The sequence below is a fragment of the Mus caroli genome, unplaced genomic scaffold (assembly GCF_978045245.1).
Source record: "Mus caroli unplaced genomic scaffold, Mus_caroli_1 scaffold_11, whole genome shotgun sequence".
Lineage (NCBI taxonomy): Eukaryota > Metazoa > Chordata > Mammalia > Rodentia > Muridae > Mus > Mus caroli.
The window spans coordinates 69,849,465-69,993,643 of NW_028227266.1; the positions used below are offsets into that span (position 1 = coordinate 69,849,465).

The 144,179-nt window shown below is 43.2% G+C and overlaps 1 protein-coding gene across 1 annotated transcript; it reads left to right on the forward strand.

Moving 5' to 3' along the window:
- The first annotated feature begins 37,113 nt into the window (after positions 1-37,113).
- Positions 37,114-117,114, forward strand: Aldh1a2 (aldehyde dehydrogenase 1 family member A2). The gene is made up of 14 exons (XM_021171467.3): positions 37,114-37,300; positions 74,006-74,110; positions 74,310-74,450; positions 76,469-76,598; positions 83,090-83,151; positions 85,186-85,314; positions 85,431-85,544; positions 102,677-102,779; positions 104,457-104,641; positions 105,919-106,083; positions 106,211-106,368; positions 107,000-107,074; positions 114,629-114,717; positions 116,482-117,114. Exons 1-13 carry the CDS (start codon positions 37,184-37,186, stop codon positions 114,699-114,701), a joined length of 1,557 nt encoding a protein of 518 aa, XP_021027126.1. The 5' UTR covers positions 37,114-37,183; the 3' UTR covers positions 114,702-114,717; positions 116,482-117,114.
- The last annotated feature ends 27,065 nt before the right edge of the window (positions 117,115-144,179 follow it).

Sequence of the window (144,179 nt, forward strand, 5' to 3'; positions counted from 1 at the left end):
CTCTTCTTTCCTAACCCAGGTTTTGACCTTATGAATCTTCTACTTTGGATCAGTGATTCTCACCTGTCCTAATGCTGTGACCCTTTAATACAGTTCCTTATGTTGTGATGATCTGCAACCATAAAATTATTTAACTGCTACTTCACAATGGCAATTTTGCTACTTATTATGGGCCATAACGTAAGCATCTGATATGTAAGAAGTTTAATATTTGACCTCTGTTAAAGGGTCATTCAATCCCCCCAAAAGGGTTGTGACGCACAGATTAAGAACTTTTGCTTTAGATAGTACTGCTCCTCACACTTGACTGCCTTCCAGATAAATCTTGGCAGTTACTATGCCTTCCCATACGTAACCCAGAAACCCTTTGTAACTCATAGTCCAACAGCCTCACTCTCATCACTTTGCCTTGGAGGGGATCCAGACCTTGGCCCAGTTGAGGTACTTGCATTAATTTTGAGGATCTACCCCAGAAAGGAACCAGTTCCCTGGTCATGGCAGGCACTCAGGGCAAGCAGTGATGGAGATCTTTTCTTTGCTTTTGAGAGAGATTAAGAGTTCAGGCTTGATCCTAAAGACCCCAGAGTTAGAGACCTTGGTTTCCTCTTTCTCTTCTAGCACTTAGCAGCTATGAAACTTTCAATAGGGAATAGCAGTTTTGCCCTTCAGTTTCCCCATTTGCACAGAGATTATCATAATGCAAACCTTACAGGCCAGCTCTGTGTAGTAAATTAATTATATAGTCACCAATCATAGGATGCTTAGTACCTACCACATGATCACGTTCCTTTCCGTCAATACTTTTTCTAAATTCCAAATATCACCCCCCCACACCCCGTGTTATCACGAATGACAACAATGTGACCTCAGACGTTTCAACACGCAAGTGAGTGATTATAGTTTCAGAGTTACACCCTGTTGATACACAATGCAGGGCAGATGAGATTAGATAAGATAAGCTTGTTTTACATTAGTTCCATGCAGATACCACTCAGTTCGATGAGGCACCCCAGAAATACTTTCATAAATATCATTCAGTATTCCTTTATATCATAGCTAGGAAAATCATGATGTGAAAGGAGGCATTAAAGAGACGCCCCCCCCCCCAAAATGATACATACACAGCTCCTAGAAACTGGACACATGCCTTGCCGTGTTATCACAAAAAGATCTACATTCAAACTCACATCCTCTGGGGTTTTTAACAGCTGGGCCCTGTTTCCAGCTTTGTCACTGCATTTAAAGAGTTGGAAAGGGGTTTCTTGATGCTCGCCTAGAATGAAGAACACTAGAGGAGTTTTGCTCTGTGCCAAGATTTTTCTAAGACCTGAATCCATGCTTTCCTTTAGATTGCTTGCTACACCCTCTTCTGATGGATCTGTGAAACGCAACCTCAGGCCTTTTGGCTCCACTTTCTTCCTTGCTAGCAAAATAGTTCCCAACATTTTGGCCACACTCATAGATGACTACCAGGGGGCTTATAAAATTTCTACGAAGACACCATGCGTTTATACAACTTAATTTTCTTTGAAAGTAGTAGTTTTCACCAGTATGTTCAAGTATTCTGTGAAGCTGCTCCTTCCGCTTCTTTGGCTCCTTTTAGGTTTCTCTTTGAGCCTCACCTCTGCTCTCTGGGTTTCCTCATACTCAACACCACCCCAACCCTGCCTCGGAGATCTTGAGGGCTGTAACGTCATGAAATTTGATTCTGATCTCACATAACAACTGCTAAACTATATGTCACACCAGGGATTCTAGCTCATCTTCCCCCCTGAACTCTCATAGAACTTGTCGAGTAGCTAAGCTAGCTGGCCAGTGAACTCCAGTCATCTGTCTGTCTCTGCCTTCCAAGTGTTTGGGTTATAAGTACACTCCACCATGTTTAACTTTTTCTTTTTGCATGTGCATTCTAAGGATCTGAACTTAGGTCCCTGTGCCTTTCTTTTCTGACTGGGCCTTGTCCCCAGCCTTCACCTTACCCATTTCTGGCTGACAATCCTGTTCTCTTGTTCTCCTGGGTCTAAAATTTGGAGTTAAGGGCTGGAGAGATGGCTTGGTGGTTAAGAGCACTGACTGTTCTTCTGGATGTCCTGAGTTCAATTCCCAGCAACCACATGGTAGCTCACACACATCTGTAATGGGATCTGATGCCCTCTTCTGGTGTGTCTGAAGACAATGACAGCATACTCAGATGCATAAAATGAATAAACAAATCTTTAAAGAATTTTTAAAAATGTGTAGTGAAAAGAAAAATGGAGTTAACACTGTGATCTTTGTTCTCATGTTGCACATTGGGCCTCTCCTATAGAAACTCAGATTCACACCATTTCCCCCATCTTATCACTACAGTCTAGACTTTTTTGTTATGTGCATTAGGTATACATTAGAAATAACCTATCAGCAACAAGGCATTTTTAAGATGGGATCCAAATATCCTCTAGCAGGCCTACAGATGACTGCTAATGGACTTACAGAAAGTCTACTATTATTTCTAAGACATTATGCATTCATACAATACAGTTTTCTCTAAAACTAACTGTTTTCATCAGTATCTTCAAATACTGTGTAGCCGAGTCTTTGGCTACTTGGTTGGTTCTTCTACCAAGTATCTTTCTTCCACCCTTTGCCCTTTTTCTATCCTTTCAATTCCGTAATACTAGATAGGAGAAAAGAAAAGGTATGGAGGAAAAGAAAGAAATCCCTGAATAAAGTCAGGGGTCAGAAAGAGGACAACATTAACATTAGACAACTTCCTGCTGATTTGAGGCATAAGTTCCTTGGGGTGAGTTTGATCTTTTCCATCAGGATATCTAATTTCTTCTTGTGGTTTCTTCTTTGCACATGACTACTTAACAAACCATGACCAGTAACAACCAACAACAACCAACAAAAACCAATGACCAACCAACAACCCAACACACCTCTCAGGGCCCTAGTGTTTATATACCCTCTGAAAACTCCCCAAAATTCCAATGTCACACAATCACAGAAACTATCTGCAGCTGGCAAAATCATGCCCCTGACAGATCACAAGGCAAACCATAGTCAGCTGCTGTGGACCATCTGGAGCAGCCCCACCCATATCCCACACCTGAGATTAAACAAAAGCACATTCTTACACTATCTCTGTGCTTTTAAGAAAACCAAGATTCAGGTGGGTGGGGGAGCACTCTCATAGAAGCAGGGGGGATGGGGAAGGGGATAAAGGGTTTAACTGGGAAGGGGGATAACATTTGAAATGTAAACAAATAAAACAACCAATAAAAAAAAAAGGAGGGGGGAAGAAAAGAAAGATTCTAAAATTGTCACTACATTCTCCCCTTCCTTCTGTTTAAGCCATTAATCATGCTGGATGTCGCAGGAAACTATAAACAGAGACATTTTCATTGAAATAAGCACTTTTTGGATCAGTGGCCAAGGTTTTAAGAAACCTCTCCTGCTCTGTCTACTGACGTGGCCTTGGCTTTGATGTAGGGAAATAGTAGCAGCTGAGCAACCCTATCATCTGCTTTAAATTGCATCTCTCTTTTTATATAAGCCATACTTTTGATTTCTCCTTGAAATCTTCATCTATAACTCCTGGATACACAATGAATCCTCGGGAAGTCAATCTACTCCTTCCCAATATTATCTCTACTGTCCCTGTGGGCAAAGGACCATAAACTCCAGTTATTTCATAACATTGAATTTTCGGAGATAGAGTAAGATGTTTATCAATGGGCAAGTCTAGAGCAGCACTGCCTGCAGTAGCATGTGTTAGATCTCCAATACTTCATCGAGGGTTTTCTGCTGTTTGTTATTTCCTGGATGGCAGGCAAATAGCTCATATATTTTGCTTTAGAGCCTCAAGCAAGGCCTCCAAGGCTATTTCCTGATGGTAAGAAATTGCCTCTGTTATCTCTCTTGGACTTACATTCATTGGTGCAATGGCAACCCATGCCATATCACCTGCACACTCCTGGAAGCCTAGGTCTTCTTTCTGGTTTATAGTTAGGAAAAGATGCTTCATTCACAATTTTGTGGCAAATGAACATATTTCCTACAATTATAGCACCAAACATTTTGAGATCTGAGACCTTTAGTGACTTGGTTACAGTCTTTCTGCAATTACTGTATTTCCCAAAATTGAAGCAATGGAAATTGTGATATTAGAGACCTCTTGCTATAGCTTGAATCTGCAGTACAAGCTAGAACTGATATTGCTCATATCCCTTATGCACTCATACATAGGTATTGCCTGTGCTTTTAATGGACTAATAACTTTTTTATATTTGATATTCAGATTTTCATATGCCACTGTCTCTAGCAACACCCATCTTCTGTCAGGGTCTGATATGGCTTTGTTCACTGCTGAGACTAATCTGTGTGAAAAAAAAAATCCATGAAGGATTCTTCAGATGGATTTTTTTTCCCTTGGCTCCTCAACTTTGTCACAAGCTGTTAAAGCTGCTAAGCAACATTGCTCTATAGTAGTGTTATCAAAGTGAATCTTTTCTCCTATATCAGAATACTGCCTTTTACCCAACAACTGACCTTTTCCTATAGTCATTCCCCTTGCTCTATTTCACTGTTCTATATCCAGGACTTTTTCTCTCCATTGTGTTAATCATTGCAACTGTGGACTGTTATCGATCCCTTACAGCCAAAACTCTACTTTGAGTAGCCTACTTATTTAGAATTTGTTTCACATAAGGCAAGTGCATCTTATACGAGATTATGGCCTCTTTAAATGCCTTAGGTCTATTATTTCTATAGGACACCATCCTATCTTGTCATAACTTTGTTCCATACCTTTAGCAGGCATCTGCTGTACAACTACTGGGAAAGTTGATGGTAGTGAGCTCATTACCCTGGGCTACCCCTCCTCCCACTATGGCATCATGGTTGGTTTGAAATTCATCTGTGTCATTAGCTTGTCCTGCTTTGTCAGCTTTTCTCTGACCTGACTGCTCTCCAGCAAAGTTTCTTTTTTTTTTTTTTTTTTTTTTTTTAATATTTTTATTACATAATTTCCTCAATTACATTTCCAATACTATCCCAAAAGTCCCCCATAGCGCCCCCCACTTCCCTACCCACCCATTCCCATTCTTTTGGCCCTGGCATTCCCCTATATTGGGGCATATAAAGTTTGCAAGTCCAATGGGCCTCTCTTTCCATTGATGGCCGACTAGGCCATCTTTCGATACATATGCAGCTAGAGACAAGAGCTCCAGGGTTCCGGTTAGTACATCATGTTGTTCCAACAATAGGGTTGCAGATCCCTTTAGCTCCTTGGGTACTTTCTCTAGCTTCTCCATTGGGAGCCCTGTGATACATCCAATAGCTGACTGTGAACATCCACTCCTGTGTTTGCTAGGCCCCGGCATCGTCTCACAAGAGACAGCTATATTTGGGTCCTTTCAGCAAGATCTTGCTAGTGTATGCAATGGTGTCAGCGTTTAGAAGCTGATTATGGGACGGATCCCTGGATACAGCAGTCTCTAAATGGTCCATCCTTTCATCACAGATACGAACTTTGTCTCTGTAGCTCCTTCCCTGGGTGTTTTGTTCCCAATTCTAAGAAGGGGCACAGTGTCCACACTTTGGTCTTCATTCTTCTTGAGTTTCATGCGTTTAGCAAATTGTATCTTATATCTTGGGTATCCTAAGTTTTGGGCTAATATCCACTTATCAATGAATACATATTGTGTGAGTTCTTTTGTGATTGTGTTACTTCACTCAAGATGATGCCCTCCAGGTCCATCCATTTGGCTAGGAATTTCATAAATTCATTCTTTTTAATAGCTGAGTAGTACTCCATTGTGTAAATGTACCATAATTTCTGTATCCATTCCTCTGTTGAGGGACATCTGGGTTCTTTCCAGCTTCTGGCTATTATAAATAGGGCTGCTATGAACATAGTGGAGCATGTGTCCTTTTTACCGGTTGGGACATCTTCTGGATATATGCCCAGGAGAGGTATTGCTGGATCCTCCGGTAGTACTATGTCCAATTTTCTGAGGAACCGCCAGACTGATTTCCAGAGTGGTTGTACAAGCTTGCAATCCCACCAACAATGGAGGAGTGTTCCTCTTTCTCCACATCCTCGCCAGCATCTGCTGTCACCTGAATTTTTGATCTTAGCCATTCTGACTGGTGTGAGGTGGAATCTCAGGGTTGTTTTGATTTGCATTTCCCTGATGATTAAGGATGTTGAACATTTTTTCAGGTGCTTCTCTGCCATTCGGTATTCCTCAGGTGAGAATTCTTTGTTCAGTTCTGAGCCCCATTTTTTAATGGGGTTATTTGACTTTCTGGAGTCCACCTTCTTGAGTTCTTTATATATATTGGATATTAGTCCCTTATCTGATTTAGGATAGGTGAAGATCCTTTCCCAATCTGTTGGTGGTTTTTTTGTCTTATTGATGGTGTCTTTAGCCTTGCAGAAGCTTTGTAGTTTCATGAGGTCCCACTTGTCAATTCTCGATCTTACAGCACAAGCCATTACTGTTCTATTCAGGAATTTTTCCCCTGTGCCCATATCTTCAAGGCTTTTCCCCACTTTCTCCTCTATAAGTTTCAGTGTCTCTGGTTTTATGTGAAGTTCCTTGATCCACTTAGACTTGACCTTAGTACAAGGAGATAGGAATGGATCGATTCGCATTCTTCTACATGTTAACAACCAGTTGTGCCAGCACCATTTGTTGAAAATGCTGTCTTTCTTCCACTGGATGTTTTTAGCTCCCTTGTCGAAGATCAAGTGACCATAGGTGTGTGGGTTCATTTCTGGGTCTTCAATTCTATTCCATTGGTCTATTTGTCTGTCACTATACCAGTACCATGCAGTTTTTATCACAATTGCTCTGTAGTAGAGCTTTAGGTCCGGCATGGTGATTCCACCAGAGGTTCTTTTATCCTTGAGAAGAGTTTTTGCTATCCTAGGTTTTTTGTTATTCCAGATGAATTTGCAGATTGCACTTTCTAATTCGTTGAAGAATTGATTTGGAATTTTGATGGGGATTGCATTGAATCTGTAGATTGCTTTTGGCAAGATAGCCATTTTTACAATGTTGATCCTGCCAATCCATGAGCATGGGAGATCTTTCCATCTTCTGAGATCTTCTATAATTTCTTTCTTCAGAGACTTGAAGTTTTTATTATACAGATCTTTCACTTCCTTAGTTAGAGTCACGCCAAGATATTTTATATTATTTGTGACTATTGAGAAGGGTGTTGTTTCCCTAATTTCTTTCTCAGCCTGTTTATTCTTTGTGTAGAGAAAGGCCATTGATTTGTTTGAGTTAATTTTATATCCAGCTACTTCACCGAAGCTGTTTATCAGGCTTAGGAGTTCTCTGGTGGAATTTTTAGGGTCACTTATATATACTATCATATCATCTGCAAAAAGTGATATTTTGACTTCATCTTTTCCAATTTGTATCCCTTTGATCTCCTTTTGTTGTCGAATTGCTCTGGCTAGGACTTCAAGTACAATGTTGAATAGGTATGGAGAAAGTGGACAGCCTTGTCTAGTCCCTGATTTTAGAGGGATTGCTTCAAGCTTCTCACCATTTACTTTGATGTTGGCTACTGGTTTGCTGTAGATTGCTTTTATCATGTTTAGGTATGGGCCTTGAATTCCTGATCTTTCCAAGACTTTTATCATGAATGGGTGTTGGATCTTGTCAAATGCTTTTTCCGCATCTAAGGAGATGACCATGTGGTTTTTATCTTTGAGTTTGTTTATATACTGGATTACGTTGATGGATTTCCGTATATTGAACCATCCCTGCATCCCTGGGATGAAACCTACTTGGTCAGGATGGATGATTGTTTTGATGTGTTCTTGGATTCGGTTAGCAAGAACTTTATTGAGGATTTTTGCATCAATATTCATAAGGGATATTGGTCTGAAGTTTTCTATCTTTGTTGGGTCTTTTTGTGGTTTAGGTATCAGAGTAATTGTGGCTTCATAGAATGAGTTGGGTAGAGTACCTTCTGTTTCTATTTTGTGGAATAGTTTGTGAAGAACTGGGATTAGATCTTCTTTGAAGGTCTGATAGAACTCTGCACTAAACCCATCTGGTCCTGGGCTTTTTTTAGTTGGGAGACTATTAATGACTGCTTCTATTTCTTTGGGGGATATAGGGCTGTTTAGATCATTAACCTGATCTTGATTCAACTTTGGTACCTGGTATCTGTCTAGGAACTTCTCCATTTCATCCAGGTTCTCCAGTTTTGTTGAGTATAGCCTTTGGTAGAAGGATCTGATGGTGTTTTGGATGTCTTCAGGATCTGTTGTTATGTCTCCTTTTTCATTTCTGATTTTGTTAATTAGGATGCTTTCCCTGTGCCCTCTAGTGAGTCTGGCTAAGGGTTTATCTATCTTGTTGATTTTCTCAAAGAACCAGCTCCTTGATTGGTTGATTCTTTGAATAGTTTTTCTTGTTTCCACTTGGTTGATTTCACCCCTGAGTTTGATTATTTCCTGCAGTCTACTCCTCTTGGGTGAATTTGCTTCCTTTTGTTCTAGTGCTTTTAGGTGTGTTGTCAAGCTGCTAATGTGTGCTCTCTCTAGTTTCCTTTTGGAGGCACTCAGAGCTATGAGTTTTCCTCTTAAAAATGCTTTCATTGCGTCCCATAAGTTTGGGTATGTTGTGGCTTCATTTTCATTGAACTCTAAAAAGTCCTTAATTTCTTTCTTTATTCCTTCCTTGACCAAGGTATCATTGAGAAGAGTGTTGTTCAGTTTCCACGTGAAGGTGGGCTTTCTATTATTTATTTTGTTATTGAAGATCAGCCTTAGTCCATGGTGATCTGATAGGATGCATGGGACAATTTCAATATTTTTATATCTGTTGAGGCCTGTTTTGTGACCAATTATGTGGTCAATTTTGGAGAAGGTACCATGAGGTGCTGAGAAGAAGGTATATCCTTTTGTTTTAGGATAGAATGTTCTGTAGATATCTGCCAGATCCATTTGATTCATAATTTCTCTTAGTTTCACTGTGTCCCTGTTTAGTTTCTGTTTCCATGATCTGTCCATTGGTGAAAGTGGTGTGTTGAAGTCTCCCACTATTATTGTATGAGGTGCAATGTGTGCTTTGAGATTTACTAAAGTTTCTTTAATGAATGTGGCTGCCTTTGTATTTGGAGCATAGATATTCAGGATTGATAGTTCCTTTTGGAGGATTTTACCTTTGATGAGTATGAAGTGTCCCTCCCTGTCTTTTTTAATGACTTTGGGTTGGAAGTCAATCTTATCAGATATTAGAATGGCTACTCCAGCTTGTTTCTTCATGCCATTTGCTTGGAGAATTGTTTTCCAGCCTTTCATTCTGAGGTAGTGTCTATCCTTTTCTCTGAGATGAGTTTCCTGTAAGCAGCAAAATGTTGGGTCTTGTTTGTGTAGCCAGTTTGTTAGTCTATGTCTTTTTATCGGGGAGTTGAGTCCATTGATATTAAGAGATATTAAGGAAAAGAAATTGGTGTTTCCTGTTATTTTTGATGTTAAAGTTGGCATTTTGTTCTTGTGGCTGTCTTCTTTTAGGTTTGTTGAGGGATTACCTTCTTGTTGTTTCTAGGGCGTGGTTCCTGTCCTTGTATTGGTTTTTTTCTGTTATTATCCTTTGAAGGGCTGGATTCGTGGAGAGATAATGTGTGAATTTGGTTTTGTCGTGGAATACTTTGGTTTCTCCATCTATGTTAATTGAGAGTTTGGCTGGGTATAGTAGCCTGGGCTGGAATTTGTGTTCTTTTAGTGTCTGTATAACATCTGTCCAGGATCTTCTGGCTTTCATAGTCTCTGGTGAAAAATCTGGTGTAATTCTGATAGGCTTGCCTTTATATGTTACTTGGCCTTTTTCTCTTACTGCTTTTAGTATTCTATCTTTATTTAGAGCATTTGTTGCTCTGATTATTATGTGTCGGGAGGTATTTCTTTTCTGATCCAGTCTATTTGGAGTTCTGTAGGCTTCTTGTATGTTCATGGGCATCTCTTTCTTTAGATTTGGGAAGTTTTCTTCTATAATTTTGTTGAAGATGTTCGCTGGTCCTTTGAGTTGAAAATCTTCATTCTCATCCACTCCTATTATCCGTAGGTTTGGTCTTCTCATTGCGTCCTGGATTTCTTGGATGTTTTGAGTTAGGATCTTTTTGCATTTTACATTTTCCTTGATTGTTGTGCCGATGTTCTCTATGGAATCTTCTGCACCTGAGATTCTCTCTTCCATCTCTTGTATTCTGTTGCTGATGCTTGCATCTATGGTTCCAGATTTCTTTCCTAGGGTTTCTATCTCCAGTGTTGCCTCATTTTGGGTTTTCTTTATTGTGTCTACTTCCCTTTTTAGGTCTAGTATGGTTTTGTTCATTTCCATCATCTGTTTGGATGTGTTTTCCTGTTTTTCTGTAAGGACTTCTACCTGTTTGATTATGTTATCATGTTTTTCTTTAAGGATTTGTAACTCTTTAGCAGTGTTCTCCTGCAATTCTTTAAGGGATTTTTGTGCTTCCTCTTTATTGTCTTCTTCCTTTTTAGCAGTGTTCTCCTGCATTTCTTTAAGTGTGTTATTAACGTCCTTCTTGAAGTCCTCTATCATCATCAGGAGATATGCTTTTAAATCCGTGTCTAGCTTTTCCGGTGTGTTGGGGTGCCCTGGACTGGGTGAAGTGGGGGTGCTGGGTTCTGATGATGGTGAGTGGTCTTGGTTTCTGTTAGTAAGATTATTACGTTTACCTTTCGCCATCTGGTAATCTCTGGGGTTAGTTGTTATCGTTGTCACTATTTAAAGATTGGAGCAGAAGCTGTGTTCCACTCACCAGCAGTCCCAAAATCCTGCGGCGGGGGTCGTGGGTATCTGGAGGGTGTCAGGCAACCCTGCGCTCCCGCTACCCTGGCGCTGATCCGGCCGGGTGAGGCCTGTGGCCCTACTCAGGCTGGTTTCTGCTTCCCTAACTAATGCAGTCTCAGGTCCCGCGCAATTGGATTGGAGCAGAAGCTGTGCTCCCCTCACCAGAAGTCTTAAGATCCTGTGGCGGGTGTTGTGGGCAGTTGGCGAGTGTCAGCAGACCCTGCGCCCCAGCTGCTCAGGTGCTTTTCTGACTGGAAGAGGCTTGTGGCCCTGTGTGGGCCGGATTTCTCTCTCCCCAACCAGAGCAGTCTCAGGTCCCGCGTGATTGGATTGGAGCAGAAGCTGTGTTCCACTCACCAGCAGTCCCAAAATCCTGCGGCGGGGGTCGTGGGTAGCTGGCGGGTGTCAGGCAACCCTGCGCTCCCGCTACCCCGGCACTGATCCGGCCGGGTGAGGCCTGTGGCCCTACTCAGGCAGGTTTCTGCTTCCCTAACTAATGCAGTCTCAGGTCCCGCGCAATTGGATTGGAGCAGAAGCTGTGTTCCACTCACCAGCAGTCCCAAAATCCTGAGGCGGGGGTCGTGGGTAGCTGGCGGGTGTCAGGCAACCCTGCGCTCCCGCTACCCTGGCGCTGATCCGGCCGGGTGAGGCCTGTGGCCCTACTCAGGCTGGTTTCTGCTTCCCTAACTAATGCCTCCAGCAAAGTTTCTTACTCTATTCTTTCGAGAAACTCCTGTTCTTTTGCTCTGTCACAAGACTGAGCACGTTTGTTCTACCTTTTCCAGCGCTTTCACCTCACTGGTGCTTCCACTTCCACCCACATTTTTTTTCCAGTTTCACAGCCAATTCTGCAACCCTTTTTTTTTTTTTCTTTTCAGAATATAGGAAAAAGAAAAAAGAAAAACAAAACAGAAAATCCCCTCTGGAACGTGAGGGATATCCCAGCAGTTGCAGCAGCAGTAATTTTTTTTTTTTTTTTTTTTTTTTGCCAGCCTGTTAAAGAAAAAAAAATCCATTCATCCATCCTCTGACATTTTCTTTCTTCTTTTTTTCTTTCTTCTCGCTCAGGCCCAAAGATTTATTTATTATATGTAAGTACACTGTAGTTGTCTTCAAACACACCAGAAGAGGCTGTCATATCCCATTACAGATGGTTGTGAGCCACTATGTGGTTACTAGGATTTGAACTCAGGACCTCTGGAAGAGCAGTCAGTGCTCTTAACTGCTGAGCCATCTCTCCAGCCCTCTGACATTTTCTATATGGCATTTGAAATCAAATTTCCCATTCTGTCTAGCCCCACATTTAGGCACCACTTGTTACTAGTCTTTGGCTATTTGGTGGGTTCTTTTTTCTCCCACTCTTTTTCTACTCTTTCAATCCTATAACACTTAATAAGAGATAAAAAAAAATAGAGAGAAAAGGAAAGAGACACCTGAATAAAGTCAGGGATCAGAAAGGGGGCTACATTATCATTAGACTATTTCCTGTTGATTAAGGGCATTGAGTTCTTTGGGGGTAAGTTTGACCTTGGCTATCAGGATATCTAATTTCTTGCTGTTTCTTCTTTGTATATGACTATTAACAACTAACCAACAATCCACCACACTTCTCAGGGCCCTAGCATTTACATACCCTCTGAAAACTTCCCAGAATTCCAAATGTCACACACTTGCAGAAATTATCTGCAGCTGGCAAAATCCCGCCTCTGCTAGAGCACAAGGCAAATCAGAGTCAGCTGCTGTGGACAACACGCTGAAGCATCCCCATATTCCACACCTGGGATTAAAACAAAAGCACATTCTTATAATATTTCTTCTTTTTTTTTTTTTTTTCCTTAAGGAAACCAAAATTGTCACTACAGTTCTGAAACCATGGTCTTTAGAAGGCCTCATACCCTTCAGTTATTCCAGCTCCTTACCCTTTTCGGCCTCTAGAGGCCAGCTACACTCATTGGATTATGTCCTGTCTCCTGCAAGACTTGAGCCTTATGTTGTCATATTTCCCATGATTCCATATTCTATCTATCCTGGGAACCCTTGCCATCCCTCTGGCCCCTCTCAGGTAATCCAGGACACTTTCCCAACTCCAGTTTCCTTCACTCAACTCTATTTGCAACTCCCCCCTCTATTATTAGTGTTATTGTTATTTTATTATTATAAAATAGCATTTATGAACTCTATAAATTAGAAGCTGAGATATTTGAAGGGCCATTGTTCAATTTACCATGACAATTCATGCCCCAAATTCGTGAAGAGGACCTATCTTAACAGTCTTCTCCAACAATCCAGGCAATTATTTCTTAGTCAGCACTCTTACCTTGCCAATCTCCTGCTAAATTTATGAGGACTTCCTTTTGCTTATCAGTTCAGTGCATTATCTGCACCCAGCCTTGAAGGTTTTCAGCCAACAAAATTTCATTTATCTCTCTGATCTCATCTCTCCCAGCTTGGGCACCCTAAGTCACTACTAATACACTGTACTTCCTAACTCTACATCCTTCACATGGCTGACAGGTCAAGAATATCCTCTTATTTCACCTCACACCTTCCTATTGCTGGAGTTCCCTCCCTAGTATTGAAGTAATGGGATAATCTTCCTGTACACTGTATTAAGATTGTCTTTGTATTATTCAAATGCTGATTTCTGTATGCTCACAGAGAATTGAGTACAGGCCTGACCTTGCTATTGTTATTTTTATGAAGCATAACTTGTCTCAGTGTTTCAAAAATATTCTTCTCCATCATCTTCAGATTGATTCAATAAAGAGCTGATGACCTATAGAAGGGCAGGAGAGGAAAAGTGGGACATCTTGGCATTCTGGGAATTCTGGGAAAGAATCAGGCATGAGAGATTTGCCAGCCAAACACAGAGGAAGGAACAGGTACCAGGGCTGAAGGAGAGGTAACAGGTCACGTGGCAAACTTAGATTAAAGTAAATGGGTTATTAAGTTATAAAGCTAGTCTGGAGCCAATCTAAGCTATAAGGCCTAGGCTTCATAAATAAACAAAAGTCTCTAGGTCCTTATTTGGAAGCTGGCAGATCAAGACAGTCCAGTACTATTGAAGACGGGCATCCCCATCACTTATCATCTACAGGGTTTTCCTTAAAGGCGTGAGTCACTTTGATTCAGGGTGTAACCATGTGTTATTTCTATTCCTCCTTTGGTAGAAGAGGAGCAAACATTCCAAGGACAAAGGTTCTTACACACAGCTCCCAGTGTTTGACAGAGCTCCTGAATGGAATGCTCTCATGTCTTTACCCAGAAACCAAATCTGGACCTTCTAAAGGCACTGTGGCCTTTATTCCTGTACTTTGTCTCCCATCCAAGTGTACCTGTTCTGGAATGTGTTCTATTGTGTCACAGAAGAAAAATGTGTAGAGGAGCCAACAAAATTTCTTTTACTCAATGAAAAGTTATTTTTATTTCAGTCACCTCAAAGAAACAGGATATTTTCACTTATAGAAGACTAAAAGGAGGAGCAATATAGAAAATATTAATATTTGTCGAGCCGGGCGTGGTGGCGCACGCCTTTAATCCCAGCACTCGGGAGGCAGAGGCAGGCGGATTTCTGAGTTCGAGGCCAGCCTGGTCTACAAAGTGAGTTCCAGGACAGCCAGGGCTATACAGAAAAACCCTGTCTCGAAAAACCAAAAAAAAAAAAAAAAAAAAAAAAAGAAAATATTAATATTTGTCAATGTTGAGTCCCATGGGTTGATCAAAGAAAGAGGATCAATCAAGGGTGGATTAGGGCCTTGGTGACAGCAGGGAAATCCAGCCTTTGTGGACTGAATCTCGAACCACCATGCAAAAAGCCTATCTATTTATTGTTCAACAAAAGTGCTTTGTTTTGTTTTGTTTTTGCAGGGGGGACAAGTTCCTCATACCAAAGTCCCTAATCTAATCTGTGTGTTTTGTGAAGGATAAACACCCCTGTAGCTTTCTTTACCCTTATTGCCCACTATTTGCAGTACCCAATAATGCAAGACATTCCAGGTTGTTCCTGGACCATCTTGTGACCAAAGTCATGATGCAAAGGCTGTAAGGCTCCTTTAGAAAAACAGCTCTATAGATAACAGAAAACAATCACAGTTTTCTACAATGACTTCTTCACAATCAAAATACTTGTATAAAACTACTCATTCTGATGTCTGCACTAGAAACAGTGAAAAACAACCACTTCATTCTAATGTTTGCTCTAGATATAATCATTCTACTTCAAGTCCTACTACAAATATTAATTTCTTTTTATGTGTATGGGTATTAGCCTTCATGTGTGTTTGTGTATCCCATATATGCAATGCTTGCAGAGGCAAGAGAGGACATCAAGTCCCCTGGAACTAGAGCCTCTGCTTGGTGCTGAGAATCAAACTGGGGTTCTCTGGAATAGCAGTCAGTGCCTATAACCACTGAGCCGTCTTTCCAAACCCAACATAGGCATATTTAACGAGGGAAGAGTGCCTATTCACAGAGAAGAGGGTGCTGCTGTCTGTTTATGTGGAGTTGGAAATACATTCATTACATAGTTTCTTCTTCCCCGGTATTGGGAATGACTTTGCTCAAAGTGCTCAGGCAAGTTCTCACAAGTTCCTCTTCAGAATCTCCAGTAGAGCTTGTGATTGACAGGAAGCCCTTCCACTGTCTCCTCCTCCACTTACTTCTCCTTTTGGTCTTAACTGCATGTATCTTTTCTCTAGAAATAATATTTTGTGTAGGATTTTTTTCCCCGTATCCCCCTTTCTTACCCACCTCTCTGTGACAGGGAAAAGGACTGACTTTGCTGAGTCATTGCTATTTCCTGTACTCTTGATTCCTTCTTATTCTAATTCTTGAGTTGGGTGGGCATGATGGTAGATGTCTGTCTTTAATCTCAAGAGGCTGAGACAGACAGATCTCTGAGTTCTAGGCAGCCAAGGCAACACAGAGAGCCACCTCCGATAAAGAATACCCACTATTTTTTTTTTAATCAGTATCATTTATATCCTCTACTTCTGACTTCTGTGATACTGTGGTCACATCCTTACACAAAAGTCCTAAGGATGCCTCAACCTCCTGTGCTCCAGACCGAGTTCATTTTCTTAGAGCCTTATCTTCCCCAAGTGCCCCCAATCCCATGAGTGCTGTCACCAGGGGCTTCAACAGAAACATTGTTAATATCACTCATCTCTCCAGCAAACACAGTATATATTTCCTATTAATAAGTACTTTAGCCATTAATCCATTTCCCCAGACTCCACAAGTAAGTCAGTGTTTACTCTAATTAAACAATTCTTGTTCTTTTTAAATTAGCAAAATATGTTCATAGGACTTTGGTTTTTTTTTTTTTAAACATTACTTTCACTTAAGAGGCATACATTTTCTTACACTTTTAAAATTTTCAATACAAAGATTTATTTTTATTATTTTAAATAGTGCCTGTGGAGTGTGGTGTGTGCCTCCTTTATTTGTCTAAAATATGTCCTACTCTCTCTAGCTCCATTGCGAAGGATTAAACCCAGGCTTCTCCACTTTCCTACTTGGACGATTGAGTCTTCTGATGGGTCTAGTCTTCTTCTAGTCTTGTCTCACTCCAACTTCTTTCTCCATACTGTCTCAAGATGTGATGTCCAGAATTACCCTGCATCCAATGCCTCTCACTGCCAGTCTCCCCTCTCAGATCCCCACTACTGGTTGATTTGGTTCATGTCTCTGTTTAGAGTAGGGTTACAGAATCAAAGCAGTGCCGTAAACTGAGCCTAGTGTGGTCAGTGTGGGTAAATAGAGTAGCTTGAGAAATTATGTCATTAAATCCTCCAATACCTTATGATATGAAGAAAAATTAGACGGAGGGTAAAATATTCAATAGGAACAAGTCAGAGGAAAAAGCATAACCTTATGCTTTAAATGCTAGGAAAGAAAACATACAGAAGACTTGAGTCTGGGGCATTCCAGAATAGCACCCAGCCCTGCCCTGCTTCTCTGTAGCTCACTTTATAGAGCAGGGAACCCTGCCTAAGGATTCTCATCAACACTATTCGGTGTGTAAGAGATGAGCAGCAGCTGTGTGCCTACCTACCGTTCTTGCTGCTTTCATACACTTTGGTTTCTACAGAGCCTTACTCCCTCTGGTGGACCCAAGGAACACTGTAATCCTTTGCCTCTTCAGCTGCTGGAAGCCACTTGCCTTCTCTGACTCTTGGTTCCTCCCTCCAACTTCAAAGCACATGGCTCCAAGATCTGCTCTTATCATCAGCCCCCTTACCCCTCTCCTACCCCCTACCCCTACTCCATCCTCATTCCCTCATGAGGATCTTCTAAGAGCCCTGCTGGGTGCTTCAGGCACTTTCTCCACCTCAGGAGCTTTACTTTAATCACATCAACAAAGCCCCCTTTGCCATGCAAGGTAAAATACTTACAAATAAGGAGATTAGATAGGGTAGATAGGGGTATTTCTAGGACTATTATTCTGTCTGCAACTAAATGATATTTCGGGGGAGAGAACAACCCGGCCTCTGTAAAGCTGCATTCGACCTCAGGCAAGCTCTCTCTCGCCCCCGTGTGGACCGTTTTGCAAAACATGGGTTAAATGCAATTTCGTGCACTGAGGTGGCAAGGGTGAAGAAACATCAAAAAGGAAGTCAACCGCAGCTCTGAGGTCACTTTTACACCCCAGCGGTCAAGGATCTAAGGGTAAATCTTTTCAGAAGAAGGTACAGCCAGTTAGAGAAGCTAACTCATGGCTGCTTCAAGCAGAACTTAGTGAAGGGGGTGTGGGTGTGACCAACATGTTCACGTGTGTGATTGTCAACAACAACAACAACAACAACAAAAATGAAAAAAATGCAAAAACTTGGTTAAATTATAAGTCCAATAAAACAAGCATTCAGAGAAGAAATGGCTTTTGAAAATGGTAGGGGTTCAAATGATATGTTCAAGAATTAAAGACCAGAGGCTGGAAAGATGGTTAACTCAGTGGTTAAAAGTGCTTACTGCTCTTACAAAAGACCAGAGTTCAGTGGCCAGTATTCACACACAGTAGCCCACAGCCGCCTGTAACTCCACTTCCAGGCAATCTGACATGCTCTCTTCTGCCCTCTGAGGGCTCTTGCACATATGTGGTCCACACAAATTCACACAGGCACACAAACATGCCTATCAAATAATAAATACATTAATCTAAAACTTCACAAATGGAGAGCAGAACAATGCCATTGCAGTCTCTACAAGTAAATTAGAAATGGCTTGCGTAAATAAAAGTCATGGTGAGTTTAAAAACATGCGAGCACACATGTGTGCACACTCAAACATACACACACAAGCATACACACACACATATGGCATGAAAGCAATTAGTAGGAAATCAAAAGGACAATTCAAAATAAGTCTGATTGCTCTCTGGATGGTAGAAAGTCCAAGAAATGAAACCAAAGGGAAAATTCAGATAGAATTTTTTAAAATTCCATAAGTGAAAAGCTGAACCTTCACATTGAAATGATAAATGAAACACCAATAAAATAAAACGAGACAAGAGGACAGTTCTAGTTAGCGGAAGAACCACTTAAGCACACCAAAAGAAACCTGTTGAAATTTGCATCTACAATAAAAGTGTATAATTAGTTATGTGTATATGACATTACTTTATTCATAAATTATGTAAACATGCTTATATAATTGCTTATGCAATTAATATACACTATTATTATATTTTATATGCACTTAACATTTATATTTATTTATTTATTTATTTATTTGAGAACAGGGTATCAGGATGTAGTCCTGGTTGTCTTGGAACTCAATATACAGATCTGGCTGGCCTCAAACTCACTGAGATCCATCTGCCTCTGGCTCCTGAGTGCCGAGATTAAAACCATACGCCACTGTGCACGGCTGCACACACAACTTTTAAAATTACTTTTTCTGAGGCAAGTTCTTGATAAGTATTGGCCTCAAATTTATGATCCTCCTGCCTTCACCTCCTGCATACTAGAATTACAAGTATGACCCTTCACAGTTGGCAATTTCATAATATTTATTATTGCTCTTATTAAGTTATGCATGTATATCTGAACAAATATATCAATATATATGTATATCTATGACTACAGATATATAAATGTGTTGTTTAACTTATATGTACAGAGTATTTAGATTATGATATCCACCATTTTAGAAAATCATCATGTACTGTCCAAACTCATCGAGAAGCTGGCTCTGGAAATAGGGTTGGTCCTTCTCCCCAAATTTCCAGCGTGTTTGTTTCAAGCATCCTTCAAAGCCACTTGTCTAGAGGTGGGCTGGCTCCCTCACCTCAGTAATAGGGAAAGAATAGCAAAACATCCCAAGAGTAAAAAGGACATCCCGTCCTTGAAAGCCTCCGGAAGGTAAACCATTTCCCACACAGGGAACTACTGTTCACCCCATGACATAAAGGGGGCTGTAGTTAAAAGAAAAATAAGTTGGACATTCAGCCATGGGAAGCCCATCCGTGAGGGGTGGAAAGGACCCTGTCCATCAGGAATGTCAACCCATTGCCCCAAATTCCCTAGTCAGTTTCTACTGGAAATTTCTTTCTTTTTTTTTCTTCTTTTTTGTTTCTTTGTTTTTTTTTTTTCTACTGGAAATGTCTAAGCCCTTGCTTGATTTTGCTGTCTGTTATCTCTTCTTTTTCTTGGAAGTCACACTGCAGGACTGACTCTCTTTGTCAGACACGCTGGCTACCTCTGTTTCTCAGTTAGCTTCTACTGGTTGTTTTGGGAATCCAACTTGATGTTATTTGGCTGTCATCTCTGTCTGTCTGTCTGTCTTCCTGATGTTTGCTATTTATTCTTTTACTTTTGATTTGCTATATATTGGTAAACGTATTCATCCCAACCCAAACGTATGGCCATTCTCTGGACCATACAGAGCATCGGCTTACCTTAAATGTCATGATTGCTCTATGTACTTTCGAAGAGAAAGACAACCATTTGTGATTAAGGGACTTCCCTTTTCTTAGGTATTTGCTTTTTTTTTTTTTTTTCTTATGATGAATGGGTGTTGACATTTATTAAGTACTTCTTGTGTATTTCCTGAGACGGTCGTGATCTTTTACTTTGATCTGCTCATGTTTGTGTCTCTCATGATCTGATCTCCTAATGTTACGTGGTCTTGCTTTCCTGGAAAAGCTCATCTTACTAATGACCCTTAGAACATTGCATGTGTGATTTTTTTTCAAAACTGTATTCACTAGTGAGATTGACCTATAACTTTGCTCTTTTGTAGTGTGGTTTTAGTATCAATATTAGGACAAGCTTGGAACATGAGTTATCTGTTTTCCAGAAAGAGTATCTGCCTTGAATATTTGGTGAAGCTAGTCACAGGCAGGGAGTTTTTGTTTTGTTTTTGACACAAATTGGAGTTTTATAATTCTGATCTTATTTCTTTAATAGTAAAGAGAATTTTTTCTTCTTGGGTTAGTTAGGTTTTCTATGTAGTTATTGCTTAGCCTTAATTTTCAAATATATTGCAATAAAATTGTCCATGATAGCTTTTCTTCTTTAAAACCTGCAGCAACTGAAAGCATATGGCATTTTAAAACAGGTTTTATTTATTTTTGTTTTATATCTCTGGGTGTTTTGCCTGCTTGTGTGTCTGTGAAGCATCTGCAGTGCTTCAGTGGGTGCTGAGTCTGAGGAGGCTGGCAGGAGACTGTCTTCTGGAACTAAAGTTAAAGGTGGTTGTGAGCCTCCATGTGGGTCCTGGGAATCAAATCTTCCCCCTGTAAAACCCATGTCCTCTTCAAGAGTAGCAAGTGCTTTTAACTACTGAGCTATCTCTCTAGCCCTGGGAGATAGCTTTTTTTCGTTCCTGATATCAAATTTTCTTCTCTTTTTCTTAAGTTTATCAATAGTTTGCTGATTCTAATGAGTCTTTTCAAAGAGTCAACTTTTAGTTTTGTTAACTTTCTCAATGCATGTTTATTTTACATGCAAATACGTTTTAGATTTCTTCTATTTTATTTGGCTTTATCTTGTAAATAATTTTTAAAATCATTATAAAAAGCCGTCTCTGGACAGTCTAGAGTCTCTTTCTCTCTCATACAATTTGACTTTTTATTGATTTATTATGAATTTCACACTATACACCCCACTCCCACTCATCTCCCCATCCCTTCGTACCCACCTTCTGCTCTACTGTGGTGATCAGGGAGGTGCAGGGCCCACTCTCCCAAGTGCTGCAGCTGATGAGGGACAGGGACACCTCTCCCACTCTTGTGACTCTGGGGCCACCTCTACCACCTCCTGCAGGTGACAAGGGAAGAGAGGGCATCATTCTCTTGCCCATGCCACCACAAGGAGGACAAGTTGCAGGCCAGCTCTCTCGCCTGCTGCAGATGGTGGGGGCAGGGGGCCTAGTGTCTCTTAAACACTTTATCAGATGCCGAATGTGCCACCGTGCATGTGTGGAGGTCAGGGGATAATCAGTACTCTACCTCTATCATGTTTCCTGGGGATCAAACTTGGTCATCAGTCTTAGCCATCTTACTGGATCCTCTCCAATCATTGACAGCTTTTATCAATAGTCCTCTCACCTGATGTTTTAGAAAATATAATAAAATAAAATAAAACAAAATAAAATAAAAGGGCTGGATTTCTTACATTGAGGCTCTGGGCCTCCAAAGGAGCTAAAGCAGAAGGTTTGGTCCCCTCACTCGCATGGCATCGTTTCTGTGCTGTTTTGAATCAGCAGTTACAGAGCCCAGGCAGATAGATACTCAATGAAGACAGTAGCTCGACCTCTTGCTGACAGGAATGGCACATAAGCTGTGGCTCCACTATTCCCCTATGCATGTTAGAATTGGGTACACACATGCATGCTCTGGTGTGTGTGCCTACATACAAAATGTTCAACAATGCCATGTGTATTTATTTAACTCTTACTTAAATTAGGATAAACTATTTTCCAAAGGATCATGCTAATCTATACTCCCATTAATAGTGTTTTAGGGTTTTCATTGATCTCCGTGGTTACCAACTGTACTGGCTAGTTTTGTGTCAAGTTGACACAGCTGGAGTTATCACAGAGAAAGGAGCTTCAGTTGAGGAGATGCCTCCATGAGATCCAGCTGTAAGGCATTTTCTCAATTAGTGATCAAGGGGGAAAGGCCCCTTGTGGGTGGGACCATCCCTGGGCTGGTAGTCTTGGGTTCTATAAGAGAGCAGGCTGAGCAAGCCAGGGGAAGCAAGCCAATAGAGAACATCCGTCCATGGCCTCTGCATCAGCTCCTGCTTCCCGACCTGCTTGAGTTCCAGTCCTGACTTCTTTGGTGATGAACAGCAGCATGGAAGTGTAAGCTGAATAAACCCTTTCCTCCCCAACTTGCTTCTTGGTCATGATGATTGTGCAGGAATAGAAACCCTGACTAAGACGCCAACACTTTGCAAAGTCACCTTTTCTCCTCATTTTAATCATTCTTTGAGTACACAGGAGTCTCAAAGCACTTAGTTGGCATTTCCCTGACTCCAAATGAGGTTTCTTTTTATTTTATATGTTTATTCATTGACTACTTAGATTTTCTCTTTTTTATCTGTGAAATGTTTTTTTAACCTCTAAATCAAATTTGCCAGTCTGTCTTTTATAACTTATTTGTTTTATAATCTGAACATGAGTCCTTATCAGTTTTGATTTCAACTGGCAATCCTTACAAAGAAAGCTCTTTTATATCTTTTATCTCTCTCTCTCTCTCTCTCTCCACTTTATATACCTTTAAAAATATCTTAAATTGGGTGCTAGAGAAATGCCTTAGTGGTTAAGAGCACTGGCTGGCTGATCTTCCAGAGGACCCAGGTTCTATTCCCAGAAGCAACACAGCAGGTCACAACTGTCTATAACTCCACTTCCAGGGGACCTGGCACTCCCACTGAGACATACATTCAGGCAAGACACCAATTCACATGAAATAAAAAGTAAATAAATCATTTTTTTTAAAAAACCATCTTAAACTTACATCTTGTATTCTCTGATATGTCTAGTATCTGAAGTCTGTGATTCTACTGTGGGATTTTCTCCTGCTGTCTGTTTCTCATGACAATTTACTTCCCTATGTTGTGAGGTTATAGCTGTTTATTCACATGTGGCTATTCTCTGAGTCCCAGGCTAAAGTTATGTTCTCTCAGACAGACAAGACTTCTGCCTGCACTTTGCAGGTCTCAGGGAGGAAGGATTACCACTGTAAGGTGTTTTTGTTTCTCTTTCACATCAATCATTTTATAAACAATTCCAAAGTTACAGAGAAATTGCAAGGATTGGTTAGGAAGAATATTTTCCTCAAGTATTTGAGAGCAAGTGGCCAAGCTGATGCTTCCCCATATCCACTTTCTCCAATACAACCTGAACCCTGCACATCTTTTTACATACGCGATGCACCCCCATTTAAGGGGGACCATGTACTTGGATTTTTCTTCCTGTCTTGGTAAGATCCCGACAGTTTTACAGAGTAGGCTGGCTGTCTTCCAGAATATCCACACTTTGAGTGTGACACATGTCTCCTCCTGTTGTCCTTTAGAAGAGACCAAGACAAATGATGCAGGATCAGGGTTGAAAGTAAGAGAGTTGGATGGTAGCTTAAAGGAAAACCTTCAGAAGAGCTGTAAATGAGACAGGGGGATGGTGGAGGAGGCAGCTAGAGAAGCCGTGTCCCTTGACCTCACTCTCCAGAACCAGACTTCTTCAAAGACAAAGCCTACTCCACTTCCTCCCTACCCACTCACGTGGGCTCTCTCCGCACTTTAGAAAGTCCCCTGTTAAAGGTTAACAGCAACCTTTAAAACATCAAATCCTGTAGCTGATTCTTGGTATACACCCTCAGTCTTCCTGTAACCAGTTCATTCCATTTTTATAGATACCCATTTGAAATCAAATCACACATCCAGGGAGCATGCGCAGTTCAGAGCCCTTTGGGATGTTCAGAGATGTGTGCTCATCTCCTCAGCTGGTTTTAAAACACACCATTAACTGCCAAATAAAACCCATTTTCCCCAGCTGCTGTCCCTCCGTTGTCACATCTCCTCCCTTCAGACTAATCTCTTTCCTGACTTTGTATGCTTAGCTAATTTAGACATTTAGGTAAATGGAACCAAATAATGAATGGTGAGTGTTTTCTTTCTTTTAGATCCTGAAACTGGTTTTCAATCTTTCTAATGCTGAGACCCTTTAATACAGTTTCTCATGTGGTGGTGATCCCCAACCATAAAACTATTCTGTTGCTACCTCAAACCTGTAATTTTGTTTTTTTTTTTTTTTTTTTTTTTTTTTTTTTTTTTTTTTTTTTTTGAGACAGGGTTTCTCTGTGTAGCCCTGGCTGTCCTGGAACTCACTCTATAGACCAGGCTGGCCTTGAACTCAGAAATCCACCTGCCTCTGCCTCCCAAGTGCTGGGATCAAAGGCGTGCGCCACCACCGCCCAGCAATTTTGTTATTGTTATGTCTGGTAATGTAAATATCTGCTATGTAGGATATCCAATATATTACCGATGTGAAAGGTCATTCAACTCTCAAAGGGGTTGTGACCCACAGGTTGAGAACTGCTGTTTTAGAATGACTTCCAAGTTCATCTGTATTGTGGTTTGCAGTCATGGCTGAGTGACAGTCCATTGCTTGGATAGAACACATTGGCTTATCCATTTACCAGTCGACAGTCATGTGAATAATTTTTTGCCTTTTGGCTGTTGCTAATCCTGCCGTTTTAAATATTTTCCTTGTTCTGACCTGGAACTCCACATTACGTTGTTGTGAGAAAAGGAAAAGGTGAGAGTCTTTCACAGACCATTTCTTTTCATCACTCTGTCTCCCCCCCCCCCCCTATTTTTCCTATGGCTCCAGGAATTCCTCCCCCAAAGACCTTTTGGTTCCATGCCTTTTTGCTACATTTGCCTAGCTGCTATAAGGCTGGCTGGCAATGACACACAGAACACTTTTCTGGGATTGTGTATCCTCTGGCTGCCTCACGTAATAGGATCGTGTAAGCAGATTCCTGGATGTGTGAAAGACAGAGCCGATTTGTTCTAGCCTCCCCTTCTGCTACCAGCGTTTGGCTTCTCGTTCAGACAAATGAGCAAGCTTTCCCCTATGGGTATGTTTTATTGTAATGAAACCTTTCCAAAAGTTTCCCTAGTCTTTCTACCACCCCATTACTCTTACCTACTCTGCCTGCCCCTCCCCCACTCACTTATCACTTAGGTTCAGTTCCAATGCTGCCTTTCTAATTCTCAGGTAGAGAGCACTTTTCTCTTGGGGCTGTGCACAGCATTGCATACCATTCAGATCACGATGTCACCTTAGTGCCCCCCAAGGCCTGAACACAGCACTCCTAATTCGAGGCCATGAGTCTTTCTGTTCCCCAGTTTCTAATAGGGCTGTGCTCGCTTGATCGCTGAGGATTATGAAGGTGTCATAATCAAATCTCGCTTATGACACAGCTTTTTGTTTTGAGACCGGGTCTCACTGTGTATCCCTGGCTGGCCTGGAACTTTCTATGTAGACCAGACCCCAAACTCAGACATCTGTTTGTCTCTGCCTTTCCAGGGGTGGGGTCAATGGCACGCACTGCTGTGCCCTGCTCATAGCACAACTTTTGTGGCCCAAGGGTACCCGAATTTCTTATTCCACAGTTTTAAGAATAGATGCCACATAAGAATAGATGATGCCACATAAGAATAGATGATGCCACATAAGAATAGATGATGCCACATAAGAATAGATGCCACATAAGAATAGATGCCACATAAGAATAGATGCCACATAAGAATAGATGCCACATAAGAATAGATGATGCCACATAAGAATAGATGATGCCACATAAGAATAGATGATGCCACATAAGAATAGATGATGCCACATAAGAATAGATGATGCCACATAAGAATAGATGATGCCACATAAGAATAGATGATGCCACATGGCCTCTTGGATAAAGAGTTACTTTCCTTTTATAGCTAGAAAAATGCACTTAGAAATCTTTGTTCTTTTAAAGTTTTTTATTCATTATTATGTGTGTGTGCATGTATGTGTGTGTGGAGGGTGGTATGTGTGTGTGTGTGTATGTGTGGGGTATGTGTGTGTATGTGGGGTATGTATGTGTGTGTGTGTGGCGGGGGTATGTGTGCCACTGAATACTGAAGGGAGTCAGAGGACAATCTGCTTGCACAGCAAGCTCTTTTGTCCACTCAGCCATTTCATCCACCCACATTTGGTTTTACAGCCAATAGTGCTAAGCATATGGGAGACTTTTAGTTATAAACACTTGTACGTTGCACTAATTCACTTTTAGATGTTTTCTAAACACATAGTACTATAGCAAGGACATTGCAATTTCTCACTTAAGAAATGTGGCGTTTATAGCTGCTAAGTGTAGCTCTTAAAGGCCTTCATCGAGGAATCACCTCTTTGCAGCAGACAGACCGTTAAAGGAAACCAAAGCTGGTCAAAATGCAGAGAACAACTGACTGTAGGTGCCCAGACCCAATAGATACATCTACAAGACAACTCCTGGACTATGGCTCTGGGAACACTTTGGAAGAGGGGGTGGAACAAGTGTAAGTGTCAGGAGACCAGGAAGTCTGATCTGATGTCGATTGATCATGTCTCCTAGAGATTTCTACTAAAGGCGCTAAGGACAGCTGAGAGAGGGAGAACTAGTTGTTCCTAGGGATGAGCCCCTCATTGGTTATCCAATGCCAAGTGGTCAGCCTTGAAATCATATACGTAAAAGCAACTCTAAATGAACTCAGCAAGTTGTAGTTATGTGTTTATACATATATTTAACAACAGCAGAGGAAAAGAGGCCATGATTTAGGGAGAGATAGGGAGTCACATGGAAGGGTTGGTAGGAGGAAAGGGAAGGGGGAAATTATGTAATTATATTTTAATTTTAAAAATAAAAAATGGGGGCTGAGCTGGGTGTGGTGGCGCACGCCTTTAATCCCAGCACTTGGGAGGCAGAGGCAGGTGAATTTCTGAGTTCGAGGCCAGCCTAGTCTGCAGAGTGAGTTCCAGGACAGCCAGGACTACACAGAGAAACCCTGTCTCGAAAAACAAACAAAAAAACCTAACCAAACAACCAAGTAACCAAACAAACAAAAATGGAGGCTGGTGAGATGGCTCAGTGGGTAAGAACACTGACTTGCTCTTCCAAAGGTCATGAGTTCAAATCCCAGCAACCACATGGTGGCTCACAACCACCCATAATGAGATCTGATGCCCTCTGCAGTGTGTCTGAAGTCAGCTACATTGTACTTATATATAATAATAAATAAATCTTTTGGGCCAGATCGACTGGATAGATCGAGGCTGATCGGGGCTGATCAGAGTGAGCAGAGGTCCTAAAAATTCAATTCCCAACAACCACATGAAGGCTCACAACCATCTGTACAGCTACAGTGTACTCACATACATAAAAATAAATAAATCTTAAAAAAATAAAATAAAATAAAAAATTAAAATATTAAAAAATATATTTCAAAAAGAAATGTTGTGTTTTAATAATACAGGTATCTTCATAAATATAAAGACTATAAATTGAATTTTGTCCCTCAGTAGAGTATGGTAGGAAGCAGCTGCTCTAAAATATTTTTGTGCATATGTGTGTATATCCGTTTGGTTGTGTGTCCATGCATGTGAAGCCTAGAGGTTAACATGAGCCTAGAGCTCACCTAGTGGGCTAGTGTGGTTATTCAGGAAGTTCCAGGGATTGCCATCTCTACCTTCCATGCACTGGGATTACAGTTGCATGCCACCACACCCTGTCTTTTTACCAAATTATCTCCCCAGTCCCTGAAACATCCCCACCGATTCATTTTAGACATCTGCTGTGGTGTGAATAGGAATGGCCCCATAGACTCCTGGGTTTGAACGCTTGGCCATAGAGAGCAGCACTGTTAGGGGTTGTAGCCTTGCTGAAGTAGGTGTGGTCTTGTAGGAAGTATATCCCTGTGGGGGTGGGCTTCATCAAGATATAGAACTCGTGTTTTGCAAATTGTATCTTGGGTATTCTAGGTTTCTGGGCTAATATCCATTTATCAGTGAGTGCATATCAAGTGACTTCTTTTTGTGATTGGGTTACCTCACTCAGGATGATATCCTCCAGATACATCCATTTGCTTAAGAATTTTATAAATTAAGATACAATTTGCAAAACAAGAAAATCAAGAAGAAGGAAGACCAACATGTGGATACTTCATTCCTCTCTAGGATAGGGAATAAAATACCCATGGAAGGAGTTACAGAGACAAAGTTTGGAGCTGAGACGAAAGGATGGACCATCCAGAGACTGCCCCATCCGGGGTCCACCCCATAATCAGCCACCAAACACAGACACTATTGCATATGCCAGCAAGATTTTGCTGAAAGGACCCTGATATAGCTGTCTCTTGTGAGGCTATGCTGTTGCCTGACAAACACAGAAGTGGATGCTTCACAGTCAGCTATTGGATGGATCACAGGACCCCCCAATGGAGGAGCTAGAGAAAGTACCCAAGGAGCTGAAGGAGTCTGCAACCCTATAGGTGGAACAACAATACGAACTAACCAGTACCCCCCAGAGCTCGTGTCTCTAGCTGCATATGTAGCAGAAGATGGCCTTGTCAGCCGTCATTGGGAAGAGAGGCCCCTTGGTCTTGCAAACTTTATATACCCCAGTACAGGGGAACGCCAGGGCCAAGAAGTGGGAGTGGGTGGGTAAGGGATCAGGGCTGGGGGGGGGTATAGGGAACTTTTGGGATAGCATTTGAAATGTAAATGAAGAAAATATCTAATAAAAAATTAAAAAAAAAAGATGTAGAACTCTCAGCTCCTTCTCTGACACCATATCTGCCTGCACACTGCTCTGCTCTTCCTTCATGGTAATAATGGACTAAATCTCTGAACTGTAAGCCTGACCTAACTAAATGATTTTCTTTTTTTTTGTTGGTTTTTTTTTTTGTTTTTTTTGTTTTTTTTTTTTTTTTTTTCGAGACAGGGTTTCTCTGTGTAGCCCTGGCTGTCCTGGAACTCACTTTGTAGACCAGGCTTGCCTCGAACTCAGAAATCCGCCTGCCTCTGCCTCCCGAGTGCTGGGATTGAAGGCGTGCGCCACCACGCCCGGCAATGATTTTCTTTATGAGTTGTACGATCATGTTGTCTCTTCACAGCAATTAAATCCCAACAAAGAAACACCAGTCTTGGTTTGACATGGAGGTCACAGTGCCACAGATTTTTGTCAGTGGCTTTTCCCACCTGGCATTCCTGGCACTATCAACTTTTCAAGTGAATTTCAGACCTCACACACGTTTTCTGAAATTGGTGCCCCTTTTCTTAGCTACAGCAAGTGATGACCTCTTCAGAGCCAGAGAAATAAGCAGCCAGAAGTCTGACAACTGAACATGTGTGCAAGTTCATTTGTGTTCCCTGAACCATCTGCACTCCAAACACAACTGAATTTAGGAGCATCTAGTTTCCAAAGAAAGCTAACACACCTGCTCCATGCTGCAAAAATCACATGAGTTTGGAATGAGCCTAGTACATATTACAGTTAGAGATGTTTAATTTGGTGGGCTGAGGAATGGTTTGGGGGCTAAAGTCACTTCTTTTCTTCCAGAGTATCAGGGTTTGGTTCCCAGCACCAACATGGTAGCTCACAGCAGCCTAAGACTCCAGTTCTAGAAGATTTGACACCCTCTTCTGACCTCCCCAGGCTCCTTCAGGGAGGTGTACTGATATATAAAACAGGGGATACATGCACACATAAAAGAAAATAAAGTATTTACAATGTTTAATCTGTAATACCAATTGTGCCCTTATGTATATTTTCCTAAGCATATAGTATTTTAAATTTTTGCATTAGAAAAATGTTATTGTTTAGAATGACGATGTAGACCTGTACATTTTTGCGGTAAAAAAAAAAAATGTGTTTTCAGATGTTTCTCTTTCAGTCTTGATTCCCATATTCTTTCAAAAAGGGAGCTATCTCTGAACAGAGACTCTCAAATGGAAAGTTCATGTGCTTAAATTACATTATAGATTGCTTCCCCTTTTTTTTTGTAGCTGGAAACTTTGAGTTTCATGTGGCAAGCAGATGTTGCCCCCGTGCCGCCTCCATATTCATTAGCCTATAATGAATCTATTAATTAAATATGTAAGTTTGACTAATTAGATGGAAGACATCTCTTCAGAGTTAAAGGGTAATAATAAAAAATTTAAATTGCAACACCAAAGCAAGCATTTAAGAGTTGATAAATGTGCACTGGAAAGTGCACAATTCCAGCGTAAATTAGTTAATCGTCTCTGTTAATTTAGGTGAAATACATTAGCGGAAAGGTCAGTCCATTTGAGGCTCAATGTGTTTTTCAGATACTAAATTTAAAATAGCAAAGCAAGTGCAGTAGGAAATGAGCTGGCTCGGAACCCGAGCTTCCGACCCAGAGGCTGTGGAGGAGAACTTTGGTGATGAATACGATGCCCAGGCCCCAGCTGAGTATCAGTCAATACCCTGTGACCCTTCAGAAAATGTTCCTTTCTGTAGTTGTAACAAAATGCTTGGACCAATCTCACAGCCATATCACCAAAGGAAGTCTGGGCAGGAACTGGAGCAGAAACCATGGAAGAACACTGCTTACAGGCTCACTCTCAGGTTCAGGATTCGTTTTTAAGCTTTCTTCGGACCAGGATCTTCTGCTCAGGAATGGGGCTGCCTGTAGTGGACTGGGCCATCCTACATCAATCAATAAGACATTTCCCCCACAGATATACCTATAGGCCAGTCTGGGTGATCCCTCAATTGAGGCTTCCTTCTTATGTGTCTAGACTGTGTCAGGTTGACAGTCAAAACTGACCTGACAGAGAGTAACTGAAGTCTCTGGAGTGGAGTCAGACATTCATACCTTTTTTTCTTTCTCTAACTCCCTAAATAATTGGAATCAAGGTTAGAAATCATCGGACTGTTCCATGAATGTCTGTCCCCAGGCCCCTAAATAAGCAGGAGTGAGAAAGGCCAAATATATAAACATAAGAAAACTGCCAATGTTACAAGTACTGGCTGCTTTTCTGCTGTGGGGAAAATGAACTGGTTTCTTCCCCATTTCCTCTCTTTCTTCTTGCAGTAAAGGGTCTCCCACTTAAGATTACATCATTTGGATCTGCAAAGCTAAAAGTGGTGTCAGTTCCCAGCATTTGCTTCCAGTTTATATAGTTAGTGCAATGGATCACAAGATGGGGTTAAGGAGGAGGTTCAGTGGGCACAGTGCTGTGACTCTGAGTTCAGTCCCCGGAAGCCACGTGAGAAGCTGGGTGTGGTGGTGCATGCTGGATATCCACAAGCAAGCCGACTCACTCACTGGCCTGTCAGCCCAGCCAGATCAGTGGGTTCCTAATGAGTGAGTCTCTCTTAAAAAGTGTTAAAGTAGATAGCTTCTTGAGGCTCAACACCCAAGGATGTCCTCTGCTCTCAAGGGCATACACAAGAGCACACATACACATGGACCTCATGTTGGGAAACCCCATGTTTATCTTTTGGAGTTTGTATCTGTTCCCATAGCGATTGAAAGTACAAAGAGACCCACAGAAGGCCCAACAGAAATAGTTGAGGGACTTTTGTCTTTTCTGATATTGTCTTTCACAACCATTCTGCATTTCTCCTGAGGCTAGCCAATGGCTTTGCATATTTAGTTATTGTCATTCAAACACACTACAAATTCAAGGATAGGGACATGTCACATAGGCGTGTGTGTGTGTGTGTGTGTGTGTGTGTGTGTGTGTGTGTGTGTGTGCATGCTCTTTATAAACTAGTATTTTCAGGTTCATCAACAGCAGACAGGAAGTCACAGTTCCCCTGAAGGGGGACATATGCATGCCTGAAGCAAGGCACCTTGTTGTTTGCTTCTGGGTGTCCAAAATGGATGCCCATGTCCTGTCCTTGAATGTCTCCTGTTTTGGCCCTGTGCCTTCCACACATTTATAGTTGAGAAGTAATTAATTTTCCGCCACTGCTACATCTAGTATCCCTCATTTTCTTTTCAGCGGCCCCTCTCAGAGGACAACGGAGGACAAGGATTGTTCATTTGGTTTTGTTTCCCAGTGGCTCCGAATATGGGTCTTTATCCCCAACAGTACTGATGTTCCCATGAGAACACCTTATTCCCCCCAAGGATCCTTGGAGGTGAATGTCTACAAAAAGCCAGCACTTGGGAGGAAGTGTGTGCGGAGGAATGACAGAGCTCTACAGAAAGCAACAAGAGCTAAGAACTCTGTTTTGAGGTGAGGGATTTTAAAAATGTAAACTCAGGAACATGAAATGGGGAGGGGGTGGTTTGAATTATATGTCAAGCACTTAAATGGTTGGAAAACATCTATTACTATCTCCAGACCTGGGAGGCTGAGATGGCTCAGCAGGTAAGAGATAACCTGCTGCCAAGCCTGACCACCCGACTGGAGAGCCACATGGTGGGAGAAGAGAACCAAACCAACTTTCGAAAATTGCTTTCTGACCTTCACACGCACAACATGGAGTGTGCACTCACAGTTCTCCCCCAACACAATATAAATGTAAGAATCTCCTATCCTGACATCGGTGTAATAGTTGTGGCTAAGCTGTGATTCACACAACTCTGTCTCTAAAAGTCGAAGTGAGAAGGTTCTAAGTATATTTTCTATGGCAAATTTTATTTTTTAAAGATATTTTAATGACGGTCTTCCTTCTAAACCATCTTCTAAAATGTTTCTGAATCTCCATGATGTTTTCCTGCAAATGAATTCAAATGAAATTCTAGTAAGATGTCTTAGCATCAGACAGAACACAAGGAACCTTAAACCTCTTATTCACCTGCACATACACACCATCAGCTGCAGAGGGCGCTGATGCCATTTTCCTCAGTCCTGGCAGAAAAGATTGCCTGCTGGGATCTTCATTTCTTCCCTCTTTTAAAGGGTGGTGACTGATAAAACACAAAGCTCAACTGTATACCTTGATGACTCATTGTAGTGTGTATATGAAGTAGAAATGGGTATTACAAAACCCACTTTTAAAATCATCTCCTGGCGTCCCCCAAGCATGAAGGACCCTTTGCAAAAGGAAAGTATTGTGCTCTGTATTGAAGTCATAACCAGCCAGTCACCCACGTTCTGCAACCACAGACAATCCTTTCCATGGAATACAGTGACCAGAGGCCACAGTAAGGATTGAGGGAGTTAATATCTAGAGAATTTTTATAGCTAATAAATGGTCCAATCTCAGCCTCTTCTGGGCATTAGGAGGAAGAGCTAATTAAATGGGTGTTTAGATGGCCAATAAAAAAGTTAATATTGATGTTAAATAAGTGCATTTGTTTTATAGAATTTTCATAATAGGTCCAAAATACTTCATTAAACATTTCTGGGTAAAAATAGGTAAAGCTCTTTATAAAAGCTTTTGTTAATGAATAAAATGTATTTCACTCTAAATATACTCTGTGTTAAGCTTGTCCGTTAGAGTTTTCAGGAAACATTTTAAATAAAGTGGCCAGGCACATCCCACTGGAGATGGATGAGACCATTAGGAGACACTTAGGTTTGAAATGAGCTCTGAGATCATTCTGCATACAACCCAAGGGCCCTGATTTTTTTTTTTTAATATTTCAAACAATGTGCCTCTTTCAAATCATTAGACTTAAAGACATTTAAGGAACTGATTCGATTAACCCAGATGATAGAAAGGCTATAACGTGTGATTTATTTTTTTGAAGATAAATTACAATGCCAGCATATCAGTTGGAAAAGGTAGGCTGTCAACGTGGTTAGTGATGGAAATGGGAAGGCCATTAAGCCGGCCATCTGACACAGAGACTCTTCCAGAACATAGAGGCTCGACGTCCCAGCTATCATTGAGACAAAGGTACCTTCCTGGAGAGGAATCTTTAGGTTCCACTCAGGTTCCTTTGTTGATTTAGAAAGCACACTTCTTAATAAATACTTGCTTAGTCTTAAAAGTGTCTGCTATGCAGCCCAAATTGTTATGGCTGTATCCCTTAAAGACGACCTTCACATAAAACCCAGGCCTCGAAATTACAACGTTGTGTTCCATGTTTCAGGTGAGGAAATATGAGGCAAGAATTTATTTTTCTCCTCTACAACTCCAGGATATTGGTTCCACGGGGCCTAATAAATTGTTTTCACAAGGAAACAGCATTCTGTAGCTTAGGTTACCTGGCGCAGGAGTTTTCAGATGAGATGTATCCTAAACAATAAATAATTACAGATTGGGGAGGTTGGGAGGAGAAATGTTGTAAGGGTGGGAAAAAAATATGTTTAACCAAATCAGCGGCAAAGACCAAAAACTTAGCAATAGGAAGACAGTTTCCCAAAATTATAGAGGAAAAGAGACAATGGCAGAACAAGATGATAAAGCAAAAGGAGAAAAGAAAGAAAACATTGAGGAGAGATCTGGAGAGGAGGGAACATGGAGGAACATACATCCTGGGGGTCTACAACACGTAGACTAAAGAAGTATCATGGCTGCAATATTCTGTTCCCTGCTAAGTTTTGTTCCCACCTTGAAGTGAAGCTGTTAGTCCAAAGGAGGCTATAATCGTGCGTGTAAGATTTGGAGGGGTTTCCAGTCTTAATACAGGAAGGAAAGCATTTGTGCAAATGTTTCAGTGTAAACATGCATAGTAAAACATGGGACAAGTAACAGAACTTACAGAGAAAATGTGCTCTGTACCCAGAGAAGGTAAGGAAGTTTCGTCTACTGGTGGGAGTAGACAGCTACAGTACAGCTCAGATCAGCCAATGGGAATGCTTTAATTTAGTGCCTCATGTTGTTTTTGGAACCGAGGAAGGCAGATGGGAAATGGAAGACTCTGGTCCTGTGCTGACCACTTCACTGTCTAATTACAAAGTGTTAAGGGAAAGGGGCCACGAGGGAACAATTCAAACCTAGGAGATGTCCAGAGATGCTAAGTCAAGACACACACCCTTACCTTCCAAGATAGAACTCAGTTTATCTGCATCAATCGTTGATAAATCCTGTGATCCACATACTGACTGGCCTTTCCAATTGCAGGTAGCAAATAAGAGATGGAAGAGTTGGGTCAAAAGTGCAAATTCTGGCTTATGCTTTCTGACACCATTTTCAGCCATCCGGGCCACAAGATTCCCCCTTTTCTTTCTTCCTCAAAGACCTCTAATGGCTTTTCGGTATTTCCATCATTAAGTTCCCCAGAAACATTAAGGTTCCCACAACCTGTAGTTAACTGACTTACCAGCCTCATTTGCTGCTCTTCCAGTTGCAGCCGATGCTCCCTGGAACATTCTGGAATAGTTCTGTTCAGGTGCTGCTGCAGCCTCTGCGGAGGCAGCAGTGTTTCTACCTCTACCAGTGAAGTTTCACTTCCCTAGCCACAAGCAGGGCAAAAGGTCAGCTTCCCTAGATACCCAGCCTCCCACTTAGGTGGAGCACCAAGGTCTTGTCTTTGCTCCACTTTTGAGAGCTGTCCCTCTTACAGACAGTTATCTATAGCTCTGCAGGAAAGATGGTGAGCTTACCCAGGAGCAAGGCTCTTCATCTGGTCTTAAAGTGACCTCCAGCGTGGTGCCCTGCTTGGAACAAAACAAATGAGCAACAAAAACAAAACACCTCAAACAACAACTTCGACAATAAACCAAAACAAAGAACAGCACTAAAAACTATTTATTTGCTGGGGCGTTTGCTCTTCCTTCACCAAACCTTGAGATCATCACCCTCCCCAACAGACTCCCTCCCTCCCTCCCTCCCTCCCTCCCTCCCTCCCTCCCTCCCTCCCTCCCTCCCTCCCTCCCTCCCTCCCTCTGTCCCTCCCTCAGTACCCCCTTCCCCTCCCGCCTCTCTCTTCCGCTCTCCTTCTGTCCTGTAAGAGAGGACAAACTTGAACTTCTAATCCTCTTGCCTCCATCCAGTGGGATGCTGGGAATTACAGGCATGCATCTCTACTCCAGTTCAAGGCTGTGCTGGCAACTGAACCCAGCATTCTAGGCAAGCACTCTACCTACAGAGCTACCTCCCCACCAATCTTCTTATTCTTTCTCAGTCTTCTACAGCTTAAATAAAAGCGATTCTCAGGAGTATATTCGGTTATTAAGACACACTCTTTGGCCATAAATGTTCCCTGTGAATAGGAATCTCTCAACTGCCTAAATTAGGCTGTATTGTTGCTCTAGGACGACGACGTAGTGCTTGCTAGGGTCACTTTAGACAGATACTCTATAAAGAGTTCTCGGAGTCTGGAACTTGTCTCACAAACTCAATCAAGACAACAGCATTCTGTCTGCACAGAATCTAAGCACCAACCATTACGGAATTTTAGTTAATGAACACATCTAAAGTGTTTTGTAGTGAACAACGTGCAAAGAAATGATTGAGCAAGGGGTTCTGAAAAGGCCAGAGAACAGCAGTTGCTTGGGAGTTGAGAGTCTTCTATAGAAAAACAGGAAGAGTCAGGTTGGATAAGGCTGTGGGACTTTTATGGGGATAGAGGCAGAAAGCCCTATAAAGAGCTATCTATATGGGCTCGTGATATTGGTCCAATGATTCTCCCACGCTATCTGGAGTGAACTGTCTAGGCTCCTGATTCCTGATCAGCGCCCATCTTTACTCAACTATAAGGCTGCTTGTAGGACGAGAAGGGATGGAGATGGAAGCTCAACCCGGAGATTCTGCCAGGATGCCCAGAAGAGCAACAGAAAATCCCAAGTGTTTCCCTGGTGTGGATGGGAAGAGGAAAGGAAAGGTCTGGAAGGAGACCATCAAGACCTGGAATATCCAGGCAACCCAAGGCAGATGAAGCCCACGGCCTCAGGCACAACTAGGCCGCGGAGCCGGCAGAGGGCAGCAGTTGGGCTGAGAAGCCTGGCGGGGGCCAGCGCGGCGTCGGCGGTTCCAGAAGGTTCTCCTTGGGAGTGTGGGGAGCATCTATCACCCCCACCCAGCGGCCACGAGCCCCTCGCGCCACGCGGAAGGCTGAGCGAAAGCTCTCTCGGGCTTCTCGGGACCCCGGGGGAGGAGACAAGCGAGTGTTTGGAAGGGCGCGGGGCTCGGCGGGGCCGCAGCTCGGGCGCCTTTCCTCCCGGCCGACCAGCGCTAAGGCTCGCGGGGCGGCCATCGGCCAGCGCGGTCCCGCCGAGGCTGCGCTCCGGCCGTCGAGGTCCCCCGGGCGCGCCCGCGGGAGCGTGGGCCGCGGACTTGACCGTGCGGGCGCCGCGCGCGGCCGTATGCAAATGTCCTCCTGGGCCGGCCCCCCGCGCCTGTGGGCCGCACGTCCAATAAGAAGCGCCCCCCGCTTGACACCTGCCTATATACAGCGAGCGAGCGCGCCCCGGCCGCGCAGCGCCCCGCGCACACCCACCCGCGGCCGCCCATGACTTCCAGCGAGATCGCCATGCCGGGCGAGGTGAAGGCCGACCCCGCCGCGCTCATGGCCTCGCTGCAGCTCCTGCCGTCGCCCACGCCCAACCTCGAGATCAAGTACACCAAGGTAAAGCCGTCCCGCGGACGCTTTCTGGAAGCTTCCTCTGGATTCCTTCAGAGGCCGGGGGGCCCGGAGGTTGCCTGTCATCTCCGCGCCTCCGCCGGGATCGCGATGCGGGCTTCTCAAGTCCCTCCCCGGTTTAGGGAGCGTCTTGGGGGAACTGGTCCCAACCAGAAGGCAGCGCGGGGATCGCCGGCGGCGGCGGACGGTGGTGACGACCTCGGGACTGCCTGGGGAGGTGGGATTTCCCAGAGCAGACCTGGGTCTGGTTCTGGGGTCCCCTATGACTCTTTAGAGCCGGTTAGGGTCCGGTCCTAGGGTCCCCTAGATGTCCCTAGGGCAGAACGAGGCTTAGTTCTGGGGTCCCTTAGAGCTCAGAGCAGACCGGAGTCCGGTTGTGCGAGCCCCCAAGTTTTATCAGAGCAAATGGAGTTTGGCTCTGGGGTCCCCCAGGTCTCCTCAGAGCAGTCCGGGCTCCGGCTTGAGGAGGGTGTTCCCCTGGGTTTCCTCAGAGGCAACCGGGGTTCTCCCTGTCCCTCGGTCTCAGAGCAGAGTGGGGTTCACCGCCAGGGTGGGGTGGCGTTGCGGTCCGGTGTCGCGCCGTGGTCCCTCGGGTCCGGAGGTGCGCGGCCGCGCGGGCTTATCTTCCCTCAGAGCCGAGTCGCTGAAGGGTTGTCAGGACCAGAGTCCCACAGACTTCGCGGAGACCTGGCCGAGACGCAGTAGGTCTATGCCAGGATTTCCTCGGGATTTTGTAGGCAATGGACATTTTAGAAAAAGGGAAAACAACTCAATTCACAGAAATTAGCGAGCTCAATTTTGCACTGATAAGCCTAATGATTTTTTTCCTAACGAATTCTGACATCTTAGTTTGTCAAGCACGAATTATTGTTGTTAAACTGCATTAAAAAGCAATACACGCCTGCTGCCCCATGTGAATTGACCCCCACCCCCCACCCCATCGTTCTCAGGGGGAAAAAAAAAAACATCCACGGGGGAAATTTGTGAAAGGGATTGAATGTTATAGCAAAAAGGCGAGTGTAGCCTTTAAAGCCACACTTCTTGAGAGTTCATTTTAGAATTCTTTTTTTTAAATTTGATTTTCATTCCTACCGCAAACTTTCGCCAGTTAACTGCAGCGCGCGCGCACGATACAGCCTATAAGTGTTCCACCGCCGGCATTAGACGATACGCGAAAAGCAGAGAAGTTGTTCGCATCTGACAACTGTTACGGTTGAAAGAGAAATGCAAAAACATCGTTTCTGAATTTTTGTTGCATTGAGTTTCAGAATAAGGATTAGTAGGATTCGTATTTTTGAATGTGGATTTAATGTACCTGTTAGCTTTTAGATGGTGTGACAAATTTTTGAAAGCCATTTTAATGAGAGGTCGTTAATGGTTATAGCCCTTTAGGCATTGTTTGCATAACAATAGTGCCAGTGTGTGGCACATCTCCGGGTTTAGGAACAAGCCAGGGAAGCCTGCACATAAAAGTTTTGTTTTATGAGGGTCCCTAACCTCTTCAGATGCGCTTTAGAGATCTTAAGAGGCAAGATCCACACGTGATTCCGGAGGGTTGTTTTACACTTACTTTTGATCAGATTATCCTAACAGCCCCTGAAAGTCTGCAGTAGATATCTTTTTTCAGAATTTCATTTGGAAGCTCCTCCAATTCTCCTTTTCTCTAGCCACCCCCTCTCTTCTCTCTCTTGTTCTACCCCAGTAGGAAAGACAACTGATTTATAGCTAATTGGAGCCTTTAATGTCAGAGTCTTTTTAGCTCCGTGAAGACTTTTATCCAGTATCCACTTTCCCACTTATTACCAAGAAAAACAATCAGAAATGAAATAATGGATTGTAACTTGATTCTTTAATTTGTGGGGAGGAGGCGCCTTATATTTTGTCTTGACAAACAACCCTCATAAATGGTGGAGTAACACACATCTACAGGCGAGCTCTTTCACAAAAACTTGTAAAATCAGGTATCTGTGAACGCTCCCAGCAGCTTCTGTGCTCAGCTCTTTAGTGAGACTTCTACACTTTCTAAGACAGGAACCGTGAACAACCAGTTCTAGTTCATTTTATTTTAACAGAAAGAACAGAATGACTGCTCTTTTGGTAGCCTAAGTTTTTTTTTTTTTTCCTTTTTCTTTTCTCTTCAAAAGAGAGTTGGGAGGTCTTTTAAAAATTCATTCATGATCAAATGTGAGGAGAAATATATTATCAGTTTCAAACAAAGCGATGAACAAGGTAGATGGGCAATCCTTTAATGCTATTGTATTTATTAGGGAAAATTTAAAAGATATTATGCCTTGGGAATCTGTTGAAAAGGAGGAAACAAAACATTTGCATCAAATAAAGGTACTATGCAGCAAATAAATTTATAATTAATTTTGTCTTGTTAAACATGTTCTTATTGAATGACACTATAATATGATTTTTCTATATGATTTGACAAGAATATAAACTAATTAGTGACCAACATAACTGGTCAGATTATGAGAATTTAAAAAAATATGTTCTTATAATATTTTGCATTTGTGATCCTGCACTTATCTGCCATTTTCATCCTTTTACTTCTTGTTCCAAGAGAACTTTGCTCTTTTTAAATAAGGGAATGGAAAAAATAGTCAATATTATGTTAATGCCAATTTCTGTCAAAGGTTCTGTACAAAATGCTATGAAAGCAAAGTTTAACCTCGAAGCATTCTGAAAGAGCTTGTGTGTGGCTTTGTATTGGCTTTTAGGCAATTGCATTCCATTAAAAATAACATAAGCCTGCTGCTTGCTCCGAGTTCTCGTATCCAGTTTAGACTAAGGATAAATGACTGTAATGCCTTTGGGATATGTCTATTTTCTTTTTCTTCTCAAACAGGAACCTAGACCACCCCCCCCCCCCAGTTTCTTAAATGATTCTTGCTAAGAAATGTTTTTTTTCAAGACTTATAGTCAAGAAAGAAGAATATTAGTATTAAAACAAACAAACAAACAAACAAAAAAAGCATGGAGGGCACCCGTGTGGAGCAGAGAGAACGTATGCTCCTTTGTGTTCTTTGAAGACTGCTCAATAGCTGGTCTGATTGCATTTAGCTGTGTGTTTCTCAGGTAGTTTTTCTGAGTTATTTCTGTTTCATCTGCCTGGTTTTTGTATTGCGAGCCATGTTCTGGGACCATACACGTTGTAAAACTAAGGCTTAGCATTCTCCTAAGAACTGCCCCTGACTTCAGGGAGGGGTGGGGTCCCAGGATCTCCCTGCCTTCCTTCTCTCTCCCTTTCGCAGATTTCCACGTCTTTACAAAATTTCCTTATTTCACTTACTTTTCTGCTTTCTTCAATGGCTCCATCCTTTCTTCTGGCTCTACTGGTTCACTTTTGGAGTAAGCAACTGAAAAATGCACATAGTTGGCAACATACAGGGTTCTGTGTTCTCCCAGTATTTGATGCGATGTGGGGTAGGGTATAAGGGTCCACAAAGAGGGCATTTGTTGCTGCACCTACAAGAGAAAACACAAAAGGCAGCTCACTGGAAAATCAGACAAATGTGTATCTGGGTACCTACTGTTTATTATTTTATTTGTTCATTTAATAGCCTTTTAATAAGTGCACTCTGTTTTCTGGGGTCAATTTCAACTCAGTTCAAAGGGATTTTGAGGGGCCATGTTCTTAACAATAGTGTAAATTGGATTATGGAGCATCTGCCTTCTAGGAACTTAAAGTCTTATTAGGAAGATTGAGTGCCAGAATTTCCTTGTCAACATAGCAGGAGATCAGTTGGTCAATGTGATGAGAACACTTGCAGCGTCACTTGCATTTTCATAGGGCCAATGGCTTTACTTCGCACTTTTCGCACGCGCACACATGTTAATTCTGTAAAAGCCTTTGAAAGAGAATAAAAATAGAAATGATTGATAAGGGAGAACTTGGCCTTGAATTTTGAAAACAGAGCATTCCTGTCATACTCTTTACTTTTCTTATTTATGATCCCCCCCCCCTTTTTTTAATGTGGAAAGCTAAAATCTTCACTCTTTGTGTTACTTCTAATGGATTCAGGAGAATATGAAACTGATCTACTCCACTTAAAAGAGTCACCTCTTTAATTTTTCTCAAAATGCATTTTAATTGTAAGTGTATTTAGGTGTCCCTGAGTACATGTGTGTGTGCTACATGTGTATGAGCGTCTAAGGAGGCCAGGGAAGGGCATCAGATCCTTGGAAGCGGGAGCTTGGGAGCCACTTGCTGTGGGTGCTGGCAACCAGGCCCAGGCTCTCTGCAAGAGCAGCAAGTGCTTGCCACCATTCGAGCCACAGTCCCAGCACCACCTTTATAATTTTTGATTCATTGACTTTAATTTACTACTTGTTATTTTTGTTATTGTTTTGGTCATGATCCTGACCTCTTCTGCCCTTTTGGACTTGCTGTTATGGATCTCATCCTAAACTTTCCTTCCAGATCTTACTCATGGTTGTTTGGTTGTTTTGCTAATAAAGTATCCATCTAGCTGCTTGTATATAGACTTGTGGTATTCTTGTTTCTCTCTCTCTCTCTCTCTCTCTCTCTCTCTCTCTCTCTCTCTCTCTCTCTCTCTCTCTCTCTCTCTTTTTCAGAGTCAGGGAAGATGTTGGTAAAGTCCTTGGCCTGCCAGCATGAGGGCCTGATATCCTCTCCTCACCACATGTGTGGCAGCCTGTGCCCATAGCCTCGTTGCTGGCAATGAGGAGACAGGAAAATCCCCAGAATTTTCCTTGCTAGCCTACTAGTCTGACTGAATGGGTGAGCTCCAGGTTCAGTGAGCAGCTTTGTCTTAAAAAAAAAAAAAAGAAAGAAAAGTAGCCAAGGAGGATATCTGACATTGACCTATGACTCCACCCCCACCCACACAGTAAAATACTTTTTAAAAATAAATATGCAGCCTTTTGATGTTTGTATCATCTCTTTTTAACAAAGAGTAGCTAAATAATGCCATTCTGGAACTTGGCTTAGATAATTCTCCCGAGGCCCTGACTTTCTACTTCAGAGACTAGGATTATCACATGGAACCATCATGTACTGAGACACTTCTGTTCTGTAGAATGACGAACAATAGTTTTTCAATTTCAGTGAAGACTTAGAAAGGTCTGACTTCAGTCTAGCCAACCTTTAGAAAAGCCAGGCATGCATATTTGGTTTTCTCTCTTTTTCCATTAGTGAATCTCAATAATGATCCAACCATGACCAAGCCAATAAGCATCTCAAGTCCCAATGCTGGTCTTCCTCGGTGGGATAATGAGATGCAAATACCAATGTATGATTTTGTGTCTTTTGTTGTTGTTGTTGTTATTTGTTTGTTTTTGTCATTTTACTAGCAGTTTACTGTGGTCAACAGACTCTACACAGCCCACCTCGTTTTGTAAATATAGTTTTGTTGTAACACAGCCCTGTGTGTTTAGTAACATAATTGTCTATGGTTTCATTGGGACTTGCAATATCAGCGCTGAGTTCTTGTAGCAGAGACCATATGGCCCGCATTTTAAGAAAAGTTTACAAGCCCTTGACATGGAATAAAGAAAGTGTTTGAACTGAAATAGGCCTTTGATGAAGTCCTGGTCAAACATGTAGTTCTTGACTATGTGGACAGCTAACATATATTAAACACATGTTGTCCGGTCTTAGAAAGGAAGTAGTCAAGAGTATTTGTAGGTGTCTTCTCTCCAGGAGCTTCTTTACTGGGTTTCAGTTTCTACATTGATCAGAATTGGAATAGTGGTACCTGCTTCTCAGGGCTCTCATGAGCACTTAACAAGAAAGTATTTGTATAGACAATCAGCTAATGTTAATTTTAATTAATTTTAGTTTTGCAGGCATAATGATTTCATTTGGATCATAATTATTATATATTATATATACAATATATATTGTATATATAAAATTGAAGGTTGCCAATTTTAAGAAAGGTCAGAATTGAGTTCTTACATGTGTACAGTGTATCCCCACTTGGAGAGCCTCCCTTGGTATTTCTTTAGCAGGTTGTTATATTTATCAAAAAGTCACTACACTGATTTTCCAGCTAGCGTTTTAATAACAAACTCTTTATCTGACCCTTGAGTTAAGATTTAACATCAATATGTTCAGTTGGCTGAACTGAAATGCCAAGTTCTGAGTACTTTTAAAATAGTTTGAACAAAGATGTAGCCAGGACTCAGAAGGTAGTTATCTCTTGGCAATGGAATAGTGTCTTTGAGTTAAGTAATCTGCAATTGAAAAAAACTTTCACTGGCTTTGACTACCCAAGATAATGCTCAAATTTGGGAAGAGAGGGCAGTCATCTTCCAGAAAGTGAAATATCTCCAGTGACTAATTGGTAGCCTTCCTGGCCTCTTCTTAATTTCTTTATTTATGGTGACAGGTCATTTGAGACCCTTCATTTCCTCTCAAGCACAAATCTAATGTCAGTAGAGCGGGGTTGCCGCTGTGCCACTTTGACTAATTTTTAGTTGCCTTTCAGACATTCTCAAAACCTTACTCCATGTAACCGTTCAAATATATTAAAGTTTCCAAACTGGGAATTTATTACTTTATTACTGCTATTTATTACTTGTCCATCTTGTTTTAATATTGAATTGTACTTCAATTGTTTCCTTTTAAATTGTTAACTTTTTTCCTAATAGGTGAGCTCTCTGTCATCAAAACTGCTAGATTCTTAACTTTTACTAGTGTATTCACTTAATCCCCCGTGTCACATGATTTGAAGACACTCTCAGGCTTGGGGAGCTCCCATGGGAATAACCATTGAGAGGCTGCGGCACCCTGACTTCTGCTGGGTTCTTTATGCTTCCCTGGGACTCAATGGGAGTTAATTGCCTTCCTTGCAGTGTGGTAAAAATCAGAAGGACTTGGGGTGACATTCTCATTTTTATTCTAGAAAGCAGCCTTCCTGCTCCAGCAGGTGGGTGTTGGTGCCAGAGCGCTGTCTGCTCAGCTTCCTCAGCCACATTTGACTTCTGGAGAATCAAAGTAGAAGGTTCTTTAGCCCTAGATCTTCTGAAAGGCACCGTTTGCTGTCAGATGAAACATTTGTCTCTCATTTGGAAGAATTTAGGGGAATATGAATATAAAAATTCCTTTTAATATTCATTGCTAAAGTTGAGAAAACAATTCAGAATGGTTAAGAGATTGTATTTATTATTTAACCATCATTTTCATTTATCTAGCCTAATCTGGCCTATTTCAAGCTTGATAATTCAAGCATTTTGCTTGAAGTATCCTGAAGGCTAAACCAAGACAAAATGCTGTAGGTCACAAATCCTTTCCTGCAAATAGAACTGCCTCAAGGAAGTAAGTCTGACAAGATATTAAAAATTTAACATACCTACTAATAGACAAAAATAACCTAATTTTCTTTTTCTTTTTTTCTTTTTTTTTTTTTTAGCCACCAGGGCCTATACCAAATCTATGGACTGGGTATGATGATGTAAAAACTGTAGGGTAAGATGAAGGTGCAATAACAAGGCCTTGGCTAGGGAAATGAAATTGAGAAATGCCGGTGGGAGTTTATGGGAACAACTGGAGCTCTTTCCATAGGTGTAAAATTTGGACTTCCTCAGCAAGTCCTTTGTTGGGAGGGGATTAGGAGTCAATACGAAACTTTGGTTTCATTATCTACCAAACATGAAACTGAGCAATTCTGCCTCACCTGTATTTTAAGCCTGATATCCACTACACCAATATAAATTGGTAGAGAGACTTTTCCTTTTTTTTTAAATTTTATATTTTATGTGTGTGTTGCTTGAATGGCTGTCTGTGTACCACGTCTCTGTCTGGTACGCAAGAAGGTCAGAAGAAGGTGGTAGAATTATCTAGACTTAGAGTTATGGATGGTTATGGTTGACATGTAAGTGATAGGAGTTGAATCCAGGTCCTCACATGCTCTTAAGTGCTGAGCCATCTCTCTAGCTCCAGAGAAAGCTATCTAATTGTATCGCCTAGGGCCAATTTTATCCTCAGCTGGAGCTGGAGCTATCCTTTGCTACCTAAATTTGCTCTTTCATGTATCAGGTTAGCATGGATTAAGGCCTCTTTTGTATAAAACTCTGGTAGTTGCTGCCTGACACAAAATGATACATAGGTGTGATCATCACTGGGAAGAGCCTGAAGAGAAATCCCCCTCAGCCACGGAGCGAGTATGCACACATAAGTGACTCTCATGCGCGACCATAGACTACAAGTGTCAGAAGTAAGGACTTTTCAGGCTAGCTGATCAGATCACTGGATTGTTAGATTGTCTACAAGAGGAGTCAATTATATAAAAAGGTATAGCTGTAACACAAGTGTGTGTGTATGAATATAATAATAGTTCACATCACAGATGATTTTCTCAATCTCAGGATGAAGCTGCCTGTCGTAGAAGATTCATGAAACACACCTAACCTACCTGACATCATAGTTTAGCAACAGTGTGCTGTAGGGGAAGCCTTGTGCACTCCAACATAGAGCTTCTCAAAATGCTGCTCCCACCCAGAGTCACCCGAGGCTGTTACTTCACATTTCCCATGCTGGGGAAAAGAGCAGCATTTGAAAGGTCCTTTCTACTGAGTGGATATTGATAGCTTTTAAGCATAAAATTGAAAATCTTAAGTGAAGCCCTCATGAATTGGAGACCATCTGTAATTACCACGTTTTAAAGAGTTGCACTGAGACCCTCCTGCAAACTCCTACCATCCCCTGTTTTTTCCCTCAGAGATATTAACCTCTATCTTATCCATACACATAGGCGAATCCATAAACAGTGTGTTGTTTTGCATGCTAAACTGTTCTGTGTAATTGGCACCGTGTTACATATGTCTTGTGATAGATTTTGCTTTGTTTAGCATCATATTTTCAAGATTCACCTATGTTGTCAGGTGTACCTACAACCTATTCATTATCATGATTGTATATTATTTCACACTGTGTCTATATCCTAATTTTAATTTATGTAACTATTGGCATTTAAAATACTTTCAATATTTGCTATTAAGAATGATGCTGTGGTGAGCAGCCTTCAGTAGGTCTCCTTATATAACTCATAAAGAGCTTATAGAATACATACATACAAGAGACTTGCTGGCTCATGGCTGTACACTCCAAAGGTTCAAATGGAAATGCCAGGCTTCTGTCTAAGGTGATTATGTAAGTTTCCATCTTTACTATCAGTCCTCCAGAGTCCGTACTGCTCCATCCTCAGCTGTACTTGAGTTCTGATACTCGCCAGACTTGTCAATCTAATAAGGACGGAGTGCCATCTTACTGCTGTAAGATGACACTTACTGCCAACATTTTCTTGATTTCTTGTGAAACTAAGCATCTCATATAGTCACTGCCATTTGTCTTGTTGTCTAGGTAAACCAGCTATTTTTCCTCATTTTTCTGTGTATATGTGTTAGTGTTGATTTATAATAAGTTTTTCATTTTCAAAATTGCAGTCCTTTGTCAAATATCTAATGTGCAAACATTTTATTCTTGATTATATTATTTGTCATCCTTTTTGTCTCATTTTTATAAAGTTTTAAATGCAAATGAAGAAATTTTGTTTCTTGCTTAAGAAATACATTGTAATTTGAAGGTTTTCGGGGTGTTCTCATATTGGAAGTTTTGTTTTTTTGTATTCATGTTATGCATTGTCTTGGAATTGGTATTTGTTGATGTGCAAGGGCTCATAAATGTGAAGGGCAAATGATGCAGTTTATAGAAAGTCAGATATTAATGGTCACATTGTTTTGCTTTGTCTTTGAATTTTGTTCAGTGTAATCCTGTAATAAAATTAGGAAGTCTAGATTGTAGGGTCTCCAAGCCTGGTCTTCTCTATTATGGAAGACTATAAGAAACTGATGAATAATTTTAATAACATTCGTTTCCCTAAACTAAGAATCTACTTCTAAGTGAACATATTTTAAAACAACAAGAAAATATTTATTACAATTCACTGGTGTCATATTTAATTATTCTTATAATATTTTTACATTACCTATGACTATAAGTGCCTATTCGTTTAGGATTGTTAAGCTGACATTGTAGAAATGCCAGCTACTATTGTTCTCCCTCTAGAGGACTTGTTTGTTCTTTCTGTCTCTTGCTTTCTCTCTTTCTTCTGCAAGCACACACACACACACACACACACACACACTTACACTCACTCACTCACCACTCAGTTTTGAAAGGCCATAGAAATTAGAAAAATCCATAATTGTAAGATGATTGTTTATAGGTTATGGAGAAAGCATGTCAAGGGAAAATAATGTCTGGTCCAAAGTTCTTTTAAAAAACAAAATATGAATTCAGGGGATAAAGGGATGGTTCAGTGATCAAGAGTGCTAGCTGCTCTTCCAGAAAGCATGAGTTCAATTCTTAGCACCCATGTGGTAGCTCACAATAATTTGTAACTATAGTCCCAGGATATCTGACACCCCCTTCTAGCCTCTTCGGACATTCACTCATGTGGTACACAGACATATATCAGGCAAATACTCATAAAAAAATAAATATAAGTAAATCTCAAAAACAAAACAAAAAACCCCAAGTGTGGGTTTTATTCTGCATGTGTAGAGAAATTGAATTGTGCCTTAGCATCAGGGTTGAAAATAGCACAGTACTTCCCATTTTAGTACTTTAAGTCATGTTTTAAAAGTCAAAGCTTGTACACTACACATTTAACTTTGTGTTTGGGTTCTGTAGGCAATATGATTCATGCAGTTGCGTGTGCCTATCATTACAGACTGTTGTCAGAGAGATTCTCTTGACTGTGTCATGGAGCGCAGCCCCTTGGGGTGTAGTCTCCTGTGACACCTAACAAAGCTGTCTGCATGATATACTTTCCCACAATGAATTTCTATTGCCTGTGTGCCCATATCACTTATTTGTATTGCTATGAAATTGTAGAACTTTATGTTAGAGATTATACTTTGTATAATTCTATTACTAAATTGCAAACTCTAATTTATCAAGGTTTATCAAAAGAATGGAGTTCTGTGTGTAGCTGTGTAGATGCTTTGGAAATGTTTGCTGAATAAATGCCCACTGTATAATTTATTATTAATATCTGCCAAATAGGCACAGCTTGACATTGAGTATAATTAATTCCTATGGTAATCCTATGGTAGTAATATTATAGTAATATCTCCCTTTTATAAGTGAAACCCTTGAGCATATTTAAATTAAATACCCTTTCCTGGCTCCTCAGCCATAGTAGGTGACAATGCCAGCATGCTGCCCTCTTCTTTACTGTTGGAAACAGCAAGAATGCACAGGAACCCTAAGAAAGAATCCAATCTGGGCCGTGAGCTCTGCTGACTTTTAACAATGCATTCCAAACCCAGTTCTTTGACTACAAATCCCAAATTTCCAGTTGATTAATATTTTCTGTGGTCACTAGTAGCAACAGTTTGAATGGTTTAAGAGAAAAGGCCAAGGGACAAACTGAGACAAGCTGGTATACTGGGTATGAACCACCTGGGTAGGTGTGATTCTGCAGGTGACTGTAAAGACGGAGGGTGTTGGAGGATTCTCACAGGCTGAGGACTCACACACTGCCCTGAACAACACCTGTTTGCTTGCTTCTTTTTCATTTAAAAGGTGCTCTTCTTTGTCATGGTTATGGCGATTCCTCTGGCGATGGAAGATGTGCGCAGATGCATTCCTTTTTGGAAATCCCCCCCCCCCTATTATTTTGTATAATAATTGTTATTGTTCCTTTCCAGAGTTACTTTTTAGAAAGAGTTGAGTGGAGATGCTCACTTTGACTGCCTATGAGAGCTTTACACCTGTCTAGTCCCATGGTTTCTACATGGGTCTGAGCATGAACACGGAACAGTTCATAGCGATAGGGGGAGGAGCTGACGGGGTGCGACTACCTTTGGAAGTGGCTCAAAACTGCTATGCAAAGAAATGCTGACTGAGTTGTCTCCTTTGGTGGGATCTTAGAGCCTTTACATTCCTTTCTTCATTTTCAAAGAGGAGCTTTTCCCTCTGCCCATCCCCACAGCCCCACCCCTCCTCACTCTTCCACCTCCCTTTAGTCTTGCTCACTTGTCTTCTCATCTCTGATAATGAGGGCAGCCCTGGGTAGACTCATTTACCTATTTTTATAAAGTAGCTTGTTGCGATGGGCAACCTTGGTGGTTTTCTCTTCCAGCTGTTGGCCTAAATGGTCTTTAGGGAAACCAGAAGCAGTGAACATAGAATAGACACATTTGACTTCTATGAGCCCTCTTGAGAATTTAGTAATTACTTAATGGATTGAATTGATGACATACCAGATAACAGCCTGGGTTGCATTAAATTAACCTTTGCAAGTGGGCATTTATTGGTGTACTCTTAAAGAACTACATGTGTTGGCAGTAATTGCTCTTCCGTGTTCCTATACACGGAATGATAGGTGTTTGTACCGAGTGAACATTTTCTCAGATTGGAGCCTGGGTGGTAGTTTTCTCCATTTAGTGACATGTGTGTCATTGTGTTCGGCACACTGAGCATAAATCCTGTCTTGTAAACAGCAGGGAGACTAATGAGGTTTGCCCACATTCGGGTGTCATTACCAGGAATTCCAGCAGAGAAAAAGAGAAGGCTTAGAAAAGAAGTGCACAGAATAGATTTGGGGACCCTTGGTGATCTGCTTTAATGAGGGAGATCATTGCTTAGAATTACTGTAGATGCTTGTACACAAGGCTGGACAAGAGAAAGAAAAGTGAAACACCCTTACTGAGCACTTGCAAAGTCACTAACTTAGTGTTCCAGAGGGAGAGAGTGGGTGTGCTTTGTATCTCTGATTGTGAGTGGCCGGAAGAGAAAGATTTGTGAAGCAGTATGTAACCACAGGCATGTCTGTCATTCGCTTACTTGTACCCTCATCATTTCAGTCAACTAAAGCATAAAGTCTCTTACAAGAAGCCGTCCAAAAGGGAATGCTTGAGATTTATTACTAATATATAGATGATGTTACACCAAAGAATATAACTATTGTTTAATGTTTTCACTAACTTTCTTCCTGGACTTGAATTTTCTTGCTTTGAAATTATTTATGTTTTTATTAAAAATGTTTTTCCATACAAAACATTCTTTCCCCTCCCCCAAGTCCCTCAGACCCTCCCTGCCCACCCAGTTCATCTTCTTTCATGCCATGGTTGCTTTGATATATGGTGTACCCCAAACATTTTGGTACATGAATGAATGAATTCGTGAGCACACACTAGAAAATAAAATCGCCTCACTCATTTGTGGAGTCACTAATTGGTAAAAAATGTCAACTAGGAGGTGAGTGCCAAGATGTCATTGTGAAATAACAGTCTCTTACGTGTTTCTTTTCAAGAAAACATACACAGCTCAGGGTGGCAAACTCCTTTACTCCCACTGACTTGCGCAGTCCCTTGAAATAGAGCTCTCACTGAGGGTACACACACAGAGGGCACAGGCAGAGCATGGGACATTTGAGGACCATGATCTGCCTCCAATGTGGGAACATTCAGTGGCTCCTCATATAACATACATTTATTCATCTAATGAAAGGACAAACTCACTTGAGTGCATATCGAGTGTCCCAGTGCATCAGCTCCTAGGAACAGAGTGATACTTGCTGGCACTGAATGACAATTTCAGATACAGCATTTTTATTACTAATAAAATAACAGGAAAGAATGAGATGCATATTTATTTATCTATTATATAAAGAACTAGAAGAACTGTTTTCCCACTCCTGATGCTTTGAAACTCTCCACTCACCAAGACCCAGAACCCGGGGTTATGAGGACAGGAAGGACAATACCGAACTTGTTCACACTTAATTGTCTTTCTGGGACCAATTTTGGGATGCTTTTGTTAAGAATACTTTCCCAAAGATATAGTGGTAATTCCCAAAGAGTGGTCCACAAAACGCTCTGTTAATGATTCTCCTCCTGCCCATGAGTGGTTTGCAGTGCAGTAAAAGCTCATTGAATAAGAGTGAATTTGGGATTCTCATGTTTTGTTTTTTTGTTTTTTAAGCATATCAAAAGACTTAATATTTTGCTACATAAAAAAAGATCTCTCTATAAAAATATCCCCAACAGAAATCACACATTTCACTTTTGTTAGATTTACAGTGCTGGAATTAGAGCAATGGCTGCTGAGATAGTTCCTTAAGAGAGAGGAAAGGTTCATAGTCACTTCTTTAAGCTGTTGCTGCCGCTTTTCTGCCAAGCTAAGTTCAAGAAAACCACAGAGGGCCCAGAAACTCAGAGGTGAGAAAACTTGTCAGAAGCTCACAGCTTTTCACACAGTCTAATAGAGACTTAGCACTCGGCAGGTCAGTGCCACTGCGATTTGTCTCTGACCTAAGAGTTCTGGAGTTCTTCACATCAAACCCGCATCTTGCTGAGCTGAGATCAAACGCAGGAAGGTAAGGGCCTGTCAGCGATTTATCATGCCAGGGAGAGTGCTCAGGCCAGATGGGGCCACTGGGAGTGAAGCTGACATTCCAGCAGCTTCTCATATAGGACGGTCATGGAGTGAGAAGTAGTTTTGCTTGAAGAGGATTTCCATGCCAAGTGGTATTTCTTAGAAGAACTTGTTGCCAACATGGGGTTTATTTCACAATCAAGTACTACAAATACTTGTTTTCAACATTTTAATCCTAAGTAGAGATTTCTTGACCAAATAAACATTTGATAGTTTTCCCTCCCTCCCTCCCTCTCTTCCTCTTTCCCCTCTTTCCTTCTCTTCTTCCTCCTTCTCCTTGGAAAGTACCTATTTAAAAAAGAAGGAAGGAGGATGGGAAAAGAAAGGAAGAAAGAAAGAATGAATGAGCTTTGAGGTCTCAAAAAATTTAAAGTCTTTTTAAACGTTAGATGGAAGTTTCAGGTAACAAATAAAATCTATAAACTGCGACGCCTGGCATTTATTACTTCACTATCCTTTTAAGTCAAAGATGTTTTCAATGAATCATTGTAATAATATAAATAATATTACAGTCTAATTCCTGAGGTAGAAATGCATTTCATAGAGCCCTTTGCACATTTGTGTGTGTGTGTATGTGTGTGTGTGTGTGTGTGTGTGTGTGTGTGTGTGTGAGAGAGAGAGAGAGAGAGAGAGAGAGAGGGAGAGAAAATCATATATAAAATAGACATAATTATGCTGGAAATTATTTTATTTTCATAAAAAATTCACTAAACCTCTCCTTAACTGTGCCAACAGTATATGAAAACAATTGCTTTTTATTTATTGTCACAGGGAAATGAGAAGTCTTTCAATTATTGGTTCAAAAGACTTTCTCAGCCTTAGGATATCCAGCCTTTCTAGCACAGGGTGTTCACTTTGCAACATAAATGACAAGGACTACTCACTTGTAAACATGTACATTAATTTCTTATTCAGCCAGAGGTGCTAGTTGCCTTTTGGGCCTTTAAGTTTCTCTCTGATGAGAAACATTTCCGTAAGTGGGCCAGGCTTTCATGCCTGGAGTTAGGTTTATCCCGAGAGTGAAAACTCATGTCATTTCTAAGATGTCACTTTATTCATACATCAGGGTTATTCTGTCTGATGAAACTCTCCACCTCCGCCAAGAGTAAATTTTAAGTGCAATAATGAGATGCTATCTGCTCTATTTTTCACTGGGCATTCTTGAAACACATACGGTGACCCAAGAACATCTGGTTAAGTTTGCCAGATGCTATATCTAGTTAAATTTGATTTTGTTATTAAGTAACTCTCTGGTTAACCCAGGATTTCTAAGGGATTTGAAATATACATGGAATGAAGTTTTATTCATTTTTTCCCTTCTTAATAAATTCCCATGTTGTTGGCCATCCCGTACCTTGTTGAAACTGGCTACCCTAAACTGCTGGACAGAGGGCTTATGAGTCTTATTTGTGAACAGCAAATAGACACCCATTTATGCAAAATTAATTGGCATTAAAATGAAGGAAGATTCAAAGAATCCTTTCTAATTGTTGTACTGGGACTGCTGAGTGCCCTGGAAGGACTTGTCTTAACCTTAGCAATACTATTGAATAGATAGGCCAACCAGATCCATTGTAAAGACAGCTTAATCTCCTAAATGAATTGCTCCAACCTTCCAATTCAAAATCATACAAACAAAAACATTGAGATAAGCTGGGTGCTTTTCAAATGGGGACCCCTGTGGCTTTGAAAATAAACACTCCAACCTCTTTCCACTCCAACACCCACACCCACCAGCCTTTCTGATGTCCTCTATTTGCAAATGAACGGTCAATCCTGAGAAAGACAGAAGACTAATTAAACCCAGGGAAGATAGGCAAAGAACATTTGTTCCAAGCAGAAGACAAAAAGAAATCATGTTACATTGGGCTTACTGCCAGTGGTCACTGTAGCCCTCTCCCAAGCTTTTCTTCTCAAAGCCTTTTTCCCAGGCCACTGATCAGTCCCTTTCCGGCCAGAACTGTTTGAAGCATCCCTTTTTTACTCTGCTTTCACGCAGCAATAAGAAGGCCATCCGGGGAGCTCAGTTCATATGTGGGATGGCCTCTTCTATCTTTCCAGCTCTCTGTGATGGTTTGGCAATGGATCCAAAGTAACAATGGAGAATGAATGAATGAATGAATGAATGATCAAACACACAGAGAATATGGGTGATTAGAACACTCACAAGTTACGTTTTAAAGAAAGATTTGTTTTTTATGTGTACGGATTTGTTTGCCTACACGTATGAATGTATACCATGTGTGTGCCTGGAATTTTCAGAAGCCAGAAGATGGTGTCAGATCCTCTGGAACCAAAGTTACAGAGTGGAGAGTTAGCCACCATGTGGGTGCTAGAAACAGAACTCAGATCCTCTGCAAGAGAAACAAGTGCTCTTAACTTCTGAGCCTTCTCTTCAGCCCCAGCCCCTTGAATTGGTTGTTTACATCTGGAATCAAAAGCAATAAAACATGTCAGTGCTGACTGGCCCAGAATTTTCTGTCATCTAGTACCTTAGTCAGTATTACCCCTGAGCAGTGTTTCATCTTATGTGGTGTATGAGAAAACTGAGCCCTAGAATGCTTACATGACGTACCTAAGTTATGCTCTCTCATAATTGTTATGCATGTAGGAATTTAACCCATTGAGGATCTATGTGAAACATAGAGGGAGTGTGGGCACGTGCGCATGTATGCCTCTCTCTCTCTCTCTCTCTCTCTCTCTCTCTCTCTCTCTCTCTCTCTCTCTCTCTCTCTGTGTGTGTGTGTGTGTGTGTGTGTGTTCAGAGAGTGGGGAGAGAAAGAGACAGGGTGGGGGCAGGTGAGAGATTGAGATTCAATTAAAAACTAGGAAGGCCTCTAGGGGACCAAATCAAGTATAAGACTAAGACATGGCCTATGTCTGAAAGAACTTGGGAGAGCTAGGCCACAACTGAATGTCCTTTTCCGTGCTTGGAATTATGATCCAAGGGAATACAGGGTCAGTGCTGACCTGGATCACAGGGTTTCTGGGCTTTATATTGTGAATGACTTGAGATAGCACGGAGCTTTGTAAGCAGCACTGAAAGAGGTCAGGCATCTCTAACCCTTTCCCAGCTGATCTGGAGCTAGCTTTGTCCCCCTCAGGCTGGCCAAAATGAACTGTCCTCTGAAGACTATGACTGACGACTAATCAGACTGTCCTTCTGTTTCTCTGGTTTCCTCATGTCCTTTCACCTTCAGAGGGAGACCCTGGGGTTAGATGGCCATCAGAAGCTGGGTGTCTCCGCTGTCTCCCTGCCAGCATCCTGCCCCCCCCCCCCGAGTTGTTATAACAATGCCAGTCCTGCATGTTGGGCATGTGGTGCTCCATTTAAGATACTACCTTACAGTCAGCTCAGAGAAAGAATCGACTTTAACTGTTTCATTTGGTTTTTAATTTGTGTGTCCAAATACTTTTAAGAGTGTAGTTTCTTTATTTCTGGAAAGCCTATTCTCTTTTCTACCTTTTGATTTAGGAAACAGCATAAGTGACATTTAGGTCTCACACTGTTGGGTCCATTATTTAGAATTTTTAGTTGATTTTAAATTAGAATTGATGAATTAAGTCATGGCAAAGCAAGCTTGGTAAAAACCATGCTTTTGCCAATAAAAGATCACATTTCCTGAACAAAAGCCATGCCTCCACGATACCACAACATAGAATTTAAAGTGGAAAGTGCCATCAGTCATCTAGATTTTTTTCTATAATATGCCATTTGAAGAGATGGTGGAGATGGAGAGACAGAGACAGACAGAGACACAGAGAGATACACTGAGAGAGGCAGACACACACACATATATGTATATATGTATATGTATATATGTATGTATATATATATATATATGAGAGAGAGAGAGAGAGAGAGAGAGAGAGAGAGAGAGAGAGAGAGAGAGAGAGAGAGAGAGAGAGAGAGTTTTAACACTTCTTAGCCAGATGTTTTGGCATGAATCAAGGCATAGAATGGAAATCCTCACTTCAGTTCCAATCACGGAGGTAGATATTTGAAGAGAAGGTTTGATCTTCACTATCAGTCATCTAAATAGCTCTGTCTTTTTATTTTGTATTTGTAGACTCTTAGATATCAGTAAAATAAGCTGAGACACTTTGTCTAAATTAAGACTGTTTTTTTGCCTTTGTAATGCCCTCAAATTATTAGCTTCACAGAGCACTGCACTGCGTTGGCCACCAGTGCTTGGCTCTTAGTCATGAAACTCCAATCAACTATATCCACTGAAGCAGCATGTAGACCTGCAAGTGCAGGTTACTATGCACAGCCAGTCCTCAAACAACTGTTTGGTGTATTTAACTAGAAACCATTGAGCCTCTGTATACAAACTGGTGGATCTGCCTATTGATCCACTAACTGGTACTCAGCAGTGATGATCCAAATGCAATTCAGTGGCAAACTAAGTAATATGTAACTTCCCAAGGCACTGCATACTGCAGTGCTTAATGCACATAATTTAAAGCATTTACTATAAAAATAACAAAACGTTCCATTATTGAAATAAAACCTGGCAGCTGTGTCAACGGATTGATTGAGGATAGGAAAAGGTTTTCACCGAAATCCTATCCATACCTACTGTTTAGAAAATTCCTCCGAGTTTAGATTTCCCAGTTAGAGTATTACTCATGACTACCTCTGTCTATACTGTAGTCATGGCAACTGTTCTGTGAGCTGAAAAGGGTGCAAAGCCTGATTCGCCCCCCAGAACTGCTTCAGAAGTGGTTAAATGATGCAGCTTGCATGGCTAACGTGCACTGTTGAGTCTTCCCAGTAACTGATGAGATTAAAAAACAACTTAGTGCAACCACCAGGATGGTCTATCCTGTTGATAGCTAATGTAAATGTGTTATTCTGACCACCTTTCCTTAGGAACTTTTTTTTTTATCTTTTGAGCATATTCTCATATTTGCTATCTTAGGATATAGGAAAAAGCAAATGAAACTCAGAGACCTTTCATGAAGGAATGTGGAGAGAGGAGAACCTTTTATTTTAAGCTGTAGGTACATACATACTCTACCTCACTAATGGCACACCAGCCTTGTAAGGTAGATAGAGCTTCCTTTCTTTTCCTACTGAAGAGAAAGCAAAGCTTAAAGGTAGCTTGCTAACTTGCTCAGTGTTTGTAGGCACAGGCAGACGGGTAGTTAGTTACATGGAGACCTTTAACTCTTGTACTTCCTTTCTAGGGTGTTCTTTATAGAACGATGAAAAACCTACTTTCAAAGTTAGTGACTTCAGTCCTTGGTGACTTTCCTACTTTACACTGTTTTCCACACATAGGTACAATTCTCCTAACAGTCTTTAAGCACGGACAAATAAATAAAGTAACTCTTCATTTACCTTGGGGTAGGAAAGACAAATGGTCCGTGTGTGTGTGTGTGTGTGTGTGTGTGTGTGTGTGTGCGTGTGTGTGCGTGCTCATGTATGCAGGGTCAGAGGTCCACTTTGGATGTCTCCCTCAGTTACTCTGCATGTTTATTTTTTCAGTCTCTTTGTGAACCTGGAGTTCATAGATTGGCTGCACTGGCTAACCAGTGAGCTCCAGGGATCTACCTGTCTCTTCTCTACCTATTTCCATATTGAGGTTGCCAGCACACACTGTACATTTGGCTTTTACATGCATGCTAGGGATTCCCAACTCAGGTCTCCATGCTTGTGCAACAATTATTTTACTGTATGAAGTATCTCCCTAGTCTCTCACTTCCAGTGGTCTCTCTCTCTCTCTTTCTCTCTCTCTCTCTCTCTCTCTCTCTCTCTCTCTCTCCCTCTCCCTCCCCCCCTCTCTCTCTCCCTCTCCCCCTCCCCCTCTCCCTCTCCCCCTCCCCCTCTCCCTCCCCCTCCCTCCCCTCCCCCTCCTTCCCCCTCCCCCTCCCCCTCCCTCCCCTCCCCCCTCCTTCCCCCTCCCCCTCCCCCTCTCCCTCTCCCTCTCTCTTTTTGTTTTTTTGAGACAGGGTTTCTCTGTGTAGTCCTGGCTGTCCTGGGACTCACTCTGTAGACCAGGCTGGCCTCGAACTCAGAAATTCGCCTGCCTCTGCCTCCCAAGTGCTAGGATTAAAGGCGTGTGCCACTACCCCCGGCCCTCCAGTGGTCTCTTAAAAAATAAAGCTGTATAGCCCAACACGACTGCCTTGGATTGACATTACCATGCACGTGTGTATAGTCTTCTTGTGTCAGCTCAGTAGTACTGCCATATTCTCCACTCGCATATCTGAACATCTCTTCTGGAGACAATGAGTTGTCTGTTCCTTTATGGTTTGGGGAGGGCCACTCTGATTGGTGGAAGCGTTTGCTATGGTGCATTGTCCTTGTTAGGCTTCCTGAAAGCATACCTCTGGGAAGATGGTATTTCTGAGAGACGAAAGTCTTTTATAGGACATTTCCTTCCCAGGTGCTGAGCATCTAGGATGCTGTAAAATATTTACAGAAGGGAATTAGACTTCGGCACAGAGTTTTTTAAATGCTCTCTATGTAGTGCCTCTAGTAAAGTGCCAGCGTGAGTTTTTATTTTCATGCTCTTAGCCAGGAAGGCAAACTGTTGCCAAACAGCTGTGACTGGTTCATAAACACTTTGGCAATTGATGAATTTCTCTTGCTCAGCTTGGATACCCAGACTCTGTAGAGGAAGGGAGTGTGAAAAGGCACTTCACTCAACTCAGATATAGTCAGCTCCTACAAGCAGTCACTGGACACTCCCCTTTCCTTCTGCTCATCCCGAGCCAGCTCTCTGCGTCAAGCCATTGGGATAAGCTTGCTTTTGAAGTCTCCCTTGTAGCTGCTATGTAGATGTGCATGGTTTTAAGAGCACAAAACTATTCTTTAAGAAATCCAGAAAAAAAAAGTGCTATCAGAGGTTCATTATAGTCTGGCTGCAGAAGTTCCCTGGCAAAAGTTCTACACCTAGGGACAGCACAGATGGAAATGGCCGAGCATCTCATTTAAAGTTGTGCCACATGTCCTAATGTAAGCCAGGGTTTCCTGAATACATTGTGCCTTTAAAAAATTGAAATGTGAGGTAACTGTCTCTCTTTACTGGTTTTGCTGGAAGAAAAGGAACTTAGATACAAGTAAAATTCCTTCTGCTGAATAATTTCTAAGATGTCATATCAAGATTTCTAACAAACCCTGTGAAAGAAGCAGGGAGGGCTAGCTCAAGTACCTTACTGGCTATCCAGCTGGCTTTTCAAGTTGATATCAGCAAAAATTAAATGTAGGGAAAACACTGGCATGGGAATCAGAGCATGGTGGTTCTGGCTTCTGTTGTGCCACTCTCAGGCACACAGCCATCAACAAGATATTGGAGTATGAATATGTAAGTTGTGTCTAAGGCCCCTTCTAGCTCTGTGACCGTCTCTTCATAGCCAAACCCAGCTTCTATTAATATTCAGGTCAGACAAAGATACTCAGCAGTAAATATTAAAATAAAGCTTTAGTAGGCTTGGCTGTCAAAGCACTAGCTTGCCATACAGATGGTTATACAGTGGAAACCAAAGCCAGTTTTCCTGGGAGAAGTATGCGACAGAGTCCCAGCTGGCCTGGATTTTAGGACCCTTCTACCTAAATTTTATTATTCTTTTTGGTGTCTTCGTAGTCACCATTACATATTAAAACCTAGCTGTAGTGGGAAAATGGTACAAGCTACTTGTGAATGCAGAAGGTGAGTGAATTCAGCTGCTGTTGTCTAAATGGCTGTGAAACGTTCAAGCTCACGGAGGGTAGAGAACATTGTGCTTTATCACAACTTCTGATAAGCATTTAACCAGGCGCCTGCTGGTGGTGTGCCTGCTCTTTTGGACCTCAGATATAAACGAATGAGAATGGCAAGGCCAGTGGAAATGACAGTGGACTCCATCACAGCACCGTTTCTCAGTTAGTCCATAGGAGATTCCTAAGGTATACTTTCACGCTGTACCCCAGAAACTCATCCAGGAAGTGTCTGTCAAGGGGCAGGACGGGTCTGTGTCAGAAATGTCATATATGAGCCTTTTTTTTTGGTTACCAAGGCTGAGACCCTCAAGACAACACTGAAAGCTAGAAAAGTGTCTAGCAAGTCACTTGCTTGGTATTTAGCAATGAAGCCAGGATTAGAACACAAGCAGCCTTTCTCCCTGTTCCTTCTGCTTCTCCTCCCAACACATACTTCCAATGCTATCAAGGAAAATACTCACAGAAAGTAATATCTCCTTATATATAAACTCTTATGACAGTCTGTTGAAATTAAAATGTGGACTGGCTATGCTGCACAGTCACCAGTGGTTAGCTGTGGGAATTGCGTTCTCACTCGGCTTCTTAGACTGGATTGCAGAGAGCCAGCGAAGCACTTTTGTTCCTAAGGGCTATGACAAGATATTGGCATTGTTTTTAGGACACTAAAATTATATTCCGGTTAAAAACTGTTTAATTTAGACAAGAAACACACAAACAAGTATCCTAATAGTGTGCCATAATAAAGTAGGACTTTGAATTCAGACAAGGTAGAAAGGGAAAATAAGCAAAGCGAGATGATATTCAGTGTTGACTAAGGGACAGCTCATTTCAAAGGTGAGGCTAAGGAGTCTAAGAACCTTGTCTTTGAAGGGTGTTGTCTAGTTCTTACTGAAAGAAGGACTTGCTACCTATGCAGTGTCAACACAGAGCAAACTTTTATTGAGCAACTGCTAAGGCCACAGTTCCAGTATCAGAGAGCTATAAAAATAACAATGGCATGGTGGTGCAGTTGTCCTTAAGGAGCAAACCTCAAAGTAGGAACATGGATAACAGTATCACAGGCTAATATGATGGATAGATAGCAGATGGCGGAGGATCTTGGGAAGTCTTTTCTGAGAGGTTGTATTTGAACTGCGTTTTGAAAGAGTGCCATTATTTTAATATTTTAACAAGTAAAGAAAGGGAGTGGCATGGTTAAATATTCTGGCTCATAAAAGTTCATATCTTGTTAAAGAATTGCTGTAGTTTTAGTGTGGAATGTGGGAGGGCTGAGAGTAATAGATTGTCTGAATGTCTATATCTCTCCCAAATTTTTTGTGTTGCAACCCAAATGGTTACCTAGGCAACAGTATTAAAGGTGAAATCTTTGAACAGTGATAAGACAGAGTTTCCCATGAATGGGCTGTGTCCTTACAAAGGAGACCCCAAAACAGCTAACCTATCTATTCTGCTATGTGAGTACAAAGGAGGATAGGTGTCATCTGTGAACCAGAGAGTGGGTCCTCACTAGAGACTGGACCTGCTGGTGTCTTGATCTAGCTCTCAGAGCTGTGAGAACTGAGTCCCTGTTGTCTGGAAACCACCTGCTTTATGATGTTTTGTAGTAGCAGTTGAATAAATTTAGAGAGGAGCTTAAAACTGCAGGATTTAGGGCACTATCTGCCCATTGGTTTATGCAAGGTTGCTGGTTCTTTCCAGAGGCACCGACTCCCACCGTATTTAGGTATGAACACGTACTCGATGGAAAATATAGTGTTGGGAGTTCAGCATGAGATGATGTTCTTCTGCATCGTTCTGGCTTAGGCATAGGAGAAGGACTGGCTGGGACAGATCAAACAGGAAGAAACACAGAGGTTATTGCTTAGGACAGTACAAATGCTACTCACAGGTTATGCAGCATGGCAGAAACACATTTGTTACTGCCGTTTCCAGTACCACACTGCACTGAGCAGAAGGTAGCTGGTTGCTCAGCTTTTGGACTCCAGATCCATTTCGCTCCTGGATGCTGGGAGGTTCTTTACATTCCTGAGCCTCAGCTTCCTCATCTGTAGAACAGAAAGGACACATTTCATTTGGCAGCCCTGAGCATAAAGTATCTAGAACCATGCCTGTACAGCCTATTTATGCAAATGTTAGAGTCCAGTGTTCCCTTGATAATCATGTTTTATGTTTGACTTTACAGTGAATTGACTAGTTATATTATTTTTCTCCTGCCTTGGCTGAACAGAATACAGATCTCTTTAAAGTATCAGCTTGGCAAACAAAAGGAGGAAGTCCAGGAATGCTGAGTAGACTGGAGAGAGCTTTGCCAACAGACCTACATTCAAGTTTTTGCTCTGGGAATTACCTGTGGCATGAGTTTGGGCTTGAAACACAAATCATTGTTTATTCTATGGGAAAGTAAAATAGTGCCTACATCACAGATTTGACATCTAAATCGAGTGAGATAGTGAGAGTTCTCAGTACATTTTGGGTAACTAATTCTACTAGCTGTTCTGGTTTGGTTTTTGTGGGTTTCTACTATCCATGCACTTCATACTAAAACCAAGTGCCTTCTTGGATTATTATTATTATTTCTCTTTCTGCAGGTTGCTTTACTTTTCAAAGTGTAGTCACGACCATGTCTAGATTCCCAACACAGCTCTTTAAGAACGTGTGCTTTAGTAGTCCTGCCTCTTCAGCTGTGCACTCAAAGATCCTTTCTCCAGAAGTATGGCCTGTTGCTTCTGACAGACAGATGTGGTTGCTTTGGCTGGGTTTCAGGGAAGCACACAAGTTACCCCTCTGATATTATTATATGCAATTTGAATATAAAACATATCATTTTGGTTGGAATTGGGGAAATAATTCAGCAAATATGGTGCTTGATTTGCAAGCACAAGGTTGTGAATTTGATCCCCAGAACCCATTAAAAAAAATCTAAGCACAATGGTGTGACTTTGTAACCCTAGCACCGGAAATACAGAAACTGGTGGCTCCCTGGAACTTGTTGGCCAGCCAGCCTACCCTTCGTGATGGGCTCTAGGATAGTAAAAGTCCCTGACTCCAAAAAGAGTGGAAGATGCCTGAGGAAATAATCCTCTGGCTTCCACATTCACATGGGCTTGTGTATGCACACGCACCTGTAGACATGAACGCACCACACACACACATGCACACACACACACACACACACATACACACACACACACACACACACACACACACACACACACACACAGATCATTTATAAGCATGTGCCTAGGTGCATAGGAGATACTCAATGAATCCTTCAAAATGTTGCTAAACATTGCATGAATTCAGCAACAGCTGGGCTGGCCTCCCCCAGCCACGGCACTACACACATCGGGTTGAGAGTAGGGTTAGTCTTATGCACCAGTGCCTAGCGTGGTGCCTAACATGAAATAGATGCATATAGTAAATGCTTGGACCAAAAGGAGTAATGATAAAGGAGATAAGGAATAGGTACCAACGGCCTCCCCTAACCTTTTTGTTCTCTCCTTTTCCCTCATTCTTTTCAGTTCCGCTCTTTCTCATAATAAACAGTGTCATGGATCCCTTAAGTATCCTAACTGTTACCTTTTAAAGAAGATAATACTTCTTTCATTTTCTCCCCACAAAAATGAAAAGTGACATGCCTCTATTATAAAGAAATGGCCTCAGCAACTTCTGGAAAAGCAGTAGTGGTTAATCAGTTACTTTTTATTTAAATACATATGCTTAATGCTGAATTACATTGTAAAACTCTCAGGGTGATTTATGGTCTCAGTCGGCCTTAATTAACATCCATTCCAGGGGAATAGTAAATGGGAATGGCCTTCACAATTGAGGGCGAACAATGAACTCTCTGGGTGTTGTCCAATTTGTAACATGATTTACATGGAAGCCAGCCCTTCCTTTCTTGGGGTTATCCCTTTTTCATCTGGTGTTTAGGACGGGTTATATATAATCCATAGATAGGAACATTTGCTGTCAAATACGCTGGCTGATTTAGAGCTAGGCCACTAAATGGTCACTATTAATAAAGAGGGAGGGAGAGAGAGAGAAAAAAATTCTCATCTGAGACTTTGCAGGGATTCCAGGTTCTTGCTATGTGTCATCGCTTGTCCAGCCCATGGCGGTTTTACGAAGTGACCATAATGAAAGTCAGATTGAATGCACAGGATACATACATTTAATCAACAGCCATTGGAGCCTGGAGTGCTGCAAGAGTTATAAGAGCCCTGTGAATGCAAATTTATGGTGAAAGAATCCAAGGGGCGGGAGGAGATGGATGTCTGCTGAATGGTACTACCTGACACGGGACACCAAAAGACTTTCCAGAGCGAGGGATTTCAGTGTAAGGGTTGGCTTGTAAAGCTGCCAGCTGCTTGGTTTCAAAACTTGAAACATTTCCAAAACCTTAGACAAGGCACTTTATACACGCACTAGAGTAAATACTCTGGTTTTACTACCAATTTAAATGTGCTCAGTTTACAGTAATGAGCTTGTATAGGCATTACCTTGTTTATAGAAAGTGGAACAGGAAGAAATGAACATTAACCAGGACCGGTAGCAGTTCCCATTGCCTTCTGCAACACGGATGGACGAATGGCGAGTATTGTTTCTTCCAGTTTAGAACTATGTCACAACTGATACTGGTGTGTGTGCTTGGCTTTGATGTCATGTTGCTCCAACAGAGTCCCAGATGCTGTCATCCAACCAGCTTCTATCAAAGCCACCCACTAGACTGTGTCTTACTATTTTTAGTATAGCAGATGCAAGTAGCACAGTTAGGAATTATGGGGCAGTAGAGTATACATAATTGGTTTTGTTTTAGCCAAGCCTGCTTTCTACAAGTGATTTGGTCTCAGGAGTCATTTATTTCCTCTTAACAATTATTTGCATATGATTTGATGTGGATATGGAAGCCCTGGTCTTTGTCTCTTGTAATAGTGAGTCAAGACCCTCTTTGGCCCTCTTACTGATGGGACCATATGCCAAAGGTAGACAGATGTGTTTAGACTGAGAGACATAATGCCCTTGGCCTAGAGAAGAAGGAAAACAAACCTAGGAGACCCCAGCAAGCATGGTGTCTAGAAGAGAGTAGACACTCAACAAATATTGGTGAAAGAGATAAGAAGCACAGAGAAGGGGGAGAGCAGGGCCTGCTATAAAAAGAGACCATAGAAGCCCATGGCTAAGAGGCACAGCCTCTCGAGGTCAACTGTGTTTCGATTTTTAGAAAAGAAAAATGAGAGGAGAGGCCACATAGGAAAATTCTAAGGTTAACAAACCAGGAAACATGGGCAGGATGGCATTGCTATTGATGATAATAGAGATTTATTAGGAATTATGAAGAAGAAAGAAAAATTTCTGAGTCCCATTGACCCTCACGTCCTTTGGGTACATTGCCCACATGCAGTGTAAAACTTCTGATCTCCAGGGTCTGGCTCCTGGTCTTTATTTTTCCATGTCTTTGCATGGCTTCTCACTCTTTGGGACCAAGGACACAGACTTATAACTATCAATATGACACTACTCAAGCATGAGCATGCTCCTGCAGTTTCTCCCTCACCGTGGAGAGTATTAACAAAATGCAAACACTGCCAAAGCCAAGGGCCTGCCTGACTCAAGCCTACAGCTAATTAAGAGTTCTCATAGCATGATTATTATATATGCCTGACAGCTTTTATTTGCTTGTTTTCATGTTCCAGACTCTCTGTTTGCTGACTGGTCTTGCTTTAAAAAAAAAGAAAAGAACAAAAACAAAAAACAAACAGATTTTCATGTTGAGAAAAATAATTCAGAATGTCAGTGCTTATGTTGTGAGTTCTCCTGGGAGGTGACATCTCTTTGTCATTGTGTTCCCTCTTTCTGTCTGTTTCCTCACCTCTCACTCTTGAATATCTTGCCTAGTCATTTATTGCCCTGATGTATTTATTTCCTATCTCCCTGTTTCCTTGACTTTAAGCCATGAGTTTCCCCTCTATTCATTTAGTTACAACATCAAATCCGGGAGATTGTTTTGGGGCCTCTTCACTATACTTAAAATTTTTTTCTGGCATTATTTTAGTGACTTTATGTATCATTGGAAACATCTTTTTTCTCCCATGATATTTTCACCCCATTTGTTCTTTATAAATGTGGGATTAATTGATAAACCTGAAATTTGTTTCTCTTTTGGCATGGCTTCCTATTTTTATGACTGGCTGCTTCTCATGTGGTTTTAGATTTACTTGCTATTGTTTGTATGGATTTCCATGATTCCTGAGCCTTGCTCCCCTCTGTGTTTACCTCCTACCCTGAGGAGGAGGATGTTGTGGTAGGGGATGATGTTGAAGAGTCAGAGGAAGCTCAATCCTGTGAGCTTTCTGTAGGACCAGGGACTTGGCAGTGGGAGGAAAAGCTAAATGTGCCTTTCTTCTCTGCCACACTTGAGCCTGGAAGGATATCAGATGGTCCTCAGAAGGGGGCTGTAATCAAAGAGAGCCTGCCAGGCCAGCGGAATCATTTTATTAGGGATAGAGTTTCTGTCTTCTACCTTCCCTGACTACCCCAGGTCACCCTCCCTCGTTATTTCTTGTCTCCTGGAGTATTCTTCTAACATTTCAGCCACACTATCGCCCAATACCTCCCTTCTCTGTAGAGAACATTTGCTATGCTTATCTCTGCTGTCCATCTTGGCACTAAATCACAGAATGCCTTACATCATTTAACTTTCCTGAAAGCAGTCTCATCTGTGAAATATTATTATAAGTCCCAGAACAGTAGAGGATACATCTTCTTTGAGTTTTCAGTAGTACTTACAAACAAGTTCAGGCTTCCTTTAATAAAGATTGTATAGGACTTTATTTTTCTTTAAAATAAAATTTTTGCTTAATTATTCCCACCCCCCCTTAGTTCCAAATTATGCTATTTATGTCTTGTCAGTTTATTTGGCAGGGGAGGATGTTAGAGAGAGTTGTGCAGATCTCTTAATCTTATAAGTCATTGCATTGCAAGCACAATCCATAGCTTTTCACTTTTAGACTTTTTTTTTTTTAAAGCAAGTACTTTTTAATTTCTGTGTTTGGGGAGGTTAGAAATTGTTGCTGGAAATAGTGACATGAGAGTGATTTAATCAATGAAGGAAAGCATGTCCTATAAGATTCTGTCACAGTGCAACTTGGACAAATATGTACAAATGTGCACATATGTATATTACTACTGTATATATGTGTGTGTGTGTATTTCAGTTTCTAGGGATTTTTCATAGTATGTCAATCATATATTAATCTTATATGCTAAAACTGTGTTAAATTTACTATCCTGTTTTTGTAGATTTCTTAGGAATTTCTATATAAATAATCATGGCATTTCTAAAGACACTTTGTTCTCAGTCTCTGCCTTATTGTGTATGTGAATATATAATCGTCTGCTGTCGTATGCAATGTTACAGTAGGAACGAGAAATACTGGAGTAGATATCCTTATAGCTGTTACTGTTAATAATGATCAAGAACGGCACTCTGAAAATGCACAGAGAGCTAAAGAAAATCACAGAACTAGATTTTCTCTAGCAGCAAATACAGGTGCGAGTTCTAAGAACGGTAAGCTAACCCACTCAGCCCAACGGGATGCTCAGAGAACAGCCCGCAAGATGGACCACATCCAGGACCACAGACACCGTTTAACAAATTCCAAACAGTAGAAATAAGACAAATATGCTTTCAGACCGCAGAGGGATTGAACTAGAACAGAAAGATAGCTGTTCAGTCACACCTCCTTGTAATGCCTGGAAGCTAAACAGCATGACTCTAAAGTACACCAGGGCCAATGGAAAATCTCAAGAGAGAGTGAAAATATTTTGAACTAAATACAAATAAAGCATCAAAAATATTATTGAATGTATATATTAAAAGAAAATTAAGCTTCTGTTTTAGGAAACCAAGGAATGAAGAACTATGTAAGTCTAGACTAAACAGAAGAAAATAATTTTAAAAAAGAGATAGCAGAAATGAACTAAAAAAAATTTTAAAACTCAGTAAGTACCAAACTGCTAGCCTAGCTAGCCAAAGTGAGAAAATCCAAATTACTGTATTAGGAATGAAAAAGGATACATTTTAAATTGTGAAATTAAAAATTAAAAGAAATAAAAGTATTATGAAGAGATGTGGACCCACAAATTTGATAACATAAATGAAATGAACAATTCTTTTAAAGTTGCATTCAGCCAAAACTTAAACAGGGAAAAATAAATTTAAATAACCTAAATGTATCCAAGAGATTGAGCTGGTAATTAATAAACTTAAAAGCTTCAAATCCAGATGTTTTGTATCAACATATACATTCTTAACATTCTATTCTGGAAGGTAGAATGAGGGGAACATTAATTTATTTTATGGGGCTATCATTATCCAAATACCAAAACTATATAAAGACTTTATAAGAAAAGAAAACTATGAGCTTGATTGCCAAACATTCAACAAAAATGTTAGCAAATTTGAGTCTAACAACATAAGAATAGACACCAGTGTGCTTCCTGACCAGTAAACTGATAAAGAAAAACAAACAAACAAACAAACAAACAAACTGCATCATCATGTCACTACAGGAAAATGTTTGACAAAATCTTTTTTTAATACAAAAATTTTTTAATTTATTTTTTTTAATTTATTTACATTTCAAGTGTTATCCCCTTACCCGGTTTCCCCTCCTCCTGGAAACCCCCTATCCCATTCCCCTGCCCCCTCTTTCTATGAGGGTGTTCCTCTACCCACCCACCCACCCACTCCCCCCTCCCCACCTTTGATTGCCCTATACTGAGGCATCTATATCTTCATAGGACCAAGGACCTCTCCTCTCTCCTCCCATTGATGCCTGACAAGGCCATCCCCTGCTACATATGCAGCTGGAGCCATGTGTACTCCTTGGTTGGTGGCTTAGCCCCTGGGAGCTCTGGAGGGTCTTATTGGTTGATATTGTTGTTCTTCCTTTGGGGTTGCGATCCCCTTCAGCTCCTTCAGTCCTTTCTCTAACTCCTCCATTGGGGACCCTGCACTTAGTGCAATGGTTGGCTGTGAGCATCCAACTCTGTATTTGTAAGGCTCTTGCAGGGCCTCTCAGGAGACAGCTATATCAGGCTCCTTTCAGCAAGCATTTCTTAGCATCCACAATAGTATCAGAGTTTGGTGACTGTATCTGGGATGAAACCCTGACAAAATCTTAATACCCAGTCAAGACAAAACATCTCTCAATAAACTAGGCGCAGAAAGAGAAGTTTCTCCACTTGATAAAGAACATTTATATAAAATATAGAACAGTCAGTATATTTAATGGTGAGAAACTAGATACTTTCATTCTTAAGACTGGAAGAAGGCAAGGTGTCCCCTACTGTCAATCATCTTTAATATTGTAATGAATTCCTAGTTAGTCAATAAGCTTAGAAAAGGAAATAAAAGTATATAGTCTGAGAGGGAAGAAATGAAATGGCCTTTGTTTATGGATGAATTGATTGTTGTAAAATCTCTAGGACACTACCCCTGACTCCAGAATAGGAAGATTCTTAAGACGAATGAGAGATTGCAAGGTTGCAGGAGCAACCTTTCTATAAGAAACAAGCACTGGAACCTAAATTTTAAAATATACAGTACCATTGTGGGAATAGGCAGATGAGAGAGCTTGGCTTCAGTATTTTTAGAAAAGTCTATTCTTTATAAGCCATAGTTTAGCTAAAGTAATTCAAAAGAGATTTAAACAAGTGGAGAGATATCCCATGGATAGGATGACTTAGTATGTTAGAAGTCAGCTCTTTTTACCTTGATCTATAGATTAAATAAAATCACAAAAGTTTTATTAAGTAACTTTGTAGCCATCAGCAAACAGATTCTAAGGTGAATGTGGAAAGGCAAAAGACCCAGGGTAGTTAACTATTCAAAGAGGACAAAGTTGGAAGGCTAGCGCTATCCAACTTACGACTGACTAACTAAAAAGGTAGTACTGAGACAGTATGGTCCAAGAAAAAGTCAGTAAATAACAATATTTGTAGAGGCAAAGATGATGGCGCTAAGACATACATTGGCAAGCTCACTTCAAGGTAGAAGGCTGAAACATAGATTTCTCAGTTATCATAGGACAGACAGATACACTGTTGAGTATAAAGATAAACATCCCATTTCACAGGATTGAGATGAAAATCACAAACAGAGAGATGTCTCTAATAATTACTAAACCAGGGCAAGAAAAGCAAAGCCGATAGTAAAACTAGGTGAATGATTTTGTCTAGCAGGACAGGTCAAGCTGGAGGTGGGATCACAGAGAAGCACTCAGGAGCCTCAGTGGTACTAATAGTCTAGAGTGTGGATGATGTGTTCATAGTGTGTTCCAATATGATATAGCTCAGCTTGTGCTTTTGTTACACAGATCCTTTTGTATAAAATGCAACAGAATGTAATAAAAACGTCTTGCCCAAATAAAGTCTTCATTCTTCAGTATGTTTGAGATTTTTGTCTTGGTGCAGACGTATTATATTTCTAATCTTATCTGTAAAGATGTTAGACAGTGATTCATGTCCCCTCCCGACAGACATTCCATTCATAACATTAATTAAGAGCCCACCATGTCCAACAACGACCTGTAAAACGTCAGTGGGACTTTTCACAACCATCAAAAGTTAACGTTCACAAGCTAATCTGTCCCATCCTCCTAGGAACCTGACCAGGGCAGGTTCCTTCTTTTATGGGCCGTCTGTTTCTTTTGCCTTCACTCACAGCACAAAATTATGTTAAAAGTGCATGCTTGTCATTTATAAAGAAATTAAGCAATAGTCAGACTTTTTTCTACTTTAAAGCCTCCAGAGGGGGAAATCCACACCTTTCCTTACACTCACCATGAAACTCACAACACCGTAAGGGAGAATTTCCTAGTATCTTGCTAACATGCCTTTGAGTGGAAATAACATGAAAAACATTAAATTAAGCATTTTTGGCAACGCAGGTCCATATTTTAAGTTAGTCTTTGAGTTGTTTTATTTTCCACAAACTGAACTTTTAAGGATACTTTGGCAAAAAGGAAAGTGTTGAGCCATTTATTTCTTCAGTCAAAAAGTTTGTTTTGAGCTGGGCAGTGGTGGCGCACGCCTTTAATCCCAGCACTTGGGAGGAGGAGGCAGGTGGATTTCTGAGTTCGAGGCCAGCCTGGTCTACAGAGTGAGTTCCAGGATAGCCAGGGCTACACAGAGAAACCCTGCCTCGAAAAAACAAAAAAGTTTGTTTTGACATTTTATAGTTAAAAAAAAAAGAAGGCACTAAAAGAGGACTCAACATTTTAATTTTAAATAATTCTATTAACAATAAGATGAATGCTAGTGTTAAATTTTCACCCAGATTTCTCTAGTAATATTAAAAATCAGAAATTTGACCTTGGCATATTATTCTCTAACGTTAAAGTTTTAATCATAGTTTATCAATCGTCTCTCTATTTCTTCTCTTCTCGTCTCCCTCCGGTCCAGGAGCTAGTCCATGGTGACATGATGCAATCAGTTTTTGTGGCTTATTACTCCTCTCCTCCTTTATGATCCTGGCTCTGTAGAATAGCATGGGCAGCTCTTTGTTGGGTGTTGTTGAATTTAGGTTAGCCAGAGTTCTGTCCTGATTAAGCCCATGTTGAGTCTTTGGGGGAGAAACGCTGTAGATGAGACCTCACACTTCTTGGACTCCACACGAGAGGCAGACTGATAGCAATTTGTCTCATCACTTCTGTCAAGTCTGATCTCAGAACTGCGTGGTGTTTGCAAGTAGTAGTTTTCTCTTTGCAAGACATATGTATGGAAGGAGATTCTTGAGGTGTGAACCTCCACGTTCTCATTAAACCTTTCCCTGCTGATTGCTCCTCCAGTGGAGATTAATGCGGTGTCTGGGAGATGCAGGGTCCAAATCCCCTGTTCCTTCACACCTGCTACCTGGAATCTGACTGAGAGAATTTTACTTCTTACTTGCTTATTTATTAAACTATATCACTAAATACCAGATGCCCTTGTCATTCCATGGGTAATAACCTGTTACTATGACTAGTTATTCTGAGTAACAAAAAAAGAAGTTTTAGGAATAAAACTACAAACCCTGAAACTAGCAGTGTAGGTCCAAGTAATGTAAGAATTGTGGAGCTGGAGGAACAACTGTAGCTCAGAGCTGAGTGTGAGTGTGGACACAAAGGAGGACACTGGAGTTCTAGGAGAGACTTAGATCCCGTTATTGGCTGTTGGGAACCTCTTCATAATATCAACACTGTATACCAAGAAGAATAGTCATATGCACTTCTGATTCAAATGAACCCTTTCTAATATTTTTAGCAAGGTTTTATATTTTCAGTGATTTTTGAAAACTGTAGAGTGAGAATAACGGGCTGATGAGAACAAGGGAAGAACTGAGGCATGGGAGGGGACACTGCCATTCCATACTGACCCCAGCTGGTGGGTGTCGGGTTGTTAACTGAGGCAAGCCCGGTGGGTGAGCACAGTCACCTGCATAGCAGCTGCCACGAGCAATGGAGCAATCGGGAGCATCTCCCTCATCTCAAGTACTGGGTCCAGATTTCTAAATACAGCTCTGCTGGGTTGCGCTAGGTCAGTGCTTCTGGTTCTTCCTGCTCCTGCCTTCTCTCGGTGCAGTCTTCCCAAGAAGCGCCAAGGCTCATCATTTTGTAGAGGAGATATCCCCTTTTAAATAGTATATTTATTTATTTATTTATTTAGTATTATAGTTTAAAAGCCTTTCATTTTTGGTTTTTATAAATGTTGTATCAAGTAAAGTTTACTCATAGATATCATAAAAATAAAGGAATTATCATATATATTTCTATTAAAACAAGATGGCTTGGTGCCTTGGTAGCCTTCTTATACAATATTAAATGATTAAAATCTTATTGAGTGATTTTTCTCCTCTTTCTCTTTATTTGGGGGGGGTACTGTTGTTTGCTAACAAACTTTTTTCCCATTTTGGAGATCAAATCTTGGATTATGTACATGAGGCAAACATTCTATCACTGAGCTATAATACCACAGGCTAATTCTTTATGTTTAGAGTTTGAGAAAATTTATCTTAGAGGCTCTTAAACAAAGAGTTTAGTAGATAGCCCCTTGCACCCTCACCAATACGTCTCAAATGTGTCTCTGATCTGAGGATCGGGAAGCATCTTTCTCGGTTAATTACCCTCTGTCCCATGATAAAGAAACTTAATTCTGAATTCTTAACTCTGTTCAATAAAAGGTTAAAAAATATGACCAAGATGATGTCTCTGAACTGTTTTCTTAGCTTCTTGACATGTCTGACTGTGGTCATTGTAACTGGGGAACTGAAGGACAGTCAGATCATGGTGACTGACTCCTTTCTACACAAGCCTATGAGTTCATTTGCTTATTTTTATTTTTTTAAGCATTAACAGAAAATCTTTGGTGCACGATGATGAAATCAGTCCTCAAATAATGAACTAGCACAATGTTTCAAGATGCAGGGAAAGTTAGACAATTTTAAATTCCTCCAGTTTCTCTTATACTTTTTACGTGATCAGTGGATTTAGAAGTGCTAATAGAAAAAAATGAGTTTTGTCTTATCAAAATGTAAGGGGTTTGGTTTGGTTTGGTTTGGTTTTTGATGGGTTAAGGCACTTGCTGTCAAGCCTGGCTACCTGAGTTTGACCCCTGGAATCTGCATAGTGGAAAGAGACAACAACCCCCCACAAGTTGTCTTCTGATCTCCACACATGTGGCACAGTGGGCCCCCATGTATACATACACACAGGAAGAAAAATAAATGTTAAAAAAGAATAAAAAATAATTTTCTACTTGATCTTTAGGAAACCTCCAAGAAATAATGAAGGTCATGCAACCCTTAGAAATATACTCCATAAGAAAATTTTAAAAGTAAACCTGAATCCAGAAGACAATGGTGTTATTTCAAACACTAAGGAGTGGGACACTGGAAAGAGCTCTTTAAAACCACTCTCAACTGCAAGACAAGCATGCCTCTAATAAAATCTTAGACCAGTTTGAAAGTTCTAGAAGCCCTTTGGTTTTGCTAACACATGTGCCTTGTGACTTGTTTAACTTACTAGTCAGACTAGTTATAGTCAATTTTTAATTGAGCTGACTATAATTAGGGAAATACTTATTCAAGCATGTTCCTTAAAGATTCCCTCATGCTTCCAACAGAGAAACTGGTCCGAATAACCATCACTTTGACCCAGAGTTTTACCCCTGTAGATAATGGCTAGAAATTGGATACCAATAGTGTTAGCCTTGGTGTGGGACTGTGCTCCAGATGCTTTGTATTTACTGATGGAAGGGCGCTCTAATTGGTTGACACGTTCACTGAAGTAAAGATTCCTCCTACTTCATCTTTGGATGAAGCAGCTGTCATGGGAATATATTCCTCCTGCTTTAGGAGGGAGGTTGAACTTGATACTGCTCTGAAAGTCTTTCAACACTTCAGAATCTATGTCTGTATCTGTAAGGGAATAGAAGTGGTGTTACCACGGTGCCTCCATATTGCTTGTCTTCTGATCTCCCAGATCTCATATCCCATTTTCTTGTGTCCCTTCTGTAGATCTTTATTAACAATGAATGGCAGAACTCAGAGAGTGGGAGAGTGTTCCCTGTCTGTAATCCAGCCACAGGAGAGCAAGTGTGTGAAGTTCAAGAAGCAGACAAGGTGTGTATTGCTTAGAAGATGCCTTGTAGAACAACCACCAATAACAGCAAAACAATGAAAATGTGTTCTAGATGCCAACTTAGGTTCAAAGCATCATTTCTTTGATGACAGCATGTAGGGCTTGTGTGTGTGTGTGTGTGTGTGTGTGTGTGTGTGTGTGTAGTATTTCTCTTCAGTTGTTCCTCTTCCTCTTTAACAGGTGGATATAGACAAGGCAGTGCAGGCAGCCCGCCTTGCCTTCTCTCTTGGTTCTGTGTGGAGAAGGATGGATGCTTCTGAAAGAGGACGTCTGTTGGACAAGCTTGCAGACTTGGTGGAACGGGACAGGGCAACTCTTGCAGTAAGTAAAATAAGAAAGCAGTTATGTTTTTACTCCAAAATGACCACTCAGCTGGAAAGTATTCTGTGAAGTGTTGTCAGATAGGGAGCCTAGGGAAGGGTAGAGTATATATATATATATATATACATACATACACACACAAAGTTTGAGAGGTCTTTGGGGAAGCTCTTTGTGGCATTTTGAAGGAAAAAGACATAGCATTGCATCACTACTAAGGATCTTCCTTTCTCATTTTCTCACACCTCCCACAAGCAAAGCAAAACACATCCACTTGACAAGCAAAACAAAAGCATCAAGGAACAGGACCTCCAGGCTGTTTGTGAAAGACAAATGCCAAGTGGCTCTTTTGCAGATCAAATAGGAAAAGAAAGATGTGTACCCTCATACATTCTACTTCGTTTGTTTTGCCAGTTTTTAGAATTATGATAGAGACTGCCATTTCTTTTCACTAGAACAATCACACGTACACACACACACACACACACACACACACAAACACACAGCACACATAGGAACTTCTTATCTGATGGATTTTGTTTTTTGCTGCTGTTGTTTTTAAAGTAAAAGTTATTTTGAGGACTGGAGTGTTGGCTTAGCAGTTAAGAGCACACCTCTTTCAAAGGACCTGAATTAGATTCCCAGCACTCACATAGGACAGTTCGTAACTGCCTGAAATTCCAGATCCAGGGGATCAGACCTCTGGCTTCTGTGGGCATCTGTATTTATGAGCACTTATGTGCACCCGTGCACATACACATGCACAATTTAATTAATAAAAAAAGAAATCTTTTCTAATTACCTAGTTTCTTTGAGAATGAAGACTTTCTGGAGCTAAGGAGCACTTAAGAATGTAGACTGTGTGAGCCACGGGTCCATTCTTGGATGGTTCTCAATTGGTTATGAGTCTACATTCTCTCTCTGCTTTGTAGACGTTGGCTCTCTGCTAACTAACTACATAGAGAACTTATTATCCAATTTGTGAATATATAAATGTTTTTAGAAGGACTTGGAACCTATTGAATCTTCTTTTATAAAAGTGAGCCAGTGTAGTGACAAGCAGCATTTAAAAATGAACTTGGTTTTGTACAGTAAGTAGGTGAGCTGTGTTGTCATCAGCAATAAATAGTGTTCTTTAACTTCATGAATGGAAGCATCTCAGTCTTAGCTTTGTCAGTAATTAATGATTTTATACCAGTCTGTGTTATATGCTGTTCTTTTAGAGAGAAACAGTAAATTATAAATATCCATTTTTGTTTATTTCATTTGTTAAATATCTAACAACCTAGTATGTCTCAAGTGAAAACCGTTCTACTTCATTGCTTCAGTGGTCATTGTTTTTGTAACAGACTTAATCAATTTGGGAACATGTCATTAAAATAATGTTTATAATGTAAAGCTGTTTATTATTGCTATTTTTATAAATGGACCAGATACTTTACTCTTAATAGATAATGGTTGTTAACATAAATGTTTACAAAAACCAGTCTTTAAATTGTTAAAGTCTGGGCTTCCCCAGAGGAGACCTTGTTTATTTGGTGGTAATAAATAAGCTTGCTCTGCACCATGAATATTTCTCTTCTCAGCAGGGGTCTTGGCAGCTGTGGAGAACATTTTATATCCATGTTGAATGCATACAAAACTGATGTCCCTGCTTCTCTTTGTGGATTCGAATTACTAGTGCACTCTCAGAAAGATCTCCATTCCACTCTGACCATTAATATAGCAGAAGGTGGTTTGACAAGCGGAGGATTTCTTTATCATCAGTTAAAGAAGCATTGTGTTTATATATCTGGACAGTGGTTAAGGAAAATGTACAGGCAGAGAATAGCACATGTGTGTCCACTGTGGTCTTTTACTAATAGCTAAAGCAAGCCTCTTAGGACTGGACACCTTCCTGTTTGGGAAACGCTCACCACTCACACCCAGCCGGGTTCCCTCTGCTCCTTGTTTCTTCTGTAGAAAACAGTGTGTCACCACAAAGTTCTGAAGTCTTAACTATTCTGTTTCTTCTCCTACAGACTATGGAATCCCTAAATGGCGGTAAGCCATTCCTGCAAGCTTTTTACATCGATTTGCAGGGAGTCATCAAAACCCTGAGGTATTATGCAGGCTGGGCTGATAAAATTCACGGAATGACCATTCCTGTAGGTACGTGAAACACGAGTATGCTAAAAAATGGGGGGAGGGAGAAATGTGGGACTCTGCCAGAAGTACTTCATAAACACAAAGAGAAGTCATGTACATTGCAGATATGAGACACTTGTGTCAGCTTGAACAGAGCATAAGGCCAAACAGATTATGTCACTAACTTTTTTTCGTGTCCCCTTTTTATGTATAAATAGTCTACATATAAGTATGGAGGGTCATTTAAATCAGTTTATCAATCAGCCAGGGAGTAGATGTGCAAAGATTTGCTGCTGAGAATTAAGTGAGACCGTCAGTATGGAAATGTTTGAGAGCAGAGGAGTATTCAGGGGTATCTATTTTAGCCGCTGGATGAAAGAAATTTTATAGGAAGGAGACTGAGTGAAGACAACACATGGACCCAGCTCTTGGTGAGAAGTCTCATGGGACTAAGCCAGGAGGCTGCTGAGGGAATTGGGTAAAGGAGATCATGCTTACTTAGATACTTTCTCTCAGATTGTCTCAGCCCATTCACATTTGTCTTTTGCAACACCTTAATTCAGTATCAATTTGATTTCATTGTTGATTTCTTTTTCTTAGTGAAGTCCAGAATTTAGGAAGGCCATGTGGTCTTTATGTGTTACCTGCATTTCTCTGCATATCATCCCCAGTGTTTGTTTGGCTTTAGAACACAGGAAATAATGAATGTTTATTTGCATAGCAATTAAGCATGTAAGACAAACTGGAATTAGAGTGCACACCTAGTGAGATAGTAAAACTTAGTGCCGCAACCAAGTAACTGTCAGGTCTAAGAACCAAAATGTGTGTGAAAAATTATGGCACTGTGTCTTGTGCACTGTGATTATAGACGGTCCATCAGGTACAGAGAAAAGGTGTCTACCATATTTATCTTCTTGAAGGATAGCCTTTTGCCAGAAGGCTTTGCAAGAAGGAGTGCCATGATCATTTTGAACCTTCAACAAGACGCTATTTCCTCTGACTTGGCATTTTTGCCCCCACACTGTATTCAACCTCATTCAAGACCCACCGTTAGCTGCTATTGCAGAATTATGCACTATCAGTTGGATCCGCAAGGGCCCTGGTGCTATTCTCTTTATAACACTATCTATTATTTCCAGGCCTAGCACTCAGTGGAGCCATTCTCTCTGACCATAAATCCCGTGCTGTGACCCTCCTTTGGCAACTCCTACTTATGATGATTAAGAATAATCATTACTTGGATTTATTTGATACTTTCCCTTTGCCTGTTTATTATCCCTTCTGCTGTAGTAGCTCTGAGAAGTATTATTTCCCCCTTTCCATCTTTGTAACTCAAATCAGAGTCCTCTGTTCCTCTCCTGCCCATAGCTTCCCTGTGACGGAGGACAGATCAAAACTTACTCAGTTTGCTAAGGGTGAAAGAGGAGTTGTGGTGCCTCCTGGTTTCCTCTGAATGAGTGATGATTTTATTGATTTTATAGTAAATAGGAAAATGTGGTCCATACTTTAAGCTGAATTTGTTATAAAGTGGCTTTAGGATATGTCAATGATAGCAAAGATTAAAAACTATCCAGGTCATATATTTATATATAGTTATTTATCAATTTCATTTTTACTTCAGTTCTACCTCTTAAACTGAAGAATGACTACAAATGCCTTTAGCCAGCTCATTCTGGTGCTGACAATAGTAAATGGACTGGTGAACTCTAATCCTGTTTAATCACAATGAGATTGTGGTTTGCTGCACCCACTTGAGGAGAACTGGGGTAGTTGATAGGATATGAATGGATGGTGAGAGGAAGCCATGAAGTCAGCTCTTCACCAGGAACCTTTTGGAAACACTGCGGAGATGCTGCAGAGAACTTGAGGGCCCATATAACTAACCTCATTTTATAGACACGGGAGCCAAGTACAAAGGAGTAAACTTAACCTCTTTTTCAAGACTGTGTAATGAACTAGCAATAGAGCTGAGACTTATTCATGGAAGCCTTGGGAAAATATCATATCACTTCTTAGAATTTACCAGTAGACGCCTGGTTGAAATAGTATTAGTGCCATTTTATGCTAATGTAAAGTTCCATTGCTTGAATAAGCAGCCACAAAAATATGTCACTGTTGCAAAATGCTCAGACAGCGCTTCATGGTGTCTACATACACTAGAATCTGCTAGAGTATAGAATAGGTCTCTCTTTTTACTCTAATGTTTACTACTTGGATTATTTAAAGGGTTGCTATCTCCTCCAGAGTAATTCTATTGCAGTCAAATGCTCTACCACTGAGCTATATCCTCAAACACAAAGTAATTCTATGTGAACATTAGAGAGAGCAAGATGGCATCCATTTACTGAATTATGCTGTAGATTCTTTTTTTATTAGATATTTTCTTCATTTTCATTTTAAATGCTATCCTGAAAGTCCCCTATACCCTCCCCCCACCCTGCTCCCCAACCCGCCCACTCCTGCTTCCTAGCCCTGGCATTCCCTTGTACTGGGGCATATAATCTTCACAAAACCAAGGGCCTCTCCTCCCATTGATGGCTGAGTAGGCCATCTTCTGCTACATATGCAGCTAGAGACATGAGCTCTGGGGGTACTGGCTAGTTCATATTGTTGTTCCTCCTATAGGGTTGCAGAGCCCTGCAGCTCTTTGGGTACTGTAGATTCTTATGTTACTAAAGGAACTCACCTTTACGGTTACTGGCTATGTGAGACTTGCTACAGCGATTGAAATGCCCCTGGTTGTTATCCCTGAGAGCTTGAGTTTCATATCACATATCGCAATTTCTCATATATTAAGATTTGTTAACTATAATTTCAACTATATCATTAGACTTTAGTTTATTCTAGGATATGCCAGAATATGAATAAAACTTACATTAAATTTTTAAAAAAAACATTTTTAATCCCTGTCTTTAAAAGTAATATTTTCCTTGATCTCTCTCTGTCTCTGTCTGTCTGTCTCCCTCTCTCTTTCCCTTCCTCCCCCTCCCTCCCTCCTTTCCTCCCTTCATTCCCTGTGTAATTTAATCAAATCCCCAACAAAAGACATAGAGAAGTGGCTTGAATTCTCACAAAGAGGCTGATTCTGTACTCTTTCCTCTAGGACAAAAGCTTTTCCTAATGTACCTATTGGGTGTGCATACTCAGCAGAAATTAATGTACTGTTCAGTTAAGTTTATAGCACAATGGAATATCTAATTGTAAGGTTTTTACATTCTTTATGACCAGAGGGTTCAGATTGTATTCAGCAAGATCATTGAGGGCTTTGAACATTGAAGTGCGAGAAGCACCAAGTAGCATCCAGACAGCATATGTAGCCTGCAAAACTGGTTCTATACAGTAGTAAATGAATAGATTTGTTTTATTTTAAAGACTATGGGAAGAAAAATGTTACTAACCTGTGAAACTTGTTACTTGGTCATTTTCTTTGGAATGAGGCTAGCAAGCAGCTCTGTTACATTGGTAGGGAGTGAGCCAACTTGGCCAGTCAAGCAAGCGATAGAGCTAGTGACATTGGAAAAGATTAGGAAGGTAGCTCCCAAATGACTGGCCCCTGGCAACCCTGGTCTAGAAGCTCTGGGGTCCTGATAGCTGGGAAGGGCCCCTAAGAGCCATCAGTTCTTCCCAAGGGGCCCTGTAGAAGGTGCATGCTTCATGTTTCCCAGGAACCACAGCTGCCTAACTGGGGGTATCCCTTGGATATGTAGGAACACCCACTGAGTTCACAGGCCCAGGGCCATTTCTTACTCGTTTCAATCAGTGTTCCCTTGGGAAAAGTTCAAAAGACAAGATACCCCGTGTTTATTTAAGACTTAGTGAGACCAGCCACGAGGACTGCAGGATCTGGTACCCTTTCTGTGCCAACCTTTAGCTCAGTATGTATCAAGATTATCAAGTACAGTTTATTCCTCATAACTCAATTTATCTTGGGACACAATTATCAAGTCAACTTTACTCCCTATGAGATCAGCTTCTAAAGCTATTGTCTACATTTTTCTTTCCTTTCATTTTTCAGTAGCTTTCAACACTACATGATACCTTTACAATCTTGTATCCGTAGGACACAGATGGAGAAACCCATGAGTCACTGTGTTGCACTTACATAGGTGACTAGTGCATTTACCCTAAACATCTTCTCACATTGTTTTCTATTCATCTTCCCTATTCTTGCAGCTCATCTGTCCCCCATCTCAGTCTTCATCCCTCCTCCCCCTCACCAGATTCCCTGCTCTGTATTTAGCTACTTAAGTGCATCACCTTAGCTAAATTATGGTTTAGTATGGGAGTGGCCTTTTTTGAGTATTGACCAATATCGTTGCTGCTTGTGGAAGCCCTTTCCAGAGAACAAGAAACCGATGGGCAGCAGTGACTTATACTGGTATAGTTGATGGTATCTATTTAGAAGGTTCATGAGTTGGCTCCATACAGAGTTGGTGTAGTTAACTGATCTTTAAAGTACCATTTGGACTAAATGCCATCCCATGGATAGTTTCCGGGTATTGGCTTGCTGTCCCACCTGCAAAGCCTGCCTGCCTCCTCCTTCCCTCCACTTAAGCTGAAATCGCTTAAACAACACCAAGAACAAGGTAAAGATTGAGGGCAAGGTTTGCAAAAACATGACAGAGACCTAACTTCCTTGATATTCACAGTGTTCCTCAAATAACTGAAATAATGAGGGACCTAAGAGAAAAGGGGCAAGGGATTTAAATTTGAAAATGGTTAGTATGTTCATCCTTAAATATCATTAAACACAATTCAAAGTCAAACACAGAACAAGTTGCCATATTCTAGATTTCAGATCGGCTAAAATTCAGATATTCAGGAAATTGATTAAAGAGTAGAAAAATGGAGCATGTTGTTAGGACTTGTTATAACTTTGATAAAGGGTGATTTTCAAATATTTATTAAAACATTAAAGACACATACACTTTAATCAAGAAATCCCAGTACAGATGTACTAGCATACATAAAGTGCTGGCCTTTGCAGTCCTCTGCAACCAAGCCCAGGGAGGGACTTGCAGTTAGCTGGACTGAGAACAGGCGGGGAGGCAGCAGCGTGGGTGCCCCTGTGATGCGGAGTTGCTATGAAAGTTCTCAGAGAAATGAAGGCAGTGGATAGCAGCTAGTTTGGGGCAGAAGGACTGGAGATCAGGGAGGGGCTGGGAGGAGAAAGGAGCAGAAGGAGAACTTTAAAAACATATAATTTTGAAGTTAGTGGCACCAACCCTGGGTGAGAAACGTTAGTGGTTAAGATGTGCTGAGAGATGAAGATAAACAGCTCACTGTGTCGTTTGTCTTTGTCTCATCCACCCTCTCCTAGCTTCACCTCCATCCCTAGTCCCAGCAGCCAGCCTGCCCCAGGCTTAGCTGTAGCTTCACTTTCTTTGGGGGAGGTGCTGCTGCCTTTGACAGACAAACCACTAGTGAAGTGACCAGCAACAAGTTGGGAAACAAAGACTTGGTTAGCTTTTCTAAAGTACCCAGATAAATGCAAACAGCATTTCCTAAAGGATTTGGTTTGGGCTTCCTGGCTAATTAATTATTCCAAGGGCCTACTGTTCCCACAAGGGAAGCAAGGCTATTTGGTGTCTCTGGGGCTTTTCCTCCAAGCTCCCAGGGACACCTGCTTGTGTCCCCAGGCCCCAGGTTGTGCCAGTGACAGTGCATTGAGTGAAGGAGTGTGTTTCCTTCTCTTCCTCATACTTCCCAGCTGCCCAGCATTTAAAGTGTGCTCAATAGCATTTCCTGTAATGGCTTTTAATTTTGAAAACTACCCAGAAAAGCTGTTTAAAAGCTTGAGGTACCTTGGTATTTAAATCAGCTAACTATTCTATATGTGTTAATCTTTAACATAAAACTGAGTTTTTAATGTATTCTCCTGCATGACTGCTGTCTGTATCATAGATCTGTCCCTCATATTGTTGTAGATGTCCTCTCATCTGTTCTGTCCATGTAGTAGGTTTATCTGTAGCTGCCTGCGTGTGTGTGTGTGCACACACACACATACACAGCCCCCTCTTGCTCTCTCACACAAACACACATGTATGCACACACACACGGACACACATGTATACACACACATGTACACACACCTTCTCTCTCACACATAGACAGACACACAAACACACACATACATACACAACCCTCTCTCTCTCACACACAGACACACACATATGCACATGCACACATAGACACACAAGTACACACATACATACACACATATACAACCGTCTCTCTCTCTCTCTGTCTCTCTCTCACACACACACACACACACACATGCACACACAGATACAGACACACAAGTACACACATACACACACCCTCTCTCTTACACACACACACACACACGTAAGCACACACTCACACAATACATACACACACACACCCCTAAGGACTGGTGCTGTCTTGCTTCATGTGTAGGATGTGCCTCAGTTTCATTTCCGGTTTCCGCTGCCACGTCAGCGCTCCTCTGTCTCCCCGACCCTCTCTGGAGTGACCGTGCTTATCTCTTTCAGATGGAGACTATTTTACTTTCACGAGACACGAGCCCATTGGAGTGTGTGGACAGATCATCCCGGTGAGTGCATCTCCTCACACTTCGTATTTATTTTCATTTGACCCAGTTCTCTTAAAGACATATAAAACACGGTCCTTAGCGATGTGTGGTTTTCGTTACTGGGAAGAAAAACCTGAGCTCATGTTGTTGACATATCTCTAGCAGCCTCTCTGCAAATGCTTATTTGAACAGGTGAATCGAGTTTCAGGCCTATTACCATGAGTAGAGTTCTCAAGTTATGGGATTCTCCTGATAAAACTTAGCAAAGCAAAGGGCAGTGTATGAACAACCCACCCTTGGTTATGAATACCTATCTGTTTACGGGGAATTAGCATGGGGTTGTATTTGCTTGTTTCTGGTTTTAGATTGGCAACTCAGCATCTTTCCAGGCATATTGTTTTATGTGGTCTCTTTATCCCCCCTTTCCCACTGTCTCTTTTCACAGGAGTCTAGAGGAAGGTGCTTTAAAAGACACAGCAGCACAGTTAACATCACAGTCCAAATTGAAACTGGGCTGTTGTCTATCTTGTAAAGAAAAATAGATGTAGTGACTAGTGTTTGACTGGAACATTAAACACGGTCCTTCGTTCTCTCCTATACACACCCTTAGTACAGCACAAAGCATCACCCAGGTTTCTAACAGCACTATCTCATAGTTCTGGCTCGGATTTGGCTGGGGGTAGGGGGTAATGGGATGGAGAGGTGGTCTGTGCTGACATTAAAGACAGTATAGATAAGACAAGAGGTTTTTTTTTTTTTCTTCTTCTTCTTCCTTTCAACACATAGAGCAACACATAGAGGAATGACTCAAGAATAATCTTTGAATTCAGGAGCCAAAGAGTCTTAGGGGCTTATTAATATTTGTTCAAATGACCTGGTTTATTTGTAAGCTACACTAGAGAATGAAGAAAGGAAAGAGAAAGTTTTGGTTGGAGTTCTTCCTCTACTCTCTTCAGGGAAATCTCCCTGTGTCTGCCACCTTCTCTGCAAGCATCAAAGCTGCCCCTCTTGCTCTCCCAGAGCCTCAGAGCCTCAGCTTCCCTTACAAGACAAGAGCTCCTGTCAGCTAGCTCCCTCAATTACTGCCTCCAAGATTTACGCACTGTAGATGGAATTAAAACCTCACCAAGGACTCCTAAGTTTATAAACAACTAAGGGAAAAGAAATTGGGTGTTTGGTGAAGGCAAGACACTTGTATATTTTTGCAGCTTGCCAGAGCCAGTGAAAATCCTTCAAGGATGGCAGCTGAGATGCTTCAGACTGAAACACATTGTGATCAGGGGCTGAAGCAGGGGGACCTGGAACGCTGTTTTCTTCCTTAATGTAATTATCAGACACTTGATAGTAAGACGTCTCATGCTTGAGCTTATGACAATACAAGCTGAATATTCTATCAAAATCAATTTAAACCATGTTAGTCCCCATTTTCATATTCTCATAAAGATACTTTGGTTTGGTTTTCATGCTGTATTTTGCTAAAGAAATTTTTGTATATTCGTTGGTAGGTACATTTTATAAAATATATAGTTGGATTTTTATGACAATGCATATTAAAAGGCTACATTGAAGTCACATTGTCTTAAAAATAATTGATAGCTAGGGCTTCAGTTTCTAGATGATATACATAAAATATTTTTCATATCAATGTGAAAATCTTGGTGTAAAAACCCAAAACTTAAGAGAAAATTTTCACGTATTGAGACTTTGGAACAAAGCCCAATTTTATAAATATGAACGCAAAATAAAAAGTAAAGCTAAACAGAGAAGAGTCGCTCCCTGCTCCTCCTCAGCGTGAGCTTTCCTTAGGTGGGCGTTTGGAGTGTGAACATACACTGAACAGAGGGGAAGGAGACACTTTGAAGGCCGGTGCTGTTCTTTCATAGTGATGTCATCAAAACCCAAGGTCTACACTTGGTGGCAGAGATAATCTATGTTTAGGATAGTTGTGAAAATCTGATAAGTCACAGCTTCTTTCTTTTAAAATCTGAGAAGACAAAAAAAGTAATGGAGAAACATTTTCCCTATCTGTTAACCTTGCTATCTATTCCCTTCCAGTGGAACTTCCCCCTGCTGATGTTCGCCTGGAAAATTGCTCCCGCACTGTGCTGCGGTAACACCGTGGTCATCAAGCCGGCTGAGCAGACACCGCTCAGTGCACTGTATATGGGAGCCCTCATCAAGGAGGTAGGGGAAGCTGACTCCCAGGGTGTCTTCCCCTCCCTCACGTGGAGCCCTGAAGCAAAGCGCAGCCAGCCTGAAGGGGATACAACACACACCTTCTTCCAATTTGTGTTTCTTAGGCTGGCTTTCCACCCGGAGTCGTCAATATCCTGCCAGGGTATGGGCCAACAGCAGGGGCAGCAATCGCTTCTCACATTGGCATAGACAAGATTGCATTCACAGGCTCTACTGAGGTAAGTACCTGAGAGACCATGGGCTGAGGGGAAGTCCTATGAGTGAGCAAAGTCCTATGAATGGAGATGCGAGTGTAGCATGCACACTTGTAATCCCTGTGCAGGGAGGTGGAGATGGTAGGTCTCTGAGGTTGCTTGCCAGCCAGCCTTGGCTACGTGGCAAGTTTAAGGACAGGGAAGAGAGTCTGCCTCAACAAAATGAAACAAGGTGACTGCTCCTGAGAGGGACAGACACTTGAGGTTGTCCTCTGGTATACACATGTGTGCAATAAATGCATACATAAATGCTGCAAATAGTACCCATAGGGTCTACACCCACAGTGGGCACCCAGGCCCCTCTGGGGCACCACCAGTCTCATACGTAGATTCCCCAATGAACGTGAAAGAAGAGGCGCACACTTTACACTGACTCTTTGTGATTCTGTTTGGGTAAAACTACCCCACAGGCTGGGGCTCTGGACATTTCTTTTAGTCAAGATACAGGACAGAAGCAAGTAGAGAAGTGGAGGATCTAATCTAGTCTGTAATGGAGGGAACTAGAACAACTTTCCCTTTACACTTCACTGAGCCCTATAGGTGAAAGAGGCAGTTGGCTGCTATAGAGCACTGGTCAGCAAAGATTTCTGTGAAAGGCCAGGCACTTAAGTGTTGGAGACTTTGCAAGTCTCCATTTCATACTCTGCTATGCCTAACACATGAATTTATGAGTCAGGCTGTATACACATAAAACTTTTTTCATAGACACTGACATTTGAATTCTGTTATTTTCCTACATCAACAAATACCTTATTTTTTCAGATAGTGAGAAATGTAAAGACTGTTTTTATCTAGTAAGTCAAACCAAAGCCAGCAAGGTAAATACTAGTTGTGGTTTAAATTCCTGACCATCACGAATCTGCTGTTCTATCATGTCTTTGATTCAGGTTCAGATGATGAAAAAGTTTCAAACTGTTGTTGGAGACTAGATGCTAAAGAGCACAAGCAGCTCATTAGGATCGGATCAGATAATGGAACTAGAAAAGTTGTTTTCAGTCTCTTTCTATAAGCTAGCGCTGTTCCAGAGCTGCAGGTATCCTTGTCGGAACCCCATGGACAGCAGCACTGGATGTGAGATAGCCACAGAGCTGCAGTGGTCAAGCTACGAGAAAGAATGAGAGCTGTGTCTGTCAGTCAGAGTAGAAAATGGAAAACAAGTGAAATTGGTTTACATCGTGTTTAATACATATGTTTAAAACATCATTTCAGCCTATCTCTGTAAAATTACTAAATCCATATTTCACATTATTTTTGCCTATTGAAGTATATGAGATCTAGTGGACAATTTACATTCATACCACAGCTCAGTGTCATTAGCTGTATTTCAAATGTTCTATAGGCATATAGACAAGTGGCCAGTGGCCAGCATACCTGCCAGAGAGACCTAGAGATTGCCTTAAATCAGGTGATGCAAAATTAATGATATTTAGCTAAACGGTCTCTTACTATTTTTGTGTAAGCTAAATAGACTTGCATGCTAATTTACATTCTCTGTTTCCAAACTTTTATTTGACTTTTACTTGCTATCAAATGTATGGAACATGCAACCCAAAATGTGAGTGTGAAAGAGACATATTCTTCTGGGTGCACTGAGTCTGTTGTTTTAAAAGTCTTTGCTTCAGACTAGATGCTAAAGAAACACCTGCATCCAATTAGAATCAAACCAGAAAGTAATATCCACAAAGCAAGCTATTGGGAGGAATTCTGAATTAAAAATAGAGGCAAAAATCTAGGCAGGCTTTCAACGGAGTCACAAGAAACCTCCACCTTAATCTCGTGTGAGGATGGTTGGCAGGAATCCTGAACCAGATACTTCCAAACAGAGTGAGCCACGATCTACAAAGGATTATATACCACAACCAAATAGAAGTTAATCCAGGAATGCAAGGTTGGGTTAATATAGAAAACAACCGATTTAATACTCCATATTAGTCAAATAAAAGGCAAAAGCTACATGATCATCTCAGTAGACATAAGAAAACACTTGACAAAATCTACCCACGCAGAAACCTGTTTATAACATTATTATTCCTTGTTTATAACATTATTATTCCTTGGAGTAGAGATGTCCCAAATGTTTATCAAATGATGGATGGATAAAATGTAATATAGCCACAAATGGTATATTATTCAATAATAAAAAAGAGAATGAGACATACATAATATGGGTCAACTTTGGAACTTAAAGAATGTGGTAATGACAAGCTGTATATTTTATGATCATACTTAATTGAGAAGTGTCTAGAAGAGGCAAATGTATACACTCAAAGCAGATTGGTGATTGCTGAGGGCTAAGATGAGTGACTGTGGATGAATATGAAATTTCTTGTGGTTTTGTTGTATTTAGATAGCTGTAATCATTGTGGGAGTTGTACAGCTCTGATAATAAACTAACCTGCCTGAACCACATACATCAAAAGGGACATCGGATAGGGTGTGTAATGGATCTCAACAAAGTTGCAGAAGGTGAATGGTTCCGATGGAGGCTTTAAACTTTGGATGTTAATAGTCAACACTGATTGAGCAAATACTTCTTAATGCCAGCCAAGTGCTTGCCATCCTACCGCATTGCCTCAGCAGCCAAAGAAGGTGCGGTTAAGCTTAGCCCAGCTGGGAAGGCTTAGGAAGTTACAAGACTGTAAGCCACACCCAGAGCCCCAGTGCCAGACAGTGCTGCACTGCTTTCTGACTGTAGGCTCACACATGCCTTCAGCAGCCAGGGTTCATTGAAGTACAGAATAGCAGATATCCTCAAAGAGGATAGTTATTGTTTGTTTGTTTTATTTTTTCCTGAGAGCTCTATTTTTTTTTAATTTTTTTTTTTTGCTTATTCACTTTACATCCCTCTCACTGCCCCCTCCCAATCAGCTCCTCCCACAATCCTTCCTCCATCCCCCTCCTCCCCTTCTCCTCTGAGGAGGGGGCTTATTTTTTGAAGCAGTATTACTCTGCAGGCCACACTGGCCTCAAACTTATAACAGTCCTACACGTTAGCCTAGACAATTCAAGGAATACAATTGTGCCCCACTATGAAAAACACAGGTTTTGGACAATGCCGAATTTTCCGTGGAAACTGTTCATTGCAAGAGCCATTTAAAAGTATTTAATTCTGAAAGGCTCTTACCATTGTTCTAATTAATTTTTTCTAAATTTCAAATTAGGATTGCCTCTTTAGTACCTCTGTCATTTGATCTGGTATAGGTCACTCTTTGATACAGGCGTTTAAAAAGTTTGATCCCAAGCTATCCCAAGTCAGTCCCACCAATCTTTCCTTAGCACTGAGCTACCAGCTCCTGCTAGACTTTGGGGAAGCAGCAGTGGTATATGTATCAGGAGAGCCCACAGGACAGTCTCCAAGTGGCTCTACAGTGTGTCGTGCAAGCTCACGGAAGACGATGATGCCTGGGCTGTTTCCTTTACAGTGGCCCAGTTTTAAAGATGTGTTCAAATAGGATAGAACCAAACTTCTCCTTGGGAAGTTACCTTGTATCTTTTACATCTAAAGAAATTTCACTATTCAAGACATTTAAACTTTAATAAAGAGCTCCTTCATTCAAAAGTAAAAATGCATTTTTAAATTAAGAGCATTCCTCCTCCCTTATTTTTTGAGATGGTTTAAAAAATATATTGTTTTACTTTATACACATAAGTATTTGAGTGCATGTATGCATGTACAACACATACATGCCCCGCCCATAGAGGCCAAAAGAGTGTCCTCTAGAACTGGAGTTATAGATGGTTTTGAGCCACTGTGTGGATGCTGGGAACTGAACTCTGGTCCTCTGCAAGACCATCCAGTGCTCTTAATCACTGAGCCGTCTTTCCAACAATAAAAACATGTTAGGAAAACTCCCTATAAACTCTGTAGTGACTACCATCATGTGGGAAGGATTTGGGTATACCCTCTTTTTAATGTGAAAATGCAGGTTATGGGCCCCCAGCTCTGGAGACCACTGTGAGCCATGTTGCCTGCTGTTAGTGTGCAATGATACTGGTATCAGTCACAAACCCAATCCCACTTGCCGGGACCAGTACCTTCCAAAGATCAGTGCTCTGCAGTGTGGGATGGGAGTTAGCTTTTGATGCTCCCTAGCAATAAGGTGCCCGGTTTGTTTGTTCATCGTTACAGCAATTCCACTTTAAAAAAAAAAAAGACTTATTCATTTATTTATACGTATATGAATACATTGTAGCTGTCTTCAGACACACCAGAAGAGGGCATCAGATCTCATTATGAATGGATGTGAGCCACCATGTGGTTGCTGGAATTTGAACTCGGGACCTCTGAAGAGCAGTCCAGTGCTCTTAACCGCTGAGCCATCTCTCCAGCGCCCCCCCCCCCCAGCAGTTTCACTTTTGACAGACATTTAAAATTCCAAAACTTCAGATTATATAACAATACAGACTTTCCCTATCCAATAAAGTCTTTTCAAGATAATGTGGAAAGATGAGGAAGAGGGAGAAACACCACCTTAAAAACTTACCACACCAGATGAGACCTGTCGAGGAGTCAGTACACGTTTGCCTTTCTCTAGAAACCAGTAGATAACGTTGTAGTTTTTCATCAAGAAATTCAACCATAGGATTCAAATTCCATTAAGAAGAGCAATTAAGATCACATATGCCAGATTTGTATGTGAAGTCTCAACTTGCTTTAGATGCCTATTATGATTGTATGCATTTGGTTACAGGACTCGTTACTGTGCGATCTTTGCAGTCCTCAGATTTCCTGCTATAGATGAGGGATGATTTTTATCAACTTTGTGGGCTGAGAGGGTAAAAGAAACTGAACTGAAGTATTTGTCCTGGCGTCTGGTTCTTAGCAAAGTGTCAGTGAAGATGAGCCACCATTGTTTCCTGGGTTTTGTTGTTATCTGTTTGAGATGGGGAACTCACAGTGTAACTCTAGCTGGTCTAGAACTCACTATAGTTAGAGGCAGGGTATAGAGAGCCAACTCTTGAGTCCTGGGATTAAAGGCATGTGCCACCGCACACAGCTATTTGCTATTTTGTTTGTTTATTTGGTTGTTTGAGTGGCTTAAGGGAGATGGGGAGGATTGAGACAGGGTCTTACTGTGTAGCCCTGGCTGTCCTGGAACTTGACTATGTAGACCCAACTAGCCTGGAACTCACAGAGATCTGCCTACCTGCTTCTGTCTCCTGAGTGCTGAGTTAAAGGTGTGTACCACCACACTCAGCTTCCTATTTATCCCCAAGTGACATTTACAGGACAATCTATGCTTGCTTAGGAAAGTATGGTATAAAAGAAGGGCCAATGGATTCTCCCCGATAAGGACCCAGCTTTCTTACTGTGTGATCTTGGCCTCTTTCTTGTCCTTCATTTTTCACATTTGGCAGGCTGTAGTAACTCTGTTAAGGCTTATTTGTGGCTCAGGACAACACATTTGAAAGGTCCACCCATATTGCTTGGCACACTGAAAGATTTCAGTAAACACTAGTTGAGTATGAAACCTCCATTTGCAAAGAATGTCTGTCAAAGGCGGATTCCCACTCTCCTCTGGCAGCTTCCTTCTCCTTTTGTTTGTTTTGTGGCTTTCATAAATAGTTTACAGATATTTTTGGCTTCTAGTAAGTAGCATATGTATGCTTCTCTCCTGTTTCATGTTTTGGAAGATTGACCAAGTGCTAGCTTGCATAAACTCTTTTAAAATCCTGTAGGTAAATTAGTGGACTACTTAGAATGTAGCCCAGGAAGAGATTGGTATCCATTAAACAACTCACTTAGGATTCCTTGCTGTGGTCTAGAGTGGGGGCCACTCTTTCAACCACGGTTTGCCAAAGTGACATTCTGTTACTTAGAAGAAACATGTAATGTAGATATCGTTGCTTTCAGCAGTTGTTCAGGAACACCTCGCCTGTTGTGCTGGTGGGAACTCAGTCAGATTCAGGTTGTTGGACTTCACCCCAGAACTTCTGGATTAAGTTGGACTTGGCAGGGAGTCTAAGAACCCTCATTTTAATAAACTTTTCTAAGAATTCTTAATCCGTGGTCAAGAATCAGTGGTTTACTTGGACTGGCTCAGTTGGGTCACACTCCACATCCACTTAGAACTCCATGATGCTGAGTGTGCTAATCCGTGCTAAAACAGGACATTTGTACTTACTAGAAGACCACCCGCATTGTCTCTAGATGCAGTTTCACTGCTGGCCATTCTAACAGGCTCTCCCCAGATGGCTCAGTGCTGCACAGTGAGAGTGGCTGTGCCCGGTGCTATGACTCTTGTTTGCAGTGAAAGCCTTGAGTGGTGCCATCCTGGGTGCCAGAAACTACAGGTTATTGGGCACTGATATATTCTTTGTTTTATTTCTGTATCTCATATAACTTCTCTTCATTATTCTTTTCCCATTAGGCTCTGATTATGTTACATTTTAATTAACTTAACTCTATTACATCTATTAGACTTTAGAAACTACCACCCTATACCTTAGCCAGACACGTAGGTTCAGTGTAATTTTTATGTTAGTTGTCCACAAAGGACAAAAAAGAGCTATGTGGCACAATTAACCTATACCATAACTATTTACTTGCTTAATAGATTGTTACTAATGCATTCATTGAGGCTTGCTCTAGGTACAGTAGATCTCACATATTTACAGTGCACAGCATGGTAAGGCAGGCATGTGTAGCCATCCCCCCGGAGCACAAGCTCAGCACAGAGCACACAGGCACCACACTCAGAAATCTTCTCCAATCTCCATCTTTCCCTCATCCCAGTCCCTACACTTTGTTTTATGCTTTTTGACTAAATTATTTTCATTTTCTACAAGTTTATATAAATGGATACAGTATCAGTAACTATTTTCACTTAGAATAATTACTTTGGGATTCACTTGTGTTGCTGTATTAACCACCATTTTTCCTGCTGAACAGTATTTTATCTTATGGATAGATCACAACTTGATTATCCTGTCAGTTGCTGCTGAACATTTGAGTTGCTTCCAGATTGAGTTTGGTAAAAATAAATCCTCTGTGAACAATCCATGTGTAAACCTTCTCTGCTTCCTCCCCCACTGTGTGTGCGGTGTGTGTGTGTGTGTGTGTGTGTGTGTGTGTGTGTGTGTGTGAGTGTGTGTGTGAAGGGGGGCAGGCATCTAGGGATCACCACAGGATCACCTAACCATGGCATTTTGAAATCTTCATGCCATTTTATATTTCTATCTGCAAAGGAGATGCTTCCAACCTCCCCCCCCCTCCGAGTTTCATATGGCTAGACTTGTTAATTTAATCCCTTCAGATAGCTAGATGATGTTAATATCAGTGGAGTTTTGTTTGGAATTCTCTACTATTAAGGAATTTTATATATATGAAATATATATATGTGTGTGTGTGTGTGTGTATGCTACAATGTACTGTCTTTGGTAAGGTTTCTTTTAATTTTTGCCCCTTGGGAAGGGAAGCATTGTATTCTTACTGTAGAAATCTGAAAATTCTTTCTATATTCTGGGTATAAGTCTTAATACTTTGCAGACCTTTACTCCAGTCTGTAGTCTTCTCTAATCGTCTTAACAGTAGTTTAGGAAGAACAGTTGTTCTTGGGTCTGAGAAGATCCAGTCCAGCAATATTTTATTTTATAGATCAAGCTTTTGACATTATTGCTAAGAGAGCTTTGCCTGCCTTAAGAGCTCAAAGATTGCCTCCTGTTTCTCCCTGTGGGGATTTTTGGTTTTGTTTTACATTTAAGTGTATGCACTTTGAGTTAATTCTTGTGCTTGTTATGAAGTAAAGATTGGAGTTCTCTCTTATTAATATGAGTGGCTGTGTGTTGTCACCACTTGTTGAAAAGACGCCCCTCCACTGGATTACCCTGTGTCTTTCTCAAGCATGAGTGTTCATATTTGTTTGGTTCTTTCTAGATTGTTTTTTTCATCTATCTGTGTTTTCATTCACCAATACCACATGATTTTAATGGCAACAGCTATATTTAAAACAGGAGAAAATACTCCAACAACTAAGTGCTCACTCTTTAAAGGTGGAGACAGTCTATGGGAAAGAGAGATAGAGGGGGAGTGGGATTATTTTAAAGGATTAGAAGAATTGGAGGTGCAGCCTTGTTGAAGGAGGTGTGCCACTGGAGACAGGCTCTGAGGTTTCAAAAGCCCATACCAGGCTCTATCTCTCTCCTTCTGCTGCTTGTGGATCTGGCTGTAGCTCTTAACTACTGCTCCAGCGCCATGTGTGCTGCCATGCTCAAGCCTTGATGATAATGAACTAAGCCTCTGAAACTGTAAGCAAGCCCCAATTGAATTCTTTTATAAGAGTTGCTTTGGTCATCGTGTCTCTTCACAGCAATAGAACATTGACGAAGATAGGGAGGAAGCTAGGTGAGGTTAGAAAAGAGAATCAGGTAGAAGGAGACCTGTAACATGCTTGGCTGGTAAGAGCATGTACCATAGTGAGAACCACACTCTAGTGTGCATTGTTCAGCTAACTTTTTCCACTGGAGTATATACTTGGTATTTCTCGAAGGAAGCTTACATTCATTCAGAGAGAAGCCAGTTCTGTGGCTTTTGAAGTATCTTCATGTTTTTCTATCTGAAATGACATTAGTGGCAAATGTCAAAGGACCTTATCTAGAACATGAAAATCAGGTTGTGACTATTTACAGTAACAGTGAGCAAGCCGAGGGTGCTCATAGGCAGACAGCACCATCCCAGCCTCCTCATCCCCCCACTGCCTGGTATGTATTCATCCATCTATTCTTTTTAACTCTTTTTTTTGGTTACTTGGAAACCACAGAATCTTATAAATCAAACATGTCACTTAAAAGTATATTTGTCTACAGCTTCTGTTAGGATTGCTCCAGGGAGAAGGAACCTATTGACACATTACAAAACATCTGCAATGTTCTGAAACAAGAAGCTTAGTTGAAGTGGCTGCCTTCCATTTTACTTCAGCAACAGCCTTTAGAAAGCAAACAGTACTCAGATTAAAGATAGGGTCGGCTTCTCTTTATGCAGCTAGATACATAAGCAATACGTGTAAATATTTAATAAGTGAATATGAAAGTCTTCTTATAAACACAGAGTCAATAAACATCCTCAACAAAGTACGGGAAGACAGTTTGCATTCTGTCTGATATAATGTATTTCTTTTCATTCAGTTAGACAAGCAAACCATGATTTCATCATTAGTCAACAAGATAGTAGAGAGACCATCAAAGCAAGCTACAGGAGAGTCCAGATCGATCTGTGCCAAGCCAATGTTTGTAGCTAGCAGCTGTGTTACCACTGATGCTAATTCACGCAGTGGGGTTCTCCTTTCATTTCATTTCAGTTCAGAGTGGGGTAACACTCCTGTCCTATGACGCAGACCCATTCTTGCTGCTGGAGTGGTGAATCAGGTCAGCTCTCTCTTCCTGCTCCCCTCAGCCCTTGTAGGTACTTTGTAATTTGGGGCAGTTTTAGCTTTTTTTTTCTTTTTTCCCAGCCAAGAGGCCTTTTGCTAAGGTTGTGCACAATCCTGTAGTGAATCAAAGGATTTTTAAGGAAAAAAAAAAACCAGTTTGATATGACAAAATGTTCAAATGTATAGGTTTTAGTCTGTTTTTAAAATTCTTAAATCATGAATGTGAAGGAATAAGAAGTGCAGTTCTGCCTCTTCTGGCTGGGGTTCTCTGGGTTCCTCTCTCATTTGCTAAAGCAAGGATTCTGCTGCAGGCTCTCTCAGGCTGAGGCTGAATGACCAGGTCCTAAGAAGCCTGTCCCTTTGGCTCAGCTAGGTGGTGGCACATGCTTCTTTCTGATTTGAGTAAATCAAGCTCTTCCTATTAAAGCAAGAAATCAGACCTTGAGGTTTTCTTCTTTGGAAAAAAGGATGGCAAAGTGGAACAGCCGGGTGACTTAGACAAAGTGGATCTTAAGCTCTTCTGCATAATTGTCAGACTCCTACATAGCAGAGGGGCCCTAATCACAGCACATCCAGAGAAGAGAACTCACCACAGACAGGCATGGCAGCAAGAGCTCTGAGCTCTGAGCTCCTGGTGGGCATCCTAGGTCCAGCCCATGCTCTGTCACTTTGTGGGTACCAGCCACTAGGTCATTTCTAAACCTCTTTGAGTCCTATTTTCTTCCAACTACATAATGGAGCAATATCTCTTGCCTCTCATAATTGCTGTGAAGATTAAAATAATGTGTATGAAGACAAACATCATATAAGAGGCACTTATTCAACAGTTAACATTAAATGGAGCCATGATGGCAGACAAAAGCTGTCCTTCAAGATGGGTTTGGTCTTGCTTTGTTTTTGACACCCCTCTCCCAAGTTCTTTCACAGTTCTGGGAATTGAACCTGGGGCTTTGCACATGTTACTCCCACTGAGCTATGTCTCCAGCCTGACCCCATGGCTCTTAGTGGCAGTAGTACATTTGAATACTCTTTGGATCTTTTGAAAAATAGCCACAGCTATGTGCCCTCAAGCCTGAGCTATGTACACTTTCGAGGTAGAGCACACAGAAAAGGCTGTGCGTGACTGAGCTTCCTAGGTACAGTCAGTCTTCCAGTTGTACAGCCATCCCCTTCATGAGAGGTAAGGCTAGAAGGTCAGGAAGACAAGAGAGAGAAGTACCCAAGACCATGTTGACTGCAAGCTCAGGCTGGGATGGGCTTCCCACAGTCTCACCTCTGTTGTCCTCACTTACAGAGTCTTCATGAGTAGCTAGGCTTACTGACTCAGCAAATGTGACTGAAAATTATACACATAGACTCACACACGCATACACATATGCACACATACATACACACACACACATGCATAGAGCTCCTGGACTGACATGTTCAGCCTGGTGAGGAAGACCCACAGCTGGTAAGCAAGAACGGGCTGAGAGTTATGGGCAGAGCACAGTGGGATGGGAGGAGAAGAGGCCAAGCTCTGTGGGAAGAGTGGGAGAGAAAGCTCACTTCTCAGAGGAGGTGCCCAGAGGGAGGTCTGAGAGGAGTTTATCAAGTAAGCCAAGAGAGGACAGCCTTGCCAGGCAAATGAAGCAGTTTGTCCAAAGACCCAGAGGAGGTTCCAGGAAAGCCATGTGGTTTTGTGGGGGCTCTGGTAGTAGATGGGGAGTGGTGAGGATCGTGGGAACAAAGGCCAGAAACATATATTGATTTCCATAATCTGCCTTTTGCAGACAGTGCTTTGAAATTGCTGTTACCATAGGAAAGTTGCCTTGTTTTTTTCTGTTTCCTTCTGGTGAAAACTGAAGAGGTTAATATGGTTTGTTTCTTGGTATTTCAGGACAAAATGCCCACTTGGTGTATTTCTTGCCATTCCTATTTCCATCTCATCCGGAACCAGCAAGTGCAGCTCTGAGAACTTTGAAGGAAGGGGGAGGAAGCAGGGTCAGTGACTTGGGGTTCAGTTTAAGACATGAACATATGCTAGAGAAAGTTGGCATCTTCAGAAGGTGGGCTGAGATCTTTTGTACAGGTCTGTTCCATTTCTTAAAAGGCACCTTACCTCTGAGAAGGGACCTACTTTTATTAAGGTAAATAATTTATGAAAAATCTTATCCAACTTCAGAAACTGTAGAGAGCAAAAACACCTTGTATAAAAATGGCCTTGAAAAAGCCTTTTGTGTTCTTTTGTTGTTGTTCTGGATAACAAATTATTTTCTTTGTTGAGAGCCAAATTACCTTCCCTTTGCTGCCACATTGCTGTGAACAGAATTCTGGAGTGCTGCGGCTCTCCACTCCTCGTATCAATCTTGAAGTCTATTCAAACAAGGATGGGAGGCAGAGCTGGCCTGTGCCAGCAATCCTGCTGAGAATTAGCCCAGTTTCACATGTGTGTGGGAAGCCCCACTCACCACCCGTGCCTGCTTGGGGGACAGAGATAGAGCTGGAGTCTCTGCAGGGAGTGTGGCCTTAGGAAACAACGTGATAGGACACTATCGCTTACTCTTTCATAAAGAGGGCTGTGTGGGGAAACTCAAAACAGACCCGCTTTTCTACTGCTCTGAGCAGCTGTGGTGCTCTGGGAAACACTACTTCTGCTCCTTATGGCTAGAAAAAACAGTCTCTGAGTGAGTACAGGCCCCAGGAGTCCCATCTGTCCTTTTAACTCCAGTTAACCAGCGTGTTAAGGGACGAATTCGCTGCTTGGGCTGAGCTTTCATTCTTCAGTGGAAGAGGCCGAGACCAGGGAAAGCGAAGGAGCAGTTTCAGACTGAACAGACTGAAGTTGGTTAGGTAGCAGGGCCGCTTTATAGTAGTGCCCAGGAATCTTCTCTGCTCTCTTCTCTCCTCTCCTCTCCTCTCCTCTCCTCTCCTCTCCTCTCCTCTCCTCTCCTCTCCTCTCCTCTCCTCTCCTCTCCTCTCCTCTCCTCTCCCCTCCCCTCCCCTCCCCTCCCCTCCCCTCCCCTCCCCTCCCCTCCCCTCCCCTCCCCTCCCCTCCCCTCCCCTCCCCTCCCCTCCCCTCCCCTCCCCTCCCCTCCCCTCCCCTCCCCTCCCCTTCCTTTAAGACAGTCTCACTTTGTAACTCTGGCTGGTCCAGAACTAGCTATATGGACCAGACTGCTTTTAAACACAGAGTGCCTCTGCTTCTTGAGTGCTGGCTTTGAAAGTGTGGGCCATCAGAAGCCTATGACTTCTGATCCTTAGGAACCAAACTACTCCACAGACCTACGTCCCGTTGTACTCAGCCAGGCATGTCATTCCATGTGGGATGGGAGTGGTAGGAGGGTGCTGCAGAACCTTTTCACATCGCAAACGATGGTGGCCTGAAGCCAGGGTCTTATGATTTCTATTATTACCATATACAAGACTTTGTTTCCCAAACTCGGAGTTTTCTCTTTTCATCTGCACATTGCCTATTTCTTTCAAATGGGAATGAATGGCTTTCGTACAGTTTGCCCATTATCTTGACCCTTAAGACTCCCTTATCCACCATGCACTTCCTACCTTCTGGACATGTAGGAAAGAGTATATAGAATGGAGAACCACACCCAAACTGCCCCCCCCCCCCACTAAGAAATGGTAGTCAACCTCAGGGATATTTGTCTTATGCCTTCAATCACTCTTTCCTAGACTTTCTAATCCTGTAGGTTTGGTCTGACACCTTCCCAAGGAATTGCATATGTAATGCTTTAGCTTGGTTCGCATGGCTTGCAGACAGATTAGCACAGGTTCTTTCTGGAGTTTAATCATACCACTTTCCCCTTCATTGGGGTTGCATTGATTGTTTTCCCTTTGTGGTGAGGGTAATAAGGACCACTTCCTCTTTGGGGTCACTTAACATCTCTCCAATCCAGGGAAGTTTCATGAGTTGGCAGTATTATTTGTGAAAGAGAATTTGGCCTTTAAACTAAATGTCATGGGTAGGCATATAATGCCTAACTGTACAATTAATGAAGACTTTTGCATCCTTGCCCTGTTTCACAGGTGAAGATCAGAGTAGCCTGACTGGGTTGGTTTTAGTGAAGAACTCTAAATGTTAAAGTACCTCTATGCTTTAATCTATTTGGATCTAGTATCAAATTAGAACCTATTTGAGTCTAGTATTAAATTAGACCCAGCTTTTTCAAAGTGCACTGCAGAACCAGCCACACTTGTTGAATACCTTCTAGGTTTACATGGGAGTCTTTCTAGCTGCAAGTTCCTTGTTGGCGAGGGACTAAGCCAGCCTTGCCCCTGGCAGGGAGGAGAACTCTGAGAAGGTGCCGGATGCTGGAGGTCTGGGAGCAGGATTTTTAGAATTGTTATGTTCTGAGACCACTCCAGATGGAAGCGCTCCTCTCATTGCTACCAAATCCGTCTCTCTTGAGCTTTGTCTACAGACAAAGAGGGAAGGCATTATTCATCTCACATTTGCCCTGCAGTATTTATCATAAATAATCTTGGTTTCTAAGGGAAGGCTGGCACAGGAAAAAATATTCGCTGATGAACATGGACTGTATAGTAACCGTCGCCATGAAAATAATCACTGCACAGTGTACCTAATGGCAAAACCTGACACCTCACAAAACAGCCCGATGGTCCATTCGTCCCTGATGAATGTCAGGGTGTGAAGCTTAAAGAAAAGCAGTGCCAGTGGGGCTGGTGCTTTCTTTACTGTCCCTGGGCATGCCCTTATTCAACATCTTGCTCAGTGTAAAATCCATGGCTTCTCCTTGGTGCAGCTCCTTTCTTAGATTCAGGATCTGCTCTTTTCCCTCCCCATCAGCTTGTGGTAGAGTGGTAAGATTTGCTGGTTTGTGACACACATTGCACACTGCACTTTTTTTTCCAGCTTTTAGGAACTTTATTTTCCTCCCACCTTTTCCCCTCTGCTCAGGTGTCTGCAGAGGAGCTCAGGACCATTCAGTGGTGGCTCCAACCCACTCAGTGGCCTGCGCTGTGGGAGCTGCTGTGCTGGCCAGCCCTCAGTGACTGGCTGTGCACTCCAGTCTTCCGTGGGGAACTGCTGGATGGACACAGAGGTCACCTGCACACCCCCAGACCAATCGGACACCTCAGGCTGAGCAGTCTCTTCTTCCTGAAATTCCTCCTTTGTCACAGCCTTTCAGCAGCAGCCTGCTTCTCCTTCTCAGTCTCCTCTGGGTCTCTGTAGAAGGAAAGATCAGGCATAACGTCTCATGGGCGCTCATGGGACATAGTACCTCCCGTGCACAGTACTTTGTGGGCCAGCATGCCCCACACCAGACACACTGAATGAGCTCCCCTTTGCTCCATGAGTTAGCACTTAATCCATATAGGACAGAGGAGAATCTGTACTCACGGCATCCTTTGGTGACATAGAAAAGGAGGCAAAACAAAGGACAGAAGAGAGAGGTTTGGATGAGCCCTCAGGCTTGGACCTACAGTCAACCTGTCACTAACCAGCTACATAACCTGGTAATTAATGTTCACTAGTTTCTAATTCTTAAATCTGTTGTTCTCTAGAATGAGATAATACATCCTGCAGGGGGTTTGTGGGCAGCATACATGAGTTAGGACATGTAAATGTCTGCCCTAGACTCACGCCATAAATGGCACGTTCATGAATTCCAGTAACTGTCTTCTGTAACAATTCAGTTATTTATCTTTCATGAATTTAGATTGAAGACCCAAGCACATTGAAATTCCTCACAAGAGGAAGCAGGCACAGATGGCCAAGTCTTTAGGGACTCCTCAGAGGTGCTGGCATGGAGTCTAGAGTGGCTAGTTCATGAATTGCCCATAGATAGGTTTCTTGCTGTTCCTGGTGTCTCAGGTTCTAGTCACCATTTCTACCTCACACTGTTGTCCATCCCACCAAAGGGCCAGAGACTGCTTTGTGTCTGTGTGTTTTCTTCTCAGAGGAGAGAGAAAACATGCTTGCTTGTCTGGAAGCATGATGTTTACTAAGCCCATCTTCCTTATTTGTGTAGAGATAGAAGAGATCTAAGCTAGAAGGACAGCAAAGGACAACCTTGGCTAGTAAAACAAAGCTGGTTCATTAATATTCGGGACCTGATTTTAGCATTTTCTACACCTTGATGAGAAACATATTTGTGCAAATCAAGAAACTGATTCCCTTCCCTGAAAGAGATATCCCTTCTCTGAAAACAACAAATGTAACAATTCGGTTATCTATCTCCCAAGACTGTAGAATGTGCCCACATCAATTACAAAGAGTGTGGAGACCCTCTTATGAGGAAGCAGGTTGAACTTCCTCATAAGCAGTCACAAGTGGCCAAGTCTTCAGGGACTCCTCAGAGGTGCATCTGGGGAGACCTGCATTGGAAAGTCTGGTGGTTCCTACTCTTGCAGCCACCTGGCTATGTCTGCATTAAAGTTGGAAGAACAGGCCCTCCTTGCTCCTCAGCCCTGTACATAGTTAGGATATATGGGCACTTCAATGTGCTAGACTGGGTTCTAAGAGTCATCTGTGTTATGTTACTGTATCTCGGCACATCTAAAATCTAACACACATTGTATTTTTATCTCCATTTACAGAGGAGGAAACCAAAGCTCAGAAAGCTGACTAAATTTCTCAAAATCCCACAGTTGAGTATAAAGGCAATGAAAACTCCAGGTAGTCTAGCTGGAAGCCTTTTCTCTTTACTATGCCTCTCCACTGCCTAAGAATTCATTATCCTGCTGCAAAGTCTCAGTAAAGAAGCCAAAGCTTTCTAAAAGTTTTTTTTAAACAGTAGAACTCTATACAAGTGACATTTCTCAGCACAGGCCCAAACTGCTGTATAGGCTACATGACAGCTCAGCGTTTTCCATGAAGTGACCTGTGCTCTCCAGTGTGATACCCTGTTTTGCAGGTGAATTCTCTGAGGCCATCACTGAGGTTTAGTTTATGCACAGGGATCCATCCGGGACCTCTGCCAAAGGGAAGATGACTCACAGCACAAACTTGACAGCTTAGCCACCCACACTGGGTATGGTGGGGCACGTATGGCACTGGAGAGAGGTCTCTGTGCTGGACAGGGCCTTTATACTCCTGCTGCTATCAGTGAGTGGGAGTAGGCCATCCCCAGAGAGTGTCAGCCCTGCTTAGGCAGACCCTGAGTGGTCTTCTGAAAGCACGCTCTGCCCCTGGGGCAGCATGTTCTCTCTTGAGCAGAGCCTCTAAGCAGCACATCCCTGTTTCCATTCGCACATTCAGTCTCATCATTGACTGGTATCTACTTAGTGTCAAGCGTTTTTTTGTTTGTTTGTTTGTTTGTTTGTTTTAACTGCCTCTTGGTCACTAGAATTCTAGATAAATAAGCATTTGCAGTATCACAGAGGCAAAGGTAATTTTGCTTTTGCTTTTGGTATGGTGGCTTTCAGGTGGGGTCACTTGGCCTTTTACCCCTAGAAGCTAGAGTTCCAAGGAAAAAGCCATAATGTGATGGAAAAATCTTTAGTGATGTGTTGCTTACCATTTGTCTCTAACAAAACCTTCTAGCCCATGTCTTCCATGATGAGAGGAAAGCTTTCTTCCCCTGCTCTTCAGCGTGGCCTTCAACTGTGCTCAGCTACCTATGCTTTGTCCTCCCAAGTTGACCATAACAGTTATCCCTTGGGATTCTTTTGCCTTTAGCATGTCCTGTTGTTCCTGGAGCTGGCTCTGACTCTGACTGCAGCAGTCCAGGGTGTGTCAGCCCTCTTTGCCTTCCCTTCTTTCAGGTTGGAAAGCTTATTCAAGAAGCAGCTGGAAGAAGTAACCTGAAGAGAGTGACCCTGGAACTTGGAGGGAAGAGCCCTAATATTATTTTTGCAGATGCTGACTGTAAGTGGCCCACAGATCTCACCCATGTCCTAGGATGCCACCCTTCACCTTCCTCTTCTGTGTGTCTTCTCTACACAGACTATGCAGAGTGGTATCTTTGAAGTAAAGGGCATCCCAATACTCTGAGGAGAAAACCATTTAATATGGGAGAAAGAACACCTAGCCAACCACTGAACAGTTTAGGGCCATTTCCACTTTGATGTTGTAGAAGGGGTAGAAAAGTGAATGTTTGGCCATTAATATGTATTGGAAAGAGCAATATTCTATGACTCTGGCACCTCAAATAGTCTTTGCCTGGATTCAAGAGATCTGAAACTTCTCAACTGGGTCTAGTGGCTGGTGAGTTATCAGTCAACTAAACACCGCTTCCAGTGTACTGGCTACATTTTCCCAAACCAATGCCAGTTCCTCTTCTTATCCATGCTAGCTCTTTCCCCTTGCTCCTGGAACTTTGGGTGGGACAAACCTTACAGAAACACAGATTGATAACCTAGGAAACACTCCCAGAAGGATACCTCCTAGTCTGTGCTCTTATCTTGAAAACCTCTCCAGAATGAAATTCCCAAACCCTTCATTGACTCCTTTTCTGCCTCACGCGTTTCCAGCAGCACTCTTCCTCAGTTCTCACCGGGAGAGCTTAGGAGAAAGAAGTTGGACTGGCTGGACCATGTCCCACCTTGGGGTTTGCTGAGTTTGCCTTTAGCCTCCTATGAAGATTAGAGATCTTGGGGTAGAGAGATAGCATGTGCTGCTCTTCAGTGGCCCTGAGTTCCCTTCTTAGCATCTATGTCAGGTGGCTCACAACTGTCTGTAGCTCAGGCTTCAGTGTACCTGCATGCAGACAGAAACACCCACACATAATTAAAAAATAAATCTCAAAAAAGTCAGAGGTCTTGCACCTCTTCTTCTTGAGGAGTAGGCAGTCTGCTGTCACACTAGTGATCCAGTCGGTCATCTAGCAACCAGCCCACAGATTGATCAATATTATCCAGAACTGTAAGACATCAGAAAGCAGGGGGAAAGAATTATCACACTGCTGTTGAACAATTCCATATTTAGAGGAGATGTAGTACCTGCAAATAATCACTGCTGTTATAGTTTAATCACCAAAATTATAAGTAAACTTGCAAGATCCAGTTGACAACAAGTCCTATTCTATACATTTTGGGTAGTCCACTGGCCAAATGTATAGAATATATGTTTACTTTTCCAATCACTATCCTAAGCTTAAAAGGCAATATTAAAGCTCTGATTTCTGATTTTCCTTAAAGCTGGAAAGGTTTGGAAGCCCTGACATTCATGCATGCTAAGAGTCACTCTGGTGGCTCTGCTCATCTCTATTGCATTTCTTGATCACAAGGAAGATTCAGTTATCATCCTGGGTCTTTTGTATAGTGAAATTTAAATTTTCTGTTATAAGTGATGAGGGCTGGTCCTTCTGTGTTTGCAGAAACAAGAAAGAGGCTCAGTGGCGTGAGGTTGTTCAGGTTCGCATAGCAAGTATTGTTTGGTTCAACACCATTGGATTGTGTTCTCAGCCCAGGGCTACTCACTGGCATAGGCTGTGATGAGCAGGGCCTCACATTCGGGTCTTTGGAGTGGTGAGGAAGGTGGCTCCCTAGGCAGGCCAGGCCACAGGCAAGGCTGTGTTGAGGACACGGATGCTTCCTCTTGTAGTGGACTACGCTGTGGAGCAGGCTCACCAGGGTGTGTTCTTCAACCAAGGCCAGTGCTGCACTGCAGGGTCTCGCATCTTTGTGGAAGAATCCATCTATGAGGAATTTGTGAAAAGAAGTGTGGAAAGGGCCAAGAGGCGCATTGTGGGGAGCCCCTTTGATCCCACAACTGAGCAGGGTCCTCAGGTAAGAAATCAAAGGGATTACCCTTGTATAATGTAATCTGAGCTGGCTAGTACACTTTGTGCTAATAGGACCCAGCGAAAACAACCTCTTCCACTTTCAACAGCCTTCTTATCTTCATAGTTGAAAATGTAGGCACTGGGGTGCATTATATTTATATTATTAAACATAGCCTCCAAAGAACTATGGCCTCAGAATTACATAAGATATATTTTAAACTTGAAGGGGGTGATTAAGCAGGAAGATCTCTCTGGGCATAGCAGGGTAGATCTTAATAATGTAGCCCCACCCCCGGCCTCCTAGCCACTTGTCAGATGCTCTGGTCAGGAAGGCAGACAGGTGGACATCTCCCTCTCAGACTTTTTTCCTCCCAGCCAACTGCCCACAGATCTCTCTGCTGTCTTCAGTAGTCTGTAGCACACAGGAATGGAGAGTTGGCTGACTTCTCTTACTCCGACTGTGTTGTACCCATAGTACAGTGGAGACATCACAAATGCACCTCCCGAGCAGCCAGGAGCTGCACATTGGAGCATGTTGGGCTATCTATAGCCATCAGGATAGGTTCCCAGACCTGTGGTTTTAATCTAGGCAGGGCCAGAATTTGCAGGGTTTTGTAGGAACCAGCTCTCATGTGAATCACTGAGCATGGGCTTTCTAGCAAAGGAAACCACATCTCAGTCTGGGGACCTCTGGTGAGAAGATTGATGCTCTCGCTAAGAAAACCTGGGTGAATAGAGTTTCTTACATCATTCACCATAATGACTGAACGGCAACTTCAGTGTTGGCTTCTGTTTCCAACCAGGAATCTTGCCCTTAGGAAATTTAATTCACTTCTCTAAAGACAAAACAGGAATGCCTCTAAAGATAAACCCAATAGTGACTTAAGGCAGTGCTACTGAGAGAGGCTGTGTGTAAGTCACTGTTTTTGTCTTTTTAATGTTAATATATGGCTTGCTTAATTGTTCATCTGGATAGGTGTGTCCTTTATAAGACTATATAAAGAAGTATAAGTATCCTTTATAGACACTGTGAGTGATCATTAAGCCAGGCCTCTAGCATTCTGATACGTTTGAAAGTCTTGACCTGGTATTTCAAGTTAGGCAGACATCAGAGTTCTTTGGATTCCTCCTCTGTAAAGTGCAACCACATAAACTTTCCACCTTTTCTTTCTTCAAAATGTAGTAGATAGTATCAATTTCATATGATCTGGCTGGATGCAGTGACCTTTGGGGAAGAAAATCACACAAAGGGGTTCATGAGAATGTCAATTTCCCCTGCAGATCGATAAGAAACAATACAACAAGGTCCTGGAGCTCATCCAGAGCGGTGTGGCTGAGGGCGCCAAGCTGGAGTGCGGAGGCAAAGGACTGGGAAGGAAGGGCTTCTTCATTGAGCCCACCGTGTTCTCCAACGTCACTGATGACATGCGGATTGCCAAGGAGGAGGTGAGGGATTGCGGGCGTTCTTAGGAAAGCCACACCTTTCCCGGGGTTTCCAGAGCGTTTGGGTGTAATCAAGCTTAACGACTTTTCATCTTTCCGTTTTACGTTTTACATACACTATTTGTTGCAGATCTTTGGTCCTGTTCAAGAGATTCTGAGGTTTAAGACTATGGATGAAGTTATCGAAAGAGCCAATAACTCAGACTTTGGACTTGTGGCTGCCGTCTTCACTAATGACATCAACAAGGCTCTCATGGTATCCTCTGCAATGCAAGCTGGGACAGTTTGGTAAGACTTATAGCCACTGGTCATGGATGTAAGGAAGCCTGTGCTCACACTTCAGTACAGTCACTAAATACTAACCTAACCGTATTTCAAAGAGAGGAGAGGCAGTGAGTCCAGTGAGCATGGTCAGACTCTTGCAGGGCCTTTCTTGGCCATGTTACCTTATGGCAGATGGTGGTGGAAGAAGAGGCCACACGGCCAGACTGAAGCCTGAGAGCAAGATTCAGGAGCGGGGCTTGTTCTTAGAGCAGTTTCCTCTTGTAGGAACTTCCCTGGCTTCTAGGGCAGCTCCCCAGGGAGTAAGGAACCCTCACCAGGTTCCACCTTTCTCCAGCATCACTACTCTGGGGACAAAGCTGTCAACACATTAGCCCTCAAGGGACAAACGACATGAAAACTGTGACAGTGGGTTACAATTCTCAGGAGCCAGGGTAACAGAGAAGGGTCCTCTGCAAAGATGGGGAAAACAGAAGGCAGCCAGACCTCAATCTGAGAAAGTTCTCATTAACAAGGCCAGAAAAATCAAATATTATGAATTCTTCACTTTGAAAAAAAAGTTTCTCAAAGAAATACAACAGTTGGGTTATTTCTATGAGGTGAGATTCCTATTAACAGTACTATTTTCTTCTTTTAGGATCAATTGTTACAATGCCTTAAATGCGCAGAGCCCCTTTGGGGGGTTCAAGATGTCTGGAAATGGGAGAGAAATGTAAGTGTCAGAGATTCTGGTGTCTACATTGATGGGTTGTGTCAACACAGAGAGTGCGGACAAAACAGTGTACATCACCTCCATACCTCCACTCACAAGCTTTGTTTATGCTGTTGAGGCAGGGTCTCATTCTGCAGCTTAGAAAGACCTGGAACTTTGTAGTATCAGCTGACCTCAAACTTACAGTAATCCTCCTGCCTCTGCCTTCTGAGTGCTGAGATTAGAGGTGTGAGCTACCATACCCAGCTTAATCTAACATTTTACTGAACATAAACTCATATAAGCTGATTATCACTTGGTACTAAAGTGAGCAAGACGCAGCTCCCTCACGCTCACAGTAGACAGAGAATAGATCCAGGATTCATCTTGTAAGATGGAGGACAAGCTCCATGTTGTCTGGTGAGAGCAGAGAAGACCCCACCCCAGGAGCACACTATTGCAGTGTTCGGGGCTGGCACTCAGCAGCTGCCTCGCCAGGGCCCAGGTCTTGCTGCAGGAACATTTCACGGTGTCATTACAGCTTCAGAAACCTCGGGTTGGTACTCTAAAGGGTTTCTGTAAAGCCGGGATGGTGTTACATTCATCCTCCAGAACAAGGTCGCTAGAGCTCTGAGCTCCACGCTTGTCAGACTCCCATGACTCCAATGCCTACAAGGGGCTAACTCCTGGCTGCCATTCCTTTTGTGCCCATCCGGGTCATTTGTTTGTACCACCTGCTCATCCCTATAGATCCTCTAAAGTTGGGACTGTGGGATTAGAACATGGGTCTGGGGAGAGGGGAGTTGCTGTAGATATAAATTGAACACATCTCAAGGTCTTCCAGGGAAATTGCTTGGAACCTGAGGAGATATCAGAGTTTTGAAGGCTAAGGTGCCTAGCATATAGTTGTCTTGGCAGAGCCCAGTGGAGAAGATGAATAGAAGAGTTCTGTATTAACAGTAGCGGGTGTTACTTAAGTCACTTGGACCGCTACAACACAACCACCTTCTGGCAGTGTAAACATTAGGAACTTACTGCTCATGGTTCTGGGAACTATGTCCAAGGTCAAGGTGCTGGTAGATTTGGTGTCTAGGAAGGGCTCATTTCTCACAGATGGCACTTACCATGTCCTCGTGAAGTTCAGAGGAAAGGAAGTATGCTGGAACCTATCCTAGCAGGGCTCTGATCCCATTTGTTAGGGTGGAGCCCTCATGACTTAATCAGTTCCCAATGGTCTGGCCCACTTGTTAATGCTATCACATCGTGCAGTAGGTTCCAACATACACATTTTAGGGTAACACAAATAGCTGGACCTCAGCAGCTGCCTTCAGCTAAGTAGCTGTTGTTTATCTGGCTTTGTGCTAACTTCTTTCCTCACATTATCCTATTTGATTTTTGCAGTGGTATAGATGAACTTCCCTTAACGTGCTAAAGAGCTCAGGAGTAGAGCGCTCAAGACTTATCCCATCTCACAGCTAGGATGTGTCAGGTCTGACTTTCAATTCTAAGCCTCAGAGGTTTTAGATAGATAATGACTTATGATAGCCAGCCATGGAGGCCTAGGGACCCAGAACAGAGATTCTTCTGAACAGGCTTCAAAGCTAACAGAGTTGCCCCGAGATGCTGATGACCTGTGAGATGCTGATGACCTGTGAGATGCTGATGACCTGTAGAAACATAGCAGAAGTAAACTAGACCAGAGACTCAGTGCAGACTTCAATATAAATTGATTGGTTTTGAATGACATCCATTGAATGAGTAGTGGCCAGGGGCTCCCTCATCTGACACCCTCATTTGAAAGTCCAGCTGTGTCTCCGTTTGAAAGGAGCGGCTCTATTTTCTGAATCCTGTGGCTTACAAGAAGGAACATTACCCAGACCCCTTCCTTCCACTATTACTGAATGACTTTCTAAAAGCAAGGGGTTGACTCACAATCTACTAACCAGCAAAGCACTGGGCTGGGCCTGCGGGGACTGCAGCACATTAATTAGGGCTCTTAGACCGCTGTTGGATAAATGAAATGTACAACATTGCAGGGATCAGAGGGGCCCCAGGAAAGATGCTGATGGGAAGGAGAAGCTCAGGAATGAGGGACATTGTTGTGAAAGTCTGGGCAGTGTTCACCGTGGTCTTGCATGGGGCTTTGGATTGGCCTTTTAAGGAGGGGAGAAGCTGATCAGAGAGAGAATGTTCTTTTGAGCTTGGAGGGCAAAGCAAGGTAGTGGAGGTGGAGCACGAGCAGAAGCACACTGGTAAAGATAGGAAGCTGTCTGTGGGATGTGCAGGGACCCCATTAAATATGAAGGGGGATCCACAGACATCACAGACTGCAGCTGGTGTCTTCTAGCCTCTCAGCAGGGAGCTGTCTGCATGGATCAGCTCCGAGGCTAAGAGTAGTTTGTGAAATCATGTTGCTTAGATGCAAATCTTGGCACTTCTGCTTCCTAGCTCTGTAACTTTCAGTCTTCCTCAGTCTTGATGTCCTTCTCTACAGATGAAAGATGAAAATAGTTACAGCACCTCCCTAGGAGTGGTGCTTTTTGGTATGTTAGGATTAAGTAGATAACATGTACTAGCGGTGCCTGGAAAGCCTTCAGAGAGAGAAGCAGCCAATGGTGATCAGAGAGGGGGCTGCGAGGAGGATGGCTCTTCTTAAGTTGCTTAAGGGGCATGTAACTTCCTCCCTCCCAGCCATGGTGCCAGCTCTTCTACGCTCCCGTGCACCTGGCCTTGCTCTCCACACTTGTCTTCCAGCCAGCGCTGTAACCCACCTGGAACCTCGTTCTCACAGGAGCTTCTATTCTGTCTGCTGCCTAAAGCCTTCCTGCACACAGGACCTCTTCTCACACATGGCCCTAACTCTGCCCGCACTCCTGAGACTGCACTCCTCTCGCTCTCTCATTTCCTGCCGCTGTGGCTTTCCTCCCCAGTCTCTCTGAAGTGTTATTGGGACAGTCACTGGTCTCAGAACACTGTGCTCATTCAGTGTTTTGCTACAGATCATTAACATGGTGAATCACCAGTATAAAATAAACTTGTAATAACTGGCCTGCGGGTAATGGGGTCCAGTCCCGTGCTATCCCGTCCCTCATCAGAAGCAGGCCCTGACGGATTGGGATTTTTGGTGATATGTGAATCTGGTCTCTTCCCAGAAGAAATGTTCCTTTGCTAGGAAGTTGTTTGGAGGCACAGTTTGGCTCTGTCAAACCGTATATAACAAACCATATATAACAATGGTCAAGGAATCCTGAAGAGCAGCTTCTCTCTCCATAGAGACATGGTGGTGGTATGGCCCTCCCCCTGCAGTTACAAAATAATGATGGATGGTCCTCTCTGATGAGACTGATTGCACTGAGTCAAGGTTTCGCAACCTTTTTTCTATTTGTGAGCCCTTTTGCCTCAGAAACTTTTGAAACTTTCAGTATGTAGGTATGCTAAATAGGCATATAATCCAAATATTTTCTGATAATCAATCATAAAGAAATTTCTTATAAAATAATTATTTGGAATCTATATAATTATACTATTTGTTAAAAGATGAAACTTTGCATATTAATGAGATAGACATGCTTGTTTATTTTTATATAAAGAACTAAGTTTGCTGGATATTTGATGCTATAGGACAAAGAGCATCTTCAACACTTTTCAGAGCTGAGAGCACTGACCCACAGAGATGTGGACTGCCTCCTAGCAGGAACATGTTTAGGGCTGTCTCAGAAATTACTGGAAATTCTATCCCAGTCCAAAGCCAAAATTTATTTGATAAATGTTTATCAAACTCCAATAGCAATTTTTAAAATCAAGCATTCTAACAATGCGTTCTAATGATGTACTTACTTGCCACTCACAGGCTGAGGAAGGGGAGAGGAAATATTAAAAGCCTTTATTTTCCATAAAAAATATGTTTTTATAAGGAACCTTGTATACCCAGTATGCACGTGGTTCAAAGCACAACCCTGGCCTCATGCCAGCAGTCTGAACCTCAGCTGAGATGCTGAGCTGGTAGATAGCAGGATGGCATGCATGGTACCAAGTGTGTGCTATGTGTTCAGACCAAGCAAGTACACACGAAGCCACAGATGGGGCACGGGCAAGCAAATCCTGGAATGCCCAGATATCTTACGGATTTGAGTTTGAGTTACAATTTGACCACTGAGGATTCAGAAACCCCTCACTGTTACCAACCGTTTCCTGACCCTGTTCACTGTACAAACTCCTCCTGGCCACAGTTTAAGATGCCGCAATGTAAATAACCTCATTCTCGGTCTCCACTTGCTCCCAAAACATGTTTTCTCTGTTTTAATGAGTACTGGAAATAGTTTAAATAAAAGACCCTGCTCTGCCTTCCATCTAGTGTGATGGGCTCCAGAAAACCCACTTAACCTTCCCATTTGGGAAGGCTTCTTTGTTTCACATCCCAGAGTCTCCACGCCCACACCAACGTGGTGCAGAGAAGGAATCTTCCAGAAACAAGCTCCAAGGAAGGCTGACTGTCTAGCCTCAGTTTCTCCCTGGAGCTGCATGAGGGCTGCCCACTACGGGTTATCTGATATGCCCTCCCCCTTGTGCCCAGGTCAGAGGTTAGAAGGGTACTCATCAGTGCTGCCTGCCCAAAAGCTTCCATCCATTGTCTGTCCTTCTGTTCCTGCCTCATTTCAGTCTGTGTGTGAAAGGCAGGGAAATATAAGCTCCAAAGTCATGCTGAACTAAAGGGATGGAGAGAGAACTATAAACAGTAACATCCTAGACAGAAAGGATTAGGACTGCAAGAGTGAGAATAGTGTAGAGCTGCTGTGCAGTCAAGCTTCTCAAGTCACACACATGTGCGCGCACACACACACACACACACAGCATGCATGTGATCAGAAGTCATCTGTGATCTAAGGGGTTGGGATTGTGAAATACGCTCATCTTAGGACCCACTCTCAGAGACTAGTTGAGTAGCTCTGGGCCAGAGCCTGGGATCTTCATGTTCTAATAAGTTTCTGGAATGATGCTGGTGCAGCTGGTGTGGGGACCTCATTCAGAAAATTGTTATACCAAGCCCAGTAGAAGCACAAGGAAATACACCCTAAACAGAAATCCAAGGATTCCTAAAATGGTTTGCTGGGTGCCGCTAAAAATCTAGCATCTCCTCTTTATCTCTGGGTATGCCCTGTTTCTTTATCTCAGTGACTGACCTATTCTGCTGAGAAGCAGACTGGGAGCTTCTCGGGATCTCTGTGCCCTGTGGCAGTGTGCAGTGACAACAGTGGGCACACGGGTGGAGGTACTCAAGGAAGGACCTGGCTCTTGAGCAGTGAGGTTCTTCCTTGTTAACTATGCATCTAGAAGTGCCACAGACATTAACTGGAGTGAAAAGATTTGAGAGAAAGACCCTAGATTAATATGGTGATGTTGCCAAAGAATCTAAACTTCAAATAGTTTAGAGTCCCTTGAACAGTCTTCTCAAAGAGTGGGCAGAATGACCAGCTCTGCCCTTCATCCTTCCCCAGATGTACAGAAACAGAAACTTTTGGTGTGGGGAGGGTCAAAACCCCACAGTGTAGTCATGGTCCTTGGATTATAACTATATATGTATGAATGCTGGGGCTCAGGAACTGCCACAGGGGAGGTGACTGGGCACCAAGAGGACAGGGATAGCCTAGTGGACCCTTCATCCAGCTTAGAAGAGCCACTGTTTCTCTGTCCATTGACGCCAGGATTCTGTTTCTGCCCCATGGTGCCCCTGTTCCACCACTCTGAGACATCTTACCAGCCCTCTTTGATACCCTGGGCCCATGGTAGCCCTTTGACTATAGATTTGAGACACCTCCTTTGCCTCTAACCAGTCTGTGTATCTATATCCCTGCCAGAGAATGGGCAAGGACCCTCCAACTAGTAAGGCTACCCATGGTTTCACACATACAAACACAGTGGGAGACAGTGGGCACAGTTAAATGCAGCCATAGTGACTGATACGTTTATCTTATAGACCCTTCCCCAGTACTTCTCACAGCTCAGCAACCATAATCTCCAAGAAAGTCTGCTTCAGGATGTGCGCAAGTGCGTGCATAAGGAAATCACTGCCACCAGGAAGCACAAAATGTCCTGATGAGACACATTCCAAATTGCCTTAGGACAGGAAAAAATCCAGGGAACTCTAGAGTGAGCTGGTGATAGACACCCAGGGCTTGGGTAGAGCTAGTGAGGATATGGCTAATGAGACCCAGTTTACTCATCTCCAACGGCCCGGACAGTGATGGTGTGCTTGCAGAGTTTGCTTTGTTGACTCTTGTATCCCAGGAGGCCCTTGTCAACTTGGGTGTGGTACCCAGAAGAGCTACTGGCAATGCTGTTGGAGCTGTGGGTAGGGCCATGGGAGCCCAAAAGGAAAAGGATGGGCCACTGCTCTAGGTATTATTCGTACAAGCCAGCTGTAGGAACTGTGTCTTCTGTGGCCCACTGGTGCAGAAGACAGCGTTCTCACTCGCCTTTCACATACAGACACAATTCTGAGTGGTCCTCCTTCTGACAGAGACAGTGGCCACGGGGTAGAACTGACAAAGGAGCTGTAGAGCAAAAGTCTTCTTCCACCCTCTCACCACCTCCTCTCCCTCTGTGTCCTTAATGTGCTAGGAAGTGTGGCCAGCTCACAGTTTTAGGGAGGTCGGAAAGTCAGATGAGTGAGCTCAGCTCCATAGGGACAGAAGTGCCGTGGCAGAAGTGACCCTAGCAGACCCTTCCTCTGAGCCGCACTCACCTGCAAGGTACTTGGGCAGCAGGTTACTTGGCTTTGCTTGCCCGAGCCCAGCAGTGACTTCTCAGTAAAAGCTTCCTGACAACCCTTGACCTGCCGCCAGCCACAATCCCAAAGGGGAAGTAACAAAGGAGACTCTAAGGTCTAATGGTCTCCTCAGTTATTTCTTAAATCTTCCTATCAGCTTTATGAGGCCATAGTAGGGAGTAGTTGTCAGGACCGTATTGAAGGTGGTGCTGCTGGTTTCTTTTCTCATACAGTAGGCCTTTGGCTATCCTGCCCATCCCCATTTAGGAAGTGGAAGGAGTGAGAAACTGAATTTTGCAAACTGGTAAGGATTCTAAGACTTTGCTCTGAGAGGCAGAGACCAGGCCTCTAGGCAGGCTATCAGCACAGGGTGAGGACATGGGAAGTCTACAGAGGCTGGAGCAGGTGTCTGCAGAGTGGTCCTGGGGGACCAGCACTCCCAGAAGGTGGAACTGTGGCCCAGGTGTTGGCAGGCCTTGGGTCTGGTTTTTTTTCACTTCCATGGTGCTCAGCTGTGAGCCATCCTGCCTTGGCTAAGCCCAGGCCTGACTCTCAGAGTACCAAGGACTCTCTTCCTTTCTGCAATGTGCTCTGAAAACAAGGGGGCCTTTAAGGAAGGGCACTTGCCCATGAGAGGGCAGCTCTCTGCTCTGAGGAGGGCTTTGCTGTTTGTCCACTAAGAGTTTGTGCACAGAGCCCCATGACCTTCTGCTCAGAGCTGACAGCTTCACCCTTTCAAGGGTGCCACCACAGCTCTGGCACAATCCCCTGGGACATTAATGTCTGACTCTGCTCATTATTTGTTTCAGGGGTGAGTTTGGCTTACGGGAGTATTCAGAAGTAAAGACCGTGACGGTGAAGATCCCCCAGAAGAACTCCTAAGAGGCTGAGGCTGAAGGTGAAGGCACTGCTGACCCCCTGCTTTCCCTGTAGAGCCCAGCTCTGAGGAGTACAGAGTTGAGCCCAGCCCTTCTCTAAATGTTGACTTGATGACAGAGCAGGCAGATCACAGCACCTTGACCCAGGCCAGCATGGCAGGGTTTAGAGACACTCTGGAAGGAGTCGCCTTCATGATACCAAATACTGGGGACATGGCGGAAGTAGGGGAGCACTTGGCACAGCCAGTGTTGCTGTGAGGAGCGTGGGATGGAGTGAGAGAGCTTCAGCAATTGATGCCTTTGTCACAGAGAGCTTTCCTAGAGGAAAGGTTGTCTTGGCGCTGTCTTCATGTTCCTCCTTCCAGTTTCTGCCCACTCCTCACTCCTCCCTCTTCCAGGGAGACCTCAGCTGAGCTCATTTAGGGCAGATGTTTGGGCCGGGAACAATTTTCCAAGGTTTTGCAGCCAAATTACCATTTCATGTTATCCATTTCTTCAAAGCAAAACATGAAATGGTTTTAGTTAGAGCCAGGGCAGACTAAAAATGCCAGGAGCTGGTACACTGCAGATGTTCTAAGAGGTGGGGATGTAGTATAGTCCTTTTCTGACTTCCATAAATAACACAGCAAAAAGATGTGGATGAGGAAGATGGAGGTTATCTTGTGTTATTCCAGCTTCTGAGCTTGCTGCAGTTTGGTGTGTGTATGTGGGGTGTGTGTGTGTAGATCAGTGGTTCTCAACCTGTGGGTCATGACCCACAATTAGTAGGGGAGGTATCAAATGACCCTTTCATACGGGTCACCTAAGACCATTGGAAAACACAGATATTTACATTGATATTCATAAAAGTAGCAAAATTACAGTTATGAACTAGTAACAAAAATACTTTTTTGTTTTTTTGTTTTTTCGAGACAGGGTTTCTCTGTGTAGCCCTGGCTGTCCTGGAACTCATTTTGTAGACCAGGCTGGCCTCAAACTCAGAAATCCACCTGCCTCTGCCTCCCAAGTGCTGGGATTAAAGGTGTGTGCCACCACCGCCTGGCACAAAAATACTTTTATAGTTAGGTAGGGGTCTCTACAACTACACTAAAGAATCTGTATGAGGAACTGCGTGCATTAAAGGGTCGCCACATTAGGAAGTTGAGAGGTGCTGGCTTAGACAGTGATGGAGGTCACAGGTTAGCACGTGTAGTTTACAGCTCCTGAACTTACTGCATGGTTTAGAGTCAGAGTCTCTCCCTCCCCGAGTCTTCCTTCCTCCCACCCTTCCCCCCTCCCTCTCCCTCTTCCTCCTTTCCATTCCCTTCCATTCCCTCCTCTCCTCTCCTCTCCTCTCCCCTCCCCTCCCCTCCTCTCTCTCTCTTTCTCTCTCTCTCTCTCTCTCTCTCTCTCTCTCTCTCTCTCTCTCTGTGTGTGTGTAAAATTCTTGATTATTCTAGAATAAAGAAAGAACCACAGCCCTTGTTTTCATTGATGAGTGAGATATTTTCCAAAGTTCATCTTAGGACCAACTAAAATTGCTCAGGTAGGCTCAGCAAGCTGGTGATGCCAGAGACCTTGCAAAACTGCCTGTTTCCAAGGCTGGCTGACATGTCTTGAGAAGTGAGTGATTGCTGGAGTCAGGACCACAGCCTCTTCTGCATCCTTGTCCCCACTGGGCCAGCAGCTGCTGGTTTAGTGCTATGGCTGTCCTGGCCCACTATGCCTAGGTCACCTGCCTGAAATCTGCTGTCCATGTGTTTGGAAAGTGTGGGCCGGCCTGATGATTCCCTTCTCTGTTGCAGAGCCCCGGTGTGCCAAGACTGCCACGTTTCTCCCGGCCTCCTCAGTCATACCCCATGGTCCCCTCGTCCATTCACCACTCTTGCCTCACAACAAGTGAGCTTCAGCCTGCAGAGGGGAAGGTGTGAAGCAAGCCTGATTCTCCTTCCCTCCAACCCCACCCTTCCCTCTGCCTTCCAATGAACCCCACTTGGTGTGGGCAGCACTGGCTTCCTTCCCTTCTCTGCTGAGCTGCCAAATTGAAGCCAGTCTCTAACCTGGGTGAATACCATTTATTTAAAAATGCCAAACATAACCTAGGTGTAGAATATGGTCATGTATCTATCGCCTTCTCTATTTAATAGTTTTCTGCTTTCTAACCAAACCAGTTTTCAGTTTTCTATTTATAACCTGCCTGTCCACGATGTTTTTAAGCAAGCTCTCCATACTGTTACTGACAGAGCCCTGACAGTGGCTTTGAGTCCTTCCGGCAGGCTCTCTGTTCTTCCTGCAGTGCACCCATGTGAACACACAATTAACCAGCTAGCTCCCTTCAACCCACAGCATAGAATGTGAAAATGAAGATTTATGCCCTTTAATTTACTTCAAAAGAAACCTTGTGCTAGCAATAAAGCATTTATATTGTGTACACCTTGGGACTGTTTGTGTTTGTGAGTCTGTCCCACTGAGCCTAATTTTTTGTCTTTTCTTCTTAACTGGGAGTTGTGGCGGAGGAGGGGGTTGTTCTTATGTGACTGAGCAGACGTCTGAGGGTATAGAATACATTAAGGTTAAACAAACAAACGTGTGCTCTGACACTACTTAAAACGTGTGTGTTTACAGTTTTCTGTGGCACATAAACCACAGGCAGATGTGAAGCCTGAGGTTTCAGGAAGAAACCGCAAAGGAATCTGTTAGGTGGACTCACGAGCCCTGAGCTCAGCATCAGGTTCCTGCTGCTGGGCATTTATTTCCCAGTAGCTTCACTCACTCACCGGAGGGAATAAACTCAAAGGCCGAGGAGCTGATGAGATATGTCTGCAGCTGTTCGTGGGACTGCACTGTTGTCTAGAGCTTACGGACACTCTCTGCTCTCAGTGTCCAGCCTTTACTTATTGAATTTTTTTTTCAGTGTTAAAAGTCAAATTTATTACAATAGCAAGTGTCATGATTCAAAATGCCAGTTAAATGATCAAGTATCTAAATAGTTTTTCTAATGTAAATACTAGAAATGACAACGCTAACAATTCTATTTGTACACAAAATATTAAAAACATAATGTCACGCACAAGGCCAAAATGTAACATTGCACACTGTCCTCTGTCCATTCACCTGCTGGTCCCAGGGTCACACCAGCCCTGGTCCGGATGCTGATTCCTTGGACCACAAGCCTCAAGGGAGAGTGCTCTGAACACTCATTAGCGAGCAGCATCAACGCTTAAACACCGCTGATGGCATCCTGATTAGGTGTTTGTAGTTCTCACTTCCTTCTCCCAGTAGGCTCCAGATTAAAAAGATGAGCTAGAAAAGCTGTTTATAAGAACCAAAATGATGTGGATCCCTGTATTTCCTGTGGAGGTGACCTCAAGTTCAATATCAAGGATGAAAAGTGCACCAGCGTGTAACTTCAGTGACTCCCTCCCCTCTGCTCACTCTTGCCTCATACCCTTCAGGAGACCCACCACCAAGAGCAAACCAAATGCTGCATGGGGGATGGGAGGCACCATAGTGGGACAGGGAAGCCCAGGCTCTTGAAGGAACATTTCCAAGAATTGCCTAATCTGCCCTGCACTTAAAGCAGGGACCATTTCCAGCCCAGTTTCCATTCCTACACCCCAGAGGAGCTTTTTTGGTTATTTTGTAACTTATTCTGAGCCATCAGCCACTGCCTTTTAGATGATGTTAGGACTTATCTGTTCCTAAGAACAGGTCCCCCAAATTTGAGGAACAACACAAGTATTATAGACTTGAACATGTTAGAAACATCTAAAGTCTCAACTCATTCACAAGAGGGGGCAGGTGATTTTTTTTTTTTTTTTTTTTTGTAAATGAGCATGCAACACCCAGAGAGGGCAAGTGGCTGTGCCACAGAGAAGACAGGGGAGCTATGATGCTTATTCCTCTACAACAAACCTTTGCACGCGTCAATATGCATGTGCCAAGTGGGCAGTCTCATCAAAGGTACCCAGTCTGGTGGGAGCTTCTGATCCTGCATCCCCAGTAGGCCCTGAGCAGATGCTAATGCTTAAAAGGCTTGAAATTTTTATGTCTGCTGTTGTTGTTGTTGTGTGTATGCATGCATGTGTGGTGTGGGGGCAGGAATGCACATGCCAGATTACAGGTGGAGGTCTGAGGACCACTTGGTGGAGTTGGTTTTTCCCTTCCCCATAGGCCTGTGGGATCAAAGTCAGGCCATCAGACTTAAATGACAAGCACTTTTGCCCACTGAGCTGGAATCAGCCTCCAAGTGGAGTTTTCAGGGAACAGGATCACACTTAGGATCTGCACACCCCTCACTCCCAATTCTTGGAATCTCTGTCTAGGTTCTGGTTAAGAGAGACTAAAGGTGAACCAATGAATCTGCCCAAAGCAAACCTGACTGTGGCCAGAGATGTTCTGCTGTGATTTGCTGTAGTCCTTCACAGGAACCGTGGTGTTTACAGAATGGAGCCCCTTTGTTGAGGATCAGATGTAAGGCAAGGCTTCTATGAATCAGGATTCACATTGAGTAGATGAAGCAAGAAAAGGGCCTAGGGTAGTGAGTCCTTTATAACACCATTACTCTGGGGCATGGGGGGGGGGCGTGTGTGTGTGTGTGTGTGTGTGTGTGTGTGTTGTACTGAATGGATGAGGTTAGTGTAAGAGAATAGTTTTGATGGAAGCAAAAACCTACAGCAACAGAGGTGAGACCAAACTTGGCAAGACTAATAGATGGGTTGACCAGGCACACCCAGCATAATGGCAGCAGGCCCACCCAGAGGATCTGGAAGAGGGTTTCCTATAGATTGACAGCAGCAGAAGTCAGAGAAAGAGACAGTCTGACACAAGACTAGTGTGGGTCATGAGGATGGAGAGGATGGGAAGAAAGAAGCTACCAGCACTTGAATGAATCTGAAACAAGATGATAATTGCTGTTTCAGAGTCACATCAAAAGGGAGAGAAATGGACACCGCCCCAGAAACTGAAACAGATCAAAATTGTGGGGTGAGATCTTGACTTAGGCTTTGGACATGGACATACATTGTGGTTGATTCAGAGATAAACAGATAGAACTTACGAGCAGGGATTGGAGAGAAGGAATTGGAATTTGCTTGGGTGACTCTCTATAGCCTAAATTTGGAAGACTGACACCAGGTATACACAGCATGAAACAATGGCCAAGGAGGAAGCACTTGGTGCAATAGCCAGAGGCTGTGGCCAGAAAAGCAGCATGTGAGAAAAGCCTTCTCACCCCACTCTGTGCTCTGTGATTCTTCCTCAGATGGTCACCACGTCAGACACTGACAAGGGTGATGGACAGGCAGGGAAGCTGGTTGTACCCGTTGTCTTGCAGATCTTATGACATAAAGTAACTTGGCCAGGGCTGGTGAGATGGCTCAGTGGGTAAGAGCACCCGACTGCTCTTCCGAAGGTCCAGAGTTCAAATCCCAGCAACCACATGGTGGCTCAAAACCATCCGTAACGAAATCTGACTCCCTCTTCTGGTGTGTATGAAGACAGCTGCAGTATACTTACATATAATAAGTAAATAAATAAATAAATAATTTTAAAAAAAAGTAACTTGGCCAACAAGGACTTTACCATCTCATGAGCCCCTTCCCCAAGGTGGTACAGCTTTTTTAACTTTGCTCCATCCCAACCTGGCAACTTTGCCCATAGTAGTAGCTGAGTGCCACTGTGGCAGAGTGGGTGGAGCAGCACTGTGTCAGAGGGGGTTAGAGGCAGATAAGAAGGAACTAGAAAGATGGATCAGTGAAGTGCCTGTCTCATAAACATGAGGCCCTGAGCTCTCTGATGTTGTGGCATGGGCCATGTGTGGAAACAGTACCAGAAGTTGCTGCTGTAAGTGCCCAGCAAGAAGGAACTGGAGCAAATTAAGCATCAGTTAGACACATCTGTCTGAAATCATAGAAGGTGTCTTCCTAGGGCCCCAGAAATCTTGCCTTTGGCTGCAGGTGTGGTAGGGCCTGGAGAACTGTCCAGCCAGGAGTGCTGGAGTTGGTCTGCTCCAAACACTGAATCTGAGGCCACAAATGCATCTCTAAACACAGACCAAGGAGACCATGCTGAAAAGAAAGTAAGCCATCTGGTATAACCAATGGATCTCTAAATTGACTTAAGATCCTCTCATCAAGAGGAAAACATTGCCAGGTACTGGGAATCTAGCCAGCTACCTAAGACTGGCCAAGTTGTGGATCTTGGGGGAGAACCTACAATCAGCAGTGTTCAAAACCAACACAATCCCTAACCACATTCTATGTATTTGTCCTTACACCACAGGTAAGTGTCCTTTATCGTCCTTTATCAAGGAAACTTCTTGCAATAGACCAAAACCTCAGAAAACCACAACCAATCAAAATGTAGAGTTGTGGAGTCCAGTCCCAACTGACAGCATCTATAACTCAACTCTTGCACCTGAGGCTCAGGGATCATTGCAGAAGAGGGATTGGACGGATTGTAAGAACCCGAGGAACAGAGTTTGCTCTAAGATTGTGTCTCGTAGGCATATCAGAAGCTACACTTACCGAAGCTCACCAATTGTCTGCCTAAAAGAACTGAGTGAAGATGACACCAATGGGCATGATAACATGGCTGGGAGGAAGCCCAAGAGGCCCTAGCATTACACAAAGAACTACAGGCAACTAAACATCACTGAGAACGGGAGAATAGACTTTCCCAGGGAAGAGTATGCTGATTGGTCAGCCCTGAAAACCCATCTACAAGTAGAATTATACAGACTGAAAAGGTTCACACACACACATACACACACACACACACACACACCACAACACAAAGAAATTAAGCAGCTAGAGCCCACTTGATAACACCAATTTCTTGAAGAAAGGAAGGTCAGAACTGAGTTTAAGACACAAGGGGTCCCAAAGTCCTGAGGCTGTAGAATGTCCTGTAGTAGTGACCTGGCCAGACCCTTGCCACATAGATAGATCCAAACAACTTCACATCAAAGGCTGCCAGACAAGCTGACCTTCCCCTCACCATGGTCCAGAAGCAGGTGAGCACTTGAGAAGTTGTCAGGAGGAAAGGGGCCTTGAGCTACTTCAGGGGTGTTTCTCTCTCCTCCCCCTCTAGTCTGTCCACCAGTGACAGTCACAGGACACTCAGAGTGGTCCAGAGAACTTTGTCAGAGCCTGCAGGTCCTGCAATGACCTACAGTGTCTGAACAATGTATAGAACACACAGGGCCCAAATCTGTATGACAATCAAACCAGCATCATCAGTCCCTTTGTCCTTTCACTGGGTGAAGTACTCAGAAGAGGTCTGGCCTCCTTACAGCTGGTTGAGGCATCATGACATCTGACGTCCTATGGACTGGCAGATTTTACTTTCTGTAGCTCTTTGGAACCATCTGTCCTGCATGTCTTAGGTCAACTGAAGTTGCTTCTTCCCCTCATTCCTCTAAGTGGTATTTGAAGAGAACTGGAAAAAGCCGCTCCTCTTATTTCTTCCCTTTTGTGTGTGCATTTGTTCATGTGTATGCAGGTGCCAGTGTACATGTAGAGGTACATGTAGAGGTCAGAGGGCAACTGTAGGCATCATTCTTTAGAGGTTTCCCACCTCTTTTATTTTATTAGACAGGGCCTCTTACTGGCCTGGGACCCACCACTGGCTGCCTGGCCAGTGGGTTCATGTGTCTCATAGCTTTTTATGTGAGATCTGGGATCAAACTCTGGTCCTCATGCTTGCAAGGCAAACACTTTAGCGACTGAGCCATCTCCCCTGACTTCTTCTCAGCACTGTCTCCCTCTCTGTTTAGAGAAGTACTTGTGGGCTCAGAGTCAGTGTTCTGAGGAGCATAAAGGCCAGACCAACTCCAGCACTGCTGGCTGGACCAGAGAGTCCTCCAGACCTGCCACATCTGCAGCTAAAGGTAGAAGTTCTGAGGCCCTAAGAAGATGCTTCTGTGATTCTAGACAGGTATGTCCAATGTATGGGCTGATGCTCAAGTTACCTCAGGTCCTTCATGTTGGTCTCTCATGGTGACCACTCTCATTACTCCCCTGGAGTAAGAAGTAAGAAGTGGGAGCCCGTGGTACTTAGCTAACCAGAGCTTGTAAAAGCCAAAGGTAGGGAGGAGTTGTTTGAGGAACAACAGAAACCTCAGTCTCCATTGGCCATGCATGAACAATAGAGAATCTGTGTGTAGTGGAACAAAACCAAGATGCTGTGTTAATACAGTTGACACAGGCTCCCAGGTGGTCCTGAGGCAAGTATGATACCCGCCAGTACTCAGATTGGAAGCACTACCCACTCTGAGCCCTGAGCTACCTAGGCCTGCCCAGGGAGAGTGGGTGGACAGGCAGGTTGACAGGCAAAATAAGGGGAACAGTGAAGAAGGTGGATAAATGAGGCTGTCACATGTCACTTAGCTTCATTTTGTTGTTGTTCAGATTTGACACACTGTACAAAAGCAATGTACAAAAGAAAGCAATTCTAAAGGGCCAACTAGTCAGGGGCCCTTGAAAACCCAGCTATCTGAATGTTCCATTTCCTTACCTCTGGAAGGGGAATGATGAAATGACCGCACCTTCCTCACCTGTTCTGGGATGGTTTGAGATCACTCATGTCATGCGATGCTTGGCCCCAGTTTTAAAGCTCAACCAAACAACATGGCCAATGAAAAGTCTCCATCCCTACAGCTGTAGTTCCGAGGAAGTGGCTGATTTCACATTTTCTTGTGTAGAAAGCCTTTGGTGGTCACATATTAGATATTTTTTGTATCAGATATTTACATTACAATGCATAACAGTAGCAAAATTACAGTTACAAAATAGCAAGGAAATGATGTTATGGTTAGAGGTCACCAAGCATAATGAGGAACTGAATTAAATGGTCACAGAATTAGGAAGGTTGAGAATCACTGGAAGGTAGAAATCATGAAAGTTCTTAGGAAGGAGAGCGGACTCCTCCAGAGGAGAAATTTGAAAAAGACTCTTCTGGGCCAGAGAGACGGATCAGCAGTGGGGAGCCTGTGCTGTTCGTCCGGAGGATCAGAGTTCAGTTGCCGGCACTCATGGTGAGCAGCTCACACATGATGGCACATGAGCACACATGCATGCACATGCACAAACACACACAGACAGACAGACAGACAGACAGACAGACAGACAGACAGATACACACACCTATAACTCCAGCTCCGGGGGGGTATGATGCCTCCCTCAGGCCTTCACAGATAGACACAGATGGTGCATGAGCACACACACACACACACACACACACACACACACACGAACCTTTAAGAAAAAGTAGAACCTTTCCTTCCCAAAGCCATGCATTGGGCCCTGTGAGGGCAGCACCAGGTGGTCTTTGCAGACAGAAGCAACTCCCCAGCAGGGGCCAAAGTCCCATCTCCTAAGCCCGAAGGACCACGATTGCAAACTCCTAAGAGCCTAGAACAGTTCCTCTGTTGTTTGTTTGGTTTTATTCCCACATAAAACTGATATTCTCCCAAACCAAATAAAAGGCTTGCCCATAAGACTCCTTGATAACCTTTTAAAACTTAGGATAAATAAAGTCATCTGGGGCATCCACTGAATCTTAAGGGCTTAGCTTGGGGCATGATGACCCAGGAATTCTGAACCGGCTTCTTTTCCTTCTCAAAGATAACAAAGAAATTAGTGCCAAAGCCACATACATATTGGAATCACTTATCTTTCTCTTCCCTCTAGCCCTCAGAGATATCCGGCTTTGGAAGAGCTTTGGACTAAACAAGCTTGTCAGGAATTCTTTTCAGGAAATTAAGCCACAGTTTGAATCTTGTCTGTTCAACACATTGTTTAGAAATGTTTGGGTAACCATAACCTTTGAAGTTTGTCTCCAGTAGAGAGGTTCCCATACTCTCCAGTTAAATTCTTTCTAATTTTGAAGGTCATTAAGACTCCAAGATATGTGCTCATTTATGTGGGTTTGAGTCATACATCTGTGTCCTCTACTGAGGGACAGGAAGCCATGACACTTGTAAAGAGAGAATCTTTTGTAGAGCTGCCATGAGAAAGAGGAACCTGTAGATGTGGCTTCAGCTGCCCACTAGGGGGCGTCATAGGGTGATGGGACTCAGCCTGCTGGGGAAGGGGCCAGGGCATTAACAGGTTTAAAACAAGAGGGAGTAGGGGGGAACAGCTCCATGAAAAGCTGTACAAAATCCTCAGGTTGAGGCATTTGCCCTCAAGGCCCCAGTGTGCCAATTAAGGTCCTCTCAGGTCTGTGGAAACTGTCATAGCAGAGACTTCAGCACACGTGTGTTCGACTGTGTCCATAGCTGCAGCATTCATGAGAGCTAAAGGCAAAAGCCACCCGTATCCATTGGTGGAGGGATGGAGAAGCAAAGCATGATGGGTAATGGTCTATGTAGTTTTTTTTTTGTTTGTTTGTTTTTTGTTTTTAATGTTTCTTCCTGTAGTGAGTCCCAAGTACTTTCTTCTGGCTGAAGATGGAAACGCACTGAACGCTGTCCTCACCTACCTCATCCTGAAATGGCTTGAAATGGCTGGATCTCTGCTGCTGGTGTTTATGCTGGTTTATTCTGTGCACTGTACTTGATGATGTAAACTTTACCTGTTATATATTACTATAAACATTATTATATATACTGTCCAACCTTTGCCTTGGAAAGTTAGGAAATCTTGGGATGAGCTCCAACAATAATGAATCTTTAAGACATTATATGAAGCAAGATAAGCCAATTACCAAAAGGCAAATGCTCAAGTATTCTGCTTTGATGAGGTTCCTAGAGTCACAAGGAAGGGAGGGAGGGAGGGAGGGAGGGAGGGAGGGAGGGAGGGAGGGAGGGAGGGAGGTGGAGGGAGGAACATGGGATGAGTATTCTACTCCACCGGTGTGAGTCTCATGTAGGTGTGATAGATAGTGGTAATGGCAGCCCACAGGGTGAATGCTCTAAATGCCACAGAACTATGCACTCCGCGTGATTAAAATGGTGAGTTTTATGTTTTGTATATGTTACTACAATATATTTTTAAAAATCTGCCTATAGTGAGACTTGATATATTCATACACACACACACAGAGGCACACATGCACAGAGGCACACACACACACATACACACACACAGACCTACCCAACCCCTGTCCTTTCTCCAGCAGGCCCCTTGCTTTCCTCTCTCTGTGAGGCAGGCTGACCTGAGGCAGACACATCCAAGCTAATGGCCAGCTTTCCACGTGGGGTCTTCTGCAGCTCTAACGGGCTAGTTCTCATCTCTTGCCACTCTTCGGTTTTCCTTTTTTCCTGATCAAGACTGAAATTGGCCACCCAGCCAGATTTGAGGTGGCACAGCTCATGGTCCTGGTGCTCAGAGCCACAGACGTGTCAGGGTACAAGGAACTGGCTTCCCAGAGGACGGTTGGCCTCACCCATGTTTCAAACATAAAGTCGGCTTAGGCAGGAACTGTAACTGTATAATGGCATTTTAAGAAGTAAAGAGGACACTGGGGATAATTTAGTCTAATGCCTTCATTTTTCAGATATAGGAAATGAGCCAAAAAAAGAAACGACTCCCGCAAGACAAACCCTTATGTCCAGGGTAGAGCCTCGCTCAGTATGGTGCATTTCCTCCTCTGCCTCTTGGGTTGGCATTTGGAGAGAGCTAGTGATCTGCTAAAGAATATGAAGAAGAGGTGGCTAATGGCAGATGTTTCCAGAAAGTTCCATGGAGTAGCCCATTAGTGAGCCCTGAAACACATGATCACTTGGCTTACATGATTAACTTGGGAGGGGGGGGGGGAAGCAGGAGTTTTGCAAAGTATGAAATTTGGAACAAAAGCCTTTGTGTAGAAAGAAAAATCAAGAAGAAAAGATGGCGAAGTGCAAGGCAGATGGCCACTGTGACTTGAGAAGTCCAGGCATTCAAAGCAGACCTTTACATGAGTGTGCGGGCTTGCGTGCATGTGTGTGCATTTATACTTGTATGTTATCACACATATGCAGGTGTATGTGTTGTGTGATCATGTCTCTATGGGAGTGTGTGTCTGTATGCATAGGTGCATGTATAGTCATGTATGCATATGAGCATGTATGTGTATGCTAGAAGCCATTAACAGTTGACTTTGGGCCATGTCTCTCTTCATGCTCCACCTTTTCTTTTGAGACAGGGTCTCTCGTTGAATCCAGGGCTCAGTTATTCAGTGAGACTAACAGGTCCAAGAGTTTGGGGATGCATCTGTCTCAGTCCACGTAGCACTGGGACCTGCTTTTACATTCATCCCTTACATCAATGCTAGAAACCAAGCCCCATGCTTGCACAGCAAGTATTCACCAACTAAGCCATCTCTTCAGCCTGTGTTTTCTTTGCTGTCCCCTACCTAAAAGAAGTCTTAAATTAAGGCCCACCTCTTGACCTTGGCCCAGTGTCCTTTCAGATGTTAGCTTTGATATCTGTAAAGTAGGGGTGCTGGTTGGGGAGGGATGCTTAGTCCAGGGGACAGAGACTTTTGAACTAGAGGCAGAATCATGTCAGTGAGCTGGTTCAAAAATATTTCCTGGGCTGGAGAGATGGCTCAGCGGTTAAGAGCACTGACTGCTCTTCCGAAGGTCTTGAGTTCAAATTCCAGCAACCACATGGTGGCTCACAACCATCTGTAACAAGATCTGACTCCCTCTTCTGGACTATCTGAAGGCAGCTACAGTGTACTTAGCTTATTTATTTATATAATAAATAAATAAATCTTTTTAAAAAATGAAAAAAATATTTCCTAATTTCTCTTTGGAGAGTGTGACTCAAGTAAACTAGGAATGGGGTCCTGGGTTCTATTTGTTTTATTTTAAATTTGAATTAGTTTAGTTCTTATTAATATTTAATTACAAACATTAGGTTCAGTCTTCAAAAGGAATAAAAATGTAGGCGTACATTGGACATTTCCTGCCAGTGTCCATTGTATCTCAGCAGTCTTTCCCGGGACAAACCAGACTTTGTTTCTTGATGGCTCTCCATAGATGTTCTCTGAAGTCCCAAATGTTTGTGCTGCAGCTGGTCTTGAGACAGGCCCGGGACTGCTCTGCATAGCTCTCTGCCTGGCATGCCCCAGAAATCCGGTGTCTACGGGCTGACATCCTGCTGAAGATCAGCACTGCTCAGGGACCTGAGACCCACAGTTGTCTGCAGGCCCAGTCCTCTTTCCTCCTGCAGAGGAAAGCAGGTTTCCTCTGGCCTGGAACCAAGCTGGGAAGGGCTCCTACACTCAGAGTTTGACAGCAGAGGCTTTGAAGTGTCTGGATAGATGACTGGAGATCCCTGGGTACTGTGTAGGAGGGAGGTTGGCTATGTAGAAGGTGTCTTTCCCCAGACCCCTGGGAAGATGGGAGTCCTGTAGTTTTGTCTCTTCCCCTCCTTCTGTCCTCTGTGGCAAGGGAAATTGAGATGCAGAGATCATTTCCAAAAGCTGACTGATTATTGTGAATCTGAAAGACCACCCCGATGCTAGGGGGCCAAAGCCTGCAAACCCCTGGGACTAGAGGAGTAACAGCTCGCGCATCGTCTGTTAATGGTCCTAGCACTTCGTGTCTCCACATTCTCCTGCTCTTAGCTAATAAATAACAGTGAAGCCACACCAGGGGTCTGGCTTTTGGATAAATTATCTTTTCAGCACTTGGATCCTTTGACTTCATCACTGGGTTGCCTCTGGTATCCCATCCAGTTGGCTTGCCTGAGAGCTGGGCCTGAGTGTGGGCTTTCTGTGCAAGTAGAGGAAGAATCCCTTTGCATTGTGGAAAATCTAGAGGGCCCTGGGAATGGCCCAGTGCTGTGGGAGGGACCCCTGCTAGGATCCAGGCACCTGGGTTCTGGTCCCAGCTGTGCGCTGACTCCACACTCTTGGCCATGCTCGGTGGCCTCAGGGCTGCGTTCTCTTCTCCACATGTGTCCCTTGTGTTCACCAGAGTTCCTCATGTTACATGGCTATGCTTAAATCTCACCACTCCCCGGGGTGAGAGCTATGAGTAAGCCCATTTTATTGACAACAAATGAGATTGGAGAGGGTATTAGGACAACAAGGCAGGAGCTGGAAAGCAGAGCTCTTCCTGACTGCAGGGCATCACCGGAAAGGATGGAGCCCCAACCCTCAGCCTCTGCCAGACCTCTCCCCAGAGGGCTCGCTTCCAACCACCTACTCTATCCAACAGGCCGTTTCTTCCTCCACAATCCACGCCTGCTTCCAATCTGCTCGTTCTCTGTGACTGTTCCTTTCTCCCTTCTTTCAACAAAGCTAGCACACACACCCTGTGTCTAGAGCCTGGCCTACTGGATGTGGGGATTGAATGAGCAGAGTATTGGTCCTGCCCAGGCCCCTACTTCTGCTGTGACACAGGAAGCAAAACAAATCTCTGTTACATTCTGTGGTAATCCACCGTTAGCCATAGGAAGAGCGAGCTGTCTAGGGAGGCAGAGGAAGACAGTGATAAATTTTGATAAGGGGGAAAAGAAGTGATGACATCTTGGAGAGAAATTTTATGGGGAGGGTGACATTTGAATTATTTAATAGCTCCTTTGCTTCTGAAGGGATTTTAGAGGGAGGGGTGGAGGTCAGAGATCACCGAGTGGGAACGCTGTGAAGCCGACTGCATACAAGGCTTTCCCTCCCCTGCTCCAGTGGCACACAGGTAGAAGAGTCACAGGCCTGTCTACAACTCAAATCCTGAGCCCTGGTGCTGACTCGCTCTGGCTCGGTAGCTTCTCAGAAGAAAAGGGGGAACTTGACAGAGATGACCGACTGAAGAAAACTCTACCTGAATGAAGTCTACTCAGAGAGGAGAGCCTCTGCCCGCCACCAAGGGCAGGTTCCCACGTGTGCTTCGGGAAAGCGGGAAGGTGCCGGCAGGGCTGCCAGACCCCATGCCATCCTGAACGGACTTTGCAAGAAGAGACATGGCTCTAGGGGATAAGCTGAAAGTCAGGCTTTCTTCTTCACTCTGAAATCATAAGACAGTGAGGATCAACACAGTCTCTCCAGCGTCCCAGGTTGGCCCGTAGACTAGTGCTCTGCTCTGCTCAAGCCCCCAGGAGAGCAATAGGCTGGAAGAAGAAACCCAGGGCAGGAGCCACACAGCAATCAGCCTGAAGCCAAGGGCACAGGCGGTTGGGCGTGGGTAATGAGGGAAAGACAGTCCCAAAGACACTGGAGCATACAGGTACTAATGCCAGAAAAACAGAACTCCAGACTGCCAGAGGTATGCCTTCCACTCACCGACTGCTAGCACCCTCATTTCTCATGCTCCGATGCTGCACTGTCAGTGCGACTTAGCTTCTGTATCCAGGGGTTTGTGATTTGATTGATCCTTCCCAGGTCTTTTTTTCTCAGGGTCCAACCCTTTGCCATGCATCCAAAACCCAGATGAGAAAGAATGTCCTGGTTGAATTTGAATCTCCTCTCCCTTCCCATCACAAAATGACCTGAGCTGTAAAATAACCATCTTTGCATTTGGCCGGGGTGGGGGAGCTGTTAGTCAGAGATTGGGTGGTAATGAGACTGGACCTGCAGCGAGACAGACATGCTTCAAAGCCAGGCTTTGCCATTCATGTGGGTGGCTGACACTCTACGATGCATAGTCCTCTCCTAAAAAAAAAAAAAAAAGGTGGAATAAGGGCAGAGAGGTGGCTCAGTGGGTAGAGCATTTGCTGCTCAAGAGTGAGGACTGGAGCTCAGACCCCAGGCACCCACATTGATGCCACAGGGGAATACTGTAATCTCGGGGTTCTGGAGGAGAAAGGAACAGGGCCTCAGTGAGCTGTGGAGCTGGGCTAGCTGAAAGTTCTGGGCTCAAGGGAGAGGCCCTGCCTCAACATAGAAGGTGGAGAGTGACTGGGGAGATGCTTGAAGTCGACATGTGGGCTCCACATGCATATACATGCACAACAGCTCTCATGTACTCACAGACATACATGTACAACACACACACGAATACATATTTTTAAATTAAAGAGAAAATGGAAGAGAAAAACAGCGCACACAGTATGCCCACTCTATGGGGACTGTTGATGAGGTACAAAGGACAGATATGAACTTGCATGAAGGACACTCAATAAACAGTTTTTGGACATATGAACTCAACACACCAGAATAAAATACTTGAAATATATGCAACATACAAAATGTACCTATCTAAGAATCAAGAGCTCCTACCAAATCAGTACAAAGCACCACACCAACAGAAAACAGAGCAGGTGATGTGGACAGGTGATCAGCAGGAGAGGGACAGCAATGCAGATCGTCACTGGGAAGGTGCCATCAGTGCTGCTTTAAATAACCCCTTGCGTGGTGGCTCTCTAGCAGGGTAGACTGCCCTTACTAACTCCTTTCCATGGGGGAGGAAAAGAGAATGGTGAGGTTTAAGATCCTGTCAAGTAGAGGCCTACTCCTATGCACACAGAGCAAGACCGAGCAAGACCCTGCTGGGCCAGAAAGGTACTCAAACACACCTGCACACAGTGTGAAAAAATGAGAGCAGAGAAAGGCTTGGAAAGCATCTCTTCAGATGCAACAGCCTGGCGTGGAAGTGAGGTGGCCAACGTCCGCTTGAGCTCTGTGGAGAAAGCTTCATTTACCTTATGAACATTTCCTCAGATTCCTTTAAATGGATAAGTTACATGAAAAATACCAAGTATATCTAATAACTTATGTCATCTTGAGGGGAAGTCAGAGTTTGTGAGCCTGGACCCAAGCCACCTGGCTATGCACCTGCTCTAGCACCTCCTCTGAGTCCAGCCAAGCCATCTGTATTGGCTGGTTGTGTGTGAACTTGACCCAGGCTAGTCATCAGAGAGGATGGAGCCTCAGTTGAGGAAACGCCTCCATGAGATCCAGCTATAAGGCACTTTCTCAATTGGTGATCAGAGGGGGAGGGCTCAGCCCATTGTGGGTGGTGCCATCTCTGGGCTGGTAGTCCTGGGCTCTATAAGAAGGTAGGCTGAGCAAGCCATGGGGAGCAAGCCAGTAAGCAGCACCCCTCCATGGCTACATCATTAGCTCCTGCCTCCAGGTTCCAGCCCTGCTTGAGTTCCTGTCCTGACTTCCTCCAGTGATGGACTATGATCCAGAAATGCAAGCCAAATAAACTCCTTCCCAACCTGCTTTTTGGTCATGGTGTTTTATCATAGCAATAGAAATGCTAACTAAGACACCATCTAAGGTCACTTTGCCTCAGTTTCCCCATCTTTCCTAAGGGCAGTTGTGTGAACACATGAGCCTAGCATGTTAACAGTTGAGTGTCTGGCATATGGAAGGTCCCAGTGCTGTGATCCACATGACCATTTCCTCCTTCCTGTTGCAGGCCAGGAAATCAATGCATGTTAGAGTTGGGAAGGTCCACAGTTAGGCTGCTCTCGTCAACTGATAAAGAAATTAACAGCATGTTCAATGCTTGTCCCACGGAGGGTGAACTTTAGAGCCCAGATCCTGATTTGGTTACTGCTCTAACATGTGAGGGAGGTCCAGTTCTTCCATGCCCAGCAATCTCTAGCCCCCACTTCCCGTCCAAACACCTCAGTGTCTCGGTCTTCACAGTCCTTTCTCCAAGCCTCGGTAGGGGACATGAAAGTCCAATAGACTCCTCATGCGCAGCACAGATGTTCTGCTTAGGGGCAGAGAGAAGAAATAGTTCTGCAGTTGTCAACTCCCTTGCTCTTGTTCTCGGTTAGCACTCCAAGAACCTGATACCTAATGATTGTCCTTCAAGTACTGCCACTTAGGGTCTCATCAGTCCCCAATACTTGCTAAGTCTGGTCATCCAAATGAGACTCAAATGAGAAAACCTTGAGGAGTTTTCCCAAGAGTTTTGGAGATGATTTCTTTTTCTACTGAATCAAATGAACTTTTAGGAGCTAGAGAGATCAGATGAGGGGAACTGACTGCTCTTCCAGAGGGCCTACATTTGGCTCCCAGCACCCACATGGCAGCTCACAACCATCACTAACTCTCGTTCCAGGGCATCTGGCATCAAAGGTACTGCAGGCATGTGCACGGACAGGCAAAATACCCAGATACAAAAAACAAACAAACAAACAAACAAACAAAAACATTCATGGCAACTTTTAAATTAATTTTTAAGAGGTAAGCAATTTGGGAGACAGGAAAGGTAGCTCAGAAGTTTAGAGCATCCAACTGCTCTTGCAGAGAGCCAGCGTTCAGTTCCTATCACCCACATCAGGTGGCTTACAACCACCTGTAACTCCAGCTTCAAGGGACCTGACGGCCTCTTCTATCCCCCTTTCGGGAACACGGCTGCTCGCGTCCCCAGCACTGTGTGTGCATCTGCCTAGCCCTGGCAGGCAGATTGTTGATTGTTGATTGTTCTCTGTCCCTCTAACACCCACTGTCCATCAGTGAGCCCCTGTGAAGAGACCTGGGCATTCTCTAACCCCCAAGGCTTGGAGTGAGCCAGGTGTGTCCAGGGAGGCTTAAGTAGCCAGTTGTAAATGAGAGAAAATACTGGAAGAGCTTTAGTCTGCGGAGTCAGATGCCTGGAAGACAGACCCCTGCCTTGAACACCTCTGAGGAAGGCTGGGGTTTGCTGAGGAAGCTGTGGGAACCGGGAGCACCTTCTCCTGAGAACATTTTAATGGACTCCCACCTTGAGGTACAGCAGGTGGTGACGTGCAAAGGACAAACTGAAAACAAAGAGATGCAAATGGGACACAGTAGCTCAGTGCAGCCCACCCCAGGAGAGCCCCTGTGCAGGCCAGGCTTTGAAGGTGATGGATGGAGCTTGGACTCCCAGCTCAGTTGGCTTCAGACTCCCAATCAACCTCCTGGAGACTTAGGGTGGTCAGATTCTCACAGTCACACCAGCATCTTTGTTATTCTTCAGGCTGACCATCTTTTAGAGATAACTGGCAGTGTGTCCATGGAATGTCTTTGCTGTTACATGGCTGGAAGCTGTGGCAGGTCCTGAGCACCACTAACTAAGATTTAATAAGCTTGTTCGTGAAGTGAATTCTGGCTATGAGGTGTCTCCTGGCATCCCCCAGCAGAGGCTCTAAAGTAATGAATCTGTCCAATCATGGTCTAGACTCTGTGAAGCCATGAACCAGAAAGTTTTCAGTTTGTAAGTTTACTGCCTCCGGTATTTTGTGATGGTTACAGAAAGCTAAGTAACATTAGGCACAGGGGAGCCGGGTCTATGCAGAGTAAAGCAAAAGGCCGTGCATTGTTCTCAGCTGCAGAGCATAGCAGGCTTATGATACTGACTAGTTGAGCAGATTGGAGACTGAGGAGAGGTCTTGACGTCCTCCAAAGAGAAAGCTGAAATGTAAGCTGCTCACCTAGATGCCTTCTCAGCCTTGAACACAGAAGCAGTCAAGAATCTCTTTTCAAAAGGTTCAGTTTTGAGACTGTGGTGAGACTAGAGGCCCTGAAATGTGAAGTCCCTTGTCAGCACCGAGGAATCATGGATAAGACACAGACCACTTCCTTTGGTCCAGAGAGTTTTCATCTCAGGTTTAGCCATTCCCAGTTGAAGAGGATTGTAGGAGGCACATTTCAGATATGCAGTTGGTATCCCAGAGGTCAGAGCCAGCATGGCTATTTGGCAGGACACAGGACACAACCTCTCTGGCATCTCATCAGTCGACACAGGCTGAAATATCTATGATTCTTGAGGTTTGGAAGTGCTCTTTGCTGCTACTATATAAGTCCCTTCTCTCGGTGGCAGAAGCTGTGTCTGCTGGTCCACAGTTCACTGTTTTACCTCTTGGAGCTATTTGTAACAAGAAATCAAAGCGCTGAAGGAACGGTAGAAGTGTGGCTATTTACCTAGTCTACTATAAAACAAAAAGGAAGACTAAGGTGGTAAAACTCCAGACCCTTCCCTCCTCTCCCCTCCCTCTCTTTCTTTCTTACCCTTCCTCTCCTCCCCTTCCCACCTACCTCCTCTCCTCTTCTCTCCCTTTCCTTCCTAAGCCTCAGTTACTTCCTGTAACTAATTGGGAATCTTATATTCTGTTTGGATTTTTGTAATGCCTTTTCGACTTTCTGGAGATGAAGTAATTAAAATATTTTGGGCTGGAGATGTAATTTAGTTGATAAGAGTGCTCACCTAGTATGCACCTGGCTGGCCCTGGGTTTGGTCCCCAGAAGCGTATGAAAACAGCTATGATGGTTGCGTTCCTATACTGCCAACATCTGGGAGCAGAGGCAGGAGGATAAGAAGTTCAATGTCAACCTCAGCTTCATAACTGAGCTTGAGGCTGACCTAGAGTACATGAAATCCTGATTCAGAGAAAATATTTAAACACATATATGATCATAAAACAGGAAATCTCAAGCATTTAATAATCCATATTAAAGGAAAAAAATTGCTGTCCAGGGCCACCTGCTGATACCAGTCGGTCCAGCCAACACTTCTGAGGTGGATGCACCTGTCTGGCCTGCGACTTCTCCCTTCAGCAGCCTGCTGACCTATGACTTGGAGAACAGGCAAGGGTGTCTCTGAGCTGTTAACTTCAAGATACAGAGCTTTCCATTTAGACAGTGCGGGGCAGCTGAAGTATATGGTTTGGCCCCGAGACTCAGCCTGAGGAGAGCCCCAGGATTCGTGAGAGCAGGCCCAGCTGAGAGTGGTTCCAGTTGGCTATTCATTTTCTCAAGCCCAACTATATGACTCCAGGGTAATCTGTGACAAATGGCTTCCATGTGCCGAGGCTGTGGAGTGTCCTCCGGTGCCAAGCTCCGGCTCTCAGAACGGCAAGCATCTTTTCACTCAGCTGTGGCCATACACCAGCAGCATGCTATTTCCACACACACTCTAAGTTCCTCAGACAACTATGAAGGTATTATCTTAAATTGCAGCAGTGCAAGGTGAGGGGTGGGGTACAGGTAGACCCCAAAGCCTTCTGTGTTTCAGATTAACCAGAACACTTGCAAAGCAAAGGTCTCCAGGCTCCCCCTAGACACACCAGATCAGTTTACCTATCTGGGAGTCTGGGGTAGCACTTTTTGATTTTTCCCTTTGAGATCCACACACTATCTGTGGCCATACCACCTTGAGCACAGCTCATATGATCTCAGAAACTAAGCAAGGCTTGAGCCTGGTTAGCGCTCAGATGGGAGACCCAAATGTCAGCTTCCCAAATTCCTGAGGTGGGTACTTGGAACCACCCACCAGACAATTGTTTCCTGACAATAACTTCCCTGAAAGGAGAGTGGTTGCATCTAGAACCCTGGCTTAGCCCAAGAACTGTTTCTAAGCATGATCCCTCTGTGGAAGTTACTCATTTGAAATTGGCCAAGGCTACCACCATTGTTCTTAACCACACAAGTTAATCTCCAACTAACTTCAGACTAGTCAAAGTGGCTTTAAGTCTGTTTCTGTGTCCTGGTTACTCTCTGTGTTGGCTGATGGGGAAATGAAAGAACAGAATATAAAAAAGTCAGTGGCAATTAGTAAGAGGGGATAATGATGGCCCCGTTGACAGCTTGGCTTGGGTGCCTGAATGCCTAACAGTGTACTTCCAAAATAGCTGCGGTTAACTCACAAACCTGGGGTAGGTTTTCATGAATAAATAGTGGAAACGTGCCTGTGTTTACCCAGTCCACGATGCTTCTCTTTGATGGAAGGGATAGCAATAACTCCTGCTCTCCTGAGTCATGTGGTTTCTGGCACTGCCCTCCGATCTTCTCTCCTCAGCCAATGGAAAGCTTGAATCAAAGGAGGTGTGGAGGCCCATGCCCCTGGACTCATCTCCCAGCAAAGATCTTGTTCAAACCTTGTGCTGACCCAGAATCTTTTCCAAGGCCCTTAAGGGTTCAGTTAAAGTGTTTGATTGAGTCAAAAATCTTCCATTAGATAACACAAACAGACAGTGTTGTTTTGCTTGCTTGAAGCCATTTTACTCACCACCCTGATCCCAGCTCAGGAAGGGTCAGGGACCTCTGCGTGGCAGGAACAGCTGGCCCTGAAATTGCACACAGTCAAGTCTTGCAGAACCCAGTCAGTGAACAGAGAAAATGGGAAACCGTTTTGTAGACAAGACCAATTCCAACGCAGAGACTCAGCCATCCTGTTAGAAAGATCTCTCTGCCTCCACCTCCTGAGTACTGAGAGCCAAGGCTTGCCCCATACCTGGCTTGTTGTGACTGTTTAGGACTGGGAAAGGTGGAGAGCAGGGATCCAAGACCTCCTCAGTTCCTGCCTGAAGGCTGAGCTCTCAAAATCTGTGGGGGAGTCGATGATGATGGGTGTTCGGGTAGAGGTGTGATGCAGAGAAGATAAGGTCTCTCACAAGGCACTTGCACAGTGCCTCCTGCTGGTGAGCACCTTGAGTTCTCTTGTGACCCATGTCTATAGGACAGGAGCATGCCACTGTCCCTACTCCACAGAGGAAGAAGCTGAGCCTGGACTGGTCACCTACTGCTGGGAAATAGTGCAGGGCAGCCTGGCAGGCCCACCCTAGCCTCTCAGAAACCTTCTTCACTCTGCCTCCAAGACTTTGGGCTTGTTTCTCAGACTCTCCATGAGTGAATTCCAACTCTGAAAGCGGAACAATAAACAGCCTTCCTCCTGGACCTGCTAAAGGAAATAACGCACAGTAAGTTTGCACAGACTTGAAGATGTCTTAGCAAATATCAGCTCTCTTTGAGTTCCAATGTACCAGTTTGCTTTATTGTGTCACCATGTCCCCTGCTACTAGAGAGGTATTTTCCCAAGAGCCTGTACTTAACCCAAAGCCATTTGATGAGTGGCTACTTACTAACAAAAGGAAAGGGCAAAACAAAAACAAAAACAAACAAACAAACAAACAAACAAAAACCCAGCATTTCACCAGGTCTAAGGTGTTATTCAACAGGCACAGCGTAAGTCCTGCCTTAGAATGCAAAGCAAAAAGCGAACATGAAGACATGTTCTTTGAAGATGCTCTTCCAGGTCCCCAGAACAGCTTGCTGTAAGTATTAGCTTGAAGTTGTTGACAGTCCTCTGTGTCTTGCAAGCAGACCAGCTCTTGGGCTAGGCAGTGGTTGGGGTTTCGCTGTTTGGCAGTGACGTGGAAAGTACAGCTAGAGCCACCGCAGTGTTTCTGAGGTCTGTGTGATACCCACTTCCACACTGATGACAAGGCTGAGGACCAGGCAGTGTCTCTTCCAAGAAGCCACTGAGTGATGGAGTCCTTCCCCATAAATTCACATCTCTATGCCATGACCATCCTGCACAAGGGGGTTCTACATGTACTTCGAAGATGGTGTGGGGTGGTGGTGGAAAGGGTCGGAAGTATGGATGGATTACTTGAGGCGTTGTGGGTTGGGAAGGATATCTTAGGGGAAGTAATTGCAGAAGAAAGGGAGAGGACTCCCATTCTGCGTGGCTGTGTGCAGTAAATGCTTGGCCAGTGATCTGTCCAGCTGGGGAAAGGCCAAGACTAATTTAACCTTTGGTCCAATGGCTGGGAGTCAGCTAGTTTCCTTCCCCTCTTACATCACTCCCAGAGATCCAGACAAAAATAACATGGTCCCGATTACATGACATTACAGGCTCTGAAAATCCACTAGGGAGGAGGGTGTTGAAATCCCTCAGAGGCAAATTAATCCTAACAAAGCAACAGCTGGAAGATTGATGCGAGAGGAGAAACTGTAGCATATTGCTTCCAGGCTTGTGGGGAAGTTTATTCTAATCTAAGCAATTTCAAGAGGGGTTAAAAGGCACTAATTTGGAAGCACGTCCGTTACTTTAAGATGGGGCCTAGTACAGTGGTCCACATGCTGTCATTTGTTGGTCAGCACACTTTCAGCTTGAATTCCTGTGTCCTGATGTTTATCTTGGTTGTTTAGTATTGAGATATCTCACGCCATGGCCAGAGAGCTCACCATTGATGTGTTGGAATAGTGTCAGGCCTCTGTGGGCAATACAAGGTCCGAGGTCTGGCAGTCAGCTCTGCCTAGGCTGTTGACTGAACCCAGCAAGTGGGAGCTGGGTACCTGTTCTTTCTCCTGGGGCTCATCTTGTCCAGAGTGGACACTTGAGCATTTCCTGTAAGCACAGCCTGGAGCCCCTGGAGGACAATTCGCAGAACCTGTACGCACCATTTACACTCACGAAGCAAAATATTTCCTCTCCCCAGGACACAGCAGTCCTCTGCACACTGCCTGCTTTGCAATTGGATGTATCTTAGAGACCCAACATGAACTCTAGACTAGAAGTGTCCCAGCTGGAGTGGAACCGAGCTGCAGGAAACACATACTTAGCACAAGAGAGAATCTATAGTGATGGTTATAGGCCTGGTCGCTGGGTCCTGGGCTGCCTGAATCCAAACCCTAATATTCTCAGCACTGCCTCACAACACTGGACAAGTCCTAGCTGTACTTCATGTTCTCATCTGGGAGGCAGAGATGAGAAAAGTAGGCACATCACTAAACGGCTGGAAGGGTGGATGGTTTTGTTGCCTGATAAATAGTAAAGACAGATGGACAACGCTGGCTGAGGAGATGGTTCATTCATTGAGGCACATGAGGACCCGAGCTCGATACCCGGAATCCTTATTTTATAAAGAGAAAGAAGGCAATGCATGCTAACACAGACTTGTAATACCAGAGCTCACTTCTGCTAGCCCAGCCAAATTGGCAAGCTGTCTACAAACAACCATGCTTGAACAACGATGTTCATAGTTGTCTTCTGTGTTCTTCAGGAAGTGCTCTTACTGTCAGGACACAGTGGTCTTAGAAGTTTGGGCAAACCTACTTCAGAAGCTGAGTGGTGACCAGTGCCCCAACACAATCAATGTTCAGGACCAGATTCAGTTTTAGCCCTTTAAGTCATAATAGCAAAGACATCTGGAGACTTCTTGAACATGTGTCTCATAGCATCCCTAAATAGGTCACTGGCCTGATGCCTCTAGCTCTGCCGTTCTCGGCTTCGTTCTTCTGTATCTGCAGCAACATCGCTATTCTCAGATCACCCTGGGGGGCAGCAATTAGACTAGAGAAGAACTTCTCCATGTAGGACACGTAGAAGCATGTCTTGGGCTGGGCTGAGTGTCTTGTTGTCTATGGTCACACTACAGGTTGAGATGAGAACGAGATCCCGGGCTGAAGTTAGCACTTTTCCTCCCAGGCCCACAAGTCTGAGCCCTACCCAAGGCCTCTAACTCTTGACTCCTTCCCAGGGAACACTAAGACCCAAGTGCCTATAAAGGCTCCCCTAGAGAAATTCTATTCAAAGCAGACCAATATTTAGGGAGAAACTAGTCATTCCTTGGAGATCCTGGGTTTGCTCTGAGATTCCTCTAGTAGCATATGATTTAAAAAATAAAACAAGCCAGGCGGTGGTGGCACACACCTTTAATCCTAGCACTTGTGAGGCAGAGTCAGGCAGATTTCTGAGTTTGGTCTACAAAGTGAGTTCCAGGACAGCCAAGGCTATACAGAGAAACCCTGTCTCAAAAAAAAAAAAAAAAAAAAAAAAAAAAAGGAAAAAAACCGACCCATATACTTAAAATAAATAAATACATCTTTTAAAAAATAAATAAATAAAACAAAATGAAAATGAGGGGCTGGAGCATAGCTCGTTTGGTAAGACTGAAGACTTGTAAGCTTGAAGACTTGAGTTTGATCTCTAGAAAGCTGGGCTTGATGACGGGATCCCAGCACCAGGGAGGTGGAGACAAGTGGATCCCCAGGAGTCACTGGTCAGTCAGCCTAACATACTTAGTGTGTTCCAGGCCAATTAAAGACCCTGTCTTAAACAAACAAGGTTGAGTACCTCTGAGGAATGACAGCTGAGGCTGTCCTCTGGCCTCCAAATGTACACATTCCTCATGTGCATGTGCATCAGTACACACAAAAAATCTAAAAACATATATGAAATGAAGAATACAAATTGAGCCATTACCAGATACCCTAGTGCCAGTGCCTTCCACATGACACGCACTGTGGCTCACTTGTCTGGTTGTGTTCTCAAGGCCTGGTTTTCAGGTTACTTAACACATCGGGACTTCTCGGTAAATCTTTTGCTAGTACAACACATAACTAGTGGGACTTCAGGCCCAATCTTTTGACTCCCAGCCCAGTGTCTTTCAACTCCAGCATGAGAAGTTAGTAAGGAATCCAGTTTGGGATATGCGGAGGCTACAAAACTGGGGACTGTTCCAAATGGAGATTTCCCATGGGCAGGACAGGGCCAAGGCAGATGGTCACTCATCGACGCAATGAACAGTTGTTGGATGCCAACAAGGCGAGCCTTGCAGATTCCTGGAGAATAAGGCAGCCTCGGCCCCACCCTCATGGAACTAATACTTTTCCAGGAAATTCAAATAATAAACACAAAATTGCACAGATAACGATTAGTGCCACAGGGTCGAGCTCAAGGTGATGCGGGGAGGTCTGGTCTAGACATGAGAAGAGCTTAGTAAAATCTGTCATCAGCTTCCCACACCAGGGCCTAGTTAGTGTTATCTACCACCCTGCCTCACCAGCGTGGAAGAAAAGAATCCAGAGAATCCTTATACCTGTCACTGAATCCCTTCAGTTCAGTCTCTAAGTTCTTTCCAGACATCTCCTCTAGCATCAGACCTTTTGGTTAGTCTACCACAGCGCCCTCTACTGGTTAATTCTCATTCACTTAGACTATGTTTCTCTGCACTCACTCACTGCAGCTCCCTTTCCATTCCTGATTATTCTACCCTTCACCACCCACCCTCCACTCCCTGCTTCCACGTCCTCTGTATCCCCACTAGACTCCTGTAGCCTCAGTGCCTTCCCTTGACTGTTAGAACTGAGCCACTCTCCAGACTCCGTGATGGTCAGTCCTGACTGTCAACTTTAATGGGAACTAGAGAGGGAGAGACATGGCGGAGGCTTATGACCCGCATACACTGCAATGCGCCCTCTTCTGGCCTCTGAGGTGCCTGATGAGAAGGATCTGAGGGAGACTGGATCTGACTGAGAGAGCTTCCTGGCCCCACACTGTGGGAAACCATTTGTGTGACTCTTTCCTGAGACCCCCCTGACAGCCTAGATCCCTGAGAGCAGTGACTCCCTCTGCCACATGATTTGTGTGGAAGTGGGGTGCCTGTGGGATTCCTGGCTTGCTCCTTTGCTTATGAAATGGCAGGTTCTCACTTCCTCCTCTGAGGAGTGTGCTCTCTCCAGTTGTGTTTGGGAAAGTTACATAACTGCCCTTTCTTCTCTTTCTCATCCCCATCTCTTCCTGTAGAACGCCTTCTGGGTGAATACACGGCCTTCAACAAAACCTATTTGTCAAGTACCTCTGCCTTGCAGTCAGAGCTTGCTGGGCACGATTCTCTGTAGATGTGGGGCCGACATCCTTAAGCCGACATTCCCCTTCCTCAAAGGGTTAGGCCTCTGAAATTCCTCCCTCCTGGAGAACCTCAGGTACAGATAGATAGGTATAATAGAACTACGCTAATAAAGAATAATTCAAAACACCATGCTGAGCTCATTAAGGAACACCAAAAGAGTGCCAGCTGACTCAGTTGTCCTAGCTGGCACAAACAAGTCTTGCTTCTCTCTCCTTCCCTCCTTCCTACCTAGGGAGTTTAGCCACACCCATCTTTCTCTTGTCCCCTCCTTTCTCCAACTCTCTCTCTCTCTCTCTCTCTCTCTCTCTCTCTCTCTCTCTCTCTCCTTGTCACCATTTGTTCGCCGTCACCCTCCTCTGTGCCTGGCTGAGGCTGGAAGCACGTCAGGAATTTTTAATTGGAAATACCATGAGAACTGTTATCACCACAGTTTCACCAGGGAGAGATCCAGGCCTCCGGGGCCGATGATGGGTGATTCTCACAGGCGGGCGAAGTTTAATATCTCACCTAGGTTAACCAGGGCAGTTGGCTCTAGGAGCCAAGGCCCCGGGTGGAATGTGAGAAATGAAGTCCAGTCTGACAGGAAGGAGGGTGGGTGTGCTGAATAGCCCAAAATTCCTATAAAGTCTGAGGAGGTGGGAGAAGCGGACAGAGCAGGAAATCAATTAGAAGAAGGGAAACGAGCTGGGACTCCACCTCTCTCTCTCTCTCTCTCTCTCTCTCTCTCTCTCTCTCTCTCTCTCTCTCTCTCTCTCTCTCTCCAACTGCCCACATTAAAAATGACTGTGAGGGAAAGCAGGTACCACCTGGAGCTGGGAGACGACCCCCCCAGCGCCTCCTCCTTCCCTGCCTGGAGTGGTTCAGGCCTCCCTCTGTTCTCACAGCTGTCCAGCCTTGGGTCAGATGAGCTCAGCCTCTTCTGATCTCCTCCCCTGTGTCGGGCAATTTTCCCATCTGCCAGGGCCTCAGGAACAGGGTGGGGCTGGGGGAGCTGAGGATGAAGGCTGAGGATGAGGTGTGCTGGCAGCGGGTGGGCTGGCCCGGCTATCATGGAGCCATATCTGAATCAGACGGTCCCATCTTCAGCTATGGGGAGCAGAGAAGGTACAAGGTGAGAGGAAGCAAGCATCAGAGAGATGGGCGAAGGTCTGTGATCCTCATAGTCTCACCCACCAGAACTGGAAGAGATCAGAATCAGCCCTACTCTGCCTCCCAGGCTCTTCAGCCTGGGCCCTGGATTGGAGTTGGACAAGCAATATTCCAACTCCCTTCAAACCCATAAACTCCCAGTTTGTCTGCCTCCCACGAGAAGGCCCTGAGCAAGACTTTGAGAAAAGGACCCTACTCCTGACAAAGGCTGAGAACGTAATCTAGTTCAAGCTGCTTATGTTTATTTATGAGCAGACACAGTCCCACAAAGGTTAAGTGGTGAGTCAAAAGAATATAGCAATAACTAGGTAGTTGTACTACCTTGTCTTCATATCCTCAAGTGACTTTTCCTATGACTGAAGTGAGGAAGAGGAGGAGGGGGAGGAAGAGGAGGAGGAGGAGAAGGAGGAAAGGAGGAGGGGAGCAGCCACAGCATGCGTCAGGCTTACTGAAGGAGAAAATGATATTCATCCTTCCTTACGACTCTCGCAGCTCAAGTTATTCAAGCACGACTCGAGACCCAGAAGGTCGGTGTTCTCAGAGGCCTAAATGACATTACGTCCTTTCAGATCTAGAGCAACACGCTTTTAAGATAAAATACCATGAATCTGTGACTGTTCCTCTCCAAGGATGACAAAGTCACTTTTACTACCAAACAGATACAGCTTCCAGCTTTATAAACATAGCTACAAGAATTAGTAAGTCACTAAAATAACATTTAAAAGGAAAGGAGGATAAAGAACAGGGAGGGAGGGAGGGAGGGAGGGAGGGAGGGAGGGAAGAAGAAGAGAGAAGAGGGAGAGAGTCATATTTGCCAACTAGAATGGGTGGTCCTCTTATTCCTGAGGACTAGTTAGAAAAATTTGAGACCAAGGGAAACATTTTTTAACTGCACCTGTGCTATGTCAAAGGGAAACCCTGAGTTCTTACAGGGCATTTTCCTCTGAAAATTTTCTAAACAAAGACAAAAGTAATGAAGGCTACATAAAGCTACGAGGGGCTATGAAAGGGGTTGTCATCTGGACAAGGAGGTGGTAGGGGCTAGGGTGCTGTCAGAGATGCAGCCAGTGTGTGACTGGGAA

Excerpts from the sequence above, each read along its gene's own strand:
- Aldh1a2 (XM_021171467.3), top strand. The coding sequence starts at position 37,184 with ATGACTTCCAGCGAGATCGCCATGCCGGGCGAGGTGAAGGCCGACCCC. Across the intron at positions 74,111-74,309 it reads AAGTTCAAGAAGCAGACAAG|GTGGATATAGACAAGGCAGT; the intron begins GTGTGTATTGCT and ends CCTCTTTAACAG. Across the intron at positions 106,084-106,210 it reads TGCGGATTGCCAAGGAGGAG|ATCTTTGGTCCTGTTCAAGA; the intron begins GTGAGGGATTGC and ends TATTTGTTGCAG.